The 144,179-nt window shown below is 47.7% G+C and overlaps 1 protein-coding gene across 1 annotated transcript; it reads right to left on the reverse strand.

Moving 5' to 3' along the window:
* Nucleotides 1-27,621: 27,621 nt before the first annotated feature.
* On the reverse strand, nucleotides 27,622-81,753 carry LOC146257180 (leucine-rich repeat and fibronectin type III domain-containing protein 1-like protein). The gene is made up of 7 exons (XM_084674709.1): nucleotides 81,186-81,753; nucleotides 55,342-55,564; nucleotides 46,743-48,136; nucleotides 34,116-34,768; nucleotides 31,606-31,727; nucleotides 30,882-31,470; nucleotides 27,622-27,983 (listed from the first exon to the last, which is right to left on the reverse strand). The coding sequence occupies exons 3-5, from the start codon at nucleotides 48,110-48,112 to the stop codon at nucleotides 31,660-31,662; spliced, it is 2,091 nt and encodes a 696-aa protein (XP_084530835.1). The 5' UTR covers nucleotides 48,113-48,136; nucleotides 55,342-55,564; nucleotides 81,186-81,753; the 3' UTR covers nucleotides 27,622-27,983; nucleotides 30,882-31,470; nucleotides 31,606-31,659.
* Nucleotides 81,754-144,179: the final 62,426 nt, after the last annotated feature.

Here is a 144,179-nt window from a genome sequence, read left to right on the forward strand (position 1 = left end):
ACATGAACACACACCAGCAGCACAGCAGCACCCTCCCCTCCCCTCCAAGCGCCTTCCCTGCCCTCCTCTCCTCTTCCCTCCTCTCCTCTATTCCCCTCCCCTCCTCTTGTCTCCTCTTGTCCCCTCGTGTCTCCTCTTGTCTCCTCTTCTTCTCCTCTCCACTTTTCTAACCATTCCCCCAATCCTCCAGTCTCAACTCGTCTTGTTTCCACTCGACCCCTAACCCCCTGCCACACCTTTCCCGGGGCGCAGCTCTTTCTCCCCTCCCTCACCCCCTCGTCCAACACACTTCCTTTTCTCCTCAGAGCCTCTGCCCCCCCCCCCCCCCGGCGCACACACGCGCCCCCCCCAGCCCTGGGTGTCGGTGCAGGATCAGGTTTGTGATCTCAGGTGTAGTGGGATATTGTTTCCTGTGGCGGGGGTGCCAGTGGAGCTGCAGCAGCAACAGAGAGACGTGGTGTTTATAGCATCTGATCCTTCCCTGACTTTCCGCCCCCCCTCCTCCGCCCTCACTCCCCCCCCTCCCTCCTCCTCCTCCCCCCACTCACAACCCTTCCACTCCCCTACGCCTTACAACCTCCCACAACCCCTCCACACACTCACGACTCACTCCCTCAAAACCCCAGCAACCACTGTTCAGCCCGGGGCCTCATGTCCTAACCCAAATCCATCAACCCCAACCCCTTCCGCTAGCCCACCCAGGCCCGACCCAGCCCCGACCAGGAAACCCACCCCCATCCTGTCCTGTTCTCCTGACTGAACACATTTTACTAGCACCACACTCTCTGGCCTCAGACAGCATGTTTTCTGGTGAGCAGCAGCCAGGGTTGTACGAGGAGAGGAGAGGAGGAGATGGATGGATGGATGGATGGATGGAGGGGAGAAAGGAGGGGAGCCAGGGAGGCTGAATGTTACACAGTCCAAAGTGACTGTTCATCAGAGAAAGTTGTAGAGAGAATCTAAAGGCCCCGTCACACCATAACGTTCTGGTCAACGTTCTATGACGTTAGAAGAAACGTAGGTAATCGTCAGTGATCGTCGGTGATCGTCGGAGAATGCTGGTCCAAAAAAAAAGTTTGGAACATGCACAAAAGTTCTCATGGAGGCCAGCGTTCTTCAACTTTTAATTTTAAACGCTGGATAATGCTGAAGAACATTTGTGGAACGCTTGACTAACGTTAGTCAGTTGTTACCCTAGTGTTACTTGGTCATTATTCATCCAGCGTTTTATATTCGTTTGACCATAAAACCCACACGCCAGCAAAACGCTACTCTGTCGTTATTCACACATTAGTCACAGGCCAGATGTGTCCACCTCGCCCTAGAACGCAAATTGAACAATTAGAACGTTCAGAGAACATTGACCAGAACGTTATGGTGTGACGGGGCCTTAAGACAGGAAGAGATAAGTGGGAGAGACAGTCTATAAGGAGGAGAAACAGTCAGCAGGATGCATATACATCAGACCAGGGCACCGACAGTAAATAGGATGAACATTCAGATAAGGGAAGAGACAGTCAGTACTATGCAGTCATGCCAGAGAATACAAAAAAGACACAGTCAGTAAGGAGGATGTACAGCCAGTAATCTGGCTGATTTGACTAGTTTCGCCTCAGATTTCTCTCCCCAACAGAAACAGGAAGTGGAAACAACCTCCCTGTGCTTGGACGAAGCAACATGGTCGTACCTTCAGTTGCACAACGTTTTCCTAAGTAAGGGACATCAAGGATCGTTGCTTGTGCTTGTGTAAGTGTGCATGGATGTGTGTGCGTGAATGCTTGTGTGTATGTGTGTGCGTGCAACAAAGAGTGTGTGTGTGTGTGTCAGTGGGAGTGTTTGTGAAAGCGTAGCAGAACACCATTACTAGAAACAAGTGAACTACGGTCATAAATTGCTGCTGTTTGACAGAGGCTGCCAGTTGGAAGAGGATAATTACGCGACATTCCTTAAGTTCCACCTGGTCTGTCGCCATGAAACCTGATCACATGTGTGTGTGTGTGTGTGCGAATGTGTGTGTATGTGTGTGTGTGTGTGTGTATGTGTGTGTGACAGAGAAAGAGCGAAAGAGAGAAAGAGTTTATGCAAGTTTCCATGTGTAATTTTTCACCTCACAAATCAGATATCCTCTCCCTGCAAGCTGTCTATATGAGTAACCAACACACACAGTGTTGAAGTCTTTCAATAACATGACATCACTTGCAGGAGAGTCCATCCTGTCTTCCTCATGTCCATTTCCTGGATCCTTTCATCCCTTCCTCTCACATGCACAGGTCTGGACCTGGGAGTAGGGGTTCCACAGTGGTCTACATAGGTCAGGTCATCGACAGGACTGCTTCAACAGCAGCATACTGCAGCCTGAGGCTCTGCTGGAGCCCCCTCTGGTGGCCAGTCAGGAGAAGGACAACCCCCAAGCTGACAAAATCCCATATCATCTTACATGTTGAACAGTACACGATGTACTATTGAACTGTGTAGAGATAGCACATCTGTTGTAACATCAGCCAGGAGATGGGAGTTAACTGTCAAGACTGTGAGGGGAATTTTCCTGTCTAGTTGTTGGTGTAAGCGGTCTGTGGTAACTGCACCGCACAAAGAACCCAGTCGACAACAGGAAGTAGCGGAATTTTAACAAAGGGACTGTCTTTGTGTGGCAAACAGCGTACATGGGCTGTTGCCCTCACCCTGCAGGTGATGGGAAACCTCCAGCCAGACATTAGTCATAGACTTTGAAAATACTAAAGGGACGAATTTAGCTCAGGGTCCAAGTCCAAGTCTTTTATTGTCAGATGCACAGAACAACACAGGGTCAGACTGGGTACTGACATTCTTAGAACAAGATAACGGAAAGCAACCTGGCATAACATAACATATAAGTACACAGAACACAAATTACATCTATGATAAGCTAAAATATAGTAAACCTCATAATACACAAATAATATACAATATTCAATACAGTATACTAAACCTCTAAATACACATAATACACATAATGACCTATACTAACCTTATAAACCTATACTAACCTAAGACAAGTGAAGTAGAGGGGTAGTGTATTGCACTGCAGATTGAGCAATCATAGCCAAGTTTGAATTCATATCTCTAATTTGCTTTGTCTGCTAAATAAACACTGTCACTGTTATTATTAATAACCTCCAGTAGCTAACCTGATCCAGATCACTCCAGTGTAACAGCTGGTGTTAGACTGTTAGGTGTTAGACAGTTTCTTAGTCATTTGTAACAAGTAGAACCACCTTGGGTTTCCTGCTCCTAATCCTCACATTGGGTCCTCTGGTCTATGCTAATCCTATTAATGAATACATCCTAATCATATGGAAGCAAATCACTCTTATCAACAATGTAAATACAAATAAATCAAAACACAATCTCTTACAGCCTGGATGAAATGACAGATTCAGACAGTTTCATGTGTATACATTTATTACATATGTTTATATACAGTAGGTTCACTCTCATGAGGTTTACCTCTAAAAACCCTCCCGGTGTTCCAGGAAATGAACACGTTGACATGTGGAATGTGGAGTGACTGGTGCTGGAGGCTGTGGTTTGGACAGATATTAGATCCATGCACACTGTCCCCATCCCTAGAAGAACATTATCGAGCACTATCCCGTTGTCACCCAACAACATCATTATTTCTGGTGTAAACTGTGTAACCGGACATTTCACACAAACAGCCACTTGGTTGACTTGTCATCAACAAGCAGCACTGTCTTGGAGTTTAATGGCAGTGGACGTGCAGTCTCATGCTACGACAACTGCTGGAGCGTGGGCCTTCACAGCTGGTGATTATCGCTGAGACAGGGGTAGACACACACACACAAACACTAAGTGAGTCTAAGTGATCCAGTATATCTAACATCTCTAAACAGATGAGTCACAGTTACAGATAAACTAAAAGAACCGAGAAATGAACTTGAGTGGCCTTCTAACCACACACACACACACACACACACACACTCATACACACACAAAAACATACACACATTATCACACACACAATGTGACATGTCCAATTATTCCAAGCTCTACCAGCACCAGGGACAGGGGCCCAAGCTGGTTTCCTGAATTGTATTTGTCTCAGCCAACAGAATCTCTGTGGGTTACAAAAACACACACACACACACATTGAGTATTTGAACCCACAAACACACACGCACAAGTGCGTACATGGGTGTATACGTGCGCACGTGTTTTCAATCGTGTATGTGCGTGTGTGTTTGTGTGTGTGCAAGGCCTTGGGTTTTTCCCTGGAGCTTCAGAGAGAACCTTGTGGCAACAGAGTTCTCTAAGGTGAGCCCAGGCACGGCTCTGTTTCCTCTTTCTCACGGCAGAGATTCCTGTCCCCGTGTGACGGTGTCATCGCCATGGCAGCGCCGTGACTTGGCAGGGAAGCCCTTCCGTCTGTCCGCAGGTGCCAGGTCACATGACGCGGGCGACTGGACTTCCCAAAACCCTGATGCCAGTGAGATTCTCAGACTTTAGAATTCCCTTGACTCAATGAAAGGAAGATGAAACCAGTGTTGGGTTACCAGTAACAGATCTACTCAGCTGTGATTTTCAAAACTGGGCGTTTTCCATCTTCCGTTTCATTTCTTGAGGCGGTATGGAAATAGCGTATGTAATAGACCCAGCCTGTCCAGCAGTGTTTCAGTGGTCAGAGTGAAGGGGAGGTCAGTATTTGACCAGACTAAGCGTTGTTGTCAGATCGTTCCTTGAACGGTGTGTGTGTTCTTTGCGTAGAATTGCATCGGGTGGAAGAAACACTGTGTGTGTGTGTGTGTGTGTGTGTGTGTGTGTGTGTGTGTGTGTGTGTGTGACTTACCAGGTAATCGAGGCTGTCTCCATGCAAATGACGAGGAGGAGTCTGTTGAGAATCAAGTCTTCCCGGAAACATACATAGAACATTTACGATTCAGTGAGTCATCAGGAAGACAATCACTCACACATTAGAGCACACACACACACACAGATAAAGAGACAGACATGTGGAAACCTGATGACAATAACCATCCAGTAAAGCAGATCATATGAAGCAAAACTGACAATGACAGTATCACGGTAGTGTGAGTCTGTGTGTGCCAGTTTGTGTGTTTGTCTGTGTGAGGATGTGTAAATTATGTGTGTGTCATATATATATATATATATATATATAGTGTTATCAAGGTAGATCTAGTATACCTAGAGTATGGTGAATGTAGTTCTAGTGACCATGAAGGTTACAAATGTCAGATAAACTGACAGACCGACAGACCGACAGACCAACATACAGACATAGGCAGGCAGGAAGGCATGTTACAGTAACACAGCTGTGACAGTGAAGATTTGATTTCACACTTTTGTCACTAGAGGGCAGTAGCACACCGGTGAGACAGAGGGAGCAGGGAAGCAGGGAGAGCGGGATGGAGGGATAGGGGGAGAGAGGGAGAGAGGGATAGGGGGAGAGAGGGAGAGAGGGATGGAGAGATGAAGGGAGAGAAAGAGGGGTGGAGCAGGCAGGTGGGGTGATGACTGGGCTGTAGATACATGCGCTGAGTGCGTCGAGAGTCTGTGCTTGGAGATTACTTAATCAGCCCTCCTTCATTTGGAGGCATGTTATGCGCCATCGGCTGAAAGGGAAATGAGCTGAGGATGTGGTAGCGACCCTCCCTCCTGCAGTCACGATCTCCAAGTATCCAGGCAATATCAGAACAAACACGAGACGATATGAAGACGCTCACTCCTGGCTGCCTGTGTCCGTTGGTGATCAGGGGCACAGAAACGGGAGACAGAGCCCACGCATCACCACATCATGGAATCCTGATTTGATTTGAGCCTCTCCAGTCGCTCACAGGCAACATCCACAGACAGGGATCCCCGCCAGAGCGTGAGAGTGCTAACTGGTTAAACGGAAGCCAGCGAGGCGCTGGTGGCTCAGCGAGGCGATGAAGGGCCGCAGAGACGATCCTGAGGACACACGCTGCCGCCGGTACGATCAGACGACAGAACCACTTCATTACAGAACGACCAGAGAGGGAGTGAGTGACAGAGAGTGACAGAGAGAGAGAGACAGAGAGAGAGAGAGAGAGAGAGAGAGAGAGAGAGAGAGAGAGAGAGAGAGAGAGAGAGAGAGAGAGAGAGAGAGAGAGAGAGAGAGAGAGAGAGAGAGCAGTGGGGGATCAGGCGCCAAAGACAGAGGAGCAAATCAACAGACTGGCCACAGCACCCAGCAGTACCAGGCCTGCCCCCCTGCTGAGAGCCCCTCACGCTGCACAGTCGGCCAGCCTTCGCAACCTTGCATCAAGATCTCATGATCAAAAACGATGGTCGTCCCAAGACCCTCCATCAAACACATAGAAACCTCTGAGACAAGTGGATGACTGCCAGAGATGGAGGCCAAGATGGAGCAATGTCGTTGTGTTGGATGGTGGCGCACACACACACACACACACACACACACACGCACACACGCACACACTGGTAGTTTACATAAACACAGTGGCAGTGTTTGCTTTATAGGCCGTAACAGTGAGTTATAGGTGCACAAGGACCAGCCATAACTAGAAATGTCAGGGACACTCATCTATATTCACAGCGACTGAAGGCTGCTTTACACTCACAGCAGCTGACATACTGGGCTGTTGTGTTGCCTATGTGTGAGTGTGTGTGTGTGTGCTTTCTAGGTGGCTGTGCAAGTACGTTTTCTAGTCCGGCATTGACAGTGTGTGTGTGTTTGTATGAGTGAGAGAAGATTTGTGTGGTCTATGGGGTTGTGCAGGTAGCTTTGTATAGTGCGTGTGTGTGCGTGCGTGTGTGGATAGGTCATCCCAACAGCATACTGTGTGTGTGATGGGGTGCTCTGTCACAAGGTGCATGTGTGTGAGACCCAGAACTGCCGTCCTCCTGGCATGAAAGAAAAGTAAACAGATGAATGTGTCGCGAGAAAGTGTGAAGAGAGAGAGACGGAACGAGGGGGGAGCAGAGGAGAGAAAAAAGGAGGAGGGAGGGAGGGAGGGAGGGAGGGAGGGAGGGAGGGAGGGAGGGAGGGAGGGAGGGAGGGAGGGAGGGAGGGAGGGAGGGAGGGAGGGAGGGAGGGAGGGAAGGAGGGTGAGAGGGAGAGAGAGAGAGAGAGACAGAGAGAGAGAGAGAGAGAGAGAGAGAGAGAGAGAGAGAGAGAGAGAGAGAGAGAGAGAGAAGGAGAGAGAGAGAGGAGAGAAAGGCGCCTCTTAAGAGTTTGTCTCTATTCAGACAGGGAACAGAATAAAAGCAAGTCAAGATGTCCTTGGGAGGGATTGAAACCACCGTCTGGAGGTGTTCCAGCGATCACAAAGCCAATGTTCTCTTCTCTCCTTTCCTTCTCCTTTTCTTTCTCCTCTTCTCCCTTCTCTTCTCCTCTCATTCAGTTTAGGATTATGTCTGTTTGTCTTTCTGGCTGTCTATCTGCCTGTCTGTTTTCGAGTTTGTCTATCTGTTTGTCTCTATCAGTTAGTCTGTCTGTCTGTTCACCTTCTGACAGGAACGAGGCCAGGCTGAAAAATATGCACACATTATCACAGCAGGGACACTGCTAACACCATCTCCTCTTTCATGGACATGAGATGGACTTGTGCTCAAAACAGGCAAAGTCTGTTTTTGTATGCTCATGATCAAATAAAGGGCTGTTCCTGTCCATCAGATATTGATTTGAAAAAGTAGATTAGAAATGTCTTCGTTTCAGCAGTCTGCTGCCACTATTGATGAGTTGTGTGCGTGGGACATTGCACTCTCCTCATTGTAAGCAACGTTCCCTTGATGCCCCAAGGTCGCGTGCACACACACACTGACACACACAAACCCATATCCACTTATAATCCTACCTCTCTCTTGTGTCTCTGTGCCAACATTCTCTGTCTCTCCTCTCGTCCTCATCGAAACCAGGCACTTTTTTTAAATTCATTATTTTCTCTTTCAGTCTCATCTTTAGTCCTCTTTTTCTCTCCTCCTTCTCTCCACTCCAGCTTCTCTCCTCCTTTCATCCCATCCCTCCTTCTCTCCTCTCCCCTCTGCATGTCTGCCAAGGCCCCCCTCCTCGTCCTCCTCCCAGCTCAACCGCTCCCTGACCTTGGAGAGACAGATTGACAGAGATGGTCTACAAGGCTCCCCCCTCTCTCTCTCTCTCCCTCTCTTTCTCTCTCTCTCCCTCTCTTTCTCTCTCTCTCTCTCTCTTTCTCTCTCTCTCTCTCTCTCTCTCTCTCTCCCTCACTCTCCCTTTCTCTTTTCTAGATGTAGCTACACATTTTGCTGTGATGTGTCACTGAACCTTCCACCCCCACCTCTCTCTCTTCCTCACACACAAACACAAATACAGATAAACAAACACATGCACAAATACACTTAGTAAATAATTATAAACAACATCATTTTGAGTATTGCTGCTCTGGGGAAAATGAGCAATAAGTAATCTTTTTATTGCCGTAGTTGGCTCTCTTGTCTTTCTTGCAGACAGAGATCCCGGGATCGAGTACGTGTGAGGGGAAAATTGTGAGGACTGTGATGAGCACCTGATGACTACAACCTGTTACATTAGCACAAGCGAGCCTCTGAAGTATACAATTTAACAGGCTTGTTAGCATAGGCTAACTGCTGTAGCATAGACACAACACACTTCTTAGCACAAGCTAACTTCTGTAGCATACAGACCCAGCAAAATTAGCACAGGCTAACCAATGTGGCATGCAGGCACAACAGGCTTAAGCTATTTTGCTAACAAACACACAAGTGTTGCAAGGAACAATTCCCTCCACCCAAAAAAAAAGAAAAAGTAAAGACCAACCAACTGCCCTGGAGTTTGTTGGTATAATTGAGCTTCCCCGTATTGAACATCAATGTTTAGGCACTGCAGCGTGAAAGCCAAATGCCTTGGAGGGCCAGTTACTGGGCTGTGTTGACTGCTGCTTGGCTAGCTTCCCCTCAGGGCAGACTGTGAGAGGGGTGTACACTGTACAGAGGGATACAATAACCCTGTCCTCTAATTGTTTGTTCATCACCCGCTGTTTGGGTTGCAGGGTTTGGCTCCCTCACCAAATAATGGTGTTCCTTCAGCTAGTCTCACTGTGCTCTCCCCTCCCCTTCTCTGCTTTCATCTCAGAATGCTAGCATGAGCGCCTGTCTCCCTGTCTCTGTCTGGCAGGAAAACGGTGTGTGTGTGTGTGTTTACACAGCGTGTGTGGAAGAGAGTGTGTGCATAAGGTCATTAGCATGGAGGTGAACCGGAGTTCTATGCGTGTGATGTGGAGAGCATGGGAATGGTGTGTATATGTGAACAGGTGTCTGTGTGTGTGTCTCTAAGCCGGCACCTTGCTCTCCAAAGTGAGCGTGCAGGCTGCAGCTGGTCCTAGCAGAAACGTTCAGGGCTCTTCTCCCTGTCCTTCACACAAGAGAACAGGGGGGTATTCCAGAAAGCGGGTTCAACAAACTGTGAACCTAACCCTGAACTCTGAGTTGATTTACTCTAAAATGGGAAACTCCTGACTTTTTGGTTCTAGAAAAGCTGATATAAATTAGTGAAATCAACTCGGAGTGCGTCCACTCTGAGTTAAGCGCGGGCATGAGAACTATTGAAAGCCAACATCAATGGAACTCCAATACTAGGATCCACCATGGCACCCGGCACAAAAAAACCCACTGTCCTTCTTCACCACACTTCAGATAGAAGTGTTAATACGTGTTTATGGTGAATCTGAGCACATATCCCACAAAAAGCAACATGGCTGTAGCAGCGTAGGAGAGACTTGGAGTTGGAGACAATTGCTGACCGAGTCAATGCATACATTCTAATACAGTAGCCAGTCCATGCATTGAACATTTACCTACACTATAAATGGTGAAATAGTGGTGGACGTAAAATAGCACGTTAAATGTTATATTAGCCCTTTTATTGTGTTCTGGATAAGAGTGTCTGCTTAATGACTAAATGTTCCAAAAATGTTACACCCTTGGTGTTCGCAGGTCAAATTTGATCCGTATTCTGATACATTGATAAACACTAAATTAAAGCAAAAAATATATCATCCAATTAAAAGTTTTATCTGCCAAGTAACATATTAGCCATCCATATCCATAATTAACTATATATTACTTTGATTTTTAAAGTACCTTAGACTATATCGAACTTACAATGTGCAAATTTTATGTTAAAAAAAGGCAACATTTATCTATTTTATTTGGTTATGCTGTACAAAACAGGGAAATAATTTATAAAACCTTGAGAAGAGGGTAATGATAAACAATGTCATTCCAAACAAAGAAGTGGCCTCATTGTTTGATTTGTATACCCCAGGAAGGTACACCAGGTAGGCATTGAAATGGCATGTGGCAATCTGTCAATGGCAATGTGTCAATATCTCTCTGACTATTCACTAACACTAGTCTTCCCTCCATGTTAGTCATGTCAATAAGGATCTGTCTATAGGCTGTGAGATATCCTTTGCTCATGTTGACAACTGCAATTCAGTCGAGACACATATTATATTTCAGCATTAATTGATAACCATATTCATTGAAATAGGTTTGTCTTTGGCAGATTGGATGTATTTACGGGTAGCACACCCTGCCTCTAGCATCAGCGAGCAACATACATGGACTATGAGGTTGGCAGAAAATAGAGTAATGATCCCCCTGATGGATAGTGCATGGACAACATGGGGGAGATGGAGATGGTGGAGGGTGGCAGCAACACAATACTACAACAACCGAGAGTGAGTGTGTGAGTATCCATGCAGCCTCATAATGCCGAGTGAAATGTGAGTAAAAGAGAGAGTGGGATGGGTGTGTGTGTTTGTGTGTGTGTGTGTGTGTGTGTGTGTGTGTGTGTGTGGGATCATAGTATTTGCTGCATGCTACAAGTGAATTCAAGTCAATGCGATTCAGTGGCACGAAACACAATTTGAATATTTGTACACAATATTAATATACTATTAGTGTAGGTTTTTATTCATAGTATTTATGTGTTGTTGACCTTTTAGTTATTTATGATTATTTGGCAACATTTACTGTTATTTCCCTGATAAAACCAACCATAGTTACTACCGGGTCAAATTTGACATTGACTTTTTTTTTTTATAGGTATAAAAAAAAAAGAAAAGTGATCAAATTGTGTGGATTCAGTGGTAGATACGGTGGCCCTGAAGTGCAAATCACAACCCTTAATATGAGTACATCCCCCAAATGAAAACACTCCCCCCGAATACGAGTTAACTCCCCCCAAATCGGATGACTTGTTCACCTCCCCCCAATACAAAAACATTAACATTAACAAACAAATTACATTAACTCTGAACGGAAAGGGTAGGTACTATACTTTAGCGCTGATTGGATGTAGTAGGCTAACTAACAAGAAATATGAAATTGATCGACAGAAGTACAAAATGTGATAGCCTGGCAGAGTAACGTGCACCAGAATATTTGTTTGGCTATCGAAGAATATAGCAAATAGTAGGCTACTTAGGCAAAAGTATTTTGTGTTAAATGTAAAAATGTGTTTTCATTTGGGGGGATGTAATCATATTAGGGGGTGTGATTTGCACTTCAGGGCCACCATAAGTAGACCATCGTGGAGGCATTAATGAAGCCTTGTTTTGATCAGTAATTCTTTAAGGTGTTTTTCATGCATCTAAACTTCACAATCAAACACAATCCTCTCCTGGCGTAAGGTAATTACATTTTGTTTGAGATCAGTCGGCTGAACCAGGATATGACACCCCATGTCTGCCAACCGTATCAGGCTCAGAAAGTGGGAGGGAATAGGTAGAAATGCAGAGTTTGTAATGGAAACCCTGCTAGCGAGTAGGCTAGGTTAACTGAGTAAGTTGCCATGGACACTAACCAAAAGTTTTTGTTACCTCTCTTTCTGGAACAGAAAACCCAGAGTTTGCCTCATTTTAGGTCTACTCAACTCAGGGTTTTCACTAAACCAGCTTTCTGGAATACCCCCCAGGAGGATGAGAGTGAGAGTTTTTCGGTAAACAAGGTCTTCTCCTCTCACCTCTCTCTCTCACACACACCTTACTGGAGCTGTAAACAGTCTGTATATCATCTCCATAAAGAGTGAAAGAGGTGCAGAACATGAGAGCGTGGATGGTGCCACACCACTACAGAAGTGCAGAGTTTCTGTAATTGAAACACTCACAACCTCTACAGTGGAAGAGACATGATTGCAACATTTTTGTTAGCACAAACCTTCAGTTGAAAAAGTTGAATTCAATAATTTCTGCCACATCAGAAAGAACCTAGTTCTGCCTGCAGGCTGTCTGTCAAAACATTTCCAATTTAACATCCCAAAATATCCCTTCGCTCAACTACAGCTTTTCTCAAACTGTGACAGTTCAATCACCGTGACGATACAGAGGAACAGCTGAAATATGTTACAGCACTATCAAACACAGTCACAAACTCACAGTTGTACTGTACACCTACGAGACTTGGTCAGATCCATAATTAGCCCTTCACACATACACACAGATATAAGGACACACACAGCACATGCACACGCACATGGGGAACAACACAGAGACATAATATTATACTCACACAAACACACACACAAAGACAACCCCCACAACTACACACAGTGCCCGATTACAAACCACAGATACCACAACCTGATTCCCTACCTAACCCAGTAACCTCCCCATCTAACCCTCCATACCTCCCTGCCTCCACACCTAACCCTCCCTGCCTCCATACCTAACCCTCCCTGCCTCCACACCTAACCCTCCATACCTCCCTGCCTCCATACCTAATCCTCCCTGCCTCCACACCTAACACTCCCTACCTACCCGGCTTCCATACCTAACCCTCCCTGCCTCCACACCTTACCCTCCATACCTCCCTGCCTCCATACCTAATCCTCCCTGCCTCCACACCTAACACTCCCTACCTACCCGGCTTCCATACCTAACCCTCCCTGCCTCCACACCTAACCCTCCATGCCTCCATACCTAACTCTCCCTGCCTCCATACCTAACCCTCCCTGCCTCCACACCTAACCCTCCATACCTCCATACCTAATCCTCCCTGCCTCCATACCTAACACTCCCTACCTACCCGGCTTCCATACCTAACCCTCCCTGCCTCCACACCTAACCCTCCCTACCTCCATACCTAACTCTCCCTGCCTCCATACCTAACCCTTCATATCTCCCTGCCTCCATACCTAACCCTCCCTGCCTCCACACCTAACCCTCCATACCTCCGTACCTAACCCTCCCTGCCTCCACACCTAACCCTCCCTACATCCATGCCTCCATACCTAACTCTCCCTGCCTCCATACCTAACCCTTCATATCTCCCTGCCTCCATACCTAACCCTCCCTGCCTCCACACCTAACCCTCCATACCTCCCTGCCTCCATACCTAATCCTCCCTGCCTCCACACCTAACACTCCCTACCTACCCGGCTTCCATACCTAACCCTCCCTGCCTCCACACCTAACCCTCCCTACCTCCATGCCTCCATACCTAACTCTCCCTGCCTCCATACCTAACCCTTCATATCTCCCTGCCTCCATACCTAACTATCCCTGCCTCCATACCTAACCCTTTATACCTCCCTACCTCCCTGCCTCCATACCTAACTATCCCTGCCTCCATACCTAACCCTCCCTACCACCCTGCCTCCATACCTAACCCTTCATACCTCCCTATCTCCCTGCCTCCATACCTAACCCTCCCTGCCTCCATACCTAACCCTTTATACCTCCCTACCTCCCTGCCTCCATACCTAACTATCCCTGCCTCCATACCTAACCCTTCATACCTCCATACCTCCCTGCCTCCATACCTCAAGCTGCTTTGGCTGTTAGCTCTCCACTAGAACATTATCCTCAACTCTCTTTTTCTCTCTCTCTTTCTGCTGACCCAGATTGTATCCATGCCGCTGTGCAGTCCCCTGCTCCTGTGGAAGTAACAAACACACACACACACACATACACACACACACACGTTGACAGTCTCTCCAGTATGACTTATTAAGTACATAAATGACTAATGGCCAGAGCAGGTTAAAGGCAGCTTTTACACAGTGTGACACTGGACACTCCCCATCACCTTCTCACTTCTCCTCTGCACTGCAAGACCTCAAAACACAGCACTCAACACCCCACACCACACACAGAGGTAGAACTTAACTCTCTCTACCACACACACATACACAAACACACACAGGTAGAACACAGCCCTGAACACCCTACTACACCACACACACAGTCATTGTAACTTTAGAGAAGATTAGGGCACACACACAAACACGCACACACACACACACACACACACACACACAAACACCAATTGCAACTGTTGAGAGGATTAAGGCACACAAACACATGCACACAGTCATTACAACAGTAGAGAAGAGTGTGCATACACACACACATACACACACACACGCATACAGACACATACACATACAGATACACACACATACAGACACACACACACACACACACACCTCTCGTCAACACTAATGAGTACAGGGGACTAGGAAAGGAGTGGCCTCTTTGAGCGGTCCAGAGGGCTCTATTAAAAATGCTGATGTTTTAGTGCTTTACTCTCTAACTAGCCCTCTAATTATCTCTGTCGCCTCTGCCAACATACCTCCACTCTCCTCCTGTCTGCCCACAGGGCAGCAGGAACCTGCTACTAACCTTCGGTTTGATGGTTTAATTCAGCTCGGTCACACTGAGGGCTCCAGCTGGCTAGCCCCGCCCAGCCCGGGGCCACTAAACTCCAGCAGCAGGGAGACACATTTTCCAGTAGATTCTGTGGAGACTGTACTGCACCTACAAAGGACTCACAGGAAGGTGGACCTGAGTTAAACATACAGGATCCATAATGTCAGTGTGTTGAAAACATCGGCCGGGGTGCGCGATCTTTGAATCTCCTTGTTCAGATTTGTAATTGTTTTCGGCGCCGCGCAAGGTGAATAAAAACAAGTGCGCCCACCGAGAAAATCACATTTGACCCAGTTGTGGTCTCTGTTGTATTATTGACTGAGAAAGGCAGATGGTGCAGCTGAAAGATGGTTTGTTGTATTATTGACTGTTGCAAGAGGGGAAGGCAGGGTCCCATTTCACACCACCTCCACAGCGGAAAGAAGTCAGCTATGAATATCTCAACAGTACAAAGCTCAGCCTGCCAGTTCTTGGAATGTCCCATCTCTGAATAATGTAGACGGTTCTGAGCTCCAGGGAGAAGCGCAGTGTGCTTCCACACCCTTCAGTAGAACTGAACCTGAGGAACGTCTACCGGGTTCTACGGCAAACGCTCTGGGTGGGTTTCTAATGAGTTCTACTGCAGACCCTCAAGTCAGGGTTGGGTTCTACTGAGCTGTACTGCACACCGCCCACCTGGGTGAGCATCAAATGGATTCTACAGGGTTCTCCTTGGTTCTGTTGGGTTCTACTGCATGATTTCCTGGTTTGGGTGGGGTTCCACTGAAAGATGACCAACATTTTGTGCTCCTGTAGTGCATCTCATACAATACTGCCCATGTCATTTATATTTCTATATTGTATATTACTGTATAATATATATATATATAATGTTACTATAATACAGTGGGCTGTATAATTCTCTTAGTTCAGTTCAATGGAAGTGAAAATTGGGTTTTCCCCTGCTGAACATTTCAAAACCTCTCTGGCACATAACCAACAGATGAACAGAATTAAAGCACACACACACACACAATACTTTATTCTCAGTCTCTGATATCTTTTCTCGCTTTGCAATGTATAAATTAGATTAAAGTCAGTCATCTATCAAGAGCAGATTATCTGTCCATTGAATCACTCATTTTAGCCTATTGGTGGCAGCGGTTTGATGATTGATTAGATGTTCCTGCAAACTGGGCCGGATTGATCTGGGCAATGTGTGTGTGTGTGTGTGGGGGGGCGGGGGTTAAGTGTGTGTTTGTGCATGTACTGTTTGTGTGTATGTACAGTACTTGTGTGCGTGTATGGGTGTGTGTAGTGAGAGTGTGGGAGATACATTACAAAGCCTAAAGATAACAATTGGAAATATTCATGAGTACTCTGTTAGACCTTTGAACTCCAACCATTCTGGTCAACCAAATAAATACATATAGTGGCGTTTCATAACTGGTTTGAGTTATTTCTAGACACAGAACAAAATGTACACATACAGGCTTACAGTGACTGAACTGTCAATTATCCCAATCAGGCTTCGCACATGATAGGAAGATGCCTGTAATGTGTCTGGGTTCTTCAGCCATCCTTAGGCATCTCTCCCTCTGAGAAAGGAATGAAATGGTCCAAGGTTCAAGGGCGACATCTCTTCAAGCCTCAAAGGACACATAAACAGGACTGTCATCCCCAATTCCGTCCTAAAGATGCTGTCTAAGAACTGTCCACTGGGAGTTCTGGATGTGGGTGTAACTGTGCCATGGAGCATGTGTCTGGAGAGTCCATCTGCAGCCATCCGGGACAAAGTCTTTGCGGCTGTGCTCACACGCTCGCTGTCCTCCTCGTCACATTAACATTTCATAGATCTCTGGAGGAGTTGACTTCGACGGTAGACATGAAACATTGATTGGCGTTGTAGGTGAGATACTCCTTACCTCGCGCCAGTGCACAAACATGATCTGCTGCTTTTGGGGTCAGATTGCACTGTTCCACATTCTCACACAAGCAGAGAAGAGGAGAGATGAGGGAGGCCAGATGAGAGGAGAGCTGAGGAGGGGGGCGAGAGAATGTTGTGAGAGGTGAGGAGAGTATGGGCTGTGAGCGGCGAGTGGAAAACAGAGGAGGACTGGAGAAAAGAGAAGAGAGGACAAGAGAGGGGAGAAGAGGCAGAAATGAAAGGAGAGAAGGAGAGGAAAGGAATGGAAAGAAGGAGAGGGGAAGGGAAGGGAAGGGAGGGGAGGGGAGGGGAGGGGAGGGGAGGGGAGGGGAGGGGAGGGGAGGGGAGGGGAGGGGAGGGGAGGGGAGGGGAGGGGAGAGGAGAGGAGAGGAGAGGAGAGGAGAGGAGAGGAGAGGAGAGGAGAGGAGAGGAGAGGAGAGGAGAGGAGAGGAGAGGAGAGGAGAGGAGAGGAGAGGAGAGGAGAGGAGAGGAGAGGAGAGGAAAGGAAAGGAAAGGAGTGGAGAGGAGGGGAAAAGAGAGGAGGGGAGACAGACTTGTTCCAGGAAGCCCCATGCATGGTAAATGATGCATACTGTACCTCAGACCCACAGCATGTGTAATCTGGTAGATAATGCAAGTGAATGAGCAGTGAGGAGAGCCTATTCTGAGCCCTGAAATAATACATCTATCCATCTATGCTCTCCTCCTTTCCTCCCTCTGTACCTCTCCCACCACACTCCATCTCTGTCTCTTCCCCCTCTCCCAATCCCCGTTTCTCCTGCCTCCCTTCCTCCCTCCATCCCCTCTCTACACCCCATAATGTTTCTCTCCTTACCTCTGTGTTGAGGGGGTATTTACATCGTTAAAAATGATGAGCGTGCAGCAATACTATTTCTTGTGGCTTAGTATTAGATTCCGCGGAAACTCTCTTCAGCAAGAAATTATCATAAGCCGTAGCGCAGGGGCGCGGTGCTCCAGGTTTAGAGAGCGCTGTTCCCTCTCCTTAATATTAGTCTGGTTACATCCCTCTATGTTCCCCATTAGCAGAGTTAATGCAGTCTGTGGTGCAGCTCTGTGTCCTGAAGGCATATACAGAGCCCGTCTTCTTCCCAGGGATCTATTATGTCTCATATTACCTCCACATAATTGTTGCTGACCTCAGGATTACAAAAGACAAGAGTGGCTGTTGGTTAATGGCATCGTTGGTGGATATGGGGCTGAACCTCCACACGCATGTGCTGACACACGCCGTACACATGCCAGCACACACACAGATGCACACATACACGCACAAACTCAAGCATAACGTTGTCAAACATGCACTTGAAGCCAAGTAGATGGTTGTGGATCCCATCTCGAATGATCTAGCTCTGTGTGGACCTATCAGAGACATTTATGGAGAAAACCAGAAAATAAGGAATTAAATCACAAAGAGCCTTGGCCAGTGGTGACATGATGCTATTCTCTCTCACTCCCACTCTGGTTCTCTGTCTTTCGCACCCTCTGATGCCCACCCCTTATCTCCCTCTCTCTCTCTCTCTCTCTCTCTCTCTCTCTCTCTCTCTCTCTCTCTCTCTCTCTCTCTCTCTCTCTCTCTCTCTCTCTCTCTCTCTCTCTCTCTCTCTCTCTCTCTCTCTCTCTCTCTCTCTCTCTCTCTCTCTCTCTCTCTCTCTCTTTTGTTTTATTAAATGTTTCTGTCTCTCTCTCTGTCCCTTTCTCCCTTTACCCCTGGCTCTCTCTCCCTCTTGCTTTTCCTCTCCATCTCTTTCTCTCTGTAGCTCTCTCTAAACGTCCTGGCTGTCCTGGCAACAGCCTCTTTGTAAGCCCCGGCAACACTGCAAAGAGAGAGACATTTGTCTAAGCTTGCAGTAATCTGTATTGTACAAGGACGACACTGACACGAACAAACAAGGATTGTCTCTCCCTCTAAAAAAAATCAATTTTCCATTATCTTGGACTTTCCAATTGTGCCGTGACCATCACTTCTAGAAATCCTGTTTGGGCCCGACAGCTTTCGTCACGGAAGGGAGAGGAAGTGGAGGAGAACCAGGGTCTAGATAGAGACCCAGCATGACGACTCACTAACCAGGAGAGCAGGACCTGAGAGATGCTTCTGTCGGAGTCTGGAGTGCATCTGATCCAACTTGGGCTGCACGGTGCAATGATTAGAAGGCCTGTCGAGGGAAAAAGAACCCTAACTTACTTCTTCCTGACATTTGAACGCATGGTGTCTGTCAGCGTTTGTCAATAGGGACTCAATATGTTTCTAGATGTGTCAGCAGAGCTTTGTGTCACACGACTTGGCAACTAGGACACCGGGACGAGAACCCTCCCAAACGCTCTCCAAACCAGCGGCACTCGAAGAACCAGCAGAGGGACATGTAGCCGTTGTCGCAGTGACATCCTGTCTGGACAGGAAATCGAGTATTGTATCTACCCGAGCCTGCCTTCCAAACGTCTTCATTCAGTTGTCGTGACAACCCTGAAGATGCAATTAGCAACGCATGATCTCTAGAAAAGCCTGCATCGCAAATGATTTCGCTGGCTTCCAGCAGCAAATGGAATAATCAAATGGGGGTTATTGACAGAGAGTTCAACACCCCAGCACTCATTTCACGCCTGTTGGGTTGATTATGGGGCTGTCTTTTGCCTGGTGTACACAAACACATACACACACATACACACACACACACACACACACTAACTGACTCATACTAGCATGCACACACACACACACACACACAAAGTGACTTAAACCAACACACACACACACACCTGCACATGCTCAAGTTGCAAAACCTTTTGTTTAAGTCTACTTTTTGGACAAGGTGAGACACTCAAGGACTCAGGCTGTATTGCATTGTCCCAAACAGTCACCTCTACCCCTCTTAGAGCTCCCCTTTCTGAATCCCACAGGGCTGTCCCTGGCAGCATGACATCGCCAGACCCACACACAGGACCACAGACACAGGCCTCCAGAACTCCAGACACAGACCTCCAGACACAGGCCTCCAGACACAGACCTCCAGAACTCCAGACACAGACCTCCAGACACAGACCTCCAGACACAGGCCTCCAGACACAGGCCTCCAGACACAGGCCTCCAGACACAGACCTCCAGACACAGGCCTCCAGACACAGACCTCCAGACACAGGCCTCCAGACACAGGCCTCCAGACACAGGCCTCCAGACACAGGCCTCCAGACACAGACCTCCAGGCCCGGGTGGGGGAGAAAAGAGGACACCACAGGTGCACAGAAAAAAAGAGACAAGACTCAAAGAAGGAACGCAAATCCTCCCTGATCCCATTTACTGTAGACATTAATCTGGCCGCACAACACAGATATAAGCAAATAATGGGATTAAGAGACACTTTGATACAAATTGGCGGCGGATGACAAACGACTTTCAACTGACTCCTCAAGAATCAACAAGACCTGTTCAGGAGGGATGCAGGGAAGGACATCCTTCTCTTTGTCTGGAGGACAGGAAATGGGAGATGAGGGGAAGAGAGAAAGAGACAGGGAGAGAAGGAGCTGGAGAGAGAGAGAGAGAGAGAGAGAGAGAGAGAGAGAGAGAGAGAGAGAGAGAGAGAGACAGAGAGAGAGAGAGAGAGAGAGAGAGAGAGAGAGAGAGAGAGAGAGAGAGGAATAGGGGGAGAGACAGAAGGAGAGTGGGGGAGGGGGCAGAGAAAGAGAAGTAGAGAGAGTCAGGGACAGAAAAGAGAGGGATAAAGGGACAGGAGAGAGTGATAGGGAGAGAAATAGAAAGAGAGATAGGGAGAGAGAGATAGTGAGAAAGATATAGGGAGAGAGATAGAGAGATAGGGAGAGAGATATAGGGAGAGAGATAGAGAGAGATAGGGAGAGACATAGGGGAGAGAGAGCAATAGAAAGATAGGGAGAGAGATAGAGAAATAGAGAGTGATAGGGAGATAGATAGAGAGAGATAGGGAGATAGAGAGAGAGATAGGGAGATAGAGAGGGAGAGAGATAGAGAAAGATAGGGAGAGAGACAGAGAGATAGGGAGAGAGATGAGGCAAAAAGGATCTGAGATTGTGAGAACCACTTCATGCACTTTATCTCGTGTCAGTTTGTGTTGAGTAATAATTGAGGAAATGAATATAACATTTTGCCATATGACCCAACACTCGTAATTGCCTTGTGCTCATGACCATGGTCTGTGCTCTTCTGTTGCTGCAGTTGAAATCATCCAGCTAGAACTCCCAGGTACGGATTATATGTAATACTATCATTTGATACAGTTTTATCAAATGTGACATACATTTGATCTGTTCAGATCAAATACATGGTACTACAGTGTTTTGGTGGGAACAGTCCAGGAGCAGTCTGTATTTACCACATCTCAGCTAGCAGGCACAGTGTAAGCAACCACATCTCAGCTACCAGGCCCGTTGAACAACAATTGCTCAACTACAGTGCAACAATAACATATTGTTCAACAACAACATTACACAGTACGGTGCTACCAAAAAGGCGATTATACGTAACTGATCCACAGCTACTGTACAGTGTACAGTCCTGTCTGCTCCCCCACCTCCCTGCCCGGGCTGCTGGCCTGCAGGGCGAGCACAGGGAAGAAGCTGGAACATGAACAGAGCGAGCAGGAGGAGGTGAACAGAGCCACAGAGATGGAGGGAGCAGGAGGGAGGAGTGGAGGACCCAGCGGGGACACCAACATGGGGAGCAGCAAAATGAATACATACTAATGTAGGGATGAGCAGGAACAATGGAGATATGGAGGGAGCAGGGGAAGGAGGAGGTGTCTACAGATGAAGGGACCAGGAGGAGGAGGAGAGCATTCAGGAGAGCCGTAGTTTGTATCTGGGGAGGCTAACGTTGGTGCTTGCTCTGATCCATTTCCTGTAATTTAGAGTCCCAGGAAGTCGGCTGTGACTGATGCATTCTGGGTCATTATAGAGTGGGGCCCAGCTGGAAGGGAACTGCCTTCTCTAGTACCTGTCCTGCCCCTGGAGGGAGAGCTGAGTGTGTGTGTGTGTGTGTGTGTATCTCTCTCCCCTCTCTCCGCCCACTTCAGTGTCATTCTGTGAACACAGCACCTTCTCTCCTGCGCCTCCCCCTCCCTCCCCTCCGTTCATAACTCCCCATCACTGTGCTGTGGGGGGGCATGCTGATGGATGCAGGAGGCCACGCCCACCTTCAAGGATTTTCTGGTGGCAGTCTGGCGACAGCACCCTGCTCTCACACAGTCTCCATGTCAGATGGAAACAGGGAGGGTGTCTCTCTGGCATCTCTCTCTATCACTCTCTCTACCTCTCTCGATCACCCTGGAACCACAGTACTCTCTGTATCTCTCTCTACCTCCATCGCCCTCTCTCTCTCTCTCTCTCTCTCTCTCTCTCTCTCTCTCTCTCGGACGCTAGTACATGCTGTTACAAATCATTATCATCATCATCCCTGTGTTACCTGGAAGAGGCTTGTAGTGTATAATAAAGAGTTATACTACGGTCTTTAATAATGGTTTAAACATCTACGATCCACATTGCCATCCACTCCCCTCTCTTCTCTCTTCTCCAGTTCAATCCTGAGACAGACAAGGTCAAGTGCATTGTGGGTATCCCAGGATACAGTTGATTGACAGGTAGCCTCTGGAGACACCACGTGAAGCTCTTCCCCCGTCCGTCAATCTGCCAGATGGACACACCAGGTGTTCTGGGAGCACAGACACACAGTGAAAAGTATACCAGTCCCACTGTAACACAAAGACACATATTAATTTATCGATAGCAACAACATCAACAACAACTACTACTATTGATGTGAATAAATGATCAAAAACATGAATCACCTAGCAGGCTCCATGACTTTATCGACTCCCTATTCATCCCTCTTTTATTCCACTTTCTCTCCCCTCTCCCCTGGCATCTTCTCCCCAGGTTCCAGGCATCCTGTGTCTTCTGACAGTCGTCTGCACTCTCATCGACTCCATCCTGGTTCATCTCTTCTGCCAGGACGTAAAAATCAATGCTTGTTCTCTCTAAAGCTCTCCTCCACCAGTGTATTGTCCCTGAGCTGTTTATATATCATCATTATCTACCCAGGGCCTCTGGAGAAGGGGTACAAATCTTCCTGGAGCAGGCCTGGTGATTCACCAAGCTGGCTGGACACAGCCGCTGTAGAGCTTCACCCTGAGATATATTGTAGTTATATTGCAATTTTTAGACAATGTGTGAAGATCAGGGGTACAGCACTTGACTGCGGAACAAAACGTCACAAGTTTCAATCTCCCCTTGTACATTACTTTGGAAATACGGGTCTGAAAAGATCATTAGTATTCTATTACTGAAAAATAAATGGAATATATTGGTATTGTATTACAAAACATAGACAAGACATGTTTCAGTCAAGCAGTGTGAGTGTTTCTAATGTAGTTATGAACACGAAGTGCTGAGGCACTGAAGAACAATCCAGAACAAACATTTTTCTGAGGTCAGGGATGGCCTCCTCAAATGTTTATATCGTTATGATTGTAATATCCTTTTTTATTAGATGAAGATTGAGGGAGATTAAACTTTCACACATCAAAGGAAACCCCTAGATCAAGAAAGGAAGATCCTCATATATATGTTTTCCAATCAGAGATAAAGAACTGAGGAGAATGGCTGGAGTTGTGTGGAGAGCGACCGGAGGGTGTGTGTGCCTATCGTCTGGCTGATCTGTGAGGAAGAGGGGATTAACACAGGGACAGCCGTGACAGAGTGGGAGAGCCGTGCGAGAGGGGGAAGAAGAGGGGAAGGGAAGAGGAGGGCTGATTGAGATATGGGCCGGTGGCCAGAACTGTCCTGAGAACAGCACAGTCTTATCAGCTCCTCTGCAGATGGCTGTGTTGATGAAGCTGCAATGTTTCACATGGCCTGGGTTGGCCTGCTCTTATTGGGCCTGGCCTGGTCTGGTCTGGCATGCTCTGGACTGGTCTGGCATGGTCTGGTCTTATTGGGCCTTTTCTGGTCTGGTCTTATTGGGCCTGGCCTGGTGTGGTCTGGCATAGTCTGGCATGGTCTGGTCTTATTGGGCTTGGCCTGGCCTGACTTGGTTTGGGTTGATTGAATGTGGTCTGGAATGACCTGATCTGGTCTGGTCTGGCCTGGTTAGGTTAGATTTAGTGTGGTCTGGTACGCCCAGGTGTGGTCTGATCTTGCCTGCCCTCATCGCAGTTCCAAAGCCCCTCCTGTCAACACTATGTCTGTTAAGAGACAAGACACTGCAATGTGTCAACACCTGGGTCCTGTGTGTGGGTCTCCCATTACAGACAAGACCTCTGTAGCCTTTTAAACAGCTAACCCAGACCCCCCCCCCACCCCCACCCACAAGGCGTGTGCTAACAAACTCCTCCTTCTCTGTTGACAGGTTCCATTTCTAACCTAATGATGGCAGGAAAACAGCAGGCTAACCATCTGTGGCAGCTTTCATGATTAAAAGCAAATTCTGCGTGAAAAAAAAACCCTACAAACCCCCAACCATTTCTCCATTTTAATCAGTCAGCCCATTCCCAGCTGAACCTTGAAATATGATCAAAGGAAAATCTGAGCACATTTCGGTACATGCGCAGCATTTTTGGGTACGAGACGTTGACACACAATGTACAAAACAACACTTGATAAATGCTTCAGGACTAAGGAGAACAATACCCTCTTTGACGTTCGTCTTTTTTGACTCGCGCTCTAAGTTTGTGAATCAGAATGAGCCCACAGGGGTATATGTCTCTCATTACGTGTCAACTGTAAAACTGAACCAACAAAGTATTTACACATCCCATGTTACGGGGTGGTGGTGGTGGACCCAAGAGCACAACACAGACCGAAAAACGATGAGGTATGGTCCAGAAAGGGGTTAAAACCTGTGTTATTGCAGAGTGGAATGCAATGACAAACAGACGGAACAGGCAGGGTAGGCTGTGCAGGGGTTTGGCAGGGTGGAAGGGTAGGGTGATCAGGGGTTTGGCAGGGTGGAAGGGTAGGGTGATCAGGGGTTTGGCAGGGTGGAAGGGTAGGGTGATCAGGGGTTTGGCATGGTGGAAGGGTAGGGTGATCAGGGGTTTGGCAGGGTGGAAGGGTAGGGTGATCAGGGGTTTGGCAGGGTGGCAGGGTAGGCTGATCAGGGGTTTGGCAGGGTGGAAGGGTAGGGTGATCAGGGGTTTGGAAGGGTGACAGGGTAGGGTGATCAGGGGTTTGGCAGGGTGGAAGGGTAGCCTGGTGATCCTGGAGGCACAGGCAAAAAAACAAAGTTAGTAAACAAATGATGATGTCACAAAAAGCACTTCTACTTGACTATATTCAGTAGGTAACTGAGAGCATGACTACCAACGTAGACAAAACTATAATCCAGCGATGATAGACTCGAAAACCAGGGTTGATATACTGTAGGGCTGATGAGTTGATGGGAGACAGGTGTGGAGACTGAGGCAGTGTGTGTGGGTAATTGGGAACCAGAGACCAGGCCACACCCACTACCAGGAGACAGAAACAAACAAACCGCCGCCAGGGTGTCACACCTGCTTTACTGATATCAAAGGTGACCTTCCTACCCACAATGCAGCCGACCCAAGGTCAAATCCCAGAAGTCAGACAGAACCATGCAGACACTATGCTTCTCTATACCTGAGCTGGAAAATCCCTGTTCTACTATGGGTTTCAAATTGTGTTCTTTTGTTTGATGTGTTATTCACTGTAAGTGGTGTTTAGGTGGTGCTAGGTGGAGTTGGAGGCGTAGCTATAGTAACCGAGGGCCACAGGGAAGTGACACAGTGCCTCAGTTCAGCCTGTAGGCATGGCAACCAGCCTGAAGGTTTTTGGGCTCTGCTTTACCCATCTTTTGTTTTAAAAGCTATATTTCTGTGGGTGTACCTGTGTGTGTGTGACAGAGAGAAAAATATGTGAGGGTGTGTATAGTGTGAGAGAGAAATAGAAGGTGAGTGTGTGTTTGTGTGTGTGTGTGTGAGACAGAGAGAGCACAAGGACCAACATGAGCCCAGAAGGGACACTGCCAGAGTGTGGAAAGAGAGAGAGAGGGTGTGTGGGTGTGTGAGAGAGAGGTGAGAATGCATGTGTGTGTGTGTGCTGTCCCCAGATGCAGTAGTGACCTGCTAGACCAGAGCCCCTGACCCCTGCAGGTGAACTCAAGGTTTCCACGATAACCACTGTCCCCTGTGGGTGTACTCACCTGCATGTGGCCCACGCCAGTGCACCCCTGCATCCCCCTACCTTGAGAGAGAGAAAGGAGAGGGACACTCTCCAGAGAGGAAGAGTGTATTTGTGTGTGTGTATTCCAGCCACGAGGGAAGGTGATTGGGACAGGTTCCGGAGACGAAGATCAAACACTGCCTCCTTCAAAACTGTCCCTAAAGGGGCTTATCTCTCTTCCTCCCTTTCCCTTCATCCTCTCCTCCCTCCATCCCTTCATCCCCTGCCCCAGCTCCGGCCCTGTCCCCAAGCAGAGCTCTCTGATGTCACAGGCTCAGGCATGGATGGAGTGTTGACTTTGACGGTCATTAACTGTCATTGGCTGTATCTCCAAAGTATGGAGCGACACCAGCATTAGAGCGATGGGACAAAGTGAGACGACCACCCACCATCTTTCATTCCCTCTTCTCTTCCTCTCCCTCCATTCTCCCTCCTCCTTTCGTGCCCCAGCCTTTATTTGCTCCTTTGCCTTGTTATCCTGATCCCTCTTCCTTCACTTACAAGGTCTCCCTCCACTCTTCCTTTACCTCCTATATCTCCTCCTCACAGCTCTCTGCCATCACCACTCTCCATCTCTCCTTCCTTCCTTCCTCCCTCCCTCCTCTCTCCCTTTACCCGCCCATCCCTCTCCCTCCCTCCCCTCACTTCACCTCTCTCTTGCCTACATCTCTCTCCAACTTCAAACTCGCATAACAGTGTGTAACATCCTTGAACATTTAATTTGCTTTTCTTTCTTCTTCAGAACTCATCAAGAGGGAAGGACACAGCTAAAGCAGAGAGAGGCAGTGGAACAGATACCGAGCGAGTCCAAGGTTAGGGCTGTGGCCTGGAGAAGATGGCTTTGTATCTACCACAGTTTGTTTTATGTGAATCAGTCCAGGCTGGAGACAGTCGTTCAAGGTCCAATACATTCTGAAAAATCAACAGAGAAGAGAGGAAGGAAAGGAGGGATAGAGGAGGGGAGAGGGGAGGATGCAGGAGAGGGGAGAGAATAGAGGGGAGGAGGGGATTGGAGAGGAAAGGAAGGGAAAGGGGAGAGGAGAGGAGGGGAGAGTGAGCAGAGAGGAAGCAGACAGAAAACGTGAAGAATGTGTAAAAACCCCAACACAAGGATCTCACAAGTGAGATTTGTTGCCATAAGTTCAGTCAGTGTTTGTCAGAATCAGTCAGGCGTGGTACATTAGTACCATGTAACATCAATAATCAGCCGACACAGGTCTCTGTGGACCAATATAACTTCCTGTAGACACATCTCCAGCTGGAACGTGTTGAGTGACGAAGATAAAAAAAGAACAGGCCGTCGACAGTAGACAACACTGCAGTTGTGATTCCTGTCTGTTTGTATTCCTTCATGTCAGCAAATTTGTGGTTAAATTTCAGACTTGGAGCAGCTCCCCCGATGGTCAAATACATTCACTACACCTCAGAGATTTACTGTAGGTGTGACGGATCAATGTCCTGCTACCAGGAAATGCTGCTGGTGTTCTGCTTTATGAGCCATGCAATTAAAGTAATATGATGATTTAGCACAACTACAAACAATGGAAGAGTGAGAAATGAGATAAACAGAGGGAGAGAGAGATAGACAGAGAGAGAGAGAGAGAGAGAGAGAGAGAGAGAGAGAGAGAGAGAGAGAGAGAGAGAGAGAGAGAGAGAGAGAGAGAGAGAGAGAGAGAGAGAGAGAGAGAGAGAGAGAGGGAGAGAGTACAGGAAGTAATCTGACACAAAGAACTCCACATATTTGTTTTTTCTTTTTTTTTTTACTAGAAAATGTTCACACACCATAAAAATTACATGTACAAAACTATAAGATTTTTTAAATTGCATTATGTACAGATACAAAAGATAAAGCCAAAACAATACGTGAGTGAAACACTGAGGAGGATGAATCCAGTGGAAGGTTCCGGACAAGTCTGTCCATCCTTCTGACTCTTCTGGTCGTTCAGGTCTGTGTGTGTGGGTTCTCTCAGGGTGCGTATGTCTGTGCTTCAGTCAGGCTCTTCGGATAACAACTGTCTGTGTCAGGCCACGCTGCACAGGGGATGAAGAGGAGGAGCAGTAGGAAGAGGATGATTATGGAGGCACACACATGCTTGGTTGTGGCTCCTGGTCACTTTGTAGCGGTGTGTCCCAGAGTCCGGACAGACCTGCGGAAAGAAGAGAGAGACAGACATTAGGGAAAGAGAGAGAAAACAATCAAACACTCAAACCAATCTAGACAAACTCTTGTCACGATTCAGGAAGTTTATAGTTAACATGTAAGAACAATTCAGTTAAAGCTGTGGCAGAGCCAGTCTGTCACAGCTATGAATCAGCTCTCTGTGCTGTGGGTAGACCTTGCTCAGAGAACCATAGCCACCCCCACCCCCCCTATCTGCCACTTTGCCTGGCAATAAGTAAAGTCTTGATTGATTACCAAACTAAAGCTGTTATTGACCATCGTGTTACAGCAAAGCCAGAGAACAATCTAGAAAGCAGGAGCCCTTTCAATACTTTCTATAGCCGCTCTCCATTCGACAGTGTTCTCTCTCACACAGACACACACAAACATGCTCTCACACAAATACACACACCAACAGAACAGCATTCTTCAGCACGCTGTGCTGCTAAATCTGCTCCATTGTGGCTCCAGAGAAACATGGAGATGTCCTGTGTGTCTGGGCTTGGTGATCGACAGGAACAGAAGCATGGTGTGAAGCACAATGAGCCAGCGTTTAGACTCCATATAGCTACAGCACAGCCCCAGGGCCTGGGCAGAGCTATTAGGCTAAAACACATGATTTGTATACACACTCACACACACACACATTCTGTAGGGCCTACACAAACACTCATAAACATACTGCATAAACACACACAAACTATTCCTGCACACACACACCTACACATTCTGTCTAAACGTGCACACACACACACATATGGCATACACACACACACACACACACATACACACACACACACACACACACACACACACACACACTGTGCTGAAGTTGTAAAGAAAGCTTATCCCTGCATGTGACATTTCCCTGGGTCTCAGGCTAGTTAGTGATGTTCTGGTGGTTTATAGCTCTGCTTCAGCACTAGCATTAGCATGTGGGCTAATTCTGCTGTTGGCGCCAGGGCTGGCACTACTGGGGGAGAATACACAGGGGGAAGAGCACACACACACCTGCACACACACACACACACACACTATATACACACACATACATGCATGCACACACATATACACACAAAAGGAGAAAAACTCAAGTAGCCAGAAAGCTCATGGGTCTTCATGCTGTGATGATCAAACTCTCGTTAGTTAAATGAAGAGGCCAGATTAGGTAAATGAGGAAAGTAGAGATTAACACTTTAGTGAGGGGGGACGTTGTTTTAAGAGACTAACCCCTGTTGATCCCACGGCGTGTTTGAACTGGGTCTTAGATGAACAAGATAACGATGCAAACACCCTCTCATGGAGCAGAGCAGGAAGTCTGGGCTTGATCCCTGCTGCGTGGTATACACATACACACACCCACGAATGTAGATATACACATATATCTACATTATATGTGTATGTGTAGATATACACATATATCTACACATACACATATACACACCCATATATGTACACACAAGCGCAGAGCCGCACGCACACACACAGACATACAAACACACCTAGGCCATCAGTAGTCTTACAGCTGTGTGTGTGTGTGTGTGTGTGTGTGTTTTGTGTATGTGTGCTCCTGTGTGCTCTGTGAACAATATAAGTTTGATTGCACAGTCCTAAACCACGTCTCCACAAAATAATACAAAAAAACCTTCACTTGCATTACACAAATTAAACAGACAAAATCAGTTCTATAGCTTATCTACTAATGGTTGGTTTGTTTACTTCAACTGTGTATGTACATCCATGCGTGTGTGTATGTGTGTGTGTGTGTGTGTGTGTGTAAGGGCAGGTTCAGCGCTACAAACTCTGTGTGTGTATGTTTAGGCAGTAACTCTGTTGTGTAGGTATATTTGTTTATATGTTTTATGTGTGTGTGCGTGTGTGTGCGTGTGTGTATGTGTGTGTGTATGTGCGTGAGTGTGTGTGCAAGGGCAGGTTCAGCGTTACAAACTCTGTGTGTGTATGTTTAGGCAATAACTCTGTTGTATAGGTATATTTGTTTGTATGTGTGTGTGTGCGTGTATGTGCGTGTGTGTGCGTGTGTGTATGTGTGTGTGTGTTTGTGTGTGCAAGGGCAGGTCCAGCGTTACAAAATCTGTGTGTGTATGTTTAGGCAGTAACTCTGTTGTGTAGGTATATTTGTTTGTATGTGTGTGTGTGTGTACTGTAGGGACAGGGTCCTTGCTCCATAGCGTGAGTGTATGTGTAAGTGCATGCGCATGTAGGGACAGTCCCCCTCCTTGGTACTTTGTGTGTGTGTGTGTGTAAACCTGTCCTGCTGTTCACGGTACTCTGCTCTAACATGAGAGCCAGCAGAGGCTTTGCACAGGATCTGCACCACAGTTTACGTCTGAGGCAGAAATAGCATCACTTATCCATTATTCATGCCTGCCTTGCTTTGTCTCTGAGAGGCGATATGCTACAGCACACCCGTCACTGTACCCCACCTCATCCCGATAGGACAAATCACCTTGTAATCACACCAAAATGCCAGATCAGATAGGCCGAATTGCCTTGTCCGACATTTTCTAGAGCCTTCCGTTTGACGGCTTGGGCTGGGCTACGTCTGCACAGCAAGGGGTTAGGACACAAAATAAGCCTTCAGAGCTCAAATGCTAGGATGAAAAACAAGCCAGTTTTATGCAGCTGTAGCCCATTGCAAATGTGAGCTGCTATGAAACTGTTATTTTGTGGGTCTTCCCGGGTCAGAAAAACTGAAGACTGAGAGGCAGCAAACTACCAAAGTCACCAAACACCTGCACTTCTCAAACTCATCTTGTTCACTCTGTGATAGCCCACTATACTAGTTATTTTAGCTGTCAATCTGTCAAGTAAGAAAGTAAGAGAATGGGTCTCTTCTTGTAATTGTCTGAGCTCAGGGACTCACCTTCCTGGAGATCATACAGGCTGGGCATCTCTTCTAATCAGGTCCAGATATAGATCCAGAACCACTAGAACCAAAACCAGGTACACATCCAGAACAGGGTCTAGAACCAGAACCAGGTCCAGGAAGAGGCAGGTGGAATCAGGTATAATCCAACCAGAAACAATGATCTCTATCCAGGCACATTATTGTTGTGTATAGTTTTTCCAGGTGCCATGTTGCTGTGGTAATGACAGTCTGTTATAGTCTGTGGACAGACGAGCTGTTCCCTGTCTCCTGGTCCAGGTGTAGTAAAATGAGTGCTCAGCAAGGTACCTGCATGGTCCTGGAACACTGGCATTCTAAAGTCAGGAAAGTTCTAGAATCCATGGATGATAGGCCAGCCAAACGAGTGCAGGAGAGAATGGGCAGTTAGAGACTTGCAAAAAGAGTTGAAGAGTTCTAGAAGGGTGAAGAACAGATGACAATTGAAAAGAGGTGGTGGGAGGGGGGGGTGTTGGCAAATAGTCCACCAAAAGTTCTGATGTCATCTGATACTGTTTATTACTATGCGATCTCCAGCTCCGCCCCAGTTCTGGAATCCTGGAGCAATCTGGGGAGTGAAGATGAGAGCTCGGGTTACTTTAGGAGAATCATTGATATTCAGGTCTTTTTTCCACAGTCTTGCTTTTGCCAGACAGAGCTAGAAGGGGGGAGGGAGGGAACGTATAGTAGAGTGAGGACGCACCATCTCTCCTCTGCTAGACATGATGCGCCTCTGGCAGAGTAGCAGAGAGAAGCGTCATATCTTGAAGTCGCTCCAGTCTCTCTGAGGCTTCTGGTCTTCTGCTGCTGATGCCACCGGAACATCTGGAGGGACAGACAGACAGAGGTCTAGTCAGACAAACAGACTAAGAAATTGCAAAAAAAATTACAAATCAAGTTCACATACATGGATATTTCTCATGAACATATTTTCATATCATTGAAGAAACGCAACACACCATAAATCAAAACAACGTATGTAGCTTCGAAGAGAAAACCCTGGAAAACCCTGGAAAACCCTGGCCTCACCAGCAGTGCGCACGGACCAAGCTTGGGCCCTTAAAATAGCATCTGAATAACGCGCCATTGACTTTAGACCACGTTTTTCCTGGTCAGTGGCTGAATTGTTTTTCTGAAACTGCAAAGTAGCACCAGGCAAAGTTTGCACCAGAACACGCCTCCTTTTCCGCTGAACCGCCCACGGGAGCGCAAAATCATTTTGATGTGCAAACTAGGAATGACACTTGCGTCGTTGACTAAGTCAATTGTGCTGGGTGCAAGATCGGGCCCAAACAGTTACATTTAGATAGACAGACTGTGTGACACACAACAAGGAGACAAAGTGTGTGTGAGAGAGAGAGAGAGAGAGAGAGAGAGAGAGAGAGAGAGAGAGAGAGAGAGAGAGAGAGAGAGAGAGAGAGAGAGAGAGAGAGAGATAGAGAGAGGGAGGGAGGGAGAAAAGAGAAAAGAGAAAAGAGAAAAGAGAAAAGAGAAAAGAGAAAAGAGAAAAGAGAAAAGAGAAAAGAGAAAGAAAGATCAACAAAAAAGAGGAGAAAACAGGAATGAGGGATGAGGTGAAGGGAGGTAGTGACAAGCCGCTTGCGTCCTGTCCCCTCCTCCTCCTCCTCCTCCCTCTCTGTGTTTCAGGGACATGGGTATTGCGGGCCTGGCTCTGGTCTGGGGAACGTGATGCATGGTGGTGTCAGCAGAACAGTGTCTCACCCGGGACAACACTGATAAACAAGGACTCTATCTGTCTCCAGTCTGACAGGAAACAGCTCCCCAGAACACCCTTCAGTTTGAAAACCTGTGTCAGTGGAGATTCAGTCTACAGCAAAGGATTTTTGACTCGACAGTCCAATTTTGTTCCTTTGACTAAGATTTTGAAATGCTCTGTAACAATTGCAGGGTTGGAAAAGTGTTAAAATTAGTTCAAGGTCCACTGGGGAACTAATTTCAAAAATGTTTCAGTGTTTTTATTGGATGGAATCTTTTTTTGTTGTTGTTACATTGGTTCCTTTCATAGGGGAGTTGACATTGATTTGACCCCAATTCTGTTAGATGTTGTTCTAGATATCAGAGTAGAGGCTTGCTCACCTTTGACTTCTCTACCTCTGACTCTCATCTGTCTCTGCCTCCACCCTGCCTCTGTCTATGCCTACTAATCACACAGCAATGACAGCGGCCTACCAACTACTCCTGTTTACTGTGTAATCATTTTGTGTAGCAGTTACAGTATTTGGAAATCAATTATCTAGTACCTGCATTGCAGCGGAAGAGACGGTGGCTAGAGCTTCTGTTCTGTCAGCAGACTTGTGGCATCTTCAGCTCAGTAAAGTCCAGTCAGAACCAGAACCTGGTCCAGAACCTGGTCCAGAATTATGTTCATACTAGGTTTAGGTCTAGCTATCCCAATCCTTTAGTCCCAGACAGGTTAGGTCTTACTCAGAGCCCAGGGCCAGACAAAGTCATCCACTTTTTCATTGATAAATGTTCGTTGGCTGACACTCTCTTTGCTTGACTGCTCACCTTGATTCCCATCCGGATCAATCTTGCAGCTGATTGGCTGCATTGAGAGTGGTGGGCGGACCTAGTGACCCGGGCCTCATTGTCTGTATTGATTTACTGATTTAAAGGAGCCAGGTCTAAACCCCTGACCAGTCACTCAGAAACAGCAATTATCTGATTGTAGTGTGCCTCTGCGTCCATGCACTGCACTAGAAGCTCTTTAGAAGCTCCGCACACTCTCTTAACACACACTTAGATCTGCTTCACTGGGCAAAATGAATGGGTGCACTGCAACAGATCACTCACACACGCACACAGACACATGCAAATACACACAGACACACACACTTACACACAAAGATCCATACACACAGCTACTCACACACAGAGACACACACACATGGACAACTAGGACACAGGCAGGGATAGCTAAGGCTAAAATACAGTGAGACAGCCTGACATTTTAATGGTGAAAGAAAAAAGAAAAATTGGGTCATTCAGTTTCTCTCTCTCCTCACACCTTTCAGACTATCTATCCTGCGTTGTATCCCTCGTTTTCCTAGTCATTCCTCTTCGTCATTACACCCCTCATTTCTCTCTCTGTCCATCTCTATATCTCTCCATTCTCTCTCTCTCTCTCTCTCTCTCTCTGTCCCTCTCTCTATCTATGTCATTCTCTCTCTCTGTCTCTCTCTCTGTACTTACTTCCCAGTGTGTCCAGGCCGCTGGAGTCTTTGGCTGTGAGGGAGGCTCTCCTCTTCATCTCTATGGCCGTCCTGGAGAGTCGTTTCTGGGAAGGGGACATGAGGTCCTGAGGCCCGGTCTGGGCGGCCGGCTCCTTCCCCAGGCCTCTCTCACAGTCCTCCACCAGCGCCATGGTGTCCCTGAGGGCGGGGCTTGGTGCCGCTGCACCACTTAGCCCCGCCCCCACCCCTCCACAGGGGTGGGCCGGCTCCTCCTGGCCCTCGGTGACCTTTGACCCTGAACGGGGCACTTGGCCTCCGGTCTGGCCTCCGTTGGACTGGGTGCGCATTGTGCCCAGGGCGCCTCCCTTGCCCACGTCACCCCCCTGCTGGCTGTAGACCTTGTAGCGGATCATGAGGATGATGATGAAGACGAGGACTGACGCCACGATGATGCCGCCGATGATGATGATCATGGTGCCGCCCAGGAAGTGGCTGTGCAGCGACTGGCATTGGCTGAACTCGGTCTCCGTGGTGAACTGGACGCAGCCCACTTGGCGAGTGGCGGTGAGGGCCGTCATGCCGTCATCGTACACCGCCAACACACACAGGTCGTACTCCCGACCCGACACCAGGTCACGAACCAGGAAGTCCTGACTGCTGGAGGGTATCATCCTGAGAAGAGACAAGAATGACTTATAAACAAACCAACAAAAGAGAAAGTAAGTTACTTTATTGGCACTAAAATAACATTTTTCCTAAACGTTTCAGACGACGTTGGCAACATTGAGTGTAACATTTGGACTGTGGCTCAGTTAACAGTTCCCTCCACACTTATTTGTCATTTCTGCTCTAAATCACCCCTTTCAGCGCTAAAGTGTAATGATTTGACAAGATTGGGCTCATTTTGTCTGGTAATTTTTCGACATGGCTGCACTTTGCTAAATCGCGCCAATTTTACTTTCCCATTCTAGCGAGCACAAACTGGACTGGTAAGCTGGTTGAAAGAAGCAAAAACTGAGACTGTCGTCACCAGTGACAGGTTTTGGGTTGTATGTAATGAGCACAGTCCTGTTGGATGCTACCAGAGGTAATGTTGGATGTAGAGTACAGTCCTGTTGGATGCTACCAGAAGTCATGTTGGATGTAGAGTATAGTCCTGTTGGATGTAAAAAACCGTCCTGTTGGATGTAGAGCACAGTCCTGTTGGATGCTACCAGAAGTCATGTTGGATGTAGAAAACAGTCCTGTTGGATGTAGAGCACAGTCCTGTTGGATGCTACCAGAAGTCATGTTGGATGTAGACTACAGTCCTGTTGGATGTAGACTACAGTCCTTTTGGATGTCGAGAACAGTCATGATGGATGTAGAATGCAGTCATGTTGGATGTAACCAGCACAGTCATGTTAAATGTAAGTATAATCATGTTGGATGGAGCCATAATATTCTCCAGGAAGTAGAAGAGAAGGTAATGTTCTTCAGAGTCTGCTAACAACCTGAGGACCCTGGTATGTCCAACCTGGGTTGTCCGCCCAGCATCATTAAAATACCGGCAGAGTCTTCCAGAAGCTCATTCAGTCAGCCCTGTCTCTCAACGCAAGAAGTCTGAATTCACACGGCAGAACGCATTCTCCCATTCTCCTATTTCACAGTTCATTAGCAGGCAAACAAGACCTGACATTTAAAGTCTGCCAACAGTTTAAGGGACTGACTTACGAGGTAGGAGATATTTGGTAAACAGTGTCCATCTTATCTCATTAAAGACCAGATGAATCATATAGACAAACACAGCATTTATGGACACAGCAAATAAATTGCTCTATCTGTCACACTGCTACTACAGAAAATTATACCTTTTTTTTATTTTGTATAAATGTGCCAATTATTTTAAGGACAATGAGAACACACAGAGTGCTGATGGGATGGGCGGGTTAGGCCCTTCGCCCAGCTTGTAAACCTGGGCTGTGCGCCATGCTATCCCTTCCCCAGGGAAACAGAGGGGACCAGAAGATTAGCATAGCTCAGTAGGGATGATTCCCCTGGAGTCTGGAGCAGGCAGGGGATCATTAACTCCATATTCATTATAAACTTAGATGGGCTCAAACTTCACTTCTGGCAAATCTAAGTTCACACACACCCTGAAAGTTAGAGGCATACATATTCCAGACTTCGAAACTCTCGAATTCAGTTTGCGTTAGCAATTGGCTGCTGTAGCCCACACACGCAAAGTTTTTAAGTACTGGGAAATGTCTGAGGTGTAATCCTCCCTTACACACACACGCACACATATACATATATATAGTGTTAGTTTTGGCCACAGGCGTACTAATGCTCTTATAGACAAAGCCTGGCATTCATCATTCAACCAGACACTTGGAAATAACCCATTTCCTCCTTTACATATAATGCATATATGGCAGACTATAATCTCAACAGGGATTAAGGTCAGGGATTACATCGGCTGACTTCCATTAAATAAACAGATGATGGGATGGATGGGAGCATCATTTCTTTTGTATACACTCTTGGATGTCAGACTGATTCCTGGTCACCCCTAGCTTTCTGCTTCCTGTTCCCCCCCTTGATTCTAAAAGAGATTACAGGTTCAAAAATAAACCTCTATCACTGTCTGTCTGTATCTAATGATCTTAATGTATAATCTTTCTATCTCTCTTGAACTTGTTACTTCTGTCCCTCCATCCGTCTATCTATCTATCTATCTATCTATCTATCTATCTATCTATCTATCTATCTATCTATCTATCTATCTATCTATCTATCTATCTATCTATCTATCTATCTATCTATCGATCTTTTATCTATCTGTCTGTGTGTCTGTCTGTCTGTCTGTCTGTCTGTTTGTCTATCTGTGGCTGTGTGTCTGTCTGTCTGTCTGTCTATCTGTCTGTGTGTGTCTGTCTGTCTATCTATGTGTCTGTCTGTCTGTCTGTCTATCTGTCTGTGTGACTGTCTGTGTGTGCACCTTTGGCTGGAGGAGGATAGAGAAGAAAGCTTGCCTGTGAAGACTAATCACTCCTAGCTGCTCCACACTCTCTCATTAAAGCTGTGGAACTTCCCTCAGCAAAGGCACCTTGATCTACCCTGCCCTCATCTCCTCCAGTACTTCATCCTCATCTCGTGTCTGCTCCAAGCCTATTACTGCAGACCGGGGACACGAGAGGGCCACGCTGTCAGAAGAAGGGGAGAGGAAAGATAGAGAGAGGACCGGGGGGGGGGGGGGGGGGGGGGCTGTAGAGAAAGCTAAATCAAGAGACAGGGAAATACAGACAGATGAGAGGAGCAGAGCGATAAGGATGGGAGAGAGAAGAGTACACGTTACAAAGAGATGGAGAGAGGGGGAGGAAGACAGAGGGGGAGACAGAGGTAGGTCGACAGGGAGGAAGACAGGGGAAGAGAGACATGGTAAAGTGAGGTGAGGAGGTATGGGCACCAGGTAAAAGTGACTGACAGTGAGATTGTGTCAGCAGTGGGAAAGTGATTCTTGAAGCCAGATTCAGCTCTGCTAAATCCAATCACTGAAATGAAGCGCGGGCGGCTGAAAGGAAATGATTCTCTTTGTGACAGTATTACGTATTTAGGGCACAGAAATTAGACTGTGAGTATGTTTTATTGTAAACATCTGAATGATGGAAAAATGTGGATTAGGAGTTTGAGGATAACTGTGTGTGAGATTGTGTGTGAGTGTATGTGTGTGTATGCATGTACATGTTCGTGTATGTGTGTGGGTGCATGCCTTTCTGTCAGTATGTGTATGTTCCGTAATGTATGCATGTACGTGTGTGTGTGTCTGTGTGCAAATGTAATGTATGATGTGTGTATACTGTGTGTGTAACTGTATGATGTGTGTATAATGTGTGTGTGTAACTGTATGATGTGTGTATAATGTGTGTGTAACTGTATGAGGTGTGTATACTGTGTGTGTAACTGTATGAGGCGTGTATAATGTGTGTGTGTAACTGTATGATGTGTGTATAATGTGTGTGTAACTGTATGATGTGTGTATACTGTGTGTGTAACTGTATGAGGTGTGTATAATGTGTGTGTAACTGTATGAGGTGTGTATACTGTGTGTGTAACTGTATGAGGTGTGTATACTGTGTGTGTAACTGTATGAGGTATGTATACTGTGTGTGTGTGTTGCCTCTGTCAGGAGACCAGCCCTGTCCTCCTCTCCAGAGTCAAATTTAAACATGTAAATCTGCCAGAACACTCAGCACTTCCTCTTAATTCCATCGCTACGGCAACGCTGTATAATTTTCTGACTGATTGGCGTGCACTCTAGTGAGTAACGATGACCTAGAAAACCCCAACACCATCATCATCAGCAGGGCGAACACGAGGACTACAGCCAGGGTTGTGTGTGTGTGTGTGTGTGTGTGTGTACTCCCCTGCATGGTCAGACACTCTGTTGTTAATGTGCGTTTGTTTTGGCCTCCAGCCCACAAAACCAGGTTAGTGACACAGGTGGAGACACTCATTTCAAACCACACACACACACACCAAAGACACAAACAATGCTGTATCAACACCAAGAAACCCGCAAGCATACCACACAAAAACAAACACTCACACAACACAGACACTCAAACACCACACACCCACACACCACTCACACACATACTGTACACACACACACGCGCGCGCACACACGACTGAGACGAACGGCATCTCTGAGGAGACCGTTCGGCAGGAAGGTTCAGCTTACATGACAGCCTTCTCCTCCTCCTGCTGTCACTCCGTGTAATCAACATCAGACAGCCAGGCCACAGCAGGCTCCTCCCTGAGAACACCCCACTCTCACAACACCATCATCACTGCAGGCTGAGACGAGACAACAGGCAGAGAGGGGATTCAAACATGGAGCGACACAACACATTAAGTGTCTGAATAATAAGGCAGTGAGATCAAGTGAAGGTGAAGTCTCATTTAGAGGGATTTCTTTCCCGCCCACCCCCCCGCCCCCCGCCCCACCTTATCTGTCCCAGGATGAATAGTTTACCAAGCAGCCGGGTTTGGGACAGATTAAGTAAAACCAAGACATACACAGTAATCCCTTCCAGCAATCTGTGTAAACACACACACACACACACGTACCCTTATACACCTCTAATTATATATCCTTATATACATATCACATGCACACACACACACACACTCACTCACACACACTCTCTCTCTCTCTCTCTCTCTCTCTCTCTCTCTCTCTCTCTCTCTCTCTCTCTCTCTCTCTTCCTTTCTCTCTCTCACACACACAGTGCTCCAAATCATCCCCACAAGGCTATCAAACCTCCCCTGTGTGCGTCAGAGTTTGGGACTCCCACATCACTGGCTGGTTAACAGGTGAGTCATTTCTCCAATGGCTCCTGGGAAGTTTGGCATCCATGCGTCCCCTGAGCTGGCACAGGGGCCTCACTAAACTCCTCCTGGCAGGGAGTCCCCTCCGCCCCACAGGCAACCGCGCCACCACTCAGCCAGGGGAGGATGAGCCTGGATGGGGCAGAGATTCTACCCACTCCTCCTGCTCGCGAGGCCTACTGCCCGGCTCTGCAGTCTCCTTCCAGGCCTTCCGAAATCTCCCCCATGCCAGTCCCTTTTCAAATCGCTGCCCCCAGTCTTCCTTCAAACCTCAGTACCCCTCCACATTATCAGTACCCTATCACCCCCCACACACATACACACACACAACCCATGGACCCAGCAGGAGGATGTGATGTATTATGGATGCCTGTTGGCCTCGCAGGGAGCAGGGGCCCCTCCCAGACCCAGGGTGGGGCCTGGCTGAAAGAGACATGGGTGGGGCTGGGGAGGGGGGGGTGGCTTTGAGGGGATGAGGGGAGAGATGGGAGAGGGGGTTGTAGGGAGGGGGGGTCACTTTAAGGAGTGGCCAAGACCAGCCTCTCCAGCAGACCCTCTGTCACTTTATCACTTATTCATGGCTCACCCTGATGGCCTCCTGATGGGAGGGTGGGAAGAGGAGGAGAGGAAGGAGGGGAGAGGAGGAGGGAAGGAGGGGAGGAGAAGATGAAGAAGAGGAGAGGAAGGAGGGGAGGAGAAGATGAAGAGGAGGAGAGGAAGGAGGGGAGAGGAGGAGGGAAGGAGGGGAGGAGAAGATGAAGAGGAGGAGAGGAAGGAGGGGAGGAGCAGAGGTGGAATGAAAGGACAATGGAGACACTGAATGAGTAGAATGTGTGTGTGTGTGTGTTGTCAACCGTAACGTCTGCTCGTCTATAGACGATATTTGTTGAGCCGAAGTAAATTTGCTTAAATAATTGATGTTCGACCACTTTTTGCCTATCAGACCGTAACTATATGAACATCATCTGAACCTCTAACACCACTTCCCCCTGCCCATCACAATCCTCACACACACACACACACACACCCTCCAACTGCCTCTCTATACCTGCTGAACTCTAGGAATCCAGCCATAACGTATTTGTGTGTGCTTTTAACGTAATTAGTCTATTATATGGCATTTTTAGCTTCTTTTCATTTTGTAAACGAAAATAAATGGTACCTCTAGGCTAATTGTAGCTAGCTCTCAAGTCTTCTCACGCTGTGTTTCATGTGTTGCCTAGCAACTAATTACTTTTGATGGAAAGCGTACAACATGGTTCTGCTAAAATGGCTTTAATTTCAACACAAAATAACGACACAAGTGATTAAAAGAGTCTGGTCTTCATCCTCACTTTCAATGACAAATCTTTTCAGCATCATCTGGACTCGTCGCTCATTTTGAAGATGACGTCAGAGGGCAATACGGAGCCGTATTGACCGCTGAGGAGGGCAATACGAGTCTGGCATGACTACCCATTAGCCAGAAAGCTCGTACCGTCGTTGCCATATAATAACTACTGTTATTACATACTGCTAAATAAACTGACTACACCAGCTATGCACACAGTATTATACTGACTATACCAGCTATGTAGATACAGGTGTTACATACTGGCATCATACTGGCTCATGGTTGGACTGTGACCTGTTGTCTCCTGCCTTGTTAGAACTCCAGCTGTCCCCAGCATTTAATTAATCCCTGTATCTCAAGGGAGGAGGGGTGAGGGTGGAGGGGGAGGGTGGAGGAGTGGGGTGTGTCAAGCACCATAATTAAAAATTGATCTGGGCCATGAGAGGAATGATGAAAACCCTCTGCAAGACGCAGAGGATTGTGGGTAGGTGGCAACAGGGCCATTGCTGAGCTAGGCTATATTTGATTTGATGAGAGGTGGCATGCAGGAGAGAGGGAAAGAGAAAGGTGAGAGTAAGGGACAGAGGGTGGAAGGAGAGTGGAAGAGGAAGAAAGAGTAAGAGAAAGACGGGGAGAAAGAGAGAGTGAGAGCAGGAGGCGGAAAAGAAAGGAGGATAGAGAGAGAGACAGAGAGAGAGACAGAGAGAGACAGAGAGAGAGAGACAAAGAGAAAAGAGAGGAGAGAGAAGAAGAGATGACAGACAGACAGACAGACAGACAGACAGACAGACAGACAGACAGACAGACAGACAGACAGACAGACAGACAGACAGACAGACAGACAGACAGACAGACAGACAGACAGACAGACAGACAGACAGACAGACAGAGAGTAGCAGCATGGCATCTCTGGCCAAGGGTGTATGGGATTTCATTGTTTATTTTCTGGTATTCTTCTTAATTGGCTGTAATAATTGGAGCAGGTGTGTGTTATCCCCAGCGCTCATTAACACTTAAAACAATGTTAGCTGCTGCTAAGTGGATCATTGAATTAAGTGACAATGACCTAATGGCTAGCAGCACTCCTAATGACGGCAGTGTCGTATGTGAGTCATGTGACTGTGTGTATGTGCTTGTGATGTGTGTGATGTGTGTGCATGTCAGAAGGATACTGTGAAGAGTTTATCTAATGAAGGTATTGACTGGACGGGAACACTTAACAGGTCTTGTAGGGGTGTTGTATTACTGCTACCTGTCACTTAGTTCAGTCTGTTTGCTCACCTGGACTAGGAGCCCTACTATTATAGGTACCCTCCAGACAGAGGGTGTGTGTGTGTGTGTGTGTGTGTGCTGTGGGTGCGTGTTCTTGGTTAGTTTGTGGTCCGTCTTTGTGTGATGTGTGTGTGTGAGAGAGAGAGAGAGAGAGAGAGAGAGAGAGAGAGAGAGAGAGAGAGAGAGAGAGAGAGAGAGAGAGAGAGAGAGAGAGAGAGAGTAGGGGTACACGTGGATTAGACCAAACAGGTTGTAGAATCCATCTGTCTCCTCTCTTCTCCAACACTTCATCCTGCTCTTCATTGCATTGCTTTGAGTGCAACACACACACACACACATTGACACACCACAATCACACACTACAAACACACGTACAGCCACACTGAAAAACACCCTCAGTAAGGTTATGGAGCATTAATGAACCCCTGTCTTGACAGCAGTGGACACCATATGCTCCCGTCCAGACTGACTTGACAAACAGCTTTCCTCCCATCAGCAGCAGGCAGCAGCACACGTGTGGATCAAGTTGTGTGCTGGGGTCTGATCAAGGTACAGACATCTGTCATCGACTGTCATCACAACTTGATGATTGAGAGGTGGTGCACCGACTGTGTCGGTGGGACTGAATGTCCAATAAACTGATAACAGTTGCAATAACAGCACTTCCCCCCTTTCTCAAGCTTGAGCCCATAGTAGAATAATACCGTAATAATAATGTGTACATTTGGCAGACTCCTTTATCCAAAGGAGGGGGCCATTCAATAGCTTGACGTTGTCATACTCATAATTCCAGTCAGAATATGAGTCTGAGAACTTTCCGTTGGGCTGTGAGTATGGGGCGTGTTTCAACCGACCTCGTAAAATAAATGCCTCTTTGCTCAATTGGATTGACCTACAACCAATCAGAGCAACGTAATATGTTGTTTGTTGAAAACAAATTCAATCTAAGCGCTCTTCGGTGACGTGGTTGATTACGTTACTGTTGATCATCTTCCCATCATCGTATAAAGCCCGCCCTGACAATTTCATTGGTCCGAACAGCTCCTGTTCAGGTATATTTTTTCCTCAACCGAGCCCTCCCCCCAGACCCAACTTCCCGACCAAATTTTTTTGTGGGCGGGGATAAGTTGGGCTGGCAGCCAGGCCAGACATTCAAAGCTGCAACCTCTTGATCTGTAGTTGAACGCTTTAACACTGAGATACACACATCCCCATGAGCCCAAGAGCTTTACGCAATTAAACTGATGCCATACTGATACACACTGGGTCATGATGGTCAGGATATGCCAGGATCACAGCAGCTATGATCCGTCGTCATCTTCCTCTCTGACCCTGGATTGCTGCCTCTCTTCAGCCTCGCTCACTCACCGCCTTTCTCTCTCTCGCTCTATTTTTCTTTTCTTTGCTTTCATCTTTCTCGTTCCCTCCCTCTGTGCCTCTCTATTTCTCCCTACACCTCCCCCTCTGTCTCTCCCTGCGTCCTTCTCTCTGTCCCTCAGCCTCCCCCCTCTATGTCTTTGCATCCATCTTCACCGTGGTTCTTTGCCCTCGTCTAACAGTGCCCCATGCAGAGGCGATTTGAAAAGCAGAGGGTGAAAGAGAGGGTCTGAAAGAGAGAGGGGAGAGAGAGAGAGAGAGAGAGAGAGAGAGAGAGAGAGAGAGAGAGAGAGAGTGTGTCCAACAGAGAAAGACACTTCGCTCTATTCATCCTCAGAGAAAATCACCCACAGAGAGAATCTACCGCGGAGAAGAAATTGAAAGAGAGAGCAAGAGTACGGGTGAGGGTGGGGGCATATCTTTCAGGATGTGAATAGAGGTTAACGGTAGGTGAACGAGGTATAGGTGTGTATGTGTGTGTGTATGTTAGAGGAAGGCAAGTGAAGGGGTTGAGGCGAGACGAGAAGTTGTGCAGAAGGAGAGAGAAGTTAGAGTAGTTGAGTCAGTGCGATTGTCTTGTGTTTGCATGAGGTTCATGCTGGTTCCTGCTGTTCTCATAAGTGCCTTCTGTCTGTACAGGTCCAGCTCTTGGCATTGACCATTTCTTGCTCCCCCGCTTGGCCAGCACATTGACAACATCGACGGCACTGCCCAAAAACTGTGCCAGTAATGCAGCGGCTCCCAGCAGCCCTCACACCCTGTCTGTCTTCCTATAGCGACATCGACCGCAAGAACTTCATAATACCAGTTCATGGATTCCTCCTCCTTCTCCTCTTCCCCCGCCCCCCTTCGTTCTCCTCCTTTTCCTCCTCTCAACCGTCCTCCCCTCCTCCTCTACCCTTTCCCCCACCGTCCCCCTCTTCCTCCCCTCCTCCTCCTTCTCCTCCTCCTATAGACTTCCCTGCTCCTCCCTCTCCTCCTCTCTACTTCCACTATCAGCTTCATTCTCCTTCATGCTCAGTTAGTCTACTCCCTCTGATACAGGAACGCACAACAATGGCCGACACGAGGGAAAAAGTAGCAGTGGGCTTGTGCAGCACAGCTCGCTAACGTGATCCTTGAGCCGCGGCACTTCCTCATTCCGACGGGACGGCCAATCACAATCAAGGTTGGCGTCGGGAGGTAACCACTTGCGTTTAGGAGCGGAGCGTTACATAACATCTGCTCCGTTCCAATCAGTGGTCGCATGCCAATATCCCGGGGTAACGACCTGGCACGACAAGTCTTCATTAGTAAGACAACCCACTTCCTGTGTGAGCCACACTGATTGGTTGTTAATCATTTTGGGGGCTGGCATGTAGGAGCGTTGGAGGCGGCTGTTGGTCCGATTCTATTTCATGGCTCGGCTCTCCATGGCTCGCACAGCGCGAGATTGACTAATTACAGCTGGAGGCTGTTGTTAGTACGCATCTTATACACCAGCACTAATACATACTCCCACTAAACTGTCTGGTCCTGTCTGCGCCATGTCTTGCCAGGCGCTGTCTAATGCTGGTCCTTTATAAACATCTCCTGCTAGGCCCATCTGCTCCTGGTTGGTCCTCACTACTGCCTGGTCCAGGTTTTGCTCCGTTCTGACCTTCTGGTCCAGGTCCGGATCCTCTTTAATAGTCATATTATAGTCGTTCAGAAGTCCTGCCTAACAGTGTGTGGTTCTATCCACTGTGGTCCTTGTCATCTCTTGTTCTAGTTTTGCTCAGTCCTGGGCGGTTAGTGCCTTGGTGTTGATTAACTCCCCAGGAGTCACAGAGGCAGGAACCTCCACCGCTCATGTCTGGAGGCAGGAAGCCTGTGATTCATCCTTAGACAAGCAAGCAAGTTAAGCTGTTAAGAAGAACACCGAGTGTCCTTTATCTGGCAGTGTGTGTGGGTGATGGTGCTAGGAGGCTTTGTGTGAGGGTGCTCATAGCCTTGGTGCAATGCATTCTCAAACCTTAGGTAGTGGGTGTACACAAGAAAATGTACGCAATATGCAAGTGTAATGGTTTACGTAACAATGTTGTACACAAGCAAGTGTGCAATACACAATGAGCCTGTGTAAACGTTTATGTAACAGTCTGTGTGTGTGTGTGTGTTTGTGTGAATCTGCCAGCGTGTGTTTTTGCATGTGTGAGTTTGCTGCCGTGTCTGTTCTCTGTGTGTGCTTTCTCTCAGCCCGGTCCAATTACACAAACAGGACAATTAGTCGATAGCGAAAGTGGCTGAGGATCCGTGTAGGAGTGATTATCAGCAGATAGATTCATCTGGTCTGAACATCTCTCCTGCCGAGTGTCAGCTCATTACTGCTGCGCCGAGTCTGCTGTGGACCTGCTGGGCCACCGTACTGTCTGTCTGTTTACTTCCCTCTCTGAAACCTGGGAAGAGCTGAAGGCCTTGTCCGTGACCAGAATCCCACATCGCTGTTCAACACCCGGAGAAACAGACACACTGGTCAGAGAATCAGTTTCCTGGAGACCGAAATGAAAATCAGTACACCAGTAAATCTCTCTGTGGGCTTCTGTGGACACCCCCTCCAGCATGAATGGAACACAGCGCAACAATTGGGACATGCGCACTTCCTGAATGTGAGTTTGCCGCAATCTGTTGCTATGGTGACTGCTACCATTGGTCAGATCTGACAGCTTAGCCAACCAATCGGACAGCACCCCAGGCAGATCCAAATGACCACTGTAGAGCGGTTTAAGAGGTTGAAATGATTACACTCTGATGTAAATGTTCTTGTTCGGGTGGAAATGGCAGTTAGGGAGTTCTAAGGACGACATTTGTTTCATTGGTGGCAGAAACTAAGTTATGTTCTAGGACAAATTCTGCAGACTATTACCAGGCTATAAAGGCTCTGCTCTGAAAGACTAAAATATAAAAATACTGAACGTACAACAACCAAAGATTTGATTGGATTTGATATCCCCATAGAGAAGAGGAACATGATAGCTGGCATTTGTTTTTCATCTCCACCAAGCTTAAACCAACACATTTGACTAATGTCAGTTTATGAGTGTGTTTATGATTAATTGCAATTCAAACTGAAGCGTCTAATTTGAACTAATGCATTTAACTGTTAAATAAGTGTTTCCTTGAAGAAGCTCACAGTATCTCCTGCCTTATTCATCCCTTCTGACAGGACCCTTTTCTTTCCCGACAGATGGAAACTGACAGGCATTCAGCTAGCCAAACATAAACAGATGTGTATTACTAAGCAGCCAACCAGACACATAAACAGACATTGCTCACCTGTAGACCAGAGCATCATCCACAGAGCTGTTGTACTGGACTTGGTACATGCGAACAGCTGGTACCGCTTTTTGGCTTGGCCAGCGGATCAGGGCCGAGGTCCCTGTCAGTTCCACCAGAACCACCCTCTGTTCCTGTCCCCTGGTGTCATTGCCCCCCCCTCCCCCGGCCGTCGCCTTGGGGGTGAGGATGGGGGGAGGCTCTCGAACACGGCTGGTACTGTTCGCCAGGTGGGGCAGCGGGCTGACCACCAGCTCCACAGTTCCGGTAGATTCCCCCGCCGCGTTGGATGCGATGCAGGTGAAAGTACCCGAGTCCTTCACGGAGGTGATGTTGATCTCCAGGCTGCCGTTGCTGAAGGTGAGGAACCTGGAGGAGTTGGAGATGAGGCGTCCGTCCGGGGAGATCCAGTGGACCTCCGGTTCGGGGTCGCCGTTGGCCTTGCACCTCAGGCTGGTGGGTTGGCCCTCCATGGAGAGCATGCGAGGCGACTTCCGAGTCATGACCGGGGGGTCACAGATGAATTCCTCCTCAGAGATGGTCCAGAAGTACTTGGCAGAGAGATCTGGCGGCGAGGCGCAGGTCTCCAGGTCGTCCTCGCGGGTCAGCCTCCGAAGCCACAGAAGCTCACAGTTACAGTGGAGCGGGTTTCCCCCGAAGCTCATCACCAGTGAGGTGAGAGGGGAACCTTTGGACTTGGCGTAGACGGGGATCCTGAGGAACAGAGGGTCTGGAGGGATCTTCTTCAGCTTGTTGGAGGTCATGTCCAGACGAGCGAGCTTGTGCAGGTTGGTGAAGACGCCCTGAGGAACGTTCTCGATCAGGTTGTGGTCCATGTTCAGGGTGTTGACGTTGGTTAGGCGCCCGATGGTTTCCCAGGGGATCTCCGCCAGGTTGTTGTAGGACAGGTCCAGGTCCTCCAGGGTGGACACAAAGTCGTCGAAGGCGTGCGGCGACACGCTGTGCAGCTGGTTGTTGCTCAGGATCAGGTGACGCAGGTTGGTCAGGCCCCGGAAGTGGTCGTCCCTAACGACGGTGAGGCGGTTGCTGTCCAGGTGCAGCGCGCGGAGCCTCTTGAGGTCCTCGAAGGCGTAGGGCAGGATCTGGCTGATTGTGTTGCGCGACAGCGTCAGGTGCAACAGGCTGGTCATGTTGGCGAAGTCGCGCTTCCTCACGGCCGTAATGAAGTTCTCCGTCAGGCGCAGCTCCACCGTCCGCCGGTCAATCGCCGTGGGGACAAACAGCAGGCCCGTCTTGGCGCAGAGGATGGCGAGTGAGGGCGACAGGTTCTGGCACATGCAGCGCTTGGGGCACAGCTGCCCCCTGGTGGTCACGACCAGCATCAGCAGGGAGAAGATCAGCCGCTCCATCCTCCTGCGGCTCGCTGGGGAAAACTGAAACACAGACGGGGAAGAGCTACGGTCAGATCATTTCGATATGTGCTGTGTGCATATGTTCACTGCTACAGGACACTGGAGCTGACGCAAGCAAGATCATGGTTGGACCAGATAAGATGTGTCAGGTGGATAAGGAGCAGTTGGAGAACTGGTACCCTCATGAGACAGGTGCAGACAACTGGTCAAGTTAATGAAGTCTCGAGGAGGTATAGATGCCTCAACTAGATATGCCAGAGAAAATTGCAACTCAAAGGAGAAAGGAACAGAGAGATTTTTGTAGATAATGATTTTTGGAAAGCTGAAACCAAGCTGGAGGACAAATACTATGGCTGGATCTAAGAAATTGGATCGCAATGTAACTATGGTCAGTATATAGAGGAAAAAAGATAGACAGGTGCAGACCGTTCACCTTATCCTGATATTCCCTCCAGTACAAAACCAATCAGACAGCGAAGCCCTATGACTATGACTGGTGAAGGACAGGCCAATCACACCGTGATGTATGGTATATCAGTGTTGATACAAAGCATCTAATCCCAGAGTGACATCTGTACTGAGATGACCTTGTTCATAGGATTATCTTCCTCGTTTCTGAAAGACACAAGAAATGAGCCTTTGAATGAATCTTTTAATTGCATTTAAGTAAACAGTATTTCCTTCCTCTGCATGTTTCTAAATTCATAGAAATATTAATGTATCAACGGCTTGATTGACTCCCCAGGAGTAGACTCAGTAGAGCCAAAGAGCAGATAATGGGAGGAAAAAAGGGTGCAATTAAAGAACTTGGAGAACATCTTTTTGTAACAGTGGGCTAAACATACCATCTGTTAGCTCCCTGTCTAGCCATTCATCCCAGCAGGAACACCATCTAAATCTCTCTGGAAATCAGTATTTAAACTTCCCCTACATCCCATGGTGCACAGGAAATATTAACTTCAAATTATAACACTTAGTCAGATCAACAACACTGTGTGAATGTGTAACATACTGTAGTAACGTTTCATTTTTTAGGAAAGTGCACACATGCATTTCACACCTCGATGAACTTGCATAGCACTTAACAGCTAATAATGGACACCAACAACAAGGTGGCTGGCTATTCTCTTTTCTGCTCCACTTTTCTGCTACTCCAACAAAATCCTATTAAATATATAATGGTGGTAACACTGTTCTCATAGCACTATAAATTAAACACAGTAGTCAAGATAACATTACACGTCCTATAAGTGGTCTCCCTCTCTCTCTCTCTCTCTTGCAAGATTTTATGAAGCCAATTGCTCTATCTCCAGTTATTAAGCTGACACCTCATACAGTACCAAGGCAGGAACAGCTATATAACATAGTAGTATGATCTCATGGTCTACTGGAGGCCATAACGCAGCCCATTGTTTTGTTTTAGAGGAAGCCAATAAAACCAGGAAGTGGAAAGGAAGCCAATATAAGCAGGAAGTGGGTACTGTAGGAAATGGGTGATGCTTCCATTGTGCTGTATTTTATGACCACTGTGGTATGAAAGATTGATATAGCCTGTGGATATCAGACAGTTCATAGTATATCACAGTAGATTGTATTACATGGTAATACGGCAGTGTTGGATTGTTTCACCGCTGCATCTGTGACCTGTGACGAATTAAAGAAACAAAGAGTTGAGAAAGGTTAGTGTCAAGGAGGTAAGAGAACAGAATGAGGCTATAGGGGAGATAAGGAGAACAGAGCAGTGGGCTGAATGTTGCAAAGACAACAGTTCAGAGGAGCAATGAGGAAAAAAAGTTAAATGAGGAGATGAAGAGTGCAGCTATAACACACTTCCATTGTTGAATTAATAATGACGTCAGCAGCTTTGCACATGATAAGAGTAGACTTATACACAACAATACTGCAACACAACACAGTCTTACAAATCCTCTTATTTACTTCATTACGAGTAGCACTTTGTGGTGGAGGTAGCACTCAATCTCTTTTTTTCTCTCTCTCCTTTTCTGCCTCACTCTGTCCATGTACAGTATATCAGCTACATTCTGAATCCTGTGGTTAAGTTACATATCAAAATATTCAGTGGTAGCTACCGTGTGCTTGTTAGCATGTTTGCTAATTTTCCTTTATTCACCTATTAGCATTTTCGCTTATCGACTGTTGTATGCTTATTAGCATGTTAGCTGATCTTCTGTGGCACAATTGTTAGAAGGATAGCTAATATTCTGTGGTGCGGTTGTTAACACGTAGCTAATCTACTGTTGTACACCTTCTAGCCTTTGAACTAATCATCTGTGGTAGCCCTATGCCTGTTTGTCTGCCTTACACAGATAGCAGGCCACTAGCTAGATATGCAATTCTTAAGACAGGGCCCTCTCCATGGTACAGATCCCCCAAGAGAAGCGCCAATACCAGTGAGCCAGGGTTCAACTCCCCAGGGTCACCACAGAGACAAGGGACTGTCCACGCTGCTGAGCTTATTTACGGGACCAGCTCCATGACCTCGCCACAAGTCCCAGGATCCTTCACTCCCCTCAATGGAGATAGATTAGGCTCTCTGCTGTGGAGTGGAACGGCTGGCTGCCTCCCGAGATGTGTGTGTGTGTGTGTGTGAGAGAGTTTGGTGTGCGCACCGCTCTCTGAGGACCGAGTAGAGCAAGAATAGAGAGAATGTGGAGAACATAACTTGCCGTTGCCCCAGACTCTCAGGCCGAGCTTACAACATCTTATCTCTCCCTTTTCCCCTTTCCTCCGATCCCTACTTTCACCCTCCCCTCTCCTGTATCTCTCCCTCTCCTCTTTCTAAACCCTTCCCTTCGTCATGTGATACTCCATTCCGCTCCTATTGCCTCTGCCTCTCAGATGGGTTATATTGAAGGCTAATGAATAATTAAACATGACATGAAGAGCAGTAAAACTGTCCTTCCAGACTCCTGTGTACATGATACATTACAGAACCCTTCCCAGCTAAAACCATGATACTCAGTCATGCTTTTGCATACATCAGTGTCAGGATCCAGGTAGTATTGTGAAATAAGAAGCAAGGTCAAGGCTAAACAGTGGAGATTAGTACTGCATGTTTAGTTGCCCTGGGGCTTAGAGGACTAGACAAGGACCATGACCAGATTATTCCTGCAAAAGGTTGCCCGGAACCTTAGAAGGCTCAGGCTCCGACACTGGCTGTCGACCAATCATGGCCTGATTACAGTCCCGTGGCAGAGTGGATTTTGACCAATCAAAATCATTGTTTTTTGGCTGAAAAGATGAAAACCAATCAGGCTGTCGTGAATCGCGAGAGTCCAATTGTTGTGAAGCACCATCTATCTCCCTCGTAATGACTCCATGTTGCTACGACAACCGTGTTTGTGCGTGGTATTATTCAGGTCTGTGAAGCCGTCGTCCATCAAGCTCTGGAAGCTGGTACCTGGGAGGCCCCCTGAAACGTCAGACAGAGATATATGCATGTTTGTTTAATGAGCTCCTAATATCTCAGCTCAAACTGTCAATTTTCCGTAGCCTCACAAGCTAGATCCGATGGCAGGGCTCCAGAAAGACTGGAGACTTACATAGCCGGTCTACCAAGGACCCATGGGAAACATGATGGGCTACCCATCAAAGATCTACACTCTAAACTGCTGGATCAATAACAATAACCATATAACCAGTTGTTGTGCATCTGCAGATTACAGTTTGAGCTTCGGCTGATTCTAAAGGACCCTTCAGAATAAAAGCATGTTCTGTCCGTACACAGGGTCAGCTCTGAAGGATGATCTTCAGTTCTCGCAGATACACAATCAGGGGTATAAGCACTAGAGAGAAAATACCATAAATATCTCCTGGCAGCTTCTAGCCTGGCAGGGTTGGCCGGAGCAGAGCCAGTCCATTAGACCAGGAGGTTGCATCCAGCACCCTCTTCCCATTACCCTCCTCCCCTCCTCAGATGGAGGGAGCCAGGGATGAACAAAGGAGTGGAGGGGGTCTGGGGGGAGAGAAACAAAGTGCTTCAAAAGAGGAGAGCATTTATCAAGACGCCCGAGCACGCCTCACTGCGATTGGTCAGGGGAAGCCTTCGGAGCGCACTCCGAGGGTCTTGTCTCATAGCAACGGCAAATGAACAGATAGACAGAGAGGTCTGAAGGAGGGGGGGTGCTTGGATTGGGTTTCAAAGCCTGTAAATTGTACATGTGGAGACGGTGTTGATGGTGCCAAGGGTGAAAAGGTGGATGCAGAGGTAGGGAGTCAGAGTGACACTGCCACAGAGAGCGATGCTAATCAAAACACAGCTTTTGTCAGTGCTACAGAGATGGACTAACACACTACTGAACTACAGATCAGTCTGAGACACATACAAAACTCTATTAAACCACACAGAAACTCACTGACCCACACTAACCCACACTCAACTACACTAAGTACACTTATTGAACACTCCCACACACTAAACCACACTTAACTAAGAGACGTAAACCCACACCAAATTGCGGTGTGGACCAAACCCAACTTACGCACTAGCCCAGACTAACCTATGCTAACCCACACTCAACCACACTCAACCACTAGCCCAGACTAACCTATGCTAACCCACACTCAACCACACTCAACCACTAGCCCAGACTAACCTATGCTAACCCACACTCAACCACACTCAACCACTAGCCCAGACAAGCCCAAATTAAATCTAACCAGTATTCAATCTTATGAACGCAATATCTCTGATGATTTGCTTTAGTTCTTCAGAGGCATATCCTCTATCTGACACTCTCCATGAGGTATCTAATATACAGGAGGATATGATGGCAGTCTGTTCCTGCCTTAGTAAAAAGAGTAATGTTCCCAATACTTTCTATAAACCACCACCAAAGTATCAGAATGTGTATATATAAACACACACACAATATTCAGTAGATTCTTCCTTGAAAACAAGGGTCTACCTTGAACTTTCAAAGCAACTTATAATAACCATCATTATTCCACTTCCTATGATCCCAAACATTCATCACTGTGTTCCAGCTATGCAGTAGACACAGCTCTGGATCTAATCTCATTAACGACTCTGGTTGATGTGAGGAAACAGGGCCGCAAGGAGGACAGTGTGGCCCCCTGCAGAGGGAGACCTCAGTCTGAAGCAAGTCTCTCCCCACAGCCCACTAAATGGATGTTAAATCAAAGCAGGAGTCTAAATGCTCCGTGGCTGTGGTCTGAATGTGGTCACTCTTGCTGGTGGGGGTGTCTTTGAACGTCGCTTTGCACCAAGAGGGGGATGGATGGGAGGGAAAAGACTTGTGTGTGTGCGTGTGTGTGTGTGCATGTGTGTGTGTGTGTGGAGGGGGGTGGGGGGGTGAGAGTCAGGCTGCTTGGCAGTCAGCAGATAGGGTTTGGAGGCGGAGGGAAGGCAGGAGGTAGAGGTAGGAACGAAGGCAGGAGGGCATGGAGATAGATGGAGGGAGGGAGGGAGGGATGGAGGAAGAGGGAAGCTACTTGATAGTCAACAGAGCCCACTGGGCTCCATTCATGATCGCAGCATGCAGCTGTCTCCGTGGGCCCCTCTCTTTGAAGAGACCTCGCCAACTAGCTCGATAATCTGCTGCTTAGAGAAAAGTAACCCAATAGAAATATACTTAAGCAAAACTATTATTCTGCTTTAAGCTCACACTAGCCCTTCTGGCTGTGTATATTAGACTAACTAAACATTTCTGTTTTTTAAGAGCACTAACTCCATTTGAATTGGAGGCTACTTCACAAGACAGAAGGCAAAATGAATTTTCTAGCGAACCATAACAATTCCGTATACAGTTTCTAGAACACTAACGACATTCCTTATGCAGTTTCTAGAACACCAAATAATTTTCATACACAGTTTGAGGACAGAAGAAGTATGCAGAAGAAGAAACAGAATGTTTACAGAAGTAAAAAGGCTGCATAGAGAACAGTCTTTGTTGCATTGGTTTGGCATTGAATGTGTCATTTCAAAATGAGCTTCTCACAACAGGCTCTTGCATAAGTATCCGTCCGTCTGTCAACACGGAACCCACTTGAATACATCGACGTAGAGGAATCACAACGCCGTTCAAATTATTCATTTTTTTATCGCACCTTTTTCCCTGCTCACACTGCACCTCCTATTTCCTCCCAGAATGCTTATCTCTGCCGACAGGTGTGGAGGAAAAGTCACAGCCAGGCCAAATGGCTTTGAGGTACAGACTTACAGTAGATTTCATTTGAAGTCAGAAGTCGGAGAATGAGGTCTGTTTGTTTTTGTCACAGAGTCCCCCTCTAATCATTTGTGTGTGTGTGCTTGAGAATGTGTGTGTGTGTGCCTGAGAATGTGTGTGTGTGTGACTGAGAATGTGTGTGTAGTACAGAGACTGTACTGGATGTCAGTGAATGAAACAGTGATGAGAGATGAGACAGAGTCCTGATAGGACAGGAAGGAAGTGCAACAGTATGTGACTGATCTGTCAATTATTTGACAATTTATTGCATCAACAACATCTTGGAAAAATACTCTGAAAATGTACTGATCTCCAGTTCCTCGGAACGACAAATTAACTTATGTCTCTCTCTCTCTCTCTCTCTCTCTCTCTCTGTCTCTCTCTCTCTCTCTCTCTCTCTCTCTCTCTCTCTCTCTCTCTCTCTCTCTCTCTCTCTCTCTCTCTCTCTCTCTCTCTCTCTCTCTCTCTCTCTCTCTCTCTTTAAATTTATGTCTCTTTTTTTAATCTGTCTTGTGTTCTCTCTCTCCTTCTCTCTCTTTATCTCACTTGGTCTTTTTCCTTTCCCTCCTCACTCAGTGAACTTTGTCAAGACGAGCACAACTGCCTGTCTTCCGGTGTTGACCTGTAGACCTGTCTGTCTTTCTGTTGATGCCCCAAGAGACCTCCTGGTATTTCTACCACAACACAACCCTCTCCAATGACACTAATGATGTATAAATGGAGGGAGGGCGGATGCGCAAACTGGTTCCTGTTCTAAGAGTAGTAAATGTCAAATACTCCGCTGTCACAGGGGTGACAGATAGAGGTTCAAATGCAGGAGACGGATACCACGAGACCAATAGGACGCACTGCTGGTCTTACACTCGCTAGGAATGCTAATCTCTGATAAGAACTCCTTGTGGTATCACTGGAACAAAACCAGACATGTATATACCGAATCGGGCACATCTATGCATGCAGGCTTTAGTTTGATGGGATCATAGGGTCTGGTCAGTCGTAGTTGTGTAGGGAACATACCTCTATCAGGTGTGTCTTGGCTGGTGGAGGATCTTCATGAAGATAGTGGTAGAGTGGAGGCGCTGGAGAAGAGAGTCATCGAGGAGGGGAAACAGCAGCTGACAGGTGTGTTCTGGGGCATGAAGAGGAGGGCAGGGGGGCAGAGAGCCCCAGGGGCATCAGGGAGACAGATTTGGACACCAATCAGGAGTCAGAATCCAGGTGTATAGGTGGGAGAAAGGACCTGGGGGAAGGACAGAGGAGGAAACAGGAAATGGTCACTTGACAGGAAGTACATGTTTTAAAAAAGGACACTGATTCACTTCAAAATAAGCTACAGGGTTGAAGAATGGTGGTGAAGAGAGGAGGTGAAGAGACTGGGAGAAGACACGGAGGAGCAGAGAAGAAGAGCAGAGAAGAAGAGCAGAGAAGAAGAGCAGAGAAGAGGAGCAGAGAAGAGGAGCAGAGAAGAAGAGCAGAGAAGAAGAGCAGAGAAGAGGAGCAGAGAAGAGGAGCAGAGAAGAGGAGCAGAGAAGAGGAGCAGAGAAGAGGAGCAGAGAAGAAGAGCAGAGGAGGGGGAAATGAAGTGAAAGGCTCGTTCAGGCATGGGACTCGGGCAGCGCACGTCATCCGCTCATTACTACACCTGCGTGAGCAGCACAAGCCCATCGGACCACGCCCTATAAGGCATTAAAGGCATTACAAAACATCCTTGAGGGTTTAGGTTGGTTGAGGGGCAGTTCTATGGGCGTATGTGAAGCCCTCTGTGACATGCTTGCGTTTAAAAAGGTCTATACAAAATCATTTGATTTGATTTGATTTGATACGCACACACTCACCCGCACCTTCACCATCCCCTTCTCCCCCTTGCTGTCTGTATGTTCTATCTTTCAGGGGGATTTTATTACTATTACTCCCTGCCTCATATTTAATGTAAGTATGTGGAGGACGCAGGGGGTGCTTCCCTTAGATCATCCACTCCGCCAAAGTCAAACCTATTTCCATGTCCATGGTTATCAATACATGCTCAAATCTAATATGTGAGTGTCTTGACTGAACTGTAAATGGCCACCGCCTCCCGCCTCAGACAGGCTGCCTTTGAACTCCTGTACTTGCTGCTGAAAACAAGCCCTGGAGAAACACATTAGCATGGCTGAGGTGGGAAAAACACCAAACATGTGCATAGTAATGAAGCAGTGAAGCACTGTCACGGCCTTCCCAATAAAGAAACAAAAACAGGCACAGACACACACACACACACACACAGGCACAGGCACACACCCACTTAAACTTCCCATAAACAAACGGCCAGCGGTGATCTCAGGGGTTATTTGAATAGCTGACCTGGTGTTGTTTACAGCTTTAAACAGCTCATCAAGATTAAAAAATAAAGCCTTTTATTTTCACAGGCATTTGCATTTACATTTACACATTAGGACCAACTTTCTCCATATCTTTTTCTGTTCTTTCTCTTCCTCTCTCACCCTCTTCCCCTCCCCTCCTCTTCTCTCCCCTGCCTCTCCTCCTCCCCCTACCCTACCCATCCAATCCTCTTCCCCCTCCTCCAGCCACCCACCCTCCTCTTTCCTTCCCCTCCTTCACCCACCCTCCCCCTCCTATTTCCCTCTCCTCCTCCCCAACCCCTGTTAACCTCTTCTTAGTGATATGAGCAGTAATTACTGTCGGAAGCAAAAAACAATTTTCCTTGTAAACATCTGCATGTCAGTCCTTTTAAATCAGCTGTTTTTACAGGCTGTTTCAGGGCTGAGCTTTATAAACATGCATTGGCCGGAAATAAAAAGCAGAGTTGATATTTTACCAGTCACATCTCTGACAGCAAATTTTTACATTTAAGTACACATTTAATGTAGCAGGCACCTTCATCCATCCAGGTGGGGATTTATAACCCTAAATCTCTTGATCTGCAGTCAAGCCTCGAACACTGAGCAACACCTATATGAATATATATACCGTATGAATATGTAATATACTGTATATATACAGGCACATTTGCAGGGGTCCTTTAGTAAACAAAAAATCCAAACTTGACATTTCAATTACAGTAATGTTCCGTGTGGCACTACTCAGCTTGGGGAGGTCGGAGGTGGGTCTCTCGTCGCCCTGACAGCAGTCATGGACACCTCAGAAAGTGAAAACAGCCAGAAATAAGATCCCTCTGCCTCGGGTAATTATTTCTGGTTCTCCTCTCATCCAGATCCTGCAGAGCTTCAGTTTCTGGTGTTGGGTTTCAGACGGAGACTGCACTGAGGTGAGGTGCAGTGTCTGGCTGCTAATGGCTAAACAGAGCACTGCAGTACTGTAGATCTGGGTCAAACTCACAGTATGGTACACACCTGTCTGTCTGTTTCTCCCTCTCAATCCCTCCCTCTCAATCCCTCTCTCTCAATCCCTCTCTCTCTCTCTCTCTCTCTCTCTCTCTCTCTCTCTCTCTCTCTCTCTCTCTTGCTCTCTCTCTTGCTCTCTCTCTGTCTCTGTCTCTCTCTCTCTATCTATAAACATATATGTATAGTGTATAATGTATAGTGTATGAATATGCATATATCCCTCTGCCTCTCTCCCTCTATCTCTCTGTCACGGTCTGCCACAATGCCAATCCCCACACCGTCTCATCCTACCTCTCTCCACCCCTTTCCTCTCATCCCTCCTGTTTCCTCCCCCACTCGCTCCCACTCCTCCTTCCCCCCAGCAGTGTTTCAGTGGGGAAGAAGAATCCTCTGTTCTGTGATTCATTCCTGGCTGCTACATGGATGTGTGCTCTGTAGACATGCCTCTGGCTTTCTCCATGGGCCATGTGACCAGACCCGGTGGTGTGTGTGTGGGTAATGACAGTTCAAAAACAACAGGGTCAATGTATCATGGAACCTGAATGGCTTCTGGGCTGATGATCTCCCACTGCTCTCTCAATCCCCCTCTCTCTCTCTCTCTCTCTCTCTCTCTCTCTCTCTCTCTCTCTCTCTCTCTCTCTCTCTCTCTCTCTCTCTCTCTCTCTCTCTCTCTCTCTCTCTCTCTCGCTCTCATGTGTGTTATGTGTGTCACTTGTGTGTGTGTGTGTGAGGCTGCCTCTTCTTCAGCCCAGGCAAGGTGGTCTGAGCGAGGGGGAGTTAACATGCACACACTGACGCTCAGAGTACACAGTTGCCCCTGCCAAGTAGATTACAGATTATGATTTGTATACAGGCGAGTTACAGAAGAATTACACTGGACTGTCAATTTAGTTTCTAGTTTAAGACTAGCCCTAGATGACTCTAAAACAGATGACTTAGCATTGTGCTTGGTAGATTCAGGCCTTCCCTTGTGCAGCATATTGTGTGGAAGTGAATTTCTCATGGACACAGACATGGGACCAGCTTTGGGAAAATCAAAATATTCCAGTCGATGCCAAGATGAACAAAATATGGCCTTTAAGTGCATTTGTGCATTGTCTGTTAGTTTCATTATGTACAATTTTGTTGAAAATACCATATTTCTTTGAATAAACTCTGCACCAAAAATGAATGTTGAGTAATAAACGCCGCCCTCGAATAAACGCTGCACCCAAAAAATCAGAAAAGTCATTTAATTGGTTAAATTCAACCCAAGTATTAATTACACATAATACATAATACATAGTACATAATTTTTTCTGCACAGCTTTCTGTATAAACATTTAGGCATGCTGCTTCAAATTTTTCCACAATGCAAACACTATTAGAGACAGTTGTATTACCAACGCACACCTAATTGATAGCCAATGAGAAAGGGAGTTGCCGCACTCATAGACAAACAAAGAATAGACAAGGAGGTCAGCGGTAGTAAATTAAACTTGGATTTGTAGCTGCATGATTCATTTGTCAATTGTCACAACGCCAGCAACAAAGTTGTCTATGCTACAATATAATAGAACGAATAAATGCTGATACAAAAATGAACGTTATTTAATAAACACAGTGGCGTTTATTCAAAAAAATACGATAATAGATTTTTACAAAGTATTGTGTGATAACTTGTATGATTGTTCCCATACTTAGGAGCGACAATTAGCGACCAGCCAAGGTTAGTGCAGGCTGGTTCATAGGTCTGTGTCTGACATTAGGCAGTCGTTGGTGTTGATGAGGTGGGACAAGTCCCAGATGCCTGGGCCTGCTCATTGGAGCGTATCCCTCCACCGCCTGCTGTTAGGCTGTGCTGAGGCAGGATCTAGAGCCTGATCTGTTCTCAGTTCAAAAGTAATGCTCTGGTGCAAACAGTGATCCTTACCTTCAGTGTCCACCTACTACTGTCTGCCTGCCTGCCTGCCTGCCTGCCTGCCTGCCTGCCTGCCTGCCTGCCTGCCTGCCTGCCTGCCTGCCTGCCTGCCTGCCTGCCTGCCTGCCTGCCTGCCTGCCTGCCTGTGTCTGTCTGTCTGTGTCTGTCTGTCTGTCTGTCTGTCTGTCAGTCAGTCAGTCAGTCTGTCTGTCTGTTTGCCTGCCTGCCTGCCTGCCTGCCTGCCTGCCTGTTTGCCTGCCTGCCTGCCTGCCTGCCTGCCTGCCTGCCTGCCTGCCTGCCTGCTTGCCTGCCTGCCTGCCTGCCTGCCTGCCTGCCTGCCTGCCTGCCTGCCTGCCTGCCTGCCTGCCTGCCTGCCTGCCTGCCTGTCTGCTTGCTTGCTTGCATGTCAGTCTGTCTGCTCTCAGTGTTGGTTTGTCTCTCTGCATAGCTGATTGTCTGAGACAAGCTCCTCCAGCTGCAAAAGATTTGGCAACAAATCCAGCTGACCTTTTAGTGGGCTAAGGACAGAGGCTCAACACATTCACCCATTTACCCTGTCTGCTTTCCTCCCCCTCCTCTCCTCTCTCCACACCTTGTTCTCTCTCCCTCCTCTCTTCTCTCCACCTCTCCCTCCTCTCTTTTCTCCACCTCTCCCTCCTCCCCCCCTCTCTCCCTCGTTCTCTCTCTACTTCTCAGAGTGTGAAGCTTGTTTCTTCTACAGATGGGAAAGAACGGCACTCTTGTTTCATAAACACACAAACCTCCATCTGATCCTTAATCCAGTGATTCTCCCCAAATCGTTCTATTTCATCTCTCTGTCATGTTATCCACCCCATCTCTGAGATCAAACCTTCTCTTTCAGTTTGACCTTGGGATGTCCTCCACCACATCCTCCCTTCCTCCTTTCATCCTCCCTCTCTTTTTCTCTCCATCCCTCTCTCCTTCCATATCATACTTCATACCTCCCTACCTCCCGACCTCGTTCTCTTTCTCTCTCCATCCTTCCCTCTGTCCCTCTTTCTCTCTCCTCAACACACTTGCTATCACCCTACCTGTCTCCCTCCCTTCCCCTCTCCATCATTCTCCCTATCCCTCCCTCTATATGTCCTTATTTCCCTCCATACCCTCTCCTCCCCTCTCTCCCTCACTTCCTCCCTCCATCTCTCCCTCCCTCTTTCTCTCCTTGTTACTCCTTCTCTCCTTCCCTGATTCCCTCAATCAGCCTTGCCTGAGGTTGAAAATCCATCCTTAATTTATTCATGATACATTTGTATTTTTATTTTAGAGGAAACTCTCCCATGGTCTGGTCCAGTAATGAAGCGGGCCTCCTCTCCCCACGTCACTTTCAGCTAACGAGAGCTCAGACAGCTAGTGAGACACGAGCCGCCTTGAGGACCCCAATCATTATAGACGGGCAACGAGCGCGGACGGCCTAATGGTGATCCCTGGTGGAGCGTGGAACAGCCTCATCACCTCTTCACACACGCTCCGCACACACACACACACAAATGTATAGTGTGCAACACACACACGTACTCCACACTCCCCACACACAGATGTAAGGCTGGGTGTCAAACCTGCCCCCACCTCTCATATGCTAAAGTCTGGAGTTTCTGGACGGTCTCAACTTGATGGCTCTCACACCCCATTCAAGATGTGGTCTGATTGGTTGGTCTTGTGTATAAAGGGAATTGTAATGCATTGTTCTTTGGATTCTTCATCTCCTGAGACCTTCTCCTCAGTTCTGCCTTGTCCTACTGTCCTACTCCTTCCTCACCTCTTGCTTTCTCTCTGATTTACAATGATCATGGTAGAGTAGGTAAGATTGAAAACTTTCATATTGTAACATGTTTGCCTTGTAATTGATTTCATTCATTTGCAAAGTTATTAAATACCTATTTCACTTAACCGTACTTTGACCATTCTTGCTCTGATTTAACCCATAGAGTCAAATACCTGGAATTCTATTGGTATTGGCATTATTTAGTTCATGCTAATACACTGTTCAGTTTCCCATCTTCCTTTAAACCATAGGGGAATTAGTTTTGGTTGTTTGGACAATATTTACCCCCCTACAGTTTTGGTGACCCCGACGACGTGATATGTTTCGAGCAATTCAGTTACAGTTAGGCAAACCGGCGTTTCAAACCATGGTGCGGTGAGTAAGCATTTACAAATGTACATTAATTGTGTTCCACCTGGTTCTGTTGGTAAAAGCCTATTACTGGTTTCTGATATTAGCTCCTGCATGAAATGAACAAAAATGGAATGGGAAACTGAAGTTAACAAATTACTAAACCTATGGGAAGAAGTTAGCGTTAACCGAACGTTATCTCAATTGAGCAAGAAAGACAAGAACGGTCTTAAAATTGATTTTACGCTAGCTGAAATAATTGAACATTGGCGAACTGTAGGAGTCCATAAAAAGAAAGCAGAAAAGAAACAAACATTGAAGATTACTGTACATTTAATTGGCAAATGTCTTCTCAACTCTGTCCTCAAAGCAGCGACACCTTTTAGTGCCACAAGGCAACACACCGCTAATAAAAGCAGTGAAGAGACCAGCCATGCTGGCTCACATTCTACTAATGAGTGTTCAGACACAGAGAGTGGAATTGGTGCGCAAATTCCCAAACCGCGTTCTACAAAGAACCGTCGTGCTCCTGATCCGCCACGCATTGCTGCCATAAAAATGGCGACAGAGGCAAAACCCAAGCCCCAGCAGCCCCATCATATACAGTGTAACTTCTGTAAAAGACAAGGACACACCGAAATGCGATGTTGGGATCTTGGCAGAAATATGCCTATTCCACCCACACGCTTGTTTTATGCTAACAACAAAGTTAGATTTTGTCGTGCTTGTCTAAGAAGTGGTCACACTGAGTCCAAATGTTGGGATCTGGGAAAGGGTAGGCCTCCCCCATTTTTCATGCAGCATAAGCTGAGCCTTTATCAAGACAACCAAATCTTAAACTTTTTAACGTGATTGCATGCAATTTCAACTATCTTTTACATTTACTTAATTCAGGTCCAAATTGTGATATTGCTACATTCCTACTGTATTACCCCTGTGTTTAGTCTTTGTTGTAGTTCAAAGATTCGTTGGGGACAGTTTATTTGTTGCTGCTCCAGTTCCTTTAGCTGCATATGCATAGCGCATATGGTTTGTCCATCCATGAGTTCCTATGTTGGTTTGTGTGGATGAGATTTGGGTATTGTGGATCAGTATGTACCTTTGTGTGTTTTATAGAGTTGGTGGTAAATGTTCTAGGTTTTAGCTAAACTCGCAATGGTTCCTGACCTGTAAATGTAGATTGGTATAACTTGTCTGTGTAATTTGTGTTTTGTTTATTTTGGACCCAAGAACGCTTTTGTTTTAATTGCCATTTTCATCTGCTAGATGATATGTTTGTGTACCTCTCATCTATCAAAAGGGAGGACTGTTGTTCACCTATTTTTTCCATTTGAGTTTTAGGACACTGTCTCACTAATTTCCATTTGTATCCAATCCGACTCACTCAGACCCCAGACCACTCCAAACTTTACCATTTTCATTGTTAACCAAGTGCTGTGCTCCAATTGTGTTCTGCTGTAACAGGACAAGAACGTAAGTAGCAGGAATATGCTAACCAAGGGCACGTCTGCATGCCAATACAAAGGTTCTTCCAAGTGATCCTCTGAGCATTAGCCATGATCCAAAATTGGTCCTCTGAGCACTAGCCATGATCCAAAAGTGATCCTCTGAGCAATAGCCATGACCATTAGAATCTCAATGCTGACCTGTCTGCAATCAAGTTCCTTTTCCTATGGGTGCAGGTTATCACACGATGAACACTGCAGCTTTTGCTGTGCTTTTGTGTCCAAGAGGGAGGATTGTAAGGCTGGGTGTCAAACCTGCCCCCACCTCTCATATGCTAAAGTCTGGAGTTTCTGGACGGTCTCAACTTGATGGCTCTCACACCCCATTCAAGATGTGGTCTGATTGGTTGGTCTTGTGTATAAAGGGAATTGTAATGCATTGTTCTTTGGATTCTTCATCTCCTGAGACCTTCTCCTCAGTTCTGCCTTGTCCTACTGTCCTACTCCTTCCTCACCTCTTGCTTTCTCTCTGATTTACAATGATCATGGTAGAGTAGGTAAGATTGAAAACTTTCATATTGTAACATGTTTGCCTTGTAATTGATTTCATTCATTTGCAAAGTTATTAAATACCTATTTCACTTAACCGTACTTTGACCATTCTTGCTCTGATTTAACCCATAGAGTCAAATACCTGGAATTCTATTGGTATTGGCATTATTTAGTTCATGCTAATACACTGTTCAGTTTCCCATCTTCCTTTAAACCATAGGGGAATTAGTTTTGGTTGTTTGGACAATATTTACCCCCCTACACAGACATGTACTGTACATCACACACACACACACACACACACGCATCCTGGCCAGACTGGTCTTTCTCCCCCAGTTGGTTTCTCACACAAACTCTGGCAGAGAAGCATATTATGTTCCTCCTCTTAGCTCTCTGACACTAAACTAATAATGTGTTGAACTATCTTTCTCTTTGTCTCTCCCACACTCGCTCCCTCTCTCCACTCCACTTTGCTCTCTCACCTTTCTCTGGGGTGAGAGAGAGAAATTAGATAAAGAAAAGAGTACAGTATAGGAGAAGAGAGAGAAGGAGAGAAAAGAGGGAATAAATAAAAGTAGCAATGTGGAGGAAGTATACAAGGAAAATGGAAATGGTTGAACCCCCACACCAGACACACACACACACCCACACCACAGCTGGTATAGAGGGCAGTACCCCCTGATGATTTCTCATTAAAAGTCTTCATTCAGGTTATTGATTTGTCGTTTGGCAGAACCCTGAGATAAACGCTGTCTCTCTCAGACTTGTTGTGATCAGCACCAGAGGGAGACGTTTTACTGCAACGTGATCAATAAAACCACACACACACACACTCACGCACACACGCTTTTAGGGGTATTAATATTTCACTAAGCTCTTAATACATTAATGTTAACTTGACAAGTACTTGTAAGACACTACTTTTGTTTTTGTGTTGTCACATACTGTAAGTAAAGCCATATTGGATGGGACTGCCATGTTACTATCAGTAGCATCTGTTATATTAGTGTCTGTCCTTATCCACAGAAACACTTCAGCAGGGAGAGCAGAGGAGAGGAGAAGAGGAGGAGGAGAAGAGGGGAGAAGGGGAGAAGAGATGAGCAGAGAAGAGGAAAGGAGGAGGGTGGAGGGAGGGAAGGGGATTGTTGGTGACAGGAGAGCGGAGGAGAGAGCAAAGGAGGGGAGAGATTGAAAGAAGAGAGCTGAGTTGAAGAGAGGAGAGCATTCTGACTCAGATCCAACTGGCATCTTCACTCCTAATGTACTGATTACTGTAAAATTCTCCTGAAACACTCTAATCTGGTCTCTAATCTGGCCTCTAATCTAATCCCAACCTCTAGTCCTTCATCTGGAGCCTCCAGCCTTACTAGCCTCCACCGGCCAACTGTCCTAGAGGTCGATAGTTAATTATTTGAGGTCTGTCCACACTCCCAGGTCTCTGCCATCTGTCGTAATATTGATCAATATCGTGTCCAATAGCTGTATTGATGAGCCACAACTCTGACCAATGTCCTAGTGCATAATTTGGATTATCCAAATCCCTGACATTACCATGCATGGGATACCGTTTCTCTATCGGCAAGGCATCAATAATTCAGTACAAATTAGGATATCAGAGAGGTTTGGGGGAGTTTTGGAGTTTAGAATAAATGCTTTTGGAATGCATTTGCTTTATCTGGAGCAATACGAGAGTGAGAGAGAAAGAGAGAAAGAGAGAGAGAGAGAGCTGTTATCAAAGCGGCTGGCTTCACATGTGATCTGAGAATCATTAGTCAGACAGCGGGCCGACCAAAGCCCCCCACTGAGGCTGTGTGTGTGTGTTTATGTGTGTAGGTGTGTCTGCATGTGTGTGTGTGTGAGTGTGCATGTGTGTGCATGTGTGCGTGTGTGTGTGTGTGTATGCGTGTGTGTGAGTGTGTGTCCCCCCACTGCAATGCAGTACACCTCCTCACCCAAGCTCCTCTGCTTTACCTCGCACATGCAGGGTTCCCTCCTCACACACTACCACCGCCTCCCGCCTGCACCCCCCCTTTACTCACCCCTCCCCCTCCCACTGCACTCCTCCTAACCTACTCACCTCCACCTCCCCCTCCCCCAGCAACCTCCTCTCTCTCACACACACACACACACACATACACTCATAGACACTGAAGGAGGGGCACACACCTTGAGCACCCTCACTCACACACATCTCCACCATTTCTCTCACCCTCTCACCTTCCTTCTCTCTCTCTCACCATCGCTCTCTCTCTCATCCCCCCTCCCTCCACTGCTCTCTCTCATCCCTCTCACCACCCCTCTCTCTCCATCCTTCTCTATCTGTCATTATCCCCCCTCTCTCTCACCATCCCTCTATCGCTCTCACCCGTCATCTCTCTCTCTCTCTCTCTCTCTCTCTCTCTCTCTCTCTCTCTCTCTCTCTCTCTCTCTCTCTCTCTCTCTTTTCTATCCGGGAGAGGTAAAATCAGATCTGAAATGTTTCATGTTCTCTGAAGGTGACGTGCTGCAGTCTAACAACTAGAGACGAGAAGAAAAACAACAACATCCTGAGCAACTAAAACAACAGCAGCAGCACGAGCCACAGGAACAGTTAGAGCCACGTCTCTGTTCTGGCCTATCTCATCTCCATCACTTATTAATGCAGGCCACCCTCCCTTCCCCTTGTGTCTGACTTAGAAAGGGTGTGTGCGTGTGTGTTTGGAGGGAGGGTTGTGTGTCTGTGTGTGGTTTGTGTGTGTGCAACAGGATGGGCGGGGTTGGATACACACAGCCTACATAGATTTAATGAGGCCACCTAAACCTCATCTTTAACTCTCTCTCTCTCTCTCTCTCTCTCTCTCTCTCTCTCTCTCTATATATATATATATATATATATATATATATATATATATATATATATATATATATTATTTTTATTTTTTTGATCTATCTCTCTTTCTGTCTCTCTCTTTCGTTTAGCATGGTCTAATAACTCCACGCAGACTGACAAGAGATCATCATACACCCCACTGTACAACCGTTCAGTGAACGCATTCCACAGTGTGAGCACACACACACACACACACGTACACACGCTTCCCAAAGCACTCACACACAGAGCACATGGCTCTGTCACTGGGCTCATGCATGGCGAGCATTCCAATCAGAGTTCAGTGTGGCGATGCAGAGTAGCATGCAGAGACTGTCTCCAGAGCTCTGCCAAGGACTTACGGTACTGCAGGGGTACACTACTCCCCTGTGTGTTTGCGTGTGTGTGTGTGTGTGTGTTTGCACACATTTTGAATCGTGTGTGTGTGTTCATGCATATGCATTATGGTTTACGGACCGTTTATGGTTGATGGCGTGTATGCGACTAGGCGTATTTGATTGCATGTCTCCTTGTGTGTGGTTTGTGCTTGTGTGTGTTTTGTATATGTTTTGTGTGTGGCTGAGTCAATGTACATGTCTGTGTGGGTTTATGCGTGTGTGTGTGTGTAAGGCATGTCAGTTCATGTATGTGTGTGTGTGTGTGTCTTTGTGTGTGTGTGTGTGTGTGTGCTGAGGAAGGGTGCTGTTATGTCCCAACTCTCTGTAAAATCATGACTGACAGCCTCCCTCTCGGCCCAGTGAAGAGAGCCTATTGTCAAGCCACTATTAGCGAAAGGTTAACAACATGCTATTCTGACTAGCTGTCAGAAGAGAGGGAGGCAGAGGATGAAGGGGGGGATGAGGGAGGCACAAGCCTGGATGAAAAGAGAGGATGACAGCAGAAGAGAAGGAGTATAAAACGAGGCAGAAGGCACAATGACCCGGAGACTCAACAACGGTCGGGCCCAATCAATTTAACAATGGCCAAGCTCTCCACTTCAGCCATTCATTGTGCTCTCTGGCACTTCTATTCTCTTATTTTCCTATTCTACTCTCCTTTCTTATCCATTCTACTCTAATCTACTCCCTTCTTCACTCACAATTAGACGGGGGAACTGCTGCAGTTCACTTCGGTCACTTACGGTGGCCCCCTGGGATGTGTAGTGCTGTAGTTTGATTATTGCACACCTCATCGGCCCCCTGGGAAATGTAGTTTGGTAGTTTGATTTTGTGCCCGCCTCGTCTGCCCCCTGGGAAATGTAGTTCTATAGTTTGATTATTGCACATCTCATCTGCATATCACTTCTAACATCCATTATCTTTCTCTCTCTTTCCATCTCCCTCCCTCCATCCCTCCCTCTCCGTCTCCACTGTCTGTCTCTCGCTCTGCCCTCTCATGTGTGCCTAGAAAGGTGGTGGTGGTGGAGGAGGAGATAGGAGGGTTGGGAGAGACATTATCATGCTATGACAGAGAAGAGCCAGGAGCAGGGCAGGGTGGGAGAGATTTCAAGCCAGCTGTGGAGGGGAGGAGAGGGGTGAGAGGAGGAGGACGGGAGTGGGGGAGAGAGGAGAGGTGGAGGAGGAGACCGCACCGGTGGGCTTGTCTACACAGACCCCCCCCCCCCTCCCAGGGAGTTTCTCGTCAGCGGCTGTCACCGTACACGGAAGTCGCTTGCTCCCCAGAGAGTGACACCACGGGGGGGGGGGGGGGGTGTTGAGGCTCCTCCCTCTGATCCTGCATACGCTTAACCATAGGCCCTGTCATCAATCACACACACACACTCCCTCTCTCTCCCTGCTCGTACACATGCCGTGCTTTGATCAGCATGAGGATGTCACACATACACACACCGAATCCAACCACAGGGACCCTTTGAAAGTGCAGTGTGCCAATGACAGTGAACATTGTACTGATGTGACTGAGAGAAACAACTTTGCTAACTTTGGAGAGAGAGAGAGAGAAAGAGAGAGAGAGAGAGAGAGAGAGAGAGAGAGAGAGAGAGAGAGAGAGAGAGAGAGAGAGAGAGAGAGAGAGAGAGAGAGAGAGAGAGAGATCAGGGCAAGTGAGAGTCAGAGGAAGACAAAGAAAGACAGAGGGATCAGCGAGAGAGCGAGGAACAGCGAGAAAGACTAGAAGATAAAGAGAGAGGAAGATAAAGAGAGAGGAAGATAGAGACAAACAACTTTGCTAACTTTGGAGAGAGAGAGAGAGAGAGAGAGAGAGAGAGAGAGAGAGAGAGAGAGAGAGAGAGAGAGAGAGAGAGAGAGAGAGAGAGAGAGAGAGAGAGAGAGAGATGTCAGGGTGGGTCTGCCCCATTGAGAGGTGTGCATGCAGGCTCCCCGGTGGGGCTGTGCCTGTCTGGGTCTCTTCAGTGTGTCTCAGCTCCATCAGCCCAAGACAGAGGCTCCTCCTATAGCACTCCAACCCCCCCCCCCCCACACACACACACACACACACACACACCAGAGCAAAGAAACACACACTGCACTTAGACACCAGAAAAGAACACCAACTGGCATGGCTGACATTGCAGAGAGACACTCCTAAGCTCTGCACACTGCAAACACTGAACAGCACAAGGATACACACACACACACACTCCGTCCCATACGTAATAGGGATTCACAATTGTATTGTATCCGCTTAGTGCAGCAGGAAGTCTAAGATCATTTCGGCAGTCAGTCACGAAACAGTCTGTATTTACCAGACACATCTCAGATACCAGGCACAGTGTAAATAATTCACATCTCAGATACCAGACACAGTCAACAATAATGAAGGTCTGCTTAAGGGACATTTTAGCCAACGGAGCCAAAGCCAAGCAGACGCAGCAGAGGTGGTTTAATAACTACCTGTTCCAGCCTAGCAGTCAGTGACCCCAATGTTCAATCAAAACATCGCCAGGCCTTTAGCTCAGTGTGCTAACGAGCGACCAAGCTGTTCAAGATGGGAAGTAAGTGGTACGAGTTCAGGCAGGTCTTAGTCCATTTCCTGGAAGAGGAGGGTGGTGCGCGCTGGACCACTTCCTCAGTAATCCTGGTGAACAAGTCTACGTGGGAGGCCAACAGGCAGCCTCAAATCTGGGTTAGAGTCCATCTGTCAGACGTGAGTGGTCAGCAGCATTTGGTTGCGCTCCGGCGCTAAACCACTCAGACATGGGCCATTCTGCCACCCGGTGTCATGGCGGAGCGAGGGCTTCCACAGGAGACAAACACTTCCTGCTTGCACGGATGGTCGTTATTCGAAATGAGAAAATAAGCAGGTTCAGAGGGCACCCAGCTCACACTCACACACTTGCACATCCTCACACACACACACACACACACACACACACGCACACCAACATAGATTTGAGCATCTCAACCCACTCGGTAGATTCAAGAAATAGTTTCAGCGTTTAAGTATTTAGACACTTTAGACAAGACCCTTTGGTGGGGTTGTTCTGCTCGATAAAACTCCCAGAATTCCCTGGGATGCAGGCCAAAGTTACCTGTCTTCTGGGTGTTTGTGGTCCACAACCCATTCATGTAATGCCAGGATCGGATTTGAGCAGGGTAACACTTCTTTCTTTCATTTGAAAACGTCTGAAACGTGGACGAAAATAACCCCTTGCAACGTTATAAATCTGGAAAACACTAGATCTGACAAATATTTGCATTTCTTCATAAATTTTCACAGATCTCCATAAATTAGTCATAATCATCCTAGCAGACCTGGGAACTGCAGTAGCTAATCATCACCTTAGTAGGTTTTCTCTCGCTCACCCCCACTCTCTTACACTCACTCCAGCTCTCTCTCTTTACGTCTCTCTCTGTTTCTCTATTTCTCTCTCTGGCTCTCTTTCTCTCTCATGCCCTCTCTCCATATATCTCTCCTCCTCACTTAGTCTGGCTCTCTCTAGCTCTGTCTCATTACATCAAACAGATACGGTTATGCATTTCTACAGAGTCAACAGGCCACATTAGTAGTCACCTTCTCGCTCACCCTCCTGTTCACCTCCTCCTTTAACTCCTCCCTCACCTCCTTCCTCAACTCTTCCCTCACCTCCTCCCTCACCTACTGGTTCACCACTTACCTCAAACTCTCCTCCCTTTTCTTTCACCTCCTCTTTCATCTCTTCTTTCACCACCTCCCCCACCAGTGTGATGGTGTGGGTCCAACATTCACATCATGTCCACACATATTATGTTCTCTATGCTCTCCCTTTCTCTCTTCCCAGGCTTCAGATCCCCTTCAAAAGCCTACAGTGACTTACGTCCCCTAACTGACCTCTGCAGTAGCCTCTCTGGAGGGTTTCCTGAAAGACTGTCACCCAGTATATAAACGCTTGTTGTCCCCACCAGTAGCCAATGGCAAGTATGCCACACTCCACTCACTGCTCTGGTGAAACTGGTCACATGGTCTCTAAGGATGGTCACAACCACATCTTTAACATGTTGTACTCAACCACAACATGTTACACCAGAGGTACAGCAGGTTTTTGTCCATTAACGCTAACACGCTAGCAGCAGGGAGCTATTAGGACCCTTACTAAGCCAGGCTAAGCCAGCAACCACATAACCCGCGCTCCACTGAAAACTATTTTGTACCCGAGTAAACATGATATGGATCAGGGCCAGGGTCCTGAGCCATCTTTCCCTTGCCGACGCCCCCCTTCACCCCTCCCCTGCTTATCTTAAAGCTTATAAATAAAGCAGGCCTCCCTATGAAATATGGAGGAGGTCCTCGATTAACACCCAGAGGTACACAGGACCTTTCATAGACCTGCTGGGTGGAGGGGGGAATAAGGCCAGAGGCCGGGGGGGGATGGAACAGGATGAAGACTGTGTAACTTCCGTACAGGCCTCACTCCTGTGCTCTGATGGAGTATGTCAATCCGGCGCTGTGCCGAAACATGGAGCACACGGCGCCTAACCCCTCCTGCTTGGGCGGCAACGCCACCATCTGCGCTCGGAAGCTGACTGTGAGAGCTGTCCCTCAGCCAATCAGACGTCAGATTCCCTCCATCCCCCCCCCCCCCCTCCCCGTGTGGAGGCGGGGACTTTGGCAAACTGTTATGCTAATGAGTTTGTTTATGGTCGGGGTATTTATCACCAGATCTGTGCCTCATTCATGCTGCCTAGCAACCGCGTGGCCGCATGCTCCGGTACCATGGCGATGAGCGGTTGTGTGTCGCCACCAAATTTCGCACCTTCCTTCACACCAGGAGGTGCGCGTTACGATTGGCTGGCAGATGGCTCGTCTAACTGGCTGGACACAATCTGTCTGGCCGTATCAGAGAAGCAGTTTTACACACAGCCTTGAAATATCTCAGCAACATGGAGACTCCAGTCCCCACACTAGACTGACTTCCTCTCAATCGCTCCTTCCCTTCGCCGCTATTCAGCTGCAACAATGCCAGCCTTGCCATGCTTGCCAGTCATGGATGACCTGGCTTTGTGTTCAAGAGCGGGTCTTACATCTCTCCCTTTCTCCCCCCCCCCCCCCTCCACATGATCACTGTTTCTATTTCCCTCTCCCCTCCTCACTCTCTCTGTCACTTATATTGCCCACCCTCTCCCTACCTCTGTCTCTAGCCCTTTCTCTATAACCCCCCCATATCCTCCTCTTCTCCCTCTCTCTTCTATCTCTTATCAGTCAGACCTTTGAAGTGGATACCCAGGTCTCAGACTCAGTGAAGAACCAGATCACTGTAGAAGCTATATATCAGTATACAGCTGGTTACCCCCCCCCACACACACACACACACACACACATCTATCACACACACACATACCTGATCACATACACGCACACACACACACAGATTGCTAGCATACTCACTCTTAGTACCTCCCACTTCTAGTGATCTTGTCACAGTAGAATCTGTATCAACCCAACCAGCACACATCTTTGGTCATATTATACACACACACACACACACAACCACACTCGCACCCACTGACATACCCCCCCCCCCCCCTCACACATACACTCACACAAGAGCCAAAAGCCGCAGATGTCACTTGGGTCAGATAAGGGACTCTGGGTCATGGTGACGTAACCGAAAGTGGTAAGGACTGATCCGCTGTGGAATGTTCTAGCAAACTCACCAAAGGGCTGATTGGTCCTGAGAACAGAAGCTGGCATCACAGGCCCTCCCCCTCACATCTCGGCATCATCTCAACATCAAACCCTGGCCATCGTGGGAGGAGAGCTTGTGTAACAATGTTGTGGTGCAACAGAAGAGCCTGTACACCCAAGCCATAGCATCGGTGCATCTGTGTGGATGGGTTTGTGTGTAGAATCTGGACATGTTTGTTTGTGTGTGTGTGTGTGTGTGAATGTCAGCGAGTGCTTGTGTGTTTGTGTGTGTGGGTGTAATTCATTTGTGTGTGTCTAGAATCTGTGTGTGTATAATCTTTGTGTGCGTGTAGCATAACATATGGCAAACACAAGGCCACAGACTTGGATGTCTTCTTAACAAGAACTTCTCAGCTTCCAACATCATGTTGTATAAAGGACCTGTCAATCAAAGGCTACATTAGATATGTAAGCAGCTGTTTAAACAGAGAGGAAGGGGGTAGTGGGGAGGGACTGTGTGTGTGTGTGTGTGTGTGTGTGTAGGGGGGAGTCAGGGTTCATCCCGACACGGGCACGCTGCTGGCACAGTGAGAGCCGTGCACGCTTGTGGTGCTCACAAACCGAGGCCTCCAGGCCTGATGCCTAATCTAGCATTAAATCATCTGATCTGTGTAAACTGACAGGATATGATGGAGGAGCAGCTGGTGTCTCCCTCCCTCCATTCCGTCGTTATCTCTCTCTCTCTCCCTGTCCCTTAATATCTCATAAGCTCCATCTCTCTCTCTCACTCACTACATCTCTCGCCCCCTTCCCTCACTCTATCACTCGCCCTCCCTTCTTGGTCTCTCCTTCTTTTTCAATCAAAGCCTCGTTCTCTCCCTCCTCTCTCTCAAACCACTTCTGTCCCTATCTCGCCACCCCTCTTTTCACGCCCCTCCTTCTCCCCCTCTCTCTAAAACCCTGTCTCTTTCTAAAAGCCCTTCCCTCCCTCTAACCCCTCTCGTCCCTCTCCTCTCTCCCTCCCTTTTTTCTCCGTAACTCCCTCTCTCTGCCCTTCTCCCTCTCTCTCCCTCTTTCTCTCTCTCTTTCTCTCTCTGTCTCTCTCTCTCAGCATCTGCTCCTCTCATCAGTAGATCTTTGCTATTTCAGTCGTTGTTGTTCCTCAGTCCCAGTGTATTTATTTAGAGGAGACAATCTGCCAGAGGTCCCTGAGGGCCACAGGAAGACAGGAGATGCAATATTGGGTCTTAATCCTCCCGCCCCACAGGCCAGTTTCCCAGCTATCCGGACAAGCTGGCCTTAGCCACACCACTGCTATTGCAAGTCTATAGACCCAGCTTTGCTCCTCTGGCATATGGGCTGGAGAACTGGTTCATATCAGCCACTTTGTGTGTGACAGAGTGTGTGTGTGTGTGTGTGTGTGTGTGTGTGTGTGTGTGTGTGTGAAAGAGAATGTGTGTGTGTGAGTGTGTGTGTGTGTGTGAGTGTGTGTGTGAGTGAGAATGTGTGTGTGACAGAGTGTGTGTGTGTGTGAGAGAGAATGTGTGTGTGTGAGTGTGTGTGTGTGTGTGTGAGTGTGTGTGTGAGTGTGTCCTAGGTAGGGATGTCACGGTATAGTGGGCCCACAGTATGGGCCACGGAAACGTTACAGTTTCACTTTCTTGTGATTAAAAAGAAAGAAGAAAAACTCAACCTAAAACGATGAACTATGAATACTCCCTCTGCTTTCATTATTTCTTTATGTTTTTCTGAATCTGTCGCAAATTGTTGTTGGAAGAGATTTCTGTGTGTTTTCGCTAACAAGTGGACCATACTCCAGCTCCACCTGCAAGGGACACAGCTGGGTGACGGCCATGTCAATCAGACATCACGTTAGGAGTGTTTCCGCTCTGGTGGCCCACAGTGGCAAAGCAAAGTTTGGAGACTTTCTTTGGTTTGTTTGGACCGGTCATCTTGTCATTGTCATTGTCTTGAACGCTGAATCCAAACTGTGACACGGCAAAATGTGTAAGACCTCTTGAAATGTGCTTCTCTCTGTCTGTCTCGTGGGCGCTTTATTGTCACATTGGAGCTGGGAGAATATTTCTTGTTTTTAGTTTCTCCTCTCTTCTCCAGCTCATATTTGCATACAGAGAGCTGATAGGCCCCAGGGACATTCTGTTGCGCTCCAGAGATGTTATGTGAATCTGAATGTACAATGTATGTGGAATCACACTGCAATAAGCAAGTTTGGGGAATTATAAGGAAAGGACATAACACCGTGGTTCATGTGAGCATTTTGAACCGTAAGGGGCGTGCCGAATGGGTTCCAGAACATCCGATGTACGTGTGTGTGTGGTGTGTGTGTGTGTGTGTGTGTGTGTGTGTGTGTGTGTGTGTGTGTGTGTGTAAGAAAGGGAGTCAGTGAGAGAGGATGCAGGTTTGCTGAGTCACCATGGAGACCAATGCTTGTGTAGGGGAGGGAGTCAGGCGAACAGATCGGTTACCTTCACGCTACATTTTGACCATGGCAACGCAGGACGGGACACCACATACACGGTTGTCAGGCTATTATGGGATGTCCAACTATTAGGAAAGCATCAGTGGACTTCAAGTGTTCTGCTTTTGTGCCGGATTTACAAAGACACTTAGGCTGTCAGACAGACAGAGGAAACGTCTATTTATCCCACAGTATGACACACACACACACACGGGCAATGGGTGTCAACAGTGAAAACGCACATACATGCATGCACAATTGTCCACCGAAGAAATTCAATATCTGCATTTTCCTATCCATGCTGTCCTTTCTCCAAGGGCAGCCAGGAGCAGTGGGCCGCCATATCAGCAGCGACCGGGGACCAGCTCCAAGCTGCTCATGCCCATGTTTTGGTCAGGGACAGGGCAGGAGAGCAATCTGTTCTGTTCGGCATGTTTTTGCATTTGGGTTCTTTGTGGAGGAAACCCATGTGAGCACGGGGAGAACATGAAGCTTCACACAGCATGTCCAGAAGATAACCCACCTGAGCACCGGAGGGCCTGGGGAGAACATGCCCCCAGAGCCCCATGCAGGAATCAAACTCAGAACCTTCCTGCTCTAATTTGGCAGTGTTGCGCCATGCCACCGCCCCTCTACAGACAGACAGACAGACGGTCAGACAGACAGACAGACGGTCAGACAGACGGTCAGACAGACAGACAGACAGACAGACAGACGGTCAGACAGACGGTCAGACAGACAGACAGACGGTCAGACAGACAGTCAGAAAGATATACAGACAGGCAGTTAGACTAGACAGGACAACAACAGTAGACCTTTCAGACAGAGGGCCAGCTGTGAGCAGCTGAATGATGAGTGCTAATGAGTCATGATTGTCATACTTGACCATTCTTAACCTCAGGCTTGTCACAACACGCACTAACAAAAATACACACACACTTTATTTGACTGCTAACCAAATCCCATGGTCACACACACACACACATATATATACACCAATCACACATATATGTATACACACACACATTCAAACAAACAGACCAGGTTGACCAGAAGACACAACGGAAGACATTGACCCAGACCCTGCAATTGCTGGCTGTCATTGATTTCCTTCAGAGGTGTAAAAAGGTTTCAGGCCCTCTATTGATGTGCTTGCTTCTCTCTTCTCGTCTCGCACTGATATAGGGTAGAGGGGAATGGGCGACGGAGGGGAGGGGCCGACGGGAAGTCTACAGTCCAGCATAGTGACTGTCATACAGAGAGCAAGGGAGGGAGGGAAGGAGAGCCACAAGAGAGGGAGGAGGAGAGGGAGAGAAATGAGAGGACAGAGAACAAGAGACAGATAAGATGGAGGAGAATGAGATACGGTGAGGGAGGGAGGTAGGTAGGTAGGTAGGTAGGTATGGAGGGAAGTAGGGAGGGAGGGAGGGAGGGAGGTATGGAGGGAGGTAGGGAGGGAGGGAGGTAGGTAGGTAGGTAGGTATGGAGGGAGGGAGGGAGGGAGGGAGGGAGGGAGGGAGGGAGGGAGGGAGGGAGGGAGGGAGGGAGGGAGGGAGGGAGGGAGGGAGGGAGGGAGGGAGGGAGGGAGGGAGGGAGGGAGGGAGGGAGGGAGGGAGGGAGGGAGGGAAAAAGAGAGCGTGACGAGAAGACAAAACAAGAGATAGACCAGAGGAACAAGGGAGAGAGGCATTGAGATCGGGTGAACACTCTTCCACTGAACTGTAATTAGAGCTGATAGGGATCAATTGGTAAATGACATGGCGGCTTGATTGTGGATCCAGTCCAGAGAGATGTGAAGAAGCAGATTGGGGGAGATAAGTGTGCTTGTGTAGGAACGCTGGATGGCATTAGTTAAGTACTGGGGAAGGAGGATAGAGGGAGGCGAGGGAGGGGGCAAAGAACAGTGTCCATTGCAGCCAAGGACAGAACATGGTGAGTGTGGAACGCAGGCACTTTAGTTCTCTCGCTGCCCTCATGAGCCTTGTGTTTAATGATTAGGACTTAAAGCTCTCACAGCGAGGGAGAGAGCAGCAAATTTTGTGTCTGCACTCTTCCCTAAGGGATGAATAAAAAACCTCTTTGTTGGTCTGTCTGTATATCCATCCATTTATTTATCTATCTATATCCAACTCCATCCATTTTTCAATCTCGGGTAATTTTTCCACCATTCACCTGGCAGGTGGTAGCTTAGCAAGTTAGCACGAGCACATCTGATCCTTCACAGGGGACAGAGGTTTAATTCCCTCCTGGTTTCCCAGAGTGGTGGCAGGCAGTGTGGCTCTGGCACAGAGGGTCATCCCAAGGGAGTGAATGACAGCTGTTTGACAGGTTCAGCTCATTACCCTCTGATGAGACAAGCATGAGAGCTTGTCATCTCCGGAAGTTAGCAGGATTAACCTGAACAGATGCTTTTTTACTTTCTACATTCTACCTCTATTCTTTCATTTCCCCCTCCTTTCCTTCTGTTTCTCTTTTTTATTTTATGATGTATCTACCTCAGATTGCTTTACGCAAGGTGCTTTACGCAGGTGTCCGTGCTCTGCACCTGCTAGCCTACTAGATCGGTGTCTCATAGCCTACAAGCTCGGTATCTGCTACCCTGTTAGCATAGCTTAATGTGGCGTGCTACTCACATCGAACCAGCCCTCAAATCTATATATGTAATGATGGCCTATTAAAGCCCATCTCTGTTATCTCATTACATCTGCTAGCCTATAGAAGGTATCTGATGTGACTGATGAGAGGCTGCTAGCCTACAGGTCAGCGTTGGCCAGCTGCAGAAGCTTTCCAGCAAGGCATTACCCGGCAGAGGCTGCAGCTAGCCCCGCTAGCTCTGGCACGGTGCGCTAGCTCTCTGGTGTGATGGATAAGCTCCTGAGTGGTTTAGACTGCTAATGACTACAAGCCCGAAGGAGGACCATGGAGGGACTTTTTGGCTTCAGAACAGCTGATCTGGCACGTAGGGTACACCTGCAGCCTCTCCACATCCGCTGACTGGCAGACTATGTGCTGGCTCTGTTGTAACTGTATACGTTGACTATTGATATCAGTCATAGTTTAATCATGTTTTAATGAAGTGAAATTGTAAACAGGGTTGTCTAAAAGGTTCATGAACAAATGGGCTCTGTAGGAGGTGTACATACAGTTTTTTTGGTTTGGTTTACAGACCGGTCTGTGTGGAAGGTAGGTTATGTCAAGGATGGCATGACTGTTTGTTGTAAACAGTTCATGTACACAGGTTGACCAGTGTGCTTCCTGGTTCCTGTGCTGCCTGGTCATTGTGTACTGTTCACTGTGTGGCCTGTAAAAGCTCTGCTCCCATCCATTAAATAGTGTTTCAAGTCTTAATGAGGCCCTGTAGCAAATGATCTCTAATGAGTTGGGTTCTGCTCTCCCTGTATCTTAGAGTCCCTGTCAAACATGACATCAAATATGTATGCAACGCTCTAATGTAGGTCTCCAAGCCCCAAGAAGGAAAATAATACTCTATAAACCTCGTTAGCCAACAGCAGCATCTAGATAACTGCATTACAGCCCGAGAGTAAGACATCCATATTTATGCATGAAATAACCTATTTGGCACAAAAAAAAGGCATATTTCTCAAAACAGGTCTGAATATGAAGTCTGTGGAGAGCATATACAATATTTCCAAAACAGAGTTGACCCCTGTGTTCCTTAACAGGGAAAGCAGATCCACAGTGTGTATTCAGACCGACACGCAGAAGAAGAGGGGGAGATGGAGAACAGAGAAGACAAGTGGAAGATGAGAGAAATTTGAGGGAGAAAAATGGGGTTGGTTGGGGGGTGGTGGGAGATGGATAGAGTGAGAGAAAGTGAACATAATGTAGAGAGCAGACCATTCATCCATCATCTGGAGAGAGCGGACGGCAGACAGTGTTAATAGATCTCAGAGGATAGCTCAGGAGTGCATACACTCTTTGTCAATTTGAGGACTTTGTGTCTCTGGGTTCACATGTCAGGTCTGATTTGTCACCCTGAGCTAGCAACAGAATGACAGAGCTGGGGTGATGGTTGTTCGAGGGCACACACACACAAACGAATACATCCACATCCACAAAGTAATCTGAGTGATAGTTATCTAAGAGTATCGACCAATCGCTTCTGTAGACATAAGCACATAACCATTGCTTTTCTTGTACACACACACACACTCACACACACACTCACACACAACCAGTACCCACACAGATAGAATAGATCAGACCAAACATGCTTTAGTATGTTATTAAACCTATAGGCTAAGAGTAGTTAAAGACTGAGGACTGTGGCTAGGTGACCATAGGGTGCTGAGGCTGGGGGCTAGGGCTGGGGACAAAGGTTAAGACTGGGGTTAGGGTTGGGGATAGGGGTAGTGATTGGGCTGGGGGCTAGGGCTAGGGCTAGGGCTAGGGCTAGGGCTAGGGCTAGGGCTAGGGCTAGGGCTAGGGCTAGGGCTAGGGCTAGGGCTAGGGCTAGGGCTAGGGCTAGGGCTAGGGCTAGGGCTAGGGCTAGGGCTAGGGCTAGGGCTAGGGCTAGGGCTAGGGCTAGGGCTTATTGTTAAAGGTGTTGGGGGCAGGCACTAATGGTCACAGGTTGTGGTCTGGGCCCGGATGTTGAGGCTGGGACGGCTACCTATGGTGGGGAATAAGACATTTAACCCCTCTGCAGTGTGACATTCAGTCTGCATCTCTGTGGAGTACTGCCCCAATACTGAGACTCAGCCAGGCACCTCAGACACACACACACACATAACACATACACACACACACACACTAGCAAGCTAGAGAGATAGAGAGACTGACCAAGGATGAGATAGACCAGAAAGCAATCAGTGCCCCATGATAGATAAGGGAGTGAGAGAGAAGGGGGGGGTATGAATAAGTAAGGCGGAGAGAGACCAAAGAGGCAAATACCAGTTGAAAAAACAGGTATTTGGACCAAGTGACCAGACAGACCGACAATTTATAGAGACCAACACAAATCACTCTACAGACCTTCAGTTAGGATGAACAGAGAAATGATTCCAACATTATGAAATCAACAAGCAAGTTATCATTCATCGTGTATTACCAGAGAATCACATGTGGACAATCTACAGAAATCAAGATGTATGAAACTGGATAAGTTCAAACAATGTTGTTAAGATGATGTACTTGTACATATCAATACAGTCCAAAGCCGTTTTATGTACCATTATGCAGCAACATTGTTAGGACATCTCAGATCTACAGACAACAGTTTGACCTGAGGGGGCATATCACGCACACTGCCACCGTGCCACGCATCCCAGCCCCTCCCTATCGCTCTGCGAGTTGGTTCAAGCCCGGCTAGGCTGTCAGAGAGAAGCCCAGCAGCACTCATACTTCCGTCCCGAAGTCAGGAGGTACAGCAATGTAAGTCGGAATCGATTTCACGGCCTCGGCCTCGGCCTCGTCTCTCGTTCTTTATCCGAGAGCCATCAACAAACAATCCATTTATTCTGACAAGACAAGGTTGTCCACAGATGAGAGCGCCCTGCGTGGCTTCTCCGCTCTGCTAGGCTCTCACCGGGAAACCGTGTTCACATTACGGCGGAGGAAAGCGATATGCCTGGCTCCAAGTGTAAAAAATAAAAAACGCAATTAGAGGTTCTCAGTTTAGATCAAAGAGCCATAAATAGACCTCAGGATTTCGGACAACACTGATTAATAGTTCATGTGCCGGGTAGCCGATTATGCGCCCGGAGTGCCAATCTAGTACAAATAATAATATAATAAACACTTTAAAGTGTTAAATTGTATAGATATTGTTGAGACACTATAGCACGGTTGCTGACTCTACCTCTGAAAGGCGGTCTTATTATTATTATTATTTTTGCAAAGGTGCGGATCTACCTTATCGTGCACTGCAATACCCACCAACCATTACGCAGCATTCTGCCGTCCCCGAATAGGGTATGGCTTCCCCCTTTTTAGCCAGTGTGTGAACCTAACTGTAATGAATTGCTGTCTCTGTTGAGTGACATTAGTTGGAAATATAATCTCGTACTTTGCCAAAAGTCGATAGAAAGGACACATCTGAGGACAGGTTAGAATAAAATAAATATAGGCTGTCGTTACCTTTATTCCGTGGTGTAGCAATTCCGCTCCGGTATCTGACGATCTGTGGTTTGTAGTGAATAGCCCATATATGTTGAATTACCGTGGATGATAATGAATGCCCCTTTTTATCGCCAGTGTTGTTGAAGACGCACCATAACCAGTCAAGATATCTGGACCTTTAGCTCAGTAGAGGCACTCTCACTGGCACCGTTTAGGACGGACAATTGTTTAGTTCCCACAGATACAGAAGATACCATCACATAATAACCAAGAGCATTAGATTCTTATATCCATGTAGGGGTCTTCGTGAAGTAAAGGTTCCCTGACAAACTGACACTATAAATGTCCTTTTCCCGCTTCCAATTACGCAGAGCTCAACTGTCATTCCAAAGCTCAGTATGTGAAAACGAATGCGCTGCTTCCAGTAAAAGCTTTCTCCTGGTTCCTAAAGTAAAATATGTTGTAAAAGCTATGTAGTTGATGCGGAGAAATCCCCTTTAGGTAAAGCCTACATCCTGGAATGAGACGAATCTTCCTTGGAACTTCATTCCGCGGAGTCCGGTGCAGCAATGGCAGTGTGCGGCCGTTGGCGCTGCCCTCTTCGGATTGATGAGTTCTTTAGAATGGAGACACGCTCCGCCTCACCGACTCATTGCGTGCCGACGTGCTCTGCCAGTTCACAGCAACTTGTCCCTCAAAGCTGTTTTTATCGCTGTCCGAGCTATGTTGACAGTACGGCGCTGCACTTATAAGATAAGCTATACCACTCGGAAGCCTGCTATCGAGCACGAGGAAAGAGCCCCAGGAGACAAGCCATCGACCGCTGTCAGAGGGTCCCTTATTGACACTGAAGCTTCAAGACAGTTGTTAGGCTCTTAACGAATCAGAAAAAAGAGCAAGTCGTCGTGTTGTTCTTGTGTGATGCCTGGGTGTTATATAGCGGCTGCGTTAACCAGCGCTTCTCGGTTGGCATGGATTACCGAGATCACTTTAGATTCCATGAGATTATTTTGACTGTTCCCAATTAAAGGATTTATTTGATGCTAGTTTGCGGATTTAGCGGGTTTTGGATGCTTCATCACATGGCACAGCAGGTTCAGTGGAAATCACATGTGCTATGAGGCCTTGACAGGAATAGTTAATTGTGTGTGTCATGGAACGTTGCATACATTTATTTGAGTTACTTTGAAGTTCAAAGGGCTCATTGTTGCTGATTATGTTGCATGGATTCTTCTTAAAATAGATACAATTTGAATAGACAAAGAGAGAAAGAATGCCATTAAATTAAACATTGTTTAAAAAACCTGAACTGTAATCTGCGTTTGTCTCAATGTCAGCTATTCATACAATCTCTTTTTTATTAATTAAAAACTGTATTTTTGCTGTCTATCAATGTTCAAGTACCATGGAGAGCGCCGACCAGGGCGCCTCGGGATTCAGCACCGGGCTTTGCATTTTTTTTCTCCACCCCCTCCGCTACCCAACCAGCGGAATGAGCTTTAGCCCCGAACATCAGTCTGATCTGATCACCTCCCCCCAGGCCCCCCCGCCTTTTCCCCTCTCCTTCTCCCACTCTCTCTCCCTCTCCCTCTCTCTGTATGTGACAAGCAGTTCCATCCTCTCTGATCTCATTTTAGGGTTGAATGCTCTCTGGGGCTCAGCGTCTGACAATGCCAGCACTTCCCAGGAAACAGTCTGGGGCCAGGTGCTGTAAACCCTTATATTCACGCACTTCCCACAGAATGACAAGGGGTGAGAAGTCCAGCTGGATGTAATTCTTTTGACCTATATACTTTGCTGTGTGGTGGTATTTGTACAGTTCACCACAGTTAAACAAGTTGTATTGCCATAATACATGCGGTAGCAAGCTTAGCAATGGAGCAATAGCAAGGATAGTGGATAGTGGAGGTCATATTTGACGTCAACAAATAACTATTTGTTAACTATAGCGTTAACTGCGCACTACACCATACGTACATGAGAGGGGCGCCATGGCCTACTGTACATTGAGGATTACGTGACTTAAAGGTCTATCGACGATCAATCAGTCAATAGCCCTATCATTCCTGTCCTGTCCTGCTTCACCTTCAGGTACTGACAGTGATCCCTTGTCCACGGGCTGCCTGCACGCTGCTGCCTGTGTGGCGCCAGATGCTGATGAAAGCAGACCGCTCACATCCTGACCACACATCAACCTGACAGGCAGCTGGAGCAAAGTCACAAACCAGAAGCAGGTGGATGGAAGGAAGGAGTAGGAGAGAAGAGAAGAAGGAAGAAAGGAAGAAAAAGATGAAGGAAAGGAAGATAGGACAGAAGGAAGGAAGGAAGGAAGGAAGGAAGGAAGGAAGGAAGGAAGGAAGGAAGGAAGGAAGGAAGGAAGGAAGGAAGGAAGGAAGGAAGGAAGGAAGGAAGGAAGGAAGGAAGGAAGGAAGGGAAGGGAAGGGAAGGGAATCCGAATCCGAATGGGATTTATTTGCCATGAAAGTTTGCACAGACAAGGAATTTGCTTTATGCAGGAAGGTGCATACAGTAAACATATAGGAATCTTAAATTTAAATATGTGGTCTAACTATACTAAGGATACATAAACTAGCAAACTTAAGTGGAATATAATTAAAATAAAATATACAATAAAAGTAAAATATAAGTTGCCAATTTACAATATAAAATACAATATAAAATACAAATAATTACAGGAATTGAGTGTAGTGCAAAATGTAAATAGTTTTTAAGGACATTCAGTCAGTGTGAGCTTTGGCCTTGTTGAGGAGGCCAACAGCGGAAGGGAAGAAACTGTTTGTATGGCGTGAGGTTTTGGTCCTGATGGACCGCAGCCTTCTGCCAGAGGGGAGTGACTGAAACAGGGAATGTCCAGGGTGGGAGGAGTCAGCCACAATCTTCTTCGCCCGTCTCACGGTCCTCAAGGTGTGCAGGTCCTCGAGTTAAGGCAGATTGCAGCCAATCACCTTCTCTGCAGTGCGGATGATACGCTGCAGCCTGCTCTTGTCCTTGGCAGTGGCAGCAGCGTACCAGGTGGTGATGGAGGAGGTGAGGATGGACTCAATGATGGCTGCGTAGAAGTGCACCATCATTGTCTTTGGCAGGTTGAATTGCTTCAGCTGCCGCAGGAAGTACATCCTCTGTTGTGCTTAACATCCTCTGTTGTGTGAAGGGAAGGGAAGGGAAAACCGTTGATATCAACTGACATTTTCATGCATTGTTGTCTTTAGATAAAAAAAAGATGAAGAGGTAAATCAAACGTTTGCTGACTCACCTTCAGCGGCCCACGTTCTCAGCCTCTGGCCACATCCATGTCGAATCTTCTTGAAAGTGTTTTTTTTTCTTCTGTTCACCAGTATGTTTCCACTCCAACCCTCCAATGCCTCGGAATAGACACGGCCGCTGTAACAATGTCCTTCAGACACACAAGGTTGGTGTTAAATGGAGCCAGGCAACCTCTGGCTATCTCACCTGGCAACTCATTCATCCCGTCCCTGGGGTGAGGGGGCGGCGGACTGACAGAGAGGGCGAGAGAGATCGAGATCCGCTAAATGATTGAGGAGATAGGCTGCTGGCAAATGTCTATCTGCTACAGGCTAGGCCCAGGACTGAAGAATTGATTGAAGATAAGGAAGTGAGGAAAAGTCAATAAAGAGAAAAGGGAGAAGAGGGGTTGTGTTTTTTTGTTTGTTTGTTGTGTTTTTTTGTTTGTTTGTTGTGTTTTTTCTCCTTCTGGTGAATTCTGGGACGGCCTGAGGATGGGAATAGAAAGCAGCAGCCCGTTTCTGTCCACTGCAGGACACAGACATGCAGGCACACACTCACACATTTACAGACACACACACACATACACACTCACACACATGCATGCACACACTAACACATGCATAAGTACACACAATGGACTGGATGGAAAGAAGACAAACAGCCCTGTAAGAGCAGACAATGAAGCTGATAATGGGGAGAGACTGCATGAGAGAGAAGTAGAGAGATAAAGACAGACCGGTGCATTACAATGTATTTGTGTTTGTGTGTGTGCAGTACGTCTATGTGAGAGTGTGTGTATGTGTTTACAGTAAGCCTGTGTCTGTATGTGTGTGCATTTCCAGAAAGTATATATTTTTTTGTGTGCATGTGTGTACGTGTGTGAGTTTGAAAGAGAGTGTGTGTTTGTTTATCTGAATGTGCAGAGAGGTAGAAAACGTTCCAGCAGATACAAAAGCAAAACACAAACCCTGTCACGAGTGTGTGGACATCAGCAGAGAGTTGAGAACCAGAAGCAGTTTTCCACAAAGGTAACCTGAGTTCATGGAACTCGGAAAGCAGAAAATCTGCCTTGAAAACGCTTCCTCCCTCTGAGTTTCCTACGGAACAGAAGTTCCAGCCAGACTCTGGAGGTCACATGGGACCACAGCTCATCTCTCCTCTCTCCTGGGGGTCTGAGCTGGAATGGAGAAGGCAGGTGAATGAGAGATCTCTTGCTGCAGGACCCGACAGTACCTCTAGTGATGTCCATCTCACAGGAAGATATAACCCGAAGGAAGATCAAAGTATTATTTGACAGTTTTGAAGGTCCCTCTCTTGTTTGGGGAAATTCGCCAACCGATGACAAGAGGGTGTCCGATTCCAAGAACCCCACAGAACTCCGGATGGTGTCCGGATGTGTATGTGTATCGTTGTCCAGATGCATTGGTCCTCGTTCTGATCCCCATCTCTCTGAGGACGCCAGGGGGGATATCTCTATCAGCCTGGGGGGTACTGACCTGGTCCTGTCCGAGCAGGGATGGGGGGTGGGGGGTGGGGGGCTCTGAGTTGATCTTTCAGCCTCTGTTGTTGGCAATTCTCAGCCAATTCTCAGGCTTTGTGAAGCCTTGAAGTATAGACCACCTTCCCCACCTGCACACATATACACACACACAGTCTCACACACACACTCCTATGTTGTCGCTTGTCTCTCTGGTTTGTGACTATATCCTTGTCTCTCTGGTATGTGACTCTATCTTTGTCTCTCTGGGTTGTGACTCTGACCATTATCCAGCCCCAGCACCTGTTCTTCGCATTGACAGTCCAATCTCCATTGATAATGGTAGGATACAGAAGCGGTCGGGAGGGTTTATCCTCCCCATATCTCCTTAGAAGCCTGTCACTTCTCCTCTCCTCCAAATGTCACAGACAGCAGAGTTAAACACAGATATATGGCTAATGCATTTTCCATGAAGGAGGCCAAGCAGGGCCAACATTGTAATGCGGAGAGATGATCGTGTGCACAGGTATTGTCCGAGGTGAAAAGCAAAGTTGTACAACACTGAAATGAGCACTTCTTACACTGCTTCATAAACACTTCACAAAGCCTTTACAGATCTTTACGTGTTTAAGTGTCACGGCTTCACCCCCACAGCACCACTTTGTCTACTCCAAGAGGAGACATTTGAATAATGATGATAGAAAAACAGCATCCACTAATGCGGGCAAAGTGCTTCTCTCAGCTCCAAGTGGAACCAGACAAAGGAGAGAACGGAAGGGAGGAACATTTTACAACTCCATATCGAAATCTACAGTACAACTGAAATACAGCTGGAATCTTCTCCAGCTCCAATTCACACCTCTGAGATGGAACCACGGTGGGGGTTCGTTGAGGGTTACGTAAGCAGGTCTGGGACTCCATCGCCTTCGGTGAGAGAGTTGTGCTGAGCTTGATGACATCAACACATTCCATCTCAAACATGAATCTCCAACATGTTTGGTGAGACCTTTTACTGAAAGTCTCTGGGGGTAAGGGACTTACAGTAATTGTGTTCACCAAACCTGCCAGCTGAGATGCGATTACTTGCAATGAGGCTAGTAAATAAAGACTGTTTCTTAACTCTTACCACTGAAATACTGTTGGAACTGAGCACTACTGATCCACAATCTTGTGCTGTACTTTCTGTATGCCATGTTCTTTTTGTTTGTGCATCTCTTTGGATGAAAGCCTCATGAATGAAATGTCAAATGTAATAGATCCCAACATACTCGCTGCCTCTGAATTTCTTCAAGGTTTCAGGGAGTGACATGGTACTTATCACCACATATCACACAACATCATTTCACACCCACTCACTGGACAACTCTGACAGATTGTACCGGAATCTGTACATCTTAGGTGTGTGTGTGTGTGTGGGCAGTTGCTTGTACTGTTAAACAACCAGCCCCTTCTCACATCACGTTTCCACCTCTGCAAGTGTGGACAGGTGTGTGTGTGTGTCTGTCTTGGTGTGTGTGTGTGTGTTGGTGTGTGTGGCGAACAAACCTGCTCTCTCCCTCTATCCTTCCATCCTTCCATACCCCCTTCATTCCCCCACATCCCCCTATCCCTTCATCCCTTTATTCCCCACTCCTACACCCATCCAACCTCCATCCCTTCATTGCATCATCCCACCACCCCCGTCCCTCCATCCTTCCACCATCCATCCCTCCATCTCCAGGCTTCATCAGCCCAGCTAAGCCCAGCCAGGCAGCACCAATAACCTGGGCACGCTCCGCTGGTGCGGAGCCTCTCTCTGTATTCCAGTCCCTCTCTGCTCTGCGGCCCCACTGTCTACACTCCCCACCTCACAGCACACCAGGCCGCAGGGGAGGGGAACAGGACTGTGTTTATTTTGATTCAAGCAGCAATTTTCCAGTAGGTGTAAATTGATTTAGATTCATAAATGTATCCATGCCGACAGAGAGAGAGAGAGAGAGAGAGAGAGAGAGAGAGAGAGAGAGAGAGAGAGAGAGAGAGAGAGAGAGAGAGAGAGAGAGAGAGAGAGAGAGAGAGAGAGAGAGAGAGAGAGAGAGAGAGAGAGAGAGAGAGAGGTGTGTTGCATATGCAGTCACAAGACACATCCACACATCAAAGCCATAATGTGAATTCTACTCTCCCTGACACACAGGCTGCATTGGGAACAGTCTTAGCTGTGTGCTGTAGGCTAATTGAGAGCACACACAAACAGGCACGCACATAAATATTCTGTATATGTGCATACACACACACACACACTGGTCCCAGATGCCTGAGTCCTTAGGCATTATATTGTACACATGTTTATGTCCAAAACCAAGACCTGTCACAAAGATATACTCATGTGAACACCTGGTGCAATGGAAATGGAGCAAAGGATTAGCGTTGACTGAGTGGACAGGTGTGTGTGTGTGTGTGTATGTATGTGCGTGTGTGTGTTGTGGCAAACAGATGGGGGATTGTATGTCTGCATAAATGGCAACAGTTGTGTGTGTGTGTTTGTGTGCATAAATGGGCATGTGTGTGTATTAGTTTGTGTGCGTGTGTGTGACCTGCGGGCTGACATCAGAGTGTGTGATGTGTCCATGACTGTTGCTCATCCTGCGTCAGCGACTTTGCCCCAGGGATGCCACAGCTTCTGGTTGCCCTGGAGACCCCCTCCTCCATCATCCCTGGGATGGAAGGCCCAGAGGAGGGGAGCTCTGACAGCCCAGGATGACACATGCACAACACTCGCTGGACTTGGAGATGAGGTGCTATCAGGTGGTTATATGTTTGTGAGTGTGTGAATGTGTAAGTACACACACAGTGTGTTTGGGTGTGTCGTTGTGTGTGTGTGTGTGTGTTTCATATCTAATGAAGGCTCGTCCTCTGCCTTGAGAGACTTGGTGGTCTTCAACTTTTTTTCAAACTTTGTTTGAATCAGAAACACAAGTAGCAATAAAATGGCTTCATCTATTTCTAAGTCTCTGTGGGGATGGGCTCTGGTGAGCCACATGTAATACTGTAATAGGAGGGTGTGTTTCTGGCCTATTGCACTTAGAACACAATGCTGTTTCTCTAACATCTCACACCCTCGGCCTCAACCCCCAACATTGTTATTTAATATCAGCCTCTGCCAAGCCTCAGCCTCAGCCAAGCCCCAGCCCTAGCCTCAGCCCCAGCCCCAGCCCCAGCCCCAGCCCCAGCCCCAGCCCCAGCCCCAGCCCCATCCCCAGCCCCAGCCCCAGCCCCAGCCCCAGCCCCAGCCCCAGCCTAACCTCAGCACCCCAGCCTCAGTTCCACATCAGACCCCCAGCCCCAGTCTTAGCCCCAGCCTCAAGTCCAGCCCCAGCCCCAGCCTCTGCACCTTGGTTGTGTACTTTCACAGCAGAGCTGATTTGGCTGTTGTTGGTTGTGCTGCCCAAGGCGCTGGGTTTTTTACGCTGACTGATTTGAAGGCAGCAGCATTGTTGATCTTATCTCTCGGTCTTGCCAATTTACTGCATTTTTAGAGTGGCACTTTGGAGCTATCGAGGCATCAACATGGCTGCTGGCAGGGGGGTGGAGGGAGGGGGGGACGGCTGGTGTGTGTGTGGGGGGGGGAGCGGGGCATGGGTAGAGAGGGGGAAGAGAGGGGGAGGAAGGAACGTCCTGCCGTCTCACAAGGACTTGTGACGGGTGTTTGATATGAGCCAGGGTGGTGATGGGCACCACACAGGGCATCAGTGTGCTGGCAGGGCCGTCATCATCTGGGTGAGTCTGGAGCACAGATCATTAGTTGTCCTGCTCTACTGTAGCCCTGTCCAGGTTCCCTGTTTGATTCAAGTGATGTCCATGACACTTCTCAGAAGCCATGGCAACTGGGTGACAACTTGACACCCAGACTGTGTCTGGTGCCACATGTGGGTTTGAAACAGGAAGTCCTGACTGACTGGAGTGTCCTGGAGGCCAGCTGCTGCCACACAACCAATGGTCTCCTGAGATGAGAAGCGTCATGGCAACCATCAGACAGTATGTAGGCAAACTTCTTAGATACTACAGGTAGCTACAGCTGCAAATCACTCTCACCACGCTAAGTCACCAAACTCTAACCAGCTAAGACCCATCATCAATACTGTCAGCAAACTGTCATTGCCAAACTACAGTCACCAAACTACAGTGACCAAACAACAGTCATAGAAAACAGTCAACAAACTAGCATCACCAGATCAACTTTTCAGCAAGCTAAAGCAATCAAACAGCATATAGACACTGTTCTGTTCAGTTCTGAAAATTGTCAGATGATCTCTCTGCGGAGGCAAAGTGTGTATCATGACCTCCCAGGAGCGTTTGTGAAAGGAAGCTTGTCAAGCACAGACATCTCCTGCCGACAGGGTGGTGGTGGTGGGGGGGGGGGCTCCATCACATCACCTGGAGTCTGAGCGCGAGTGAGTCTTGAGTCAGGGTCAAGGCGAGGTTATCCAGGCAGCACAAAGAAAACACTTTTCACCATGCTTGAAAGGAGGCAGGGAGAGTCCGTCAGGGAGAGAGCAGGCTGTCTCCACTGAGGTTCAGCCTAAGCCCGCAGCCCTCTCATGCGTATGGATGCTGGATTAGCAATGGTAATGGTGACCCTCCCAGCCATCAACACAAGCAGCGACCACAGCCGAGAAAGGAGCGCACAGGACCAGAGGCTGGAGGAGAAGGTAGGAGGACAGGAGTGTCCAGGAGGACAGCCTGGGATCAGAGGCTAGGAGCAGAGCTGCCACCCCCCATTAACATGCTCCTGCAGCCCGTGTTGACACATCAGGGCATGTGTGAGGGTGCGTGGTGGGAGTGTGGGTGTGCAGGGGGTGTTTCTGTTCAATCCAAAGCGGGCTGGATGAGGAGGAATGTCACGTGTCACAACGATGCTCGGGCATCATGCCCCAGTTGGCTTCCTTTATTGGAACTGTGTGTAGTGGTCTATAATGTCATGGACCCAAGGCAACTGAACAAGAACAATATGAACTTGTTCTTTTCAGGCAGGAGGTTTTTATGGTAATCAGAAACATTGTTGAGAGCCAAAGAAAGAGAGGGAGAGAGTTAAAGGAAGAGAGACAGTGACAGAGAGGGAGAGGGAGAAGGGGAGAGAGAGAGGTAAAGGAAGAGAGACAGTGACAGAAAGAGAGCGAGGAGGTGAAAGCGGGGAAAAGAGGGAAAGAGAGAGATACGGAAAGAGTGAGGGGGAGTGAGAACGGGGGGCGAGAGAGTTCCAAAAAGAGGCAGAGAGACGGAGTGGAAAGGGGAAAGCCGGGCGGGGCTCAGCACAGTTGCCGTGGGACATTCCTCCCACTGACCTTTCTGTGATGTCATCCCCTGCGACAGAGAGTGGGAGAGAGCTGAAGACATGCTAATGACTGGACCTTTTTCCACCTCCTTCCTTCCCTCCTCCCTCTAACCCTCCTTCCTTCCCTCTTGCCTCTATTGATCAAGCCCCTCTTCCCTCGTTCTCCTCCTTTCTGCCCTCTTCCCTTACCCCTCCTCCCTCGCTCCCTCCCTTGCTCTCTCTCTCCTCTTCTTCTTCTTCCCCAGGAGTGACACAACTCAGCTGCTCGCCCTATCGTCACGGCGACGCCTCATTTCACGGCCCGTCACTCAAGGATCAGGATTTAGGCTCTCCGGGCATCAGAGGAGAACGAGGCGGAGTCTCGTTGATTGGGTTGTGGGGGGAGGGGGCCTGTTGATTTGGTTGGAGGGAGAGTGGAGGTGTGAGAGAGAAAAGGAGGGTGGCAGGGGTGGAAGGAGGGGAGAGAGCGTGAGAGAGAGAGGGTGGGGGGAGGAGAAAGGGTAGAGGGGACAGGAGCTACACACCGGCAACAAAATACCAATTACCAACCAACTGACTAACAAAAAATATGACACACATTAAACTAAAGAAAGAAAAAAGTTCTGTCACTAAGTCATTGCAGACTGGAGCTCTTAACATTATCTTTGGCAACACTTTACATGAAACCTTGTGTTGTTCAGGTTTTCATTATTCAACAACTGTTAAAAAGTCTGACAGATCCATAAATGAATTGTGTTGCAACTTATGGTGTAAGAATGATAATCCTCCTTCTTCTCATCTTTTCTCTTTCCTCCCCCTCTCCTTCCCTTCCCCTCTCTCTTTCCTCCTCCCCTTCTCCCCCTCCACCCCCTCCTCTCCTCCCTGAAGCTACGTCCCCAAATGTCCCCAAGCAGCAGAGAGTCCACAGCAGACTCTCTCCACGGTACACCTCACTAATCATGTGTGACATTGATGCTCGGCACACGCCAGAGCCATGTAGCGTGTAAACGTGTGTGATAATACTTGCGTGTGATGACAATGAAGCGATGAGGTCAGTCCTGCAGTGCGTATGAGTCCCAGAGGATATTAGAGCTGGTTAACTTGAGCTGTTCTATTATCCTGTCAGCCCCCCCCCCCCCCCCCCCAACACTTATGTAACCGTGGCATCAGTACAGAACGCCCCACACCGCCTCCACACCCTTGAATCCATCCCTTCCACCCCCCCTCCCCTCACCTTCATCCCCAGGAGCCTCTGGCGGCCGCTTCCCCAGACCAGGATCTGCCTCCCATATGCTCCTGGTAGTGAGGACGCGTTTGGCCCTCTCCTGACAGATGGCACAGCATACAACACCAACGCGACCGTCAGGATCGACGATCTGCCAGATAAGCGTGAAGCAGAGTGTGTGGCATACAAACAAGTTCTGAACGGGTTTCAAAGTGTATACGAGGCATTTCCATCAATCGTCTCTGCAGACTCATTGACAACTGAAGAACAGAAGGCATCTCAGGGTATCTGTGAGTGATCCAGTGAGCAGTACCAGCTACTCTGAAGATCGACCAAGCTTTTGAAAAGTCAGCTTGATGTTCCCGCGTGAACCTTTGTTCTGTCTTCTGCTTTGTGCTGTGTAGTTACACAGGACAACAAAATACACAGGAAGTGGGAATTCTATCATGTCATGTGACTTATTTCTCTGTGTGAGCATTCTTCAGTGGAACCGTTTAACCGACTGTTACACAAATTAGAATGTGCGCTGTTCTGTCTGAGTCTTAAGGATCACCCGCCTTTATGGTGGTAATGAATGCAAACATTACTAATGAGATACAGTAGAGGAGAATGGGAGGTTTGTCCCTGAGGGAGTGTGTGAGTGTGTGTGAGGGAGTGTGTGTGATGTGGTGTATGTGCATGTGTGAGTATTTGTTGTGAATCTTGAAATGATTTCTATTGCCTTCATAAATTCATAAATACCATGGCAACAATCGAGGCTCACAGCATTAAATGTCCAAACTCCATTAATCTCCCACGCCCCCTCAACCCTACCACGCACACACGCAAACCTGCACATTTCACACACACACGCACACACACACACACACACACACACACACACACACACACAAACCAGCACATGGCACACAAAGTAACACACGCAAACCTGTGTCCAGCTCAATCTTGGGAAACTGACACAGTATAAACATTGTCATTCATAATAAACTGTCACCTCCTTTTGAACACACAGCACCACTAATTGCATCGATCATGTTGAAGTTGTTTTGACAGTGTTTGTTCAGTCCTTAATGGATCCTGTAGCACAGAACTGGAGAGATACATCTTAATAATCACTTTGGCTATCCAACATCACGTGTACTGTAAATCAAACCATAGGGACAATATTGACATTGCATGTCTCTGTCTGGTACTGTACAGGTCTCTGCCCATCACAGTGAGTCTATGCACACTTGCACATTAGGTCTGGAAGTTTGCATCTGACTGTGTGGCTATTGTGATCCACAGGGTGGGAGTCGCGGGGAAGGGGGGCGTCAGACCCTGGCTATCCTGCTCCATGAGCCAAGTGTCTGGTCTACACGGGGATAGGAAATGACATGGAAGGGATCAGAGCACGCAGTTGAAGTTCCTAAGTGATTATATGAGGCTCGACACTCTCTGTCTCCAATTAAAAAACTCATTTTATCCCAAAGATTACAAATGTGACAGGTGGCCTGTCTGAGAGAGAGGGGCAAGAGAGAACGTGAGAGAACGTGAGAGAGAGAGAGAGAGAGAGAGAGAGAGAGAGAGAGAGAGAGAGAGCGCGACAAAACACAGCGAAAGACTGAGTGAGAGAATGGCGTGATTGAAAAGACTGCGAATGAGAGAGGTGGAGGGAGGCAGGGGAGAGAGGAGGAAGGGAAACACAGTGAGAGTGGGGTGTAAAAATAGCAGTGGGAAATTCAACTTTATAGAGGACATGTCCCTTCACCATCTGCTCCTGTATGATTACTCTCAGACCACAGAGATTAACCTTAATAAATGGCACACAACAGAGGAGTGAGTGTGTACGTGTGTGTGTGTGAGACAGTGTGTGTGAGGTAGGGAGAGAGACAGTAAGAGGGAGTCAGAAACAGAGAGGAGAGAGAGATAGAGACAGGGACAGGGGGAGAGAGGGAGAGGGGAATAGGAAGAAGGAGTGGATTACAGACAGTATTTCCTGTCATCCCTCAGTGTTTCCACAGTGCTTATGGCTCTCAGTAACACTAGGCAATAACCTGAGATCCCATAGGCTGAGCAGGCTCAATAACCTGTCATGTCACAGGCCAAGCTAGCCTCCTGTTTGTGCAGCTCTGCTTCACAAACACATTTCATGACTGATGAGGATTTCCCTGCCCCCGATGATATCATCGCTCCTCCAATTTCCACTCCTCAATTTTCACAGGAGCCCAATCCAATACAGGAGCAGGTCATTTTATTAGAAGCACATAAGGACTTTATGTCTGACGAAAGACAATTTATTTCAGGAGGTGCGACACGCCGCTACCAAATCTACAGGTTCAACTCTGGCTGCCCGGATCTGGTCTTTACACCCAAACCACCTCCACTACCTACAGGGACCAGAGCACAGATCACGCTGTCTGAGACTGGCACACTATCATGCTCGGTGGTCTCGATTCTCCATCCGCTCCAGTATTACACAAGTACGATTATTAAGGCGTGTTCCGTTTTCTTTTTACTGTGTGAGGAAGCGTTCCACTCACGCCAGCAGAATGAGGGTTAACACTCGGGTTATGGTGAAGTTCAAAAGCCCAATTAGAGTGATTATGCTAATGTACTTTGATTCTCATTAGGTTGACATACAAACTGCAGCATAACGAGTCGTGTAGGAAACTCACCACGTCCACTTCGCATCCGCACACATGCTCACCCAGCATGGGAATCACGCCGATGATGCGTCTTGTGTTTCCCGAGACGCACGGATGGAGCGTCCCCAGTCCGCATGAGCGGGGACACGCCAACAACATGCCAGCAACACGCCAGCAACGCGGAAGGCGGAAGAACCAAGGTCATGGACACATCCAGCCATGGGCGCCCATACCATGGGTGCTTCTGAGCTTGAGCACCCAGGGAAAACACTGAGCACCCACGTGTGCCAGACTGCCAGTAGGCTACGTTCAATTCAAATGAAACATTGCAGTTGGAGCGTCTGTCATCGGGCGCCCGTGTGCACCCACGGAGGAAAACCTAAATGGGCGCCTATGCATCCAGCTCTCATTGGCAATTTACAGAACAACAGGATGTGACAGACAGATCTACACCTGCTGACTTCTTGTTCCTGAGTCACTCTTCCAGTAGGTGTTATTGGGCTGACACACACACACCCACACACGCACGCACACACACATAAAGATAGCTGTTTTTCTGGCATTGGTACATGACTAGTCATGTTTTTTTTTAGCCTTTCTCTTAAATCCTCTTCACAAAGACCCTACCCAGAACACCATCACCCTGTGTATGCTTGTCAGGGATTAATAATCTCTAATTTAATCCTGTGTGTTGAACCACCCCCAACTAGTGTGCTGCCATAAACAGGGGTATGATCCCCACCTCTGTAATGAGATTAGAGTTTAGTGCTGTGTGACACCTACCAACCATACAGTGCTAGATAACAAGATGGCGGAGGCCCCCAAAGGTTTGAGTGCCAACGTTATGAATCCAACCACAATACTAACTCGGATTTCTGTCTAATTTCAAAGGTTACAGATAAGCACCTTTTTGGGCAGTTCCGGAAGGTTGCGTTAGGAACTCTGAAGCATTATAGCACTATCCATAAAGGAGCTTTTACCAATGGTTTTTATTTAGCTCTACCCGTTCGCTAAGTGTGTGTGTCGCTGAGAATGGAGCGAACCAAGTTGCTGCAAAGGTGGAACATCTCCTGCTGGGCCCCTCCTTACGTTCTCTCCTCTCATTCAGCGATCCACACCCCTGCTGCGCCATATTAATTATACGCGCCATTGCGCGATGAAGACGATTATGGAGGGCTGTTTGGGAGCAGAGGTGCGGAGCTGGCAGCTCGAACTGAGTCTCTGTTTGCAGTTATGTGTCAAGATGAGCTGTGCTAATGTATCAGTCTGCACACTCACCTGGTTTACCAGCGTGAGGGAGGTTTGGAAACCTGGGTGCCAGACGTGGGAGAGATCACAGGGAGCGTGAGGAGAAGCGTCTCGATGGCGCGGCGTTGTTCCCCAAGGAGGTATTTTGGGATCCCTCCGTCTGCGTCCCTCCGTCTGCTTGGGGTCGGTTCTCATCCGTTTGCCATGCGGCCGAGTCAGCACCCGTTGACTTCTGAGGTGACTGACATGGGCCCATCCCCCACCTGGGGTTCGCTGGGATTGGCCAGCGCACATGTGGCGTTGGAATGGAAGCCACCTGGAAGACAGAAATCAGGACCCTTGTCCTAACCCTTGTAAACATCAATGGATGATTACTGTACTTTCAGAAATGTGAGGGAGTCATGCATATTCATGCAGTCATGGCAATTAGGGTGACTGGAGGACTGAAACGATGTCTTCTGATTCAATGAACAGCTTCCCCACATAACAAATTAATGCAATGCGTACCCTCTGATCATTGGTATTGTTTTATTCAAATTTTGATTGATTTTTGATTATAATTACACCAATATCCATTGAGTCCCTCTGCCTTCAAACACAGTTAATTGTTTTATTGCGTGCAGAGATAAACATCTTGAATCAGTTCCGTAGTGTTGATCTGATGTAAGACAGATCTGATGTAAGGCCCTTCAACATCTAACTCTTCACACCCTCAATTACATCGCTTTTGTTTTAGGTGAAGTAAAAAATTACCTTTGTTTCTATTCGTTAATGTTTCAGACAAAACCAACATGACAGTAATATCAACAACAAATCTCATTAATGAGAGTATGGAGTGAATAATGAAGTTAGGCAGACATTTTAAATGAAGGTGGATGTGGAGTGGTGAAGGGATTTGGGGACTGAAGCTGTTTGCCGTGTGTGTGTGTGTGTGTGTGTGTATGTGAAAGAGAGAGAGAGAGAGAGAGAGAGAGAGAGAGAGAGAGAGAGAGAGAGAGAGAGAGAGAGAGAGAGAGAGAGAAAGAGAGGGGGGAGATGTGTAGGTGTGTTTACATGCTGAGCTCAGTGTAGGTGTTTGTGTGTGAGTGTTGGCACTTTCTCAACAGAGTGTGAGGCTTCATTCCTCCCTCTCTCTCTGCTCCTCCCTGCGATCCTGCCCACCCAACCTGACCCCTGACCCCTGACATAGTGTCTGAATGACGTTTGTTTTGTAAGAGGACCTTCAACTGAACCACTGCCCCACCCTAAGGTTCAAGATCAAGTTTTGATGTTTTAACCCTCCTGTTATCTTTGGGGTCAATTTGACCCCATTCAACGTTTGACACCACAGAATACATGTTTAACATAATTAGTTTTGCTTCTTATTTAATGACTTTTCCTAATTTAAAGTGGACAACAAGGTAAACATAAACTTAACATGATTATATGTTTTTAAGTGTCCTCTACCCATTTTGTTACATCGATGTTCTTTGGGGTCATTTTGACCCCAGGCTGTTCTAGCTGTATGAAACATACAAGACATATCTAAATGTACAGACATTTGTTTTGAATGTTATAGGGGTCACAATAACAATACATTTTATAGTATTTACATATTTACAAAGTGTCCCTATGCTTTAGAGTCCTAAACTAACACTGTAGTGCTCTATAGTATTGTGAGAACCACTGATAATTTCCATTACATCGGAGGGTGGGAAAACATAATTCACCCAACATAGGGGAGGAACAAACAAATACAAGCTTCCAGAGCAGCCTTATAAACTTCATCTGTATGCTATGTGTGATTTCTCAATTGAAAATGAGCTGAAAGTCTGCTGTCAATTATGTTTTGTCACAGGTCTTTGACAGTGAAAGTGACATAGAGCAGACATAAAGCAGAATAGACGATAATGTTGAGGACCCTGATTATGAGGCATCCTCTGATGAGAATAATACTCTAAGTATCAACCGTCCTGTTATGGCTCAACCACCAGCATACACATACCTTCCAAAAATGTAAAGATATTATGGTTCCCCTCCCGACTCGAGTGATAGGGCAGACTTAGTGCTCCTAATGTCATCACAGTGGGTTCAGGAGCCACCAGACACACTGTCAACCAAGTCCAAACAGCTCCATCATTTGTGATAAAATGTGTTATGTATTCAATTAATAAATGATATATTTGAGATTATAAACGAAGAGGGGAGGTACGTGTATAGGTACAGTTGGAGAGCCGATGTAAAGCCAACAAAACTGAAAACATATTTATTTCAAATTTTAGGTAATTCAATTGGATTTTTGAGTGATTTGCATATTTTCAATAGTCAGGCAAAAGGTTGTTTTGATGTATAAATGGGGGTGGGTGGGGGTTATTTTTTTATTTAAAGGGCTATTTAGGTGTGTCAACAAACAAACAAAAGTACCTGACACAAAAAACCTGGGTACAAATCTGATTCTGGGGGTTAAAGTAACTGGGGTCAAATTGACCCCAAGGACGAAAGATGTTACTAAATTTGAGGATAACAGGAGGGTTAAGTGAATTGCAATTCACTTAAGTAAGAATTCCTTGCAGTGGTGCATTGAGGAATTATTTGGTCATTCTGCTCCTGGATCCTTCCTATCTAAACTCAGAATAAAGAAATAAGTCCTTATCCAGCGTATGAAACCATTATTTTCCTGGCTGGTCTGGCGTGATTATTCTAGTCTGGAATCTGAGTGTTGGTTTTAGATCTGCCAGTGAACCATTAGAATGTTCTCCGTATTCCTGGCGCCTTCGGCAACGCACAACCTGTCCCTTCAATGGCTAATTAGTTCCAGTAGATTTAGGAATACTGTTGCCCGCCATCTGAATGGGGAATATGTGTGTGAGTGTGTTCTTTGCTAATGTACTCGGTTGTGTGTGTGAGGGACTATGACGACGTCTCTGTGTGTGAGCATCCATGCGTGTGTGTGCGTGTGACCCGTGTGTGTGAAGGCATGTGCCAGAGCATTCATACGTCTGTGTTTGAGCTGCGTTCGTATCTACACGGTGTGTGTGTGTGTGTATTCACGCGTCTGTGTTTTACGGTGTTTCCGTACGTGCGTGTGTGTGGGCCCGGTTCCTGACCTGCCTGGGTAAGACAGGCAGCCGGAGGCTAGCAACAGCTCCTCGACATCGATGTGTCATTACCAAGGAGAAGGGGGGAGGCGGGGGAGGAGGAAGGGGAGGAGTGGAACGTATAATATCAACACAAAGGGACGGGTTCAGGGAACACAACGCTTGGAGCAGTCAACGAGAGAGCTTGACCAGCCGTCACATAGGACATGTTTAATTCAACCATGACAAATCTTCTAAATGTTTTCATTACAACACAGAGGCTTTCGGGCAGGAAGGAGGGATGCTTTCGAGAGAGAGAGAGAGAGAGAGAGAGAGAGAGAGAGAGAGAGAGAGAGAGAGAGACAGACAGACAGACAGACAGACAGACAGACAGACAGACAGACAGACAGACAGACAGACAGAGAACAGCAAACGGTACTTAGGAATGATTTGCCGGACCTGAGGTTAGGTTCCTCCAGGAACACAATGACTCTCATTGAGGGACTTGTTGCTGATGTTGGTTAGTTGTAACTGATTTAACTTTTTGTACTAGCTGTGAACTATATTATTATTGCTTGCTTTTTATACAGGTATACTCTTGCACTTTTGAGGGTTTTGTTGTTTTATTGTAACTTGTTTTACTGCAAGCTCTTATGTTTCTCTCCATTGGCACTTATTTGTTTTTTCACAAAGTATGCTTCATGTTTTGGCTACCTGAAATATGTTTGGGGCTATATTGTTGTTATGATCAGTGACCGATGCACTTTTGTAAAGCTCTCTCTTGGGAGTCGTTTGTGATTAGTGTCTGCTAAATGAATACATGTAAATGTACAGTGTATGGTTACACTCCCCTGCTCTGGTTTATACACAAACACGTACAGGCAGTAAGTGACAGAGTGTAGGGTGATGGAGGGCTTGTCTCTGCCAGATATAACCAACCTTTGAGGTTTTACAGTAGGCCAGTGAAAAGGCTTGGAGACCAGGTGGTAATGATCAAACCAAAGATACCACAGGCTACCTCTCCCTTCTGGGTGAACTGTGAACACACACTGAGATTACTCTCCTGTCTATGTCTGTGTGTGTGTGGGGTGGGGCGGGGTGTTGTGGGTGTGTGTCGGTGTGTGGGTGTCGGTGTGTGGGTGTGTATTTGTGTGTTAGTGTGGGCGTGTGGTTGTGTGCGCACCACCGGTCCACATCAAATCTAATACTGCGACAATCCAACAGGCTGCAATACACACACGTACACACAAAAGCGAGTGAACGAGGTGGAACAAGAAGAAGAGGAGGAGGAGGAGGAGATGAGGTAAGGAGAGGAGAAGTACGCCAGGACAGAGGTGGAGAGAGGGAAAAGGAACCGAGGCAGAGAAAAGAAGAAGAAAACAAGGTAGACTGGAGAAATACACTGAAGCTGCTCTTAAGTCCCAAGCTGCCAGAACGACAAATGCACCAGATTGTGGTTAGTGCTCTGCTGGGAGGCAGCCAGTTCTCAGGGAGAGACCAGACGCCTCTTGTGTGAAACGGACAGAGAAATATATATTTAATCTCCTGGTAAAGATCTAGCTGTGTAACTGTTACAGCTGTGTAAGTGGTTCTGTAGTGTGTCTGGGGCCTGGGAACTGTGCTGCTCTTCTGACTCAAGTTATGTAAAAGAGAGAGAGAGAGCAAGAGAGGGAAAGAGAGAGAGAAAGAAAGAGAGAGAGAGAGAGAGAGAGAGAGAGAGAGAGAGAGAGAGAGAGAGAGAGAGAGAGAGAGAGAGAGAGAGAGAGAGAGAGAGAGAGAGAGAGGGGGGGGGGGCAGATAAGAATCCTGAGCTTTTCCACATCAGCCAGACATACAGACAGGCAATCAAGAAAACAGGCACACTGTGTGTCTGCGTGTGTGCATGTGTGTGTATGGTGGTGCAATCTTGAGTACCTGTGTGTAGGTGGCAGTCTGTATGTGTGTTTTGTGGGTGTATGTGTGTGGGCTGGGCTGGAGCTGTGGCTGGTGTTGAGGCTGGAGCTGTGGCTGGTGTTGAGGCTGGAGCTGTGGCTGGTGTTGAGGCTGGAGCTGTGGCTGGTGTTGAGGCTGGAGCTGTGGCTGGGGTTGAGGCTGGAGCTGTGGCTGGTGTTGAGGCTGGAGCTGTGGCTGGGGTTGAGGCTGGAGCTGTGGCTGGTGTTGAGGCTGGAGCTGTGGCTGGGGTTGAGGCTGGAGCTGTGGCTGGTGTTGAGGCTGGAGCTGTGGCTGGTGTTGAGGCTGGAGCTGTGGCTGGGGTTGAGGCTGGAGCTGTGGCTGGGGTTGAGGCTGGAGCTGTGGCTGGTGTTGAGGCTGGAGCTGTGGCTGGTGTTGAGGCTGGAGCTGTGGCTGGGGTTGAGGTTGTGGCTGGGGCTGGAGTTGTGGTTGGGGCTGGGATTGAGTTGGGTCTTGGGCTGAAAGAAACAAGAAATGGGATGGATTACAGGTTGCTGTGTTTGTGCATATGTCAGTGTGTCTGTGTGTGTGTGTGTGTGTGTGTGTGTGTGTGTCAGTGTGTGTGTGTGTGTGTGTTTTGTTTATGGCCAATGCCACCTTCTGTATGAGTATATATCAAATGCATCCATTAGTGACCTCTTGGAGATCCCACAGGTCATTATTTTCTCCTCTTCTCCTCTCCTTTCCTCACCTCTCCTTTCCTGCTCAGTAAGCACACAAACAGATTGTCTACCCTCCCTCTTTCTCTCTCTCCATCTCTCCCTTTTTCTATCTGCATCTCTCCCTCTCTCTTTCTATTTATCCGTCTCTCCATCTTGCTGCATCCTTTCATGAGACCATTAGCACCACCAGGAAAGTGGATATTCGGGGTGACATGAAAGGAAAGTAAGTAATGTGTGAGAGGAAGGATGAGACAGAGAAAGAGAGGAGATGGAGAGGAGAAGGATGGCAGGTTGTGTGGGTTATTGGTTGAGAGACTGGTTAATCTACTGACACCCTCGTTAGATGTGACCTCTATTCAATGAAGTCATCCTTTTCGCTACCCCTCTCTCTCTCTCTCTCTCTCTCTCTCTCTCTCTCTCTCTCTCTCTCTCTCTCTCTCTCTCTCTCTCTCTCGCTTGCACCATCTCTCCACCTTGTCCAACCTTCCTTTTCTTCCCTGTTCCCCTCCCTCCATTTTGCACTCTCGATCTCTCTCTGTCTCTCTGTGACTTACGGTCATCTGTTAAAAAGCAGTGACCTTTCTCTTTAAGCCATTAGCCTTTTATGAGCCAAAGTTCCAGCAGAGTGTGGGTACTCAACTCTCTCTGTTCTCTGTCTGTCTCTGTCTCTGTCTCTGTCTGTCTCTCTCTCTCTCTCTCTCTCTCTCTCTCTCTCTCTCTCTCTCTCTCTCTCTCTCTCTCTCTCTCTCTCTCTCTCTCTCTCTCTGTATCTCTCTCTCTCACACACGTTTTGGCATCCCTTAGAGCCGGGAGCCCTAATAATATGTACGACAGGGCCTTCATTATGTGGTTATAGTGTTTGTTAGTAAACTCCACATCTTAACTTCTTCGCTGATTGGTGTCTGACAAACCTGTTTGAATATTTTGTTGGGAGGGGCAAATCAGACGTCGCCTATGGCAGTTGCTTTATCTGTGTAAAAACAGTAGTTTGCTTTAATTGTTCCCTACTCGAGATCCATGGTAACCATCTCCTAGTAATTATCTCTGGCTCAACATTGTTTTTCATTCTTGAAACATCTTTCTCTCTCTCTCTCTCTCTCTCTCCCTCTCTCTCTCTCTCTCTCTCTCTCTCTCTCTCTCTCTCTCTCTCTCTCTCTCTCTCTCTCTTTTAGACCCCTGAAGACTATTATGAGGACATTAATTGATAAGTCTGTCATGTGACAGAAATTGCACAAGCATACTGACCTGGGGAGTGTGTCATATTGTAAACCAGACGTTTAATTGGATCCCTGTAAATATGTCAGGATTAATTGGAACTCCCCGTAACCATGGTGACTGCACCCCAAAACCCACGTCGTCTCCAGGGTGGTACGTGCTCAGAGAAGCAGCCAATATGCATCTCCCTCACCAATCTTCAGTCATTATCCAGCCAATCAAAGTATTTCGAGTAAATCATCTGCTGATTTAAAACCAATCACCATCATATTCTTAGCCAATCAAGTCTAGTTAATGAGCAGCAGCTGTCACGTTTAATCCGGAAACACAGTTTAATGGTCAAAAACATGGTTAAATGGTCAGACAATGTCTCACCCAACTACATCTGCTATATGGTCTTGGCTGCTGCCAGGTAGTGTGTGTCTGTGTGGGAGTCTATGTGCATGTGTGGCATGCATGACTGTACGTGTACGTGTGTGTGTGTGTGTGTGTGTGTGTGTGTGTGTGTGTGTGTGTGTGTGTGTGTGTGTGTGTGTGTGGTGCGTGTGTGTGTGGGTGTGTGTGGGTGTGTGTGTGTGTGCGTGCAAACACAAACATACACACACAATCACACAAAGGCTGTTTTTCTCAACACTAGTTATTTACCAAACAAGGTTTTCAGCTTAGTAGTTCTGAGGAGGAGAGTATGGAGGTGGAGGAGCAAGGAGAGAGAGAAGGGGACGAGGAGGAGAGCACGAAGAGAAAGTGGGGGAGTGAAGGAGTTATCAATCAAGGTGTGGTTGTTGTGAGTCTCCCAGAATGTCCCTGGGGATGAGTTTGTGTGTGTTTGTATGTGGGCATGTGTGCATGTGTGTATGTGTGTGGGCATGTGTGTTTTTTCGGAGGGTGGATCAGAGGAGCAATCAAGCAGAGCAAAACAGTGGAGTCTGCACTGCAGGGTATCAGAACCTCCCAGGGGGGGGGGGGGGGGGGTGCTGCGGGAAGAGGGGGGGGTTAGTAGGACCAACAGGAGATGGGATTGCAGCCTACGCCTGGATCGGGATAAAAGATGAAGGCCTAGATCTATCTGTCTGTGGGTCAGTCAATCTGTGCACACACACGTGCACACAAGTATTTACTCAAGCACATGCAAGTACGCACACACACTTGTACTCATGCACACGTATTTACACACACACACACACACACAGTTGCAGAAAGGCAGGGATGGAGAGGAGATGGAACACATCGAGGAACTCTGCTAAGATTAATTAACTCAATTATCCAAGATGCCACACTTTGCAATTTCAGTTTTTATTATGTAGACCTACATATACAGCCTACTGTATATAAATTAAATAAATAAATATCTTAAAGAAATTGCTTTGAGCTATAGAGTTGCTCATCCATGCCCACCAATTTGTCTTCATCTGGATCCGATGTCTTCCGTAAACATCCTGGAGAGCTCTGACATCAACATAGCCCCGTCCTTTGATGAGTAGAAGCTAATTAGCCGTAGCATTAGCAACGTTCTACTCTGAGATTTTCTCTCACATTAAAACTGCAGCCAAACATGTGATTTGGGCCGTGCGCTGTGTAATTACCTTAATTCAGACCCACTAGAACTCTTAGCGGGAGTCATCAAGAGAAGAACCCACGTGATTGGTTCCTGTTCACAGCTCAGCATCGTGTGGGGTTTCCCGGCAGGGGCCTGGGGCATTTGCATCTCAAAGCATCATGGGAGGTGAAGTCCTTGAGAGGAGAGGGCAGAGGGAGTGGATGAGGTGGAGGCTGGTCCAGAGGAAACCGGAATCAGAGGAAAAGAGGAATCAGACAGCTGAATCCCATTTGTCTGGAGACAAACGGGAAGCCACAGGCCAATGAGGAAGAAGCTGGTGACGGTGGAGGAGGAGTCACGGTCTGACGGGGTGTTTGTGGACAGCAGGACTGAAGGATATGAAGCAGGGCTCTCTCATTCTCTCTGAGCGTGTGTGTGTGTGTTATTGCATGTCTGCATGTCTGCATGTGTGTGCTATTGTGTGTTGGTGTACCTGAATGTGTGTGTGGTATTGTGTGTCTGCCTATCTGAATGTGCTTGAGTCTGTGTGTGTTACTGCGTGTCTACATGTGGATGTCTACACACAATGTGTGTGTGTGTGGAGGGGTGGGTGTGTTTGCGTGCATGTCTCAGACGCTATCTTCTGTGTTCACAGTGTGCTGACACCTTTACACAATGCCGGTGTGCTTATATAAGAATCCAGCAAGAGAGAGGTGAGGAGGAGGACGAGGACGAGAGAAGCACAGGGAACACACAGAGAAAGGGATCATGTCAACACCTCCCACACACACACACACACACATACACACACACGCACACACACACACACACACGCACACACACAGACACACACACACACACACAGGCTCACATGCACACACACACACGTGCACACACACACACACACTCACATGCTCACATGCATGCTTAGACTTGCATGCACACACACACACATACACACACACACACACACACATACACACACACACATACACACTTGGCCCACGCCATGTCTAGCAGCTGTTCCCTGGACTCTGGGTGCTCCAGCAGGTCACAGTGTTCTCTGGATAACTTCATTAAGATGAAGATGAGCAAGACAATCCCAATGAGCAGAGCACACGCAACAACACCCTCCACAGCCACAACAACATCAACACAGGAAACAGCATACAACAACAACAACAACGCCAGCAGCCTCAGGAGTAACAACACTATCGGCAGGCATTTCTATTAGCATTGTGGAATGGCCTGCCTCGCTTAGTGCTGATGAGACACACTGTGGGATTACTTTGAATGCCCTACAAGTCCCCCCCCCCCATCTCCCTGCACCCACATCTTCCAGGTAGCCTGACCCCCATGACGTGTCATAAAGGGCTGCAGACAGACAGAGGCTCCTGTGTTGTGTGGATGTTAGGCTCGTGTAACTATGGAGGTCTGGTAAGGACTAAACAATACCATCGTCTCATTAGAGATAACGACCTTCATGACTGGAAGTGGTGGAAGCAGACCGCACTCTCATTACGCGTCAACAGAGCAAGTCCTTGTCTCAGTTTATGGAGATGATAGCACAGCTGGAAATATTTAAATAATATCTTTGTCGTAAACAAGGCAGAGGGGGTTCCAGATGATTCCTTGGTCAGGGAGAAGCAGGCTTGCTTCAATTAAGGGTGAACTCCTCGTGGTCTGATGGTTCATATTTATGCTGACGATCCCAGCTGATCCCCAGCTTGTATTGTCAGAAGGTATACAAGAATTACAGAATACAGGTATACTGCCAACAGGTGACTGTCTTTGATAGACGTTCTCTATTGGCTGGTGCCCACGCCCACTCAAGCCATGCCCATTAAGGCCACGCCCACTATCCCACTTGTGTGAAGCTGGTGTGAAGCACTGTTAAAAGGGCTGCAGATAAAATCTGATTTGATGGTTTGGTTTGGTGCCACTCCCATGAGGTCACCCCCAATGTGTTCACACCCCCAAGAATCAACCACATAGGGGCCACAGCCACTGCACCGATGCCCACTGATACCACACCCACTTCTACCCCGCCCACCATGACCCCGCCCACTATGACCCCGCCCACTATGACCCCGCCCACTATGGCCCCGCCCACTGTGACCCTGCCCACTGTGACCCCACCCATGGTGACCCCACCTATGGTGACCCTGCCCACAGAAGTGGATCGCAGCAGTAGTACATAACAAGCTCTCAAATCTCCCTGTCCTGTGTCAACTGCTCCCACTCTCATTCCTCATAAGTGGTCCTATCTATGAGAGGTATGACAGCGAGAGAGGTATGACAGACGAGTGTTCGTGCAAGTCTCTGTGTACGTGAGTGTGTCTGAGTGTGTGGTGTGTGCGTATGTGTGTGTGTGAGGCTACTTGTGTGTCTGCTATGTGAAGGTCTCTGCAGACTCGGCTTATAGTTTGACATCTCTGAAACACCTGTAGACAAAAACCCAGACGCCAGTCCTGTCATGAAGGCTTGCTCTGTCAGACGAGCGCTAAGTGCTTTTCCCAAGTGTGCTGGGGTCCATTAAAAGGACCTTAACTACGTCTATGGGTTTGTAAGACCAGAAGCTCACTAAAGGTTTCACCTGATGCACTCACTGCAGCCATGGAGACAGGAACCTGAAACACTGTCCGCATGCTGTAGCATGTCTGATCATGGTCTGTGTAGGCATGTGTGAGTATTTGTGTGTGTGTGTGTGTGTGTGTGTGAAACTGTGTGGGAGCAGAACAAAACAAATGTAACTTGGCTTTAACTAATAAGTAAAGTATAGACCTTTGTGGGGTGGGTGACTGTAGCTAGTGTTCTATCTGTATGTTCGGGTTGGTGTGTGTGTGAGTTTGTGTGTGTAAGAATGCGAGTGGGTGGTTGTGTGTGTAAGTGTGCGTGTTTACGTTTTTGGAGTGGAAGTGTGCGAGTGCGTGCGTGAGTATGTGTTACTGTGTGTGTGTATCCCTGATGATAGGATTGTTCTGGGGGAGTTTCCTTGATATGTCCTAACAGAACAGAAGGGTGAAAGACTGTGAAATCTGCCTGTATTTATAGAGAGCTGGTTTCCTCAGTCATGGAGGAGAGCAAGCCGAGGGGGAGGGGACATTAACAGCAGAACAGAAGCATTCCAGAAAGAGATACAGAGAGAAAAGTGAGAGTGTAATAAGAGAGAAAAAAGTGTGTGTGTGTGAGAGAGAGAGAGAGAGAGAGAGAGAGAGAGAGAGAGAGAGAGAGAGAGAGAGAGAGAGAGAGAGAGAGAGAGAGAGAGAGAAAGAAAGAGAGAGAGGTACTGCTGGCCAGTAATTAGGGTAGTGCCAGCAAGCCACTTCAGACTGCATACACTCCAACCCCAAGCAATCTCCACCATACTGTCAAGAGAAGACCTCTCTCCCCCCACACACACTCACACTCACACACACATACACACACTGTGTACACACAGTAGGACACAGGCACACATTTACACACATAGCATGTGCTCAAACCCACACACACACATGCAGGCACACACTTAGTGATACAGGCTCAGTTGATACTGTGATGCTTCACAGCCATATAGTTCCACCCAGCAGACACACACGAAGCAGCATACGCGCACCAAACACACGCACGCATAGAAGAGACTGCCATCTGGTTCTAACACAGTCTTGACTGGGACTGGTGCTGCAAGGTGGTGCTGGGGCTAGAGCTAGGGCCAGGACTAGGGGTGGGGCTGGGGCAGGACAAGGGGTGGGGCTAGGGCAGGACTAGGGGTGGGGCTGGGGCCAGGACAAGGGGTGTGTTTGAGGCTGGGGCTGGGGCCAGGATGGATGGATGGGAGGAATGTGGATGGAGAGGTGGTTGGACAGGAAGAAAGTGGAGGGATGGAGGAATGGGAGGATTGAGGGAAGGAAGGATGGAGTAGAGCAGAGCAGAGGGGTTGGGGAGGGGGAGGCAGACAGCACGAAGACAGGATGAGAGAGGTTGAGCAGGGGACAGGAGCAGACCCTGTCATCGTCTGTGACTCACCTTTCTGTCCATCTCCTTCCCGAGCCACGCTGATATGAGCTGGTTTGTCAGCCTGATTGTGCCTCCAAGCAGCTGCCAGCCAACTCATCCTACATCCTCCGCCACCGCTCTCTCTCTCTCTCTCTCTCTTTCTCTTTTTCTGTCTCTCTCTTTTTCTGTCTCTCATTTTCTCTCTCTTTTTCTCTCTTTTTCTCTCTTTCTCTCTCTCTCTCTCTCTCTCTCTCTCTCTCTCTCTCTCTCTCTCTCTCTCTCTCTCTCTCTCTCTCTCTCTCTCTCTGTCTCTCTCTCTCTCTTTCTCTCCCTCTCTTTCCCTCTCTCTGCCACAAAGTACCTCTCTCTCTACCATTCTCTCTACCAATCACTCAACCTTTCTTAATTTATCTCTCAACCGTTGTCTCTCCTTATCTCTCTTCTCTCTGTTCACATGCACGCACTCCTCCTCCTTTTCTTAACATGGCCTTCAAGGATACCCTGTCATGACTCATTGATTTTAGCGGTTGAAGCCATCTAATCTGCTATTGAAGTTGACATGCTGTTCCTTCCTGGTACCTACACTAGTTTCATCTAAAAAAAGCCCTTAGCAAAGGTCTGCACTGATGAACTCACTGACCAGCCCTTGAGGACACCTCCATGTGTCCAGTTAGTTACCTCATGTCTTGCCCTGTTGCTCCCACACCAGAGACTTGGCTCATCATCATCACTAGCAGCATACCCCTGGCAGGGTGAAGCTAAAATGCTAGCTTTTAGCAGACTGAAACAAACATGCTAGTTCCCTAGAAGCCTAAAGCCAATATGCTAGCTCCCTACAAATCTGAAGCTAATATGCTAGCTCTCTAGAAGCCCAAAGCTAATATGCCAGCTCCCTAGAAAACTAAAGCTCTCAGGAAGCTTGAAGCTCATGTGCTAGCTCTTCTGCTAGGTTGCTAGGCACGCATGTATCCACGCGCACATGATCGAGAGAGAAAAAGAGAGAGGGAGACAGAGAGACAGAACTAGAAAGGAAGAGATAAGAGCAACAGAGAGAGGCGGACAGCCAAATACATAGGTTAGGCCCCCCTGAAGTGAGGAGGTGAGGGGGGAGGGCAGCCGTGTAGCAAGGCATGATTAAATAAACCCAGAGTTGTCAGATACCTATAATCTGTTTTGAAAGGATGTGCCCACAGATCAGAACATGTATTCTACAAATGGCTTAGGAGTCCCAAACAGCCTTCTGCTGGGTTGTTTTTGTGGTGTGTGTGTGTGAGAAACAACTGAGAGAGGAAAATATTGTGAGAGGATGTTTTTACAGATTTGTAAAAACAGATTTTCCGCAGGTTCAACAGGTGTTCGAGCTGCCTGTTTAATCCCTCTGTGCCAATCTCCTCAAATTGATACAGAGAAAAATGCAAAGGGGGGATGTGGATGAAGGGATGGGCAGTGGGGGATGGAGATAGTGTAGGGGGATAAGAGTGAAGGGCTGGGGAAGGAGGGATGGAGGGATTGAGGGATGGAGGGCTGAAGTGGTGGAGGGACGGTGGTGGATAAATGGGGGATGGGGGGATTGGGTGATGGAGGGATAAAATGGTGGAGGGATGGATGTGGATGATTGAGGGATATGTGGACGGAGGGATGGAGGTATGGGGGATTAAGGGATGGACGGATAGATGGGGTGGGTGTTTGGAGGAGAGATAGAGAGGAGTAGAGAAGAGTAAAGGGTGAACTGTCAGGCTAGTCAGAGTAACCAGGCTAACAAGCTGGCAGATTACCCACATCATTGGCCCACCGAGAGGCCATCTTGGAAATGCCAAGAAGCGCCAAGCAGTCTCATCTAGAGCAATGGAAAGCTAATTAAAGCATCTGACACTACTATTGCTGGCATCTGCTCCCACGCTGTCTGACCAGCTGGGGTGGCAGTGACCACTCATACTCGTGGGCATCCTGAATGGGGGGCGGGGGGGTTGAAATGGGTCAAAGGTCACTGAATCAGCTGATCACAACAGCAGGTGAACTTGTACGCACAGTGGGTGGCAAAAATGGTAAGGGGAGAGCATAGGATAGAGGGAGCGATGGGAGGGCGGAAGGAGAGAGAGAGAGCAGGTGCGGAGAAGAGAAAAGAGTAGAACGGCGGAGAGGAGAAGAGAGGAGCCAGCAGGAGAAGGGAGGAGAGGAAAAGAGAGGAGTGGAGAAGAGAGGAGATCGTTAGAGAAAAGAGGAGGAGTACAGAGGGGATGCAGCAGGGGAAGAGGATTGCGTGCCATCTGGTCAGTAGATGGTATGCAGGGCCATGCTGCCAGACCGCAGCCAGAAGTACAGATTAGGAACCAGCCAGAGAAACGAGGTCACGACCACACCACAGACTCAATAATCAGGTTGAACTGCTGAAGGGTGGGGGTGGGGGGGGGGGACAGAGGGAGGGGGGGACGGACGCTATGGTGGGAGAAAGGGGGATGGAAAGTGGAGAGATAGAGAGGAAGAGGGGGAGAGGAGGAGAGAGAAGAGCGATAGGGAGTGAGGAGAGAGACAGGGATGGGGGGTGAACCAAATAAATCTATACAGTCCAATCCTATGATTACTTTCCCTAGCACTAACGCTGAACACACAAAAACCATTTCCCATCTAGATCTAAATACATCAGATGTGTTATCCTTTCATACCCCACTTATTCAATGCATGCTAGGTCAAACATCCTTCTTCAGGGACTCTAACCCTGCTCCTGGAAAGTTGCCTTCCTGTAAGTTTTAGCTTTGAACCCCATTTGTACCTAACCTACTTCAACACATCAGGAAGATTATCATCAGGTGTGGTAGATGTGGTGTCGGATTGAAAACCGACAGTAACACAGCTCTCTGGGAATAGGAGACCCCTGCCACAGAACATCAGATAACTTAAACTATTATATACAAATTTTAAAACGACACGTTAAAAAAAGGTGAAAAAAGAAATACACAAAAAACGTTTGAACAAAGAAAACATGGCCGTCAGCTGCATAACGTTGACACCACCGGAACCTCCACCTGTCAATCACTCGCCGGCTAAAGGCAGCTCCATGGGTCGCCCAGCTGTGCACAGCCTCTCAGGTGTTATGCTCACCTTCCTGGGACTCTGCTCATCCTCCGGGGGAACAGGGCCTCATCCTCACTGGCGCTCCATTCACAGGGGTGACAGGGTCAAGTTATTTAGAGACTGTTTGGTGGCAGAAGGTCCCCTTTTTCCTTTGTCACGGCGGGAGCACTGCTGAGGGGGTGGGGGGGAACGGGGTGGGGTCTCGTGAAGAGAAAGAGAGAGAGATAGAGAGAGAGGTGTTGAGATAAAGAGACAGAGATAGGGGGGATTGGTAGCCACAGGAAATAATTATCTGCCAATGTAGCATCGTGATTGGCTCAGAGAAGGTGTTCTCTGCTCCGATAGGATCAAAAAGAGCACACTGTGCAATGATAGGCTCAAAAGAGGCATAGATAGGCAAGATAAGACCAGTCCAGAGGGTAAGACAGTAGGACTTTGTTGATTTACAGGAAGGAGAAATGGAGGGGAGAGAGATGGGTAGAGAGGACAAGAAAGATTGGAATATGGGGAGAACAATTAGAATACTTGGAGAGAGGAGATGTGGAGACTGAAATAAGGAAGTGAAATAGAGGGAATGGATGAGGAAAGACAAGAAACTGAGATATGCAGAGAAATATATGACAGGAGGCCAGAAGGTCAGGAAGAAAAGAGGGAAGAACATGATAAGGAGGAGAGGACGAGAGGGCGAGAGCCAGAGAGAAGGGGAAGAGGAACATATTTATGGAGATACCCACCCACCCGTCTCTTTCTCATATCAGATACAGACATAATGGCGTCCTAAATCACACATATACCACCTCAAACCACACTTGATAAATCCTCACCACCACTGGGTGAGTCATGGAGATTTCCCTGAACTCTTATCTTAGGCTCGGTGTCCACATAGACAGGAGACAACGAACGGGCCTTGTTAACGATATGATCTAACGCATTGTAGAGCAAACAGCTGATCATTTATTGATCTCACAACCACTTAGTGCTACAAGCATCCCTCCGGAGCTGTTAATGGGCTCATCTCTGGGCCAGTCATCATCAACCGGTACATTAATAACAACCTCTTAGTCTCCGTGGTGGAGAGAGAGAGAGAGAGAGAGAGAGAGAGAGAGAGAGAGAGAGAGAGAGAGAGAGAGAGAGAGAGAGAGAGAGAGAGAGAGAGAGAGAGAGAGACATAAGTTAATGAGGATGGGGCTAAGTGGTTTGATTGGCCGAGCGGTTTCGAGGTGAGCGGATGCATGGCATGCATGGAGGAGGTCGCTAGCTCCGGTCGAGGCTGCTACACACACGCCACAACCATCACCTGGCCTCTAACACGCTACCAAGACATTAAAGACATAGTGAAGTGCATCAAGCTTTGTCTTTGAGCTACTCCCAAACCCTAGTTTCCATGGTGGCTTTATACATTGGATTTTGCTAATTGGATCCAAAAACACTCCTGCAAAGCTCTTGTCTTCCCCTACATTTTACATTTACATTTAGTCATTTAGCAGACACTCTTATCCAGAGCAGATTACAGTAAGTAGAGGGACATTCCCCCAGGGCAAGTAGAGTGTGCCTTGCCCAAGGACACAACATCATTTGCACGGCCGGGAATCGAACCGGCAACCTTCTGATTACTAGCCCGATTCCCTAACCTCTCAGCGACCTGCCTCCCTACAAGGAGGGTCAAACAAATAAAGACCATGAATTCATATTTGTCCTCCATTCTCTCCTTTTTGATGCTACAGCTCTTCATCTCTAAGTTGTTGTAATTCAGGACCTCATCAGTGATGTCAGTGATGAACATCTCCTAGCCTAAAACAGCCATGTTGAGTTGTGAAATATGTTGCAGGTGAATAGTTGTCCACAGTAAATATATTCCAAGATATAGACAATTTAAACTCTGTCCGGTCACTTTAGTCCCATGTTGTGTATCAAAGCGTTAAAAGAATTTTGTTGTTGTTACTGTGCTAGAACCCTCCTTACTAAATCCTTTTGTTAGTTCCTGGCAGATGATAACCTTGAACTAGAAAAACACCCAGAGAACTCTCCACAGGGACCATGCTTGACCTATCTCAAGCATTTATTGTTTCCAATAAAGCGCGTTTTCCTAACGACTCTTGTTGTTTGTTGCGAGGTTGTGTCTTTGTCGAGCAGACGGACTGTTTCACACGTCACAATCCAGCAGATTTCCACCATGTTGCCTCAAAAACGTCATTCCCGTTTTACTCACTCCAGGTTTGTTGCCAGGGAGTGACTTGACATCCTGGAACCCGTCCTGGAATCAAAGTAGGCCATCAACATTTATCTTTTCCTTCCCATGAGCCACCAGGGTTTCTGATGACTCAGACATCTCTGCGTCGGGCGCCGCTGCTCATCTGAGGTATCGACCAGATGCATGCTGGGTACTGGAGGTGTGACGCTGGGTGTGAGTGAAGCATCCTCTGCTCATGCTTGACAGCTTCTCCCTCTCCCAATCCCCCCTTCCTTCCTAATTTTCCAACTCCTACCACCGACTGCCTCTTCCCCTCTCCCCCTCTCCCCCTCTCCCCTTCCCAAGCTCCTACCTCTGACTATCTCTCCCCCTCCACTCCGCTTTCTCCTTTCCTACCACCAACTGCCTCTCCCCCTCTCCCCCTCTCCCCCTCTCCCCCTCTCCCCCCTCCCCTTTCCCAGCTCCTACCTCTGACTATCTCTCCCCCTCCACTCCGCTTTCTCTTCTCCTACCACCGACTGCCTCTCCCCCTCTCCCCCTCTCCCCCTCTCCCCCTCTCCCCCTCTCCCCCTCTCCCCCTCTCCCCCCTCCCCTTCCCCAGCTCCTACCTCTGACTATCTCTCCCCCTCCACTCCGCTTTCTCTTCTTCTACCACCGACTGCCTCTCTCCCTCTCCCCCTCCTCCCCAATCCCACCATCTTCCCCAGTGCCATCCTCCCCCCTGTCCTTACAGGAACACAGGAGTATTTAAGTCATATTACCAGCCTTGTAATCACAAGGTGGGTTAATCTTGTTGGTGTTTACCTGGGCCCTGCTCCCTGCTGTAGCAGCGCAGACAGGAAGTCCTCTCATGATGATGTTCATGAGTCACAGCCTGCCATTTACAGTGACAGCATCACATTCACATTCATGCTCCACTCCACGGAATCACAGCACCTGAAACTGCTACTTCATCTGATGGAATGTACTGAACTAGTGAGACAATCACAGACACATGCACATAGGGTGAGTGCGTGTGTGTGTGTGTGTGTGTGGCATGTGTTTGTGAGGCACACGGTGCATGTCATGCAGCATACAGTGCGTGTCTCTGGAGATGTGTTTTAGGGTGTGTGTGTGTCTCTGGAGAGGTGAGCGAGTGTGTGTATGACATGTGTGACAGTGTGTTAGTTGTATATGTGTGCATATTTAGAGAGGTGTGTGCATCTCTGGTAATGTGTGTGTGTGACACCGGGGAATGTTCTGACAGGGTTATGTACGCCACACTCCACCTAGTGACATTTGAAGCCCCTCCCTCTCTCCCCCAGGTCCCTCCATCAACCCAGATGCCAGAACCTCAAACCCACAGTGGACCTCCTCCAACCAGCGGAGAATTCTCCTTCCAACTCCGTCTGACTCCTCCCCCTGACCTTTCCTCTGCATCAGAAAAGCGCCGTCAAGAAAGTTCTCTCTCCCGCCTGAGACAAGCCCGTCTGACATTTAGCTGAAACATTCATCAAAAGGCAATGGTTTCACTCAGGTCCTCTCCCACAGGATGTAGAGGAGAGGAGAACTGACAGGATGACAGGAGGGTATGACGAGAGGAGGGGAGAGGAGAGGAGGGGAGAGGAGGGGAGAGGGATGGCAAGGTGAGAGGGACAGGAAATGGGGTGGTCATGAAGGAGGAAGAGGAGGAGCCAGGTGGTGTGAGGTAGAGGTTATGGGGAAGGGGCGAGCGGGGGGGTTCAACAGTTGAAACACACAACAATCTCCTGCTCTCTCTGCTTCATCAAGTAATCATTCCCTCTGCGTGCCAGAGAGGATTCTGGGAGTATGTCTCCATCTTGACTCTATTACAATGCAAACACACACACACAGGCACAAATATACACACCCAAACCTACACACATACACACATACACCCATACATACTAATTCACACACACCCACACACACACACACACACACACACAAACAGTCGCCTCACCTCACGTCCCAACCGGTTCTCTGCTTCTTATATCTGCAATTATCATCAGGGAAGTGAAAGTAATTATCCGTCGGAATTTAGATGGTCGTATGATGACACCCCCCCCCACTCTCTCTTTCTGTTGCTCTGTCTGTCTCTCTCTCTTTTGGTTGCTCTGTCACCCTCCCTCTCTCTCTCTTTCTGTTGCTCTGTCTCTCTCTTTTTGTTGCTCTCTTTCTCTCTCTCTCTCTCTCTCTCTCTTTCTCTGTCTCTCTCTTTTTCTGTTGCTCTGTCTCTCTCTCTCTCTTTCTGTTACTCTGTCTCTCTCTCTCTCGCTCTCTCTCTCTCTTTCTTCCTGTCTTATCTGGTGTGATGTGAAGAGTGTTTTATCGTTGAGCCTATCAGGAGACTTCTATCTCTATCACTATCTTATCTTCTGTCGATGAGGAGACGTCATCTGTTCCCTGGAGCCACCACTGATGCAAACGATGTGTGACGCCATATGTGTGTGAGAGTGTGTGTGTCCTGTGTGTGTCCTGTGTGTGTGAGAGTGTGTGTGTGTGTGTGTGTGTGTGTACATCTTGGCTTGTGTTTGTGTGTTGTTATCTGATGACCCTTTTGGCTGTTTGCTCAGGCTGAGAGACCTCAAGGTCAGTGTTAATTCAGAAGGGCTTTTAATGTCACGCTCCATGTCCCCCCAGTCCGTTCTGCTGAGACGATGGGGCCACACACAAACACACGCACTCACACACATGCCCCCACACACACAGACCCTCACAAATACACACTCACACAACGCACACACACAAGCCTACGCACACACACACACACACACCCTTGAACACAAAGTGTAAAGCCTTTGTGGAAAGCAAGGAACCGTTGGGGGGTCCCACCACAATCACCAGCTCTCAACAGTTTCTTTAACTCAGGCCCCCCAGGGAGGACGACTCTTAGTGCTCTCTCTCTGCTCCCCATCACAGAAGACTTCTAACAGCTGGCCCGGAACATTCCAGCCTGTGACTCATAATCGTCACAACTGTTGTTGAGAAGTGCTTGAATTTTCTAAAACCACTTGGTTAGGGTCTCCTTGATGATAACCGCAGTGAAGGTAAGTGGTGACCTGTGTGGTTTGGGCAGGTGGCATCACGAGAAGGAAAGCTGGCAGGCTAGCAGGTTAGCACTGGTAATGGTTATTTACTTCCGTTAAAGGCAGCAGTTACTGTAATAATGATCTTTTGGTAATCATGAAGAGTATTCCTTCCCCACCACACTCTCTTCCCTCCACCCCGCCTCCCCCTCCTTAACTGACCTCCACGAGCCTGAGGAGAGCTACATCAGACCTCTCATCTGACATCACACCCTCCTCTGTTCTCCTCTCCTCTCTTCTCCTCTCCTCTCCTCGCTTCTCTTCTCCTCTCCTATCCTCTTCTCCTCTCTTTTCCTCCTCTCCTCTCAGTTTTTTATTTATTTTCTTCTCCTCTCCTCGCTTCTCTTCTCCTCTCCTATCCTCTTCTCCTCTCTTTTCCTCCTCTCCTCTCAGTTTTTTATTTATTTTCTTCTCCTCTCCTCTCTTCTCTTCTCCTCTCCTATCCTCTTCTCCTCTCTTTTCCTCCTCTCCTCTCAGTTTTTTATTTATTTTCTCTCCTCTCCTCTCCTGTATTATCTTCTCTCCTTCCCTTTCATCTCTTCTATTCCCTCTGCTCCTCGCCTCCTCTCTTCTTCTCTACTCTTGTCTATTTTGAACATTGCTAGCATCACCGGAGCAGGAAGACATTTCAACCCAGCTGTCACACGAACAGCAGTCACGGAGGTGCTCCCTGACACTGGTCTCATTGGACACACGCAGACATTCACACACAACACACACGCTCACACACTCACACACTCACACACATACTCACACACAGACAAAAATATACACACACAGCCCACAAATCTGCTGCAGGGTGAGACAAGAGTAATCGTTGTGGCGAAACATCAGGACCTATCTGGCCCTCTGTCCTAACCTGAAGCTCTGCTACAGCACAGACCCTGGGTAGACAGCCCAGTCTGGCCTGGCTGTGTGTGTGTGTGTGTCTGTGTGTGTGTGGAGGTTGTGTTTGTGTGTAAGAGTGTATTTGCGTGTGTGTGTGTGTGTGTGTGTGTGTGTGTGTGTGTGTGTGTGTGTGTGTCTGTGGAGGGGGTGTGGGTGTATGTGTTTGTGAGTGATTTTGTCTGTTAAGTGTGACGATTTGTGGGTGTTTATGTCGGAGAGTCTCAATATTGCTGTGCATAACTCTTTATTGTGTGTGTGAGAGAGAGGTGAGGACGGAGACAACAGCCTTGTGTGTGTGTGCGTGCATGTGTATGCATGTGTGTGTGTTCATGTGTGAGTGAGTGAGGGAATGAGTGAGTGGAGGGCGGAGACCACGGTCTTGGCTCTCCTCACTAATGACCTCTAATCAAGCGGCTATGCCAATTACATGCCCGGTCGCTCCCAATCACCCGAACACACACGTGGAGAGACAGTCAGGTAGACGAACAGACAGACAGACAGACAGACAGACCAACAGACAGGCTGAAAAGCAGGCATGCAGGCAATTAGACAGGCACACTAACAAACATACAGACAGAAAGTCAGTCAGACAGAGAAGCAGATCGCAGAGGTAGGAGGTTGTTTATCCACGACCAGATACAGGCTGATTAATTCCCTGGTTTATCGTGCAGGAAGTTAGCGACCATTTGTGCAGACTGGGGCTCAGATGGGCTTGGCGTTTATCAGATTAAACGTTAGGATGCACAGGGAGGCAGCGGGAGACACTTCTTGGCTTTAATGGGGTGTGACAGGATGAGAAAATAAACTGGTCAAGGATGTGAACACAACCAGAACCCATGGAGATCTCATGCACCTGTCTGCGATTTGGAGAGCAGGGTAACAGGTAGCAAGTGAGTCAAACAGGCAGTCAGGGAGGGATGCAGTCAGCAAGTGAGTCAAACAGGCATAGTCAAGAATACATTAAATGAGTTAAATAGGCATTTAATGAGTCAATTGACAATCAGGGAGCGATACAGAAGTGAGTCAAATAGTCAGTAAATGAATCAACATTTAATGAGTTAAACAGGGAGTCAGTGAGGGATACAATCAGTATGTGAACAGGCAGTCCATGGTTTAAATAGGCAGTAACTGAGGGATACAGAAGTGAGTCAAACCGGCATCAAATGGATCAAACAAACATGAAATGCAGTGAACATGCACTGTCCTAGGTTGTGACTCGCTATGAATTGTCGCTGGTGTTTGATCCCGGACGGACCACGACTATCATACACTGGCAGTATTCTGAGTCTGGCTCCACCTGAACCAGCACCAGGCACTCATCTCTGGCCAGCTGTGGACCGTAACTGCTCTGCTGAGGTCTCTGAGCAGGGTTAGCCTGTTCCCTGTGTTTCCTAGCCAGATCCTGGACCCATGTTTGCTAACTTCTGTGTCTCAGAAAGCCAGATGCTGATCCTGCTGGTGGCAGATGCTACAAACACTAGCCAGGTCTTATCTCGGTGCAGGATAGGTTTATGTACTATCCAAAACCTGTCTACAACCTGTGTGGCAGCCAGAACCTATCTTTGTACAAGGGAACCTGGCTTGTTCTGCCCAGAACCTGTCTGTGTGTTTGATAACCTGGTACATGCCAGGAGCTCTCTGTGTGTTGGAAAAGGTGTGTGTGTGTCCTGTCTTTGTTTTAAACAGAACCCAACCCTTTCCAGTTCCTTCTGCATCCTGGTCAGGTCAGCACAGTGTGAGAGACAACATGTCGCTGGGAGCATCACGTGCAGGATTAACCCTGGGCTCCTCTCCTCTCTGCTCTCCACCCGGCTCCTCTCCCCTCCTCTCCGCTTTCCTCTCCTCTTTTCTCCTCTCTGTCTCTTCCTCTGCTCTCCTCTCTTCACCTCACTTCCCTCTCCTTTCCTCCCACTCATTTTCTCTCCCCCTCTCGTGAGAGAGCAGTGTGATTGGATTACCAGACTAGAGACCCCTCCCAGGGGGTGTGTGGGGGCTGTTATCATCACCACCGGAGCTCCTGCAAGAACTGCAGAGGGGTGTGTGTGTGTGTGTGTGTGTGTGTGTGTGTGGAGGGGGGTGGAGAGGGGGGGTGCGGGGTGCGGGAAGGTTGGGGCTGTAGGGGTGTTAGCAAGATTGCACACCATTGAAAGTACAAATTGGTGCTAGGCAGCTGGCGTGGTTGTGCTGAAGCTGGGGGATTGCAGCCTCTTGTCTGGGCCTCTGACGGAGAACTGTGATAGAGTGCTCTACTGCTCTCTCTGCCTAAGGGCCTGCTCGGGTCTGTCTAATCTCAGTCTGCTGGATGTGTTTGTGTGTGTGTTCCCAGGCAGACAGGGGGAGGAGCGTGAGGGACAGGCAGACTCCTGGCTCGTCTCCAGCAGGTTGGCAGCCATCTCTTGCATCTCTTGCTGTCTGGCATCGTTCTCTGCCAACACTGGACAAGCATCTAATGAACCCTCGAGCCTCCAGCCTCCATTATCCATTCTATTGCCCCCAGCCTATAGCCTTTAGCCTTTAGCCTTTAGCATTTAGCCTTTAGCCTTTAGCCTTTAGCCTTTAGCCTTTAGCTTTTAGCCTTTAGCCTTTAGCTTTTAGCCTTTAGCCTTTAGCCTTTAGTCTCCAGCCCCAAGCCTTCAGCCTCCAAACTCCAATCTCCAATATCCAAGGATCAAGCGAGAGCTGGTTCATGCAGGAGACTATGAGACCTAGCGCGTCCCTAGCAAGTCGTCATTTCAAGCTTTCAGGGCACACCTTCCTAGCAGGGCATGGTATAGAGCAGGGTATCACAGCATATGCATCGCTAGTGCGACACAGACGCTCACAGTCATCCTGCTGCCTCCCCGGCCTCCACGCTGCTCTCTGCTAGGGGGTCAAAACGGGGTCTCCGTTGGGTGCGGCAGGGAGCCGATGCAAGCAGAACCATAATGCCAAATCAAATGTTACAATGATGTGTTGTATCGTGTGTAATAAAGTATCGAGCAAATACAATACTGAGTCCTCCTGCCTGAACCACCACAAACAGATACTACTTGCACTTGCCTAGGAAATCAAACCTCTTCACTTCTCACCTTCTACAGAAGGTGGTTTAGTGTGCTGTCTCTCTGTGTGTGTGTGTGTGTGTGTGTGTGTGAGTGCGTGTGTGTGTGTGTGTGTGCGCATGCACATATGTGTTTGTGTGTGCTTGTATGAGCATGTCTTTGTGCACGTATGCTTGTGTGAGCGTGTTTACATGTGTGTGTGTGTGTGTGAGCAGATACGGTTGGCACTGTCACAGTCTGATATATGGCCCCCCTATTCTGTTATGTTGTCTATATACAGAACAACAAGGCAAATTGAGTCTGATGATAAAATGCTGTGTTGTAGTTGCCATGAACATGCCTCCCACCTGCATAATCCCCTCAGTCATGATCAGTCTATTCAACACACTGCCAGTGGGGTACACACACACACACACCTACTGTACACAAACACACACACACACCTACACAAACACCTGCTGTACACACACACACACACACACACACCTACACAAACACCTGCTGTACACACACACACACACACACACACCTACACACACAGACAGACATGAACTCATGTAAACACTCTCACACAAGCATCAAACAGACTTAAGGTTATGTGAATATAATATTTCAGGTCTCGCATGAGAAGATAACTGTGTTTTCTCCCACACACGCTGTGAGATGGGGACCCTGGGATTGTGGAGATCCACCAATGAAACTGCTGATTGGTTGTCAGGGTGTTTTGCAGAGGAGGAGGAGTGCTGGCAGCTTCTTTCTAATTAAATCACCTCTCAAGGGAAGCCCACACGCCTCCTCAGCATGGCATTGTGGGAAAATGAGTTCCTGTCAACTTCTGTTCTCACCGAATGTCAACTATTGGCCGTGTTATATTAAATGTTTGGACTGTCAGGCTGCACGTGTTTATGTGGGTGTTTCAAAGAGAGAGAGAGAGAGAGAGAGAGAGAGAGAGAGAGAGAGAGAGAGAGAGAGAGAGAGAGAGAGAGAGAGAGAGAGAGAGAGAGAGAGAGAGAGAGAGAGAGAGAGAGAGAGAGAGATAGAGAGAGAGAGAGAGAGAGAAAGAAACAGGTAGAGGAGAGTGGAAACAAAAATAGAAAGAAAGAGTGAGATAGCTTGTGTTTCAGCTTTCTGAGACTGTTGATTGGCAGTTGAATAGAGCTGTGACCTTTCCCAGCAACTTACATCAGTATTCTCTCCCTGCCTCCACTCTCCTCTCTCTCCCTGCCTCCACTCTCCGCTCTCCCTGCCTCCCCATTACTGTCTTCTTACCTCCATTCCCTTGTCCCTACTTACCCTCTCCTGTCTCTCCCTCCCTCAAAACACCCAACCCAGCCTCCACTTTCCTTTCCCTGCTTCAAAACTCCTCTCTCTCCCTGCCCCCTCTTTTGGCTCTCTCTTTGACTGCCTCTCCTCTCTCTCCCTGCCTCTCCTCTCCCTGCCTCCACTCCACTCTCCTATCCTCACCCTGCCTCTTGCCGGCAGCTTCCCTGGCCATCCCGACGTTCCATCACACCCCTCCACTGATCCCCTATCACGTCAATGAGTGTGACTTCACCGGTGTGTTTAACGAGCGGGGTCGTCGAGGGAGAGCTGGAGACAGTTCATCAGAGGAGCAGAGTGTGAGCAGTTGTTGCTGTGAAACAGTTCCTCCCTGAGTCACAACACCTCTTGCTGTGGCATGGACCACACCTGATCTGGAAAGCAGCTTTTCAGAATCGGAAGTTTTGTTTGCTCTCGTCGATGCCCAGGATGAGAGAGCTGTTCTTATGAGACAGAGAGAGAGAGTCCCCTGCCAAACTTCTAAGACTGTCCTGCCCCCCCCCCTTCCCAAACTGACACACACACACACACACACATACACACAAACACGTACACACATTCACGCAATCACACATTCACACATTCACACATTCACACATACATACATTCACACATTCACACTGTACATAACCTACATGTATTGCCTTCTAATAATGTACATAACGGAACATTAGACACTGTTTGGCTGATATTGATGATGGTGAAGGTGATGACGATGATGATGAATGTGATCTTTATTTAGTTTGTGACTTCTTGAAAACTGTCCGCAGGTGCGAGTCCCAAGTGATGTGATGAACAGGGAAATGTCCTGCCCAGTAGAAAGACAGGAATTTCACTCTAACCGCCAGGCTTGTTTGGGCCTTGCAGCTCAGCTAATATAATTCAATTAGCAGTGCAGCAATTTGAGTGGTGTGTGTGTGTGTGAGACTGTCTGTCTGTCTGTCTGTCTGCTGTCTGTCTGTCAGACGCTAGATTTACAGTTCAAAACTGCGGTGGCCTCTTGCTTCTCCCTCTCTCTTTGTCTCTCATCTCTCTCCTCTCATCATCTTTCTCTCCTCTCATCATTTTCTCTCTCTCTCTCCTCATCTTCTCTATGCACTCTTGTCATTATATGGACTCTCTTCCTCTATCTTTCCTCCATTTATCTCCCATTCCACAGTCTGACATTCACTTACTCTCTCTTTTTTTCTCTCTTTTTCCTTCTTTTTGTATTTGCCTTTTCCCCACCCACCCTCTTTCCCCTCTCCCTCCCTCTCCCTTCTCTATGTTATCCCTCCCTCCCTCCCTCCCTCCCTCCCTCCCTCCCTCCCTCCCTCCCTCCCTCCCTCCCTCCCTCCCTCCCTCCCTCCCTCCCTCCCTCCCTCCCTCCCTCCCTCCCTCCCTCCCTCCCTCCCTCCCTCCCTCCCTCCCTCCGTCTCTCTCCTTTCCTCACTCTTCCTCCCCTCCCTCCTTCCCTCTCCCTACACTCCATTCGATCCCCTCCCTCTCTTCTGTCCTCCCCCTCCCCATTCCACCCTCCTTCCCATCTTTCTCTCCCTACTTTCCCTTGCTCTTCTCCATCCCTCCCTCTTCACTTCTCTCCTTCTCTTCCCCTCCCCCTCCTCAGCAGATGTGTCTGTATGTAGGTCGTCTCCCCTCCTTCCTACACAGTTTCCTGGTCCAGGGTCATGAGATGCTCTCTGGCTCTGTCAGGGAACGCTTAAATAGACATTGAGAACACACACACAGACACACACAAACACACACATTAAGGTACATACACACTCCCACCCACACACACACCAGCACACCGGCACACACATACACTACCCCCCCACACACAAACCCACACACCAACACCTACACAAACAGGTACACACCTTACCCCCACACATACACACACACACACACACAGGTATACACATACACCCACAAGTGCACACACATTGACATACACACACACACAGGTACACATCAAGAGTGTTTCTGAATGCAGCCCGCACTGGCTAGCCTTGTGTTGACCTTCCTGCAGGCTGCGTTCAGGAGATCCACAGACAAGATACAAACACCATCAACCCTGGCTCCAGCTGCCCTCAAGGTGACTGCTGGAGAACACCGGTGGAGGTCATAGCTCCTGAACGTTTCACATTAGCCTGATAAATATGGCATTCATGGTGGGAATAATAGTGGAGAAATCCTGTTAAGGAATTAGGGAATGTCAACATGTGGCTGTGCGATAACTCTGTTTCTCATTCAGTTTGGTGTGGCATCCATGGAGCCTGTTGATAGTGGGTTACACTGTGTGTGTGTGTGTGTGTGTGTGTGTGTGTTTAGGACAGAGTTTGGACATTAAAGTGAGAAGTATTTGAAAATATATGTGGGAGAACCTTTTCTGGTGTCTGTGTATGTGTGTGTGTTTGTGTGTGTAAGTGTGTGTGTGTAAGTGTGTGTGAGTGTGCGTCAGTCCGTATAAAAGGCAGTTTGTGATGTTATTGGGTAAAGTATTCGGAGGATGTGAGTGGGGGAGTTTGCAGGTGTGCGTGTGGTTGTACATGCGTTTGTGTGTAAGTGCGTGATTGAGAGGCAAACATATAGTCTTGTCTTGGCATTTCACACAAAGCTCCTAATTTACATGTTAATTCTTCATCGTTATGGCATCAGTCCTCTCAAATGTTCTGGGTATTGAGCGACTTCTCTGTAATTACCTCCTCTATCAGACAAATGAGCTGGGTGATGGAGGGATGAAGGGAGGAAGGGAGCGAGGATGGGGGGAGTGAGTGTGGGAGGTTTGAGACAGGTGCAGAACGAGAGACAACTATCTGAGAGAGGGGAAGGAAGGGGGCGAGAAGAGGAAGGAGAGAGGAGAGAAGTTCTCCCAAGAAGGAGAAAGAGAAAGAGAAGAAGAGAAGAAGAAAGAAAGAGGCAGAGAGAGAGAGGGAGAGAAAGGGAGAGACCTTCAAGGAGAGAAGGAGAGGGAGAAAAGATGAGAGAGAGAGTGATCTAACCAAATTTGACCTTTATAAAGACATTTTAGCAATACAAGTGACAAAGGAATGTAAAGAATTTGAAACTTTAACAAATAGAGAGAAAATAGTTTACTTTAACAGAAGACAAGCCGACAGCCAACAGTTTCAATACAGAATGTAGCAGCCTGCTATGACCTTAGAGACAGAAAGTACAGTATAATAGGAAAGGATTAACCGATACTCATTGTCATTTTTGCATTCTATATAATGTGTTTTATTCACATATTTGCATAACTATATTTGATATGATACTGAACATGATTATAATTGTTTTATGATTGATGATGAGTACATTATTGGATGTGTGTTAATAGCTCTCTCTCTCTCTCTCTCTCTCTCTCTCTCTCTCTCTCTCTCTCTCTCTCTCTCTCTCTCTCTCTCTCTCTCTCTCTCTCTCTCTCTCTCTCTCTCTCTCTCTCTCTCTCTCTCTCTCTCTCTCTCTCTCTCTCTCTCTCTCTCTCTGTGTGTGTCCTCCTCTCCCCATATGTCTGTCCCCAGAGAGATCTGTCCTCCTGCTTAAACACCTGCTGGGCACACCTTGACATACATACATGGGAAAACTGGGTTTCCACGGCAATGCTGGTGTCATCCGTCTCAGCTGGACTTCCGGTGGGGAGGGGAAGGGAGGGGGAGGGGGTGAAGGTCACCGTCTTCCCGGTGGAGTCGGGGCGACGCCGCCACAGCTGACTCATCCTCGCCCACTGCGAGGTTACCATGGCAACCCTCCAGGGGAGGGGAGGGGGGGGGGGCAACAGGAGGGAGGGGTGTCGACAGGAGGGAGGGGGGGCAAAGAGGAGGGAGAGACGATGTCTGACAGTCGGAGCTGTTTTGCATCACAGATCAACAGCCCCTCCACCATACCCCACGTGACCTCCGAACCACCATGCCAACGTCAACATCCATCCCCACCCTTACCCCACCCCCCATCACCCTCCTACCCCCGTCACCCTCCCACCCCACCCTGGGTCACCCTCCAACCCCACCCTGGGTCACCCTCCAACCCCACCCCCCATCACCCACCACCCTCGCTCCAGCGTTCACATGTCATGGGCTCTGGGAGAGAACTCGAGCGCTGCTCTCTCGCCAGTGACTACAGCGGCCTTGATGGGGACTAATTACATTAGTCATGAATGGAGAAGTGCTCGCGATAATTGACTGTCAGTTTCTGTTTGGTCTCGTGGCACACTGCCCTAATGTAGGATGTGCTCTTGTCTGTGGCGTGTGTGTGGTGTGTGTTGTGTGTGGTCTGGGGGATGATGGGGGGGGGAAGGGGGGAGGTGGTTGAGTGACCTGTGAAAGACCAGGCCTTGCTTCTGACCTCTGGTGAGACTGTGACTGCTGTTGGCCGTCAGTCAGATTGAACTGACACTGGGTAAAGAAGAGTCTGCTTCATAAGCAATGCAACAGAAAGCTGAACAGAAGACCAGGACAAAACTCCCCATAAAAGAAAAGAAATTGTAAGAAATCTCAGGGAGAGAAAATCAGTGAGGTCCCCTTTTCCCCCTCTCCATGACCATTCTCCTCTTGACATCTTCTCTCTCTGTTTTCCCTCCTCCTCTCCCATCCGCCTTACTCCAGCTCTCCTCTACTTCCCTCGTCATACCCTCTCCTCCACTACCCTCTCCCCTCCTCTCCATCTGCTCTCCAGGGCGTCTCATATTGATTTGACCCCAGAGCAGTTCAGAGTCTATGCACTCCTCAACCAGGAGGCAGCAAGAAGCAGAAGGCTTCGTTAGTGTCTAAACAAGCCAACCTTGGACACATCCCACACACACACACACACACACACACACCTACGTACAGTGTAGCACGGAAATCAATACGAAAAATAGCACCTTGTTGATACATGAGTCTGTGTTTCTGTTAGTACAGAAAGAGGCAGATAGAGAAAGAGAGACCGACCGCGAGAGGCAGACGGAGAGAAAGAGAGAAATGGAGAGAGAAACAGAGAGAGAGAGAATGACTCACTGTTTAAGGGAGCATACCTTCACAGCACTGCTACTGAGAGTAGTCTGTACGTTATGTCAGGAATTAACTGGATGAGCCTGTTGAGCAGGCAGAACTCCAAGACCTTGAGGAGCACCTTAAGATCCTGGAGTTCCGAAAGAGAGTGGCAGGTGTTTGGAGATGCCATAAACTATGGCTTACACGCAGCGTTTAAATTGGTGCTGACAATAAGTTCATGACTTCTAATAGCAGATGCTGTGATGAAGTGGAAGACGGGACTGGGAGAGAAGGCTGTGGAGCTCCTCATAGCGGAGACACTCAAACACGCCCCGGCAGCCCATTCAAAACAAGCCAGGTGAATGAATCATGATTGCAGCTTCCATATCCAACCAAATGAGGTCTGCATATGAACCGCCCCAATATAAGCAGTAGAATTGAAAAATATAGGTTAGTTAATTAACGTTCCAGTTACGGATTGGCAACGTCCCAAAAATTACATTGCCAGGACATTGCGGTTACGGACTGGCAACGTCCCAAGATGACGTCGCCAAGGACGTAACGTATGTTTGGTCATCGAATGACATTGCGGTAACGAAAGGGCAACATAACTGTATTAGCTGGGTATCTGGTGGTTTCTACACTGTACGAACACAACTACATCTGTCGCTCCCATGTCATTGCCTCGCGTTCCTTCAGCAATGCTATTGGCTTAGCCAATGCATGGCCATCACATGCACGGGGGATGCAAACTAACATACCATGGTTGGCCAAAGCATGCCTCTCTTCCACTGTCAAGTAGTTCTTACTGTAAGAGACATGTTCGAGGGTCTTCCTTACGAGCACGTTCGGGAAACACACGTAAGAAATAACGATGTTCGTTATTTTGCTAGTAGAGAACCCTCGTAACAATTAAGATCCATCGTTATCGGGAAACTCAAATTAGTAAGCAGAATATGATGGCCGCATTCCTGCACTTAAAAAATGCAATTCAATGTGGAAGTAATCCAGTAGTCCAAGTATTCAGCATATGTTACTCGGATTGAGTAACGTAACGGAATATGTTACAAAATATATTTTGAAAGTACCCTTCCCAACTCTGTTCGTGAGTGTATTTGTGTGTGTGTGTGTGTGTGTGTGTGAAGAGTGTGAAAATGAGAGCTCACCTATCGTCTCTCTGTTCCATGTCAGTGAACAGCTGGCCAAACAGATGGAGTAGAGCTGCATGAGGAGCCAGGCTGTGTGTGTGTGCGTGTGTGTGTAAGTGTGTGCTTGTGTGTGTGTGACAATTTGTGAGTGTGTGTTTGTGACTATGTGGGTGTGTGTGAGTGTGTGTGATTGTGTGTGTGTGACTGTGTGTGTGTGTAAGTTTGGGTGTGAGTGAGAGTGTGTGCGTCCATGTGCGTATGCGTGTGTGCAGACAATAAGTCCATCCCAAGTAAGGATTAACTTCTTGACCTTTCGACCCCAAAATGACCTAGTCTGTAATGACAACTTCCTGTGAGACGTCCATATCAGTCCTCTTGTAACCAAACAGGAAGTATCTCATCTGATAAAGGGCAGGGGAGGAAATACATCCTCAGTTATGGGACACAGTGCCCATGTTTCAGCTATCAGACAGAATGACCGATGACTTCTTCTTTCTCTCCCTCTCTCTTTGTCTCTTTGTCGCTCCCTATCCCTCTCTCTCTCTGACTCTTTCTCTCTCCTCTCTCTGTTTCTCTCCCTCTCTAGTGCTCCTGCACACACGCACAAGCATGCACACACAGGCCCACACACACATATACATATCCACACAAACACCTACACACTCAAAGACCATCACAGATGCGTCAGGGGGAAGGAATGCGGCAGCTGAATGGAACCTATGATCAAATGGAGAGATCTTGACAAAAAGAGGGAGGGAGGGAGGGAGGGAGGGAGGGAGGGAGGGAGGGAGGGAGGGAGGGAGGGAGGGAGGGAGGGAGGGAGGGAGGGAGGGAGGGAGGGAGGGAGGGAGGGAGGGAGGGAGGGAGGGAGGGAGGGAGGGAGGGAGGGAGGGAGGGAGGGAGGGAGAAAACAGACAGGCAGTCTGATTGCTGTATCGCATCGGTCTGATTTAAGAGGCGGATCAGTCAGACCTAATTCTGTTTTTCTTCCGTCTCTTTCGGTCCGTCTCCATCTCTGGGGAATGCCTAAAACCCCTCCTCTCCTTCTCTCCATCTCTCTCAATCTGTCTCTCTCTCTCCATCTCTCTCAGTCTGTCTCTCTCTCCCATCTGTCTCTCTCTCTCTCTCCATTTCTCATCTCTCTCAATCGGTGTTTCTCTCCCATCTGTCTCTCTCTCTCGCCATTTCTCATCTCTCTCAATCGGTGTTTCTCTCCCATCTGTCTCTCTCTCTCCATCTCTCTCTCCTTCTATCGGTCTACATCTTCATCGCCCATCTCTTTCTCTATCTCTCCATGTGTTTTGTATGCTCTTCTGTTCATCCCCTATTTTCCCTCCATCACTCTTCCTCCCTTCCTCCCACTGCTTGTGTTTTTATGCATGCATGCTAGTGTGCGTGCGTGCGTGCGTCCGAGTCTGTGTGTGTGTGTCTGTGTGTGTGTGTGTGTGTGTCTGTGTGTGTCTCTGTGTGTCTGTGTGTGTCTCTGTTGGTGTGAGCAGGTCTGTCCTGGGGGAGAGTTGGAGGGAGTATTTGTCCACCAGCAGTGAGGCGGGAGCGAGCCTCAGTAATTGGACCTGTCAGACTATTTCAGGCTTCGGCTCGGAGAGATATTAAAAAAGTATCCTTCCTTTACTTCGTGGTCATAGCACATTAGGCCCAGCCCCACCAGAGACTGTTAACATGAACACACACACAAACACAAACACACACACACACACACACAGATTGAGACAGTCATATAAACACATACACTTAAACAAATGGACACACATACATACATACGAGAGAGAGAAAGAGAGAGAGAGAGACGGTGGGAAATGAAGAGAGAGAAAGAAACGTGTGTCCCAGACAGTCATACACTTGGACAATCTGACACACACACACAAGCCCTCCCAGCCTCCCAAAGCTAAACAACCCCCACACACTCAGGATGGCGTGTCGGAGACAGATTCTTTATTTATTCATTTCTTTATTTCTTTCTCTACTCTTTTGGGCTGCATGGCTCTAGGAGAACAGATTGCGAGTGGGCCGCAGACGAAGATAGATGGGAGGGTAGAGAGGCCGGGAGCGAGGAGAGGAAGAGAGGAGGAGGAGAGGGGCTGGGAGCAAGGAGAGGAGGAGAGGAGGAGGAGAGGGGCTGGGAGCGAGGAGAGGAGGAGAGGAGGAGGAGAGGGGCTGGGAGCGAGGAGAGGTTGAGAGCCGGCTGCAGATCTGGCCACTCAGGTGGGTAGCCATGTGAGTCAGGAACCCTCCCTTCATGCTTCCTTTATCCTTCCTCCTTTCACCTTCCCTCCTTCCTTCTATCCTGCCCACCTTCCTCCCCTCCCTCCTTGCGCCCCTTCTTCATGTTTTCTTTCCTACTTCAAACGTTACTACCTTCCTTTACCACTTCCTTCCTCCCCTCCCTCCCTCCCTCCCTCCCTCCCTCCCTCCCTCCCTCCCTCCCTCCCTCCCTCCCTCCCTCCCTCCCTCCCTCCCTCCCTCCCTCCCTCCCTCCCTCCCTCCCTCCCTCCCTCCCTCCCTCCCTCCCTCCCTCCCTCCCTCCCTCCTCTCCTTCATGTCTGACTTGTGCCTTCTCCCTTCTTTCTTCTTTCCTGCCATCCTCCCGTCCTACATTCCTCTTGTGCTTTTCTTCTCGCTATTTCACTTCTGTCTATCAGGTGAGCTGATGTGTGAGTCAGTTTTTGTTTTCACTTCCTGTGACTCTGACCGCCTAAACTCCATCATCATCATCATCAACATCATCACTGACTTGATCACAGGTTAATATTAGCCAAAGCAACCATCCCCCTTAAATCCATGGTGTATTTTTACCACCTGGCACATAATCCAGGCTTGAACACCGATCGGTTAGTTACATAAGAATGCATCACGCTCAGATCTGGGGTGGCAGCCATCATCGGTAACAGCCAGGCGCCAGCTGAGGTCTGTTAGTCAGTGAAGATGACATGGTTGGTATTTACCTAGCAATGACGCACTGTCGGAGGTACATTGGACCCTGGTCAGTCCAACATTACCCAGAATGCACCTCAGACCCGTGTGCGTGTCGCCCTGGGGATAATGTTTCTGTTCAGACGAATAGAATTAAATGACAATTATATGGGAAATTATTCTTTCAAAAAAACAAAACATAAATCATGAGAGAAACGGTGACTGAAGCTGTACGAGGACGGTCATCATCTCCCTCTCTCTCTGAGGGACTCTGACGGTTTTGTTGTTGTTGTAGATACATGGCTATTTAATCACAGTGTGTGTGTGTGTGTGTGTTGTGTGACGAGTGTGTGTGTGTGTGTGTTACAACAGGGCTTACCGGGACTGTAATATTATGCTTTGGAGAACAGCAGACTGACAAAAGATGGTGGAAAGTGGAAGAGGAGTTGTGTGTGTGTCTCTTTGCTTTCTTTTCTGGGACAAGCCATTAGCAATCTTTGAAGGGTGCCAAAGACCCCCTCATATACAAACACGCACACATATATATACACACACACACAACCTGACCGGCCACGCGTTGTGGTGGTCACGTCGACAGGAGGCCTTCATCTGGTTACTGGGAACCAGCCCATTGGATTCTGGGATGCAGCCCACCCCTGTGCTGCATCATGATGATGAAGCTTCACAGGCCTGGTGTCCCTCCAGCCTGAAGGTGACTGGCATCTGTTTGCTCCCCTCTCCTCTTCGCTCCTCTCGCACTCCCTCCATCCCTCTCATCTCTACCTCACTCCTCTCGCACTCCCTCCATCCCTCCTGCCTCTCCTTCCTCTCTCCATTTTTCTCCTTCCCCGTCTCCAGAGGGAGAAGGGCGTTGCTGGGGGAAGAGAGAGCCTTCCATAGGGCCTACTATTTCTCTTCCTCCCCTCCCTCACTCCCTCCCTCTCTACCCTCCCTCACTCTGCTCTATCCTCCCTCAAATGTTCCCCTCTTTCCCTCTTCCTCCCTCCTTCTCTCTGCCCACCCTTCCTTCTAACTCTCTCTTCTATAAACTGGCTCCCATTAACACTCCATTAACACACCTGTTCTGTTGGGCATGCTAAACCTCTCCTTTCCTTTTCTCTCCAATCCCCTCCTCTCCCTTTCTCTCCTCTCCCCTCCCCTCCCCTCCCTTCCCCTCCTCTCCTCTCCTCTCCTCCTCTCCTCTTCGCGTATCTCCTCTCCCCTCCTCTCCTCTCCATGTATCTCCTTCCTCCGCTCCCCTCTCCTCTCCTTCTCTCCCCTTTCCTCCCCTCCACTCCCCTTCCTCTCCTTTCCATGTATCTCCCCTCTCCTCTCCTCTCCTCTCCTCTCCTCTCCTCTCCTCTCCTCTCCTCTCCTCTCCTCTCCTCTCCTCTCCTCTCCTCTCCTCTCCTCTCCTCTCCTCTCCCCTCCCCTCCCCTCCCCTCCCCTCCCCTCCCCTCCCCTCCCCTCCCCTCCCCTCCCCTGCCCTCATCTTTCTCCTCTCCTGTCCTGTCCTCTCCTCTCCATTCTCTCCTCTCCCCCGTTCTCGTCTTCTTTCTCTTTCTCTTGTGTGAATGATGAGCTGCTTAGCAACTTTGCTGCATTCTAAAGTACTTCATCACTACAACACTAAAGACAGACAGAAAGAGAGAGAGAGAGAGAGAGAGAGAGAGAGAGAGAGAGAGAGAGAGAGAGAGAGAGAGAGAGAGAGAGAGAGAAAGAGAGAGAAATAGAGAGATGGAGGGACAGAGAGAGAGGAAGATGAAGAGATAAATCAGTCATTCTGATACAAATCACAAGAGGAAGGTCAGGGTGGCAGCCAGACAGCTGTCAGAAGGGCCCTGTCTCCCTGCCTCTGTCCTTAAATCTTCCTCTGGCTGCCTCTGTTTACAAATCTCCCTGTCTTTGTCTCTGTCCTTAGGCTTCCTCTGCCTTTGTCTCAAAATATTCCTCTGCCTCCAGCTTTTCCGTCAAATCTTCCTCTGTCTTTTCCCTACCTTTATCCTTTACTACGATCTCTGTTCCTGCCTCTGCCTTTGTCTCTGCCTCCTTGTTTTTCTTTTTTTCAACCCTTCTCCTGCATCTGTTTCTTCAGCGTTCATCATGTTTCCTCCATCAGTTCAACAACGTCCTTGAGCAATCTAGCGTCTTTCACAAAATCACATCGTTGATGTGTGGCGGAGGGCTTTCATTCATCAGTGAGCCAGCGCCTCAGAGGCCTGCAGACTGCCTCAGACACGTGTTACTCCAGCTCATAGGCACTAGAGGTGGTTTGTGATGGGTGTAGCTCAGTGGTAAAGTATTCAAATGTGGATCAAGAGGACCCGGGTTAAAATCCCACCTTGTGAGTTCCTTTGGAGAAAGCCATCTGCTAAATCAATCATGTTTTAGATCTCCACAAGACAGTCAGGGTATCTTTTTGGTCTTGCAGTAGGCTCAGGGGACTTGGGGTCAATCCCCAATGTAAACACAATATTTTCGCAGCAAAATATACTCGTAATCAAAACAACTTGTTTTTGTTTTTTTCCCTACAATGTTGTTATGTTAAAAGTTAAAAGATGTGTGTGTGTGTGTTTACGGCAGAATAATGAGAAATGCACTCTTATCCATAATTAGCGTTTTCCTACACAGACCCTAAACGCTGAACGCTCTAACTAGCCGCCCTGGGCTGGAATACAGCCTTGTGGTTTGTAATTTACACTGTGAAGAGATCCAACTTCTCTACACAGCATCCTCTCCCAGTGTGTCAAGTTCTTTAATTAAACAGCAAAGCCCTCCGAACGCTAGTGGTCGTTTTTCATTCATGGTGCAAATGTCAGCCACAGATGTAGCTGAAACACGTAAATGTGACTGTTCAGATGTATAGCTTGATAACAGAGGAATAGACTGACAGAGAGGAGAAAATGAATAGAGTTAGAGAGAAAGGGATGGAGAGAGAGGAATGGAGAGAGAGGGATGGAGAGAGAGGAATGGATGGATGGAGTGGGATGGATGGAGAGAGAGGGATGGATGGATGGAGTGGGATGGATGGAGGGAGAGGGATGGAGAGAGAGGAATGGATGGATGGAGAGAGGGATGGATGGAGGGAGAGGGATGGAGAGAGAGGAATAGATGGATGGAGAGAGGGATGGATGAGAGGAGCTTCACACAAACGGATGGAGATAGTTTTGAGTTTCAACACACCTTTATTGTTCCCTTGAGGGTGGGCTGGACATTTCACGATGTTCCATAAAACATCAAATCTCATCATGACCCACAGAGCCAGACAAATCAAAAACAAACTCTACTCAAAACAAAGTGGGGTGGGAGAGTGCCCTATGTTGCGAAGCTCATTTAGCAGACGCTTTTATCTAAAGCAACAAACAAACATCAGAAGATCAAGGATCAGAAGTGCTCGTAGTTCTACAGTATTTCGGTGATCAGAGTCAAGGAGCGGTCTGGATTTACAGCCTCCATCACAGAGTTACCACTCTCCGGCTAACAGTCACACAGAAATCTTTATTATAGTGCCACAAGAACATATCAATTGCAGTGCAACATGTTCCACATTACAGCTAGTTGATTCATGTATAGTGAGCAAAGATTAAAAATGCAATATCCAGAGCTCAACTACAGTCTTACAATAACGTCTAAATTACAATAATGCAAAGCAGGCTGCAGTGCAGCATTTGGCAGGTTCAGAATCAGCAAACATTCAGCAAAGGCTGAAGTGGAGTCAGAGAAAATGTTAAACACATGTTGTGTGATAGAACAACATTAGTAGTATTACTAGCATTAGCATTTAAGTATGTGCCTGTTTGTTTGTAGATGGCGAGTGTCTTACAATGTGCCAATTGATTCACGCTTCATGTTGGTTTATGTTGGTTTATGACATCCCCAATGAACGAAGGACTATAATATTATTACAAACCAACCATTAAATTCATGTCAACTACTAGCAACCCCGTTCAAGCGAGGGTGTGGACGTACGTTTAGCCCCCAAAGCAATCCTTACAATGGCCAATCACCCTGCAAGTGTGGTGTGAAATATCTTCAGTATCCTCAATAGAGCAGTGGCCTTGATTCTTAATAGAATCCAAGCCTATGCCTGGAATTCTCCTCACATTCTCAACATTACAAACGATCTCCCTGCGAGTCAGTTCTCATCTCGCTGGAGAGCTCAGTGAGAACACAGTGAACTGTGGAACTCCATCACCGTGCCTTCCACAGACTCCAGCCACTGTTTGACCCTCGTCACGGCAGGTCAGGAACACGCACGTGGCTCCAGGCAGCCTCGGGTCAGAGCGCCCGCATCTACAGGCCTCGCCTCCCGGCAGCATCACAGCATCTGGTGACCACAGCTTGGTCCTTCTGGCAGGAGAAGGGGGCCGTTCACCTCCAGCCAAGTCATCATGAAGCTGTCTCTACCTTCCCTTTCATGACTTGAGTTGGACTTCAGCTTTTTATTGGGAGGTCTGATTGCAGTTAGAGATGTAACGTGATGAATCCTATCCAGGAATCTGATTCATGTCCTAAGTGGTACATGCTAATCAGATGAACCTGATTCATGTCCTAAATGGTACATGCTTATCAGATGAACCTGATTCATGTCCTAAATAATACATGCTTATCAGATGAACCTGATTCATGTCCTAAATGGTACATGCTTATCAGATGAACCTGATTCATGTCCTAAATGGTACATGCTTATCAGATGAACCTGATTTATGTCCTAAATGGTACATGCTATCAGATGAATCTGATTCATGTCCTAAGTGCTACATGCTATCAGATGAATCTGATTCATTTCCTAAGTGGTACATGCTTATCAGATGAATCTGATTCATGTCCTAAGTGGTACATGCTTATCAGATGAATCTGATTCATGTCCTAAGTGGTACATGCTTATCAGATGAATCTGATTCATGTCCTAAATGGTACATGCTATCAGATGAGACCCCGGGGCCCCCATTTTTATATTATTTTGATGATGATTTATTATTCATATTTCTGGTAATAATGCATTAGTGACCACTATGCTATACAGCTATTACATCTGTACTGCATTGACGCTATGTAGGGTTTTTGTGATGTATGCTGTTGGCGTCCATATATCTATGCAGTGTAACAGGTTTAGTAGTTGCGCTCTGGAGCAAACCTTGTTTGTGCTTCTGAAACTATCAACACATCGATAATATAAAACACCACTGAATTCAATGTGTACTGTAATTCACAAGCTCTCTCTGTCTAAATCATCAATCACTCTCTCTTCTCTCCGTCTGTTTCTCTCTCTCCCTTTCTCTCTCCATTTGTATTTTTCCCTTTTTCTGTCATCATCTCCCTCTCTCTCTACCTCTCTGCTACCGTGTCCCCATATCAGCTATTCCACTCTGTGCAATTGTATATCTCTGCTGTTCCCAGTCTGCCCAACCTGATATATATTGATCACAGGGTCAGCTAATGTAATGCAGCTAATGTCTCTACTGTGGTGCGTCCTCCAATCAACCACTAACTGGATCAGGGTTCACACACACACACACACACACACGCACACACACACACACACACACTGGCATACAGACAAACACAGACAGACAAGACACACACACACTGGCATGCACACAGACAGAAACACACACACACACACAGAAGCTCACACAGACACTGGCTAACACACAGACAGACACACACATAAGCACACACTAATAAGCACACACACACAGAGGCATATACATAGACAAGCAGACACGTAAACTCACAAATATTCATGCACAGAGAAAGGTACACACACACATTCATGCACAGAGAGAGACACACACATCCAGGCACACACACTGGCATGCATACACACGTTAACTCTGACAAGCCACCCCTGGTGGTTCCAGAGACAGACTCGAGACATGGTACCACTCCACCCTCTCCACCCTCCGACTGGGCACAGATCGAGAACCAGATCTGAAACCAGAACTAGAACCAAACCCATTCAATCCCCTGTCGCCGTGGTCCTTGTTCACATCCATCTGCTTGGGGACAGCCAGCTCTGTCTTCCCCCCTCCCAATCCTTACCTACTCGCTCCTCGCTAAGACAGCATATGGCACTCACTCCCCCCCGCTGGTCCTTGACTGATTCTCCTCCATCTTGCCACATAAACCCCTCCTATTCCCCAGCCTGCCCCCCAATGAGAGCCAGGGCTGCAAGGAGCAGCGAAGGTTCCAGGCTGACCCACATCCATCATTTCTGTATCTACGGGGGGGTTGGGGGGTGGGGGGGGGGAGACACCTGAGGACCAGTCAGCATAGAGACGGATGAGTCCTGACAGACGACACCGTCTTGCACTTGCACTGTTCCTGCCCCTTCCCCCTCACACTCTCCTACCCAGTCCCAGGCCCCCTGATGTAACCTGCCTGCTCCTTTGACTGTTACATGAAACATTTTGCACCCCCCAAAAAAAATTACAACTATATTCTACACAATACACATTAGGTAAGACATACTAGGTACAGTTCCCTGCATAAGACAGACGAGTCTTCTTTACTGAGCCAGTTTGGTTTCTTGTTGCAGCATATGGCAAAGTACAAAAATTGAAAACAAAACACATTCATGAACTATGATAATGCGAGAGCTCGGCAAACACAATTTAGGACAAGATCAAGATTGGGTTTGGTGTGTAAAAAAAAATATATATATTAGGTCCACCGGTGTGTTGTAGATGTTGTCTAACTGAATGTGTTCTAATGACACATGTTTGTGCAATTGAGTGTGAATCAAGCGTTTCAAGTGGGAGTGTGTGTAATGTGTTTGCATTGAGTGTGCGTGTGTGTTAAGCAAGCATGTGGGAGGCAGCTAATGGAGCCTGTTAATCCAGCTCCATATTGGTGTGATCCTGTTTACCCACAGAGATTAGACAAATAAAGAGGAATCTAGATAATCAACAGATATGGCTCCAAACCAAATCAGGCTGGGAGGAGGAAGAGGAGGAGGAGGAGGAGGAAGGGAGGGAGGAAGAAAAACAAGAGGAAGAGCAGGAAGAGGAGGAGGGAAGGAAAATGCAGCAAACAAAACAAGCTGCCGTCTTTCTCATGAATACAAGAAAAGAAAAAGAGCGAGAGAGAAAGTGTGTGTGTGTGTGTGTGTGTGAGAGAAAAAGGCCCACAGAATCCTTGGGAGGGATTACTGAACGATTTCCATACATGGAAATCAATATGCAACCACAAATAGACACGGGCAGAGCTCCTGGTCCTTGAAGCAGGGAGTGAGAAACACATCTGACAGTGCAACTGAAAAAGCATGTGCCCTTGTCCAAATGTTGCAATCACCTCCTGGAGATGCCAAGCACACAGTCTACAACTCAAACCCCGACACACAACATGAACACTGAAGCATGTACCCAAAGTATTTGCGTGCAAGTGTATGTGTGCGTCTGTGTCTGTGTGCGTCTGTGTGTGTGAGAAGGTGTGTGTGTATGTGTAAATGCTTGTGTTTGACCTTTAACTTTGGACCATGCCTGTGTGTACGACAACACATGAGCAGTCATGCGTGTGCCTAGTGTGAGGACGCCAGCCAGTAAATGGTTTTCCAGCCAACATCACATGTAGCTAAATGGACCTGGGAGCCAGGTTTGGATTGACAGGGAGATGGAGTGTGTTTAGGAGGAGAAGGGACAGGGACAGTTGGGAGAGAGAGAAGGGCTGGGGGGAGGCAGGGGACTGGGAGGGAGGTAGGAAGGCTGAGGCAGGGGGCTGGGATAGACGCACGAGATAGCATCAGTTGGGGGAAGGAAAAGAGGAAAAGAAATACGCGAAGAGTAGAGCCAAACCAAACAGAACTGTGTGCTCTGTTTACCTGAGTACTGAAAGGTCAGCTGGGGTTAAAGTATCTGGTGCCTCAAGAACATCTCTGACCCTGAAGACCAGTGAGTGGGGAGGAGAGGACAGAAGAAAAGAGAGGTCACATGACTAACGAGACACAGCATAGACACGGAGGACTTTGCAGCGACCGCTGTCTGGCTTTTGGCACCCTCTATAAAGGCTGCAAACACACCAGACCTGACCATGGTACTGTACATGTTTCATCTAGTCTACAGGCTTAATTTTAATGTTGTTTAAGCATTTTGGGCTAAGCACAGTCAATAGTAAATTAATGTTAGCTGCATCATTTAGCCGCTGCTAAAATGTTCACTATGGGACCAGCTAGCATGCTAATATGGCTGGTGCTAGCATCATGACTGAGATACAATAGGTCAGATATAAGTCAGCTGATGTGTACATTTGGATGCTTATGTTTAAAAAGAGTTAGCATTGATCCTGCTAACCCAGTCAGCAGCTTGCATGCTTGTTTGTTTAGAACAGTACAGATTCTTTATTAATGAGAAGTCTCACCATATTTGACAACACAGACACTGGTCTTGATTAGGCTACATTTGCCAGTAGGCTATTGGGATGGGTACTTCTGTTTGTCAAAAGGAATCGAACAAACTAGATATTCAACCCCTTGCAGCCGAGTGGTGGTGATTCAGGACCGATTATTATCATTGATAATGGCTGCTATTAGCTTTGGGATTAAGCTGCTAGAAAACAGTCAATAAAAGTCCAATGCTAACTATGGATTTTTGCCGCCATTACAAATCCTGGGACTCGCTAGGATGCTAATATGGACAGTTTAGGGCTTGGGGCTGAGATGCACTGTAAGCTAACTGCAATGGGAATTAGCATGCTAAAATGGATGCGCTAACCTCCTCCTAAGACGAATGGCTGATGTTATCTGGGGGAGTTAGCATGCTTACTGTAGATAGCTAAAATAGATGACTGGATTAAGCCATGTGATCTAGCATTAGTATAGCGCCAAAGGTTAATTACCAGCTCTGTCAGTTGTGTCACCATTTGCCGACCATGACCTTAACGAAATCTAAACTGTTAACATCCATACAATTCAAAATGCAATTGTCTCACCTTGCCAAAGAGAGCATGAGCAACACAACTTCCCTTCCCTGAAGGCCCAGTCCACATGCTCAACCTCTAACAAGGTGAAAACAGTTTTATCTTTTCAATGTGTCTTTGAGGATGCCGAGCCAATTAGAGAGAAGGGAAGCAGGAAGCTGGAATAGACAGAAGCGACTGATAGGCCTAATGGGCCCACATGGGACAAGTTCTGAAGATCCACTGGTCTAATCTGCTCTGCTTTACTTGCATAGCTGCATGCCTGGTCGACTTCCTGTCTGTTTGCCTGACTTCCTGTCTACCTGATCGGCCTACCTGTCTGTCTGTATGCGATTATCTGTATCACCTGTGTCAAAAACACAGATTTTCAGTCGGTGTGCCTCTTTAACTGCAGATGTTTGCAGAGTTTCATAATTAGCTCTGGCATCAACGTACCACCAGTCCAGTTTGAATGTGCCCAGGATTGAAGGCGACAGGCAGCAGTTAGCTACAGTGCCTGTCAGGCATGTGTCTAATTAAGCAAGACATACTGTACTGGATCACCACACCTTAACACTGTTTACGCTGGACGTCCTGCAACATGACATGGCTTTGTCTCTTCGTCTTCTGTGAGTGAGTGGAAGTAGAGAGCCATGTAGAGTACAATTCATGCTGCTATTGGTTGATTGATATTGACTCTGGCTGTCTGGCTCCCTTAATTAGTTGTTTGCCTGTTTGCATGAACGCACCTTTTTTGCAACTCTTTCTCTCCCGCTCTCTTTCTCCCATCTTCTCTCTTGTTATATCTCTGTCTCACTCTACCCTTTTGTCAATTATTCTTGCTGGAAACTCCCCGTTGTCTCTATTAAAGGAACCATGCTAAATGACCTACCAGTCCAAGTCAGTTCTATTCTGGGTTTGTTCTCCTGCATATACAGTGTACAGTATTGTAGGAGAGCCAGTGTGTTGTAAAGAACTGACAGCAGAGAGTCTTGGAGAGCAGAGACATTCTGACTATGGCGTTCTCCTCTCCTCCACTCCCCTCCCCTCTCCTCTCCTCCCCTCTCCTCTCCTTTCCCCTTTCCTTTTACCATCTCACAGAAAGGTGCTGCTGATGCCTGAATGTTAGTAAGGGGCTGGTACACATACAAATAGCTGTATTCTTGTCTCTTGTCAAATTCCGCTTACAGTGTACATTCATTCTAACGAGCAAGAACTGCAATACAAAGAATTATGCTTGAATACCATAGACACACAGACTCACACACGCACTTACAATCCCACACACATTCTCTCTCTGTCTCACACACACACACACATATTCACACATACACACACACACATACGCACACACAGAGACAGACATGAGCCCATGCACAATATCTGACACACTCACACAAAGGGAAACATTGTGTTAGTGTAGTGACAGAGTCAAGGAAAAGAAGAAGCTACAGAAATAAGGTTCTAATTTTCCTACCCCTCCGTGACTGTAACACATCAATTTCTACAAAAATGGAAGGACCATTAGCTAAACGGAAGTGTTCTGCTTGAAGACAATTTCATTAACAATGTCCTGCTTTGGAAAAGACAAAAGGATGCAAAATGCTATGGGTAAACCATGATGATGGGTAATTTGCTGGTCTATTGCTGTGTTATTTCTCATAGTCTAACAAAAATGCCATAATATCCCCCCAGACACACTCTTTCTTCCTACTTTGCGTGAACCCTGGTAGTTGCCCAACGCACACATGCGGCTATTTCAATGAGCCACTGACCCTGGTTCATAATAAGAGCTCAGGCCATTATGCCCTAAATCTGTGATCTGCATTGTTAGCTTGGAACTTAGTTTTGCATAATTTGTTGGAGCTACGCTAGCTTCCTTCACTGTTCACCCTTCATCCCTGACTCTCGGAGTGTGTGTGCAGGTGTTTGTGGGGAGCTGTACATGTGACACAACTTCCTGGTAGGAGACGGAGGTAGACGACACAGAAGAAGAGAAAAGCACCAGTGTTCTTTCACCACGGGCAAAGCCGTCAGCCTGGGATCCTGCCTGTCCCTGACTCAACATGACACACACACAGACAGACACACGCACACACGCCATCAGACCGACACCTGCAAACAATGCACTCCACACACACGCATGTACCTCGACACACACACACACACACATACATGGACAAACACACACATACACATGATCAGACAGACACCCGCCAACTTTGCACTCCACACACACCTTCTGTACACATAGATAACCTGCTCCTGTATGTTCCAGCTGTGAGGGCAATCTGTCGAGCAGAGCCACAATGACACACTAACATGTTTCTATTGTTCAAGGGTTTCCATTCCTTGGAGCCGTCGCCAGTTTTTTATTAAACATCTGCGATATTTGTTCCTTCCAATTATTTCAACGAACACTTTGTTCCTATCCAATGAGGCTGAGTCTGGGGATTTCTCATAAAGCAGCAGAAATCAATATGGCTCCACATCTCTGGATTGCTTCGTTGTCCTGGAACAATGCTGGTCAACATTAATATGTCATGTATTAGATTAATCACAGAGCCCACTGCACACATATTTAACTGTGGAATAAATAAGAGGGAAAACATTGATTTGAAAGCCAGAGATGTAAGACCGGCTATAAATGTTTGAGGTGTAGGGGCAGGTGTGTGTATGCGTGTGTGAGAGAGAGAAAGAGAGAGAGAGAGAGAGAGAGAGAGAGAGAGAGTTACTTCCTGACAGGAGTTACAGATGGCAAACAGAGTCTTCTAGAAACAAATAAGCACTTCTCAAGGGACTTAATCTCTTTTGTTTTCTCAAATCAGACAAGAACCTCATCAAAACATTCACTTTCATAACTGACTCACACATCACAACTAATAATTATGTTTTTCCATCACAGGTGTACTACGAACAGTACAAAATCAAACCTAATGCTCTGATGTTCAGTCTCTAATAAAACATACCCTGAGTAAAAGAACCCTCTCTCTCTTTCTCTCTATACCCCCCCCCCCTCTCTCTCTCTCTCTCTCTCTCTCTCTCTATTTTGCTCTCTTTCTATACATGTCTCTCCACCCCTCCCCTCTTTCTCTATCTCCCTCCCTCCTCCTTCCCTCCTCTCCCTCTGTCAGCTCAGTATTTTTGGCTTTGATGGGAGCAAGGCTGATGTGTCTAGCCTGCTCCAGGTTCAGGAGACAGGAGGAATATCTAGCTCTTCCAGAAGCCTGTCTTAAGGACTGACGATCAGGGGCAGGGGGACAGCTCACACACACACACACACAGCTGTGACACCCAGGCCAGGCCACTGAAGGGACAGCTAGGCAGGCAGACAGTCAGGCAGGAAAGGAAAACATACAGATAGGTTGGCTCATACAAAAACAAGACAATATACAATATTATTTTGTGATCTAGGAATCGAGATTCGACTTGCCAGACAGGAAGTTAGACAGGCAAACAAACATCCAGCGGTAAAGGAGACAAGCGGGGAAGACAGACAGGTCAGTCCGACAGCAGCTAGACAGACAGACAGACAGGCAGGGCAGATAGACAAGTGCAACAAACAAACAGGCAAGTAAACAGATAGAAAGGGCAAGCAGACTGGGCAGGCAGGCAGACTCACAGGCAGACTGGTCTGTCTGATGATGTGACAGGGCGACACTGTCAGCTCCAGGAGAGGGCTGCTCCTCAACACTCAAACCCACTCAGACAGCGCTACGTACACGTATGAACACGCGCATGCATAAAAACACAAACTCATCCCCAGTAAGAGAATAACAGCAACCACACCTTGATTAATAACTCCAGCACCTATTCCTCCTCCCCCACACACACATACACACACACACACACACCACAGACCAACAGATAAAGACAGAGCAGAAACAGACCAGAATACATATTACACGATTTTACTACTGCTCCTGTACGTCCTTTAGTCTTCCATAGATCTTTCTGGTTAC

The sequence above is a fragment of the Hypomesus nipponensis genome, chromosome 15, assembly GCF_054491055.1.
Source record: "Hypomesus nipponensis isolate SF chromosome 15, ASM5449105v1, whole genome shotgun sequence".
Lineage (NCBI taxonomy): Eukaryota > Metazoa > Chordata > Actinopteri > Osmeriformes > Osmeridae > Hypomesus > Hypomesus nipponensis.

Excerpts from the sequence above, each read along its gene's own strand:
- LOC146257180 (XM_084674709.1), bottom strand. The coding sequence starts at position 48,112 with ATGGAGCGGCTGATCTTCTCCCTGCTGATGCTGGTCGTGACCACCAGG. Across the intron at positions 34,769-46,742 it reads GATGATGCTCTGGTCTACAG|GATGATACCCTCCAGCAGTC; the intron begins GTGAGCAATGTC and ends GTCTCTTCTCAG. Across the intron at positions 31,728-34,115 it reads CGGCCTGGACACACTGGGAA|ATGTTCCGGTGGCATCAGCA; the intron begins GTAAGTACAGAG and ends CTGTCCCTCCAG.